Source organism: Mastacembelus armatus, chromosome 9 (assembly GCF_900324485.2).
Source record: "Mastacembelus armatus chromosome 9, fMasArm1.2, whole genome shotgun sequence".
In the NCBI taxonomy this organism is placed as follows: Eukaryota; Metazoa; Chordata; class Actinopteri; order Synbranchiformes; family Mastacembelidae; genus Mastacembelus; species Mastacembelus armatus.
Genome location: NC_046641.1, coordinates 1,039,316 through 1,183,494, shown reverse-complemented (window position 1 = coordinate 1,183,494; position 144,179 = coordinate 1,039,316). Strand labels below are relative to the sequence as shown.

General features: G+C 40.6%; 7 protein-coding genes across 10 annotated transcripts in view; 5 read left to right on the top strand and 2 right to left on the bottom strand.

Moving 5' to 3' along the window:
* Positions 1-3,951, bottom strand: part of fkbp15b (FKBP prolyl isomerase family member 15b) — a 17,296-nt gene extending 13,345 nt beyond the window's left edge. The window contains exons 1-8 of one of the 2 annotated variants that reach the window (XM_026321891.1): positions 3,778-3,951; positions 1,749-1,852; positions 1,576-1,651; positions 1,279-1,348; positions 1,125-1,199; positions 950-1,048; positions 593-742; positions 427-495 (exon numbers count right to left, since the gene is read on the bottom strand). In XM_026321891.1, coding sequence (XP_026177676.1) covers positions 427-495; positions 593-742; positions 950-1,048; positions 1,125-1,199; positions 1,279-1,348; positions 1,576-1,651; positions 1,749-1,852; positions 3,778-3,827 — 693 coding nt within the window. In that variant the 5' untranslated portion in view covers positions 3,828-3,951. The remainder of the gene's footprint in view (positions 1-426; positions 496-592; positions 743-949; positions 1,049-1,124; positions 1,200-1,278; positions 1,349-1,575; positions 1,652-1,748; positions 1,853-3,777) is intronic. The other variant, XM_026321892.2, reaches the window with a different exon arrangement.
* Positions 3,952-5,947: 1,996 nt separating this feature from the next.
* fgf17 (fibroblast growth factor 17) lies at positions 5,948-9,782 on the bottom strand. Its single transcript, XM_026321883.1, has 5 exons — positions 9,672-9,782; positions 9,529-9,565; positions 9,035-9,212; positions 7,672-7,778; positions 5,948-6,238 (listed from the first exon to the last, which is right to left on the bottom strand). Exons 1-5 carry the CDS (start codon positions 9,713-9,715, stop codon positions 5,948-5,950), a joined length of 657 nt encoding a protein of 218 aa, XP_026177668.1. The 5' UTR covers positions 9,716-9,782.
* A 39,593-nt stretch (positions 9,783-49,375) lies between these two features.
* On the top strand, positions 49,376-56,042 carry LOC113139540 (ectonucleoside triphosphate diphosphohydrolase 2-like). Its single transcript, XM_026322852.2, has 9 exons — positions 49,376-49,688; positions 50,885-51,002; positions 52,003-52,153; positions 52,270-52,429; positions 53,697-53,924; positions 54,461-54,733; positions 54,959-55,078; positions 55,332-55,466; positions 55,602-56,042. The coding sequence occupies exons 1-9, from the start codon at positions 49,515-49,517 to the stop codon at positions 55,806-55,808; spliced, it is 1,566 nt and encodes a 521-aa protein (XP_026178637.1). The 5' UTR covers positions 49,376-49,514; the 3' UTR covers positions 55,809-56,042.
* A 3,939-nt stretch (positions 56,043-59,981) lies between these two features.
* nelfb (negative elongation factor complex member B) lies at positions 59,982-71,632 on the top strand. The gene is made up of 13 exons (XM_026322411.1): positions 59,982-60,227; positions 62,773-62,933; positions 63,016-63,115; positions 64,788-65,018; positions 65,109-65,294; positions 65,431-65,543; positions 65,625-65,727; positions 66,156-66,251; positions 66,341-66,483; positions 68,159-68,265; positions 69,732-69,873; positions 70,104-70,212; positions 70,719-71,632. Exons 1-13 carry the CDS (start codon positions 60,126-60,128, stop codon positions 70,875-70,877), a joined length of 1,752 nt encoding a protein of 583 aa, XP_026178196.1. The 5' UTR covers positions 59,982-60,125; the 3' UTR covers positions 70,878-71,632.
* Positions 71,633-81,884: 10,252 nt separating this feature from the next.
* ndufa11 (NADH:ubiquinone oxidoreductase subunit A11) lies at positions 81,885-88,191 on the top strand. Its single transcript, XM_026322666.1, has 4 exons — positions 81,885-82,028; positions 83,057-83,149; positions 84,504-84,626; positions 88,014-88,191. The coding sequence occupies exons 1-4, from the start codon at positions 81,950-81,952 to the stop codon at positions 88,124-88,126; spliced, it is 408 nt and encodes a 135-aa protein (XP_026178451.1). The 5' UTR covers positions 81,885-81,949; the 3' UTR covers positions 88,127-88,191.
* A 12,547-nt stretch (positions 88,192-100,738) lies between these two features.
* Positions 100,739-112,028, top strand: arrdc1a (arrestin domain containing 1a). Its single transcript, XM_026320666.1, has 8 exons — positions 100,739-100,908; positions 103,560-103,670; positions 104,186-104,236; positions 106,783-106,937; positions 107,367-107,549; positions 108,342-108,518; positions 109,104-109,620; positions 111,069-112,028. The coding sequence occupies exons 1-8, from the start codon at positions 100,791-100,793 to the stop codon at positions 111,104-111,106; spliced, it is 1,350 nt and encodes a 449-aa protein (XP_026176451.1). The 5' UTR covers positions 100,739-100,790; the 3' UTR covers positions 111,107-112,028.
* A 6,606-nt stretch (positions 112,029-118,634) lies between these two features.
* LOC113139321 (histone-lysine N-methyltransferase EHMT1-like) lies at positions 118,635-143,880 on the top strand. 3 transcript variants are annotated; one of them, XM_026322441.2, is made up of 23 exons: positions 118,635-118,781; positions 119,039-119,477; positions 122,027-122,159; positions 122,428-122,510; positions 123,448-123,670; positions 123,777-123,922; positions 124,100-124,243; positions 126,488-126,795; positions 126,939-127,022; positions 127,116-127,204; positions 127,309-127,415; positions 127,677-127,799; positions 129,236-129,337; positions 129,450-129,554; positions 130,229-130,383; positions 131,657-131,824; positions 134,029-134,173; positions 134,898-134,975; positions 135,426-135,541; positions 140,173-140,259; positions 140,373-140,451; positions 143,070-143,245; positions 143,354-143,880. In XM_026322441.2, the coding sequence occupies exons 2-23, from the start codon at positions 119,100-119,102 to the stop codon at positions 143,448-143,450; spliced, it is 3,126 nt and encodes a 1,041-aa protein (XP_026178226.1). In that variant the 5' UTR covers positions 118,635-118,781; positions 119,039-119,099; the 3' UTR covers positions 143,451-143,880. The 3 variants fall into 3 exon arrangements, with proteins under 3 accessions (XP_026178226.1, XP_026178225.1, XP_026178228.1); XM_026322440.2 differs by having other exon boundaries at positions 134,877-134,975; XM_026322443.1 differs by lacking the exons at positions 118,635-118,781; positions 122,027-122,159 and having other exon boundaries at positions 119,347-119,477; positions 134,877-134,975.
* The last annotated feature ends 299 nt before the right edge of the window (positions 143,881-144,179 follow it).

Below are 144,179 nucleotides of genomic sequence, written 5' to 3'. Positions count from 1 at the left end.
TTACATACAGTATATTTTTTATATTGTAAGACGAAGTACCATCTGTCCAAACTTCAGTATTACTGAAAAACACTAAAACATGGTGCAAAATGTTCATGAGAACATGTGCTAAATTTTACACATAAATTCACTTATTCTCCCTAAAATAAAATGCAACCTCATATTTGAAAAAATCTATATCTTATTTTTTCATTTTCTTTTTTTTTGCTCTCCATTTTGTCTTTTCTCTTGCTGTTCTTGTGGATTTCCTTTCTGCTAATTACATTATGTGTTTTTTAAAAAGAGCACTCACAGTTATCACGTAGGCTCTGATGACATTTTCACAATATAGTATACCAGCAGATTTCATGATTGTATGAAAAAAGTGTTTGTGTGGGGATTGAATCTTTGTGGATTTACTTATTCTATATCTCATTTCTGACTCACTTTGATCACTTTTCCAGCTCCAATTTTCAGTCGTAGCAACTTGTCTTTGTTCTGGTTGGAGTCAAACATCTGAAACAATATTTAAGATTCAAAGATGTCTAAAAAGTGCACAAGAACTGTAGATTAAATTATGATATTTAATGAAAAAACAGCAGAAGCCTGTGACCTGGCCAATGGTATGGTTCTGTAGGAGCCAGCCTGTGTACACCACCTCCAGAGAGTCTCCATTCTCCACCCCCTGGCCCTCCCCAAGACTCAGATCCTGAGCCACCACAGCATCTAAAGACGCTGCACTGTTAGCTTTTGCCAAACATACCTGATGTACACAAAAGAAAATAAGTCATTGTCTGATAAACAGCACAGCTCATGCAATTGAATCAAACTGACAAAGAGGCTTTGAAGTTCAGTTGTGATACTTGTGGACCTTGCGCTTTCAACAAAAACAGCTTGTTTGCTTAGTCAATCACTCCGTCAGTTAAACAGTAATCACTATCTTAGTCGTAGGTCTCCCCGTGTCCCTCACCTCTTTGCAAAAGTTTGATAAAGCTTTCTCCGATTCAAACATCAGAGACCAGTTCTGCCTCTGGTTATCATAAAAAGTGCAGTAATTGTTTGGCTGGACCTGCAGCAGAGACAGAACATGTGATCAGAACACATACTGTATTGATGTATTCAATATCCTTTATGCCTCTACTCACTGTGAAAACAAAGCCCACATGAATCTTGGCAGCAGTCACTTGTTTCTGTTGGCTTAAGTACAGAAGCAGCTTGTACTGCCAAAAAAAAAAAAAAAAAGGTCAAATATTCATAGAAATCAAAAGTCAAACCAATAATCTCAAACAAGTGACCAACCTCTTTTGTTGTGTGGTTACCCAGTACTGCTGTTCCCAGCTTTCCTTGCTTCACATACTGTCCATTAATACTGCATGAGAAAAAAATGGCAGAAAGGCTTCTTATTTGACCGTAATTTAATTATTATATATAATTATATAATTATAATTAATTGGGTGAATGACTTATATTTTTAAAATTTGTAAGACATTTTCTTAATGAGAAGTGAATACTTCCAACCTAGAAAGTTTGGTTTTTAGATAACACAGGAAATATCTGAATAAATATTCAAAGAATCAATAATAATGTGGTCCTCACTATCTGAAGGCTTGGACTGCTGTGGCGAATAACACTGCAGGAGCTCCAAGTGGTGGAGTCGATTTCTGGGTGGTGGCTGGTGCAGTAAACAACAAAAGACATATACAGTTCAGCCTCCACATCTTAAAAAAAAAGTCTTAATTCATTTTTTTTCTCTGTTGCGATGGTTTTACCTGGGTTGGTGCTCTTTCTGGGCTGTTTGGGTGCTGTGTACTGGAATGACTCATTCCCCTGACTGCTCTCATGGTCCAGTCCAAACAGTGAGGCCAACTTGGCCCTGCAAGAAGAAGGAATGTGAAGCTCATCAAGATTGTTATATTTGCTCTAAATGTGTGATCCACTTATATAGATAAGTGGATCACATGTTTAGAGCAAATGTAACAATCTAGATGAGCTTAGCTGACCGTTGTTGATGAGCTGACCATTGTTCCACTCCATGGTTCAATTCTTAGAATTAAAAATGTCCTGGCCTCAGTTATAAGACTCTGACACATCACTTGATAAAAGAAGCTTGAGGGGAATTTGATCAATTATCTGATGTATGTGAAGCAGCATGCAGCATTTGAAGCTCCAAAAAAACTAGCAAGTATACCATGTTTTTTTTTTAATTTATTCCAAAAGCAAAAATTAACTTTCCTGCCTGTTTCAATGTCATTTACCCTGATATAAAACAGAGAGAAACAGCAAATTCTCATATTTCAAAATTAACCAGTGAGCCGTTTTAGCCTGAAAAATCACTCATCCAAAATATTGGTGAATATTTTTCTGACTGTTTATTAATCAACCATAACTGCAGTGCTGAAAACGTTATTACACACTGCAATATAATCACAAGTACTACCTCAATCATAGGCTCCATTATCATTATTACCAACAGATAGGATAATGCTTGCAAGGCCAGACCACCATATCTGAAAAGTTTCTGTAGTTTCAAAACAATACAAGCCTTGTAAAACTACACAGCTGCCTCTTACTGACCCCTGGAACTCTTTCCACTGGTAATCACTGGCATCTCCCAGAAGGGACATATTAAAAGCCTTGAGGCCATTATCCCCGACAGTAAGGAACAGGGACGAGGAAGAGAAGTCTGTTTGCATGTGTGAGAAAAATTCTTCTGCCTCTTTCCTGGGCTACTTCTTATTTTCCACCGACGCAGCCACACTGCCCTTCAACAGCCCAGCCAAAGATGAAACTGGGGGAGCTCTGAGTTACTGCTGGGTCTCCACCAGGCAGAGACAGGCTGTGAGAGAAGTCTTTGCCTTACATCTCTAACAAGCAGCATGTGAGAGGAATTAGGCACACAGCACTCAGCACTCCGCCCTCCAGCCCAGGCCCTACTCTGGCTGCTTATTCCCCACCAGCTCAAACACAGTGCCGCTATCACACAGTGGCCATGCACTGACCAGAAGCACAACTCACATGTCAGTCTAAGAATGTGGCAAAGCTGTGGCTGAATGCCACATAATTGTGAGGCAGAGTATATTAATAGTACATGAGCTGTCTTGTAATAAATGGTCATAGTTTTGGATTCCCAGAACAAAACACGTGATTTTATTTGCAAACATCAAGGTCATTCTAAGTTCCGTGATAAAAAATGTCAAATTACAGAACCATCAAATGGTTCTTTCTATTTTCTGATCATCTTTGCTCTGCATTTTGATAACAGGGAGTTTGTTCAGTGACCTTTAAGAGCTTCTACTGTAAGTCAGTCTCTGCACTACATGTGAAATCAAACTCCATGTTTGTCTTAAACACAGCAGAGGTTATGGGAAGCGTGAGTCATTAAAACGAGCAAGCAGCAAAATAATCGGTGGAGATACGACAGCATGTGACAGCTCATCAGACCAGCAGTGGGAGAAATGAACTGCATCTGATGTAACTTTATTTGTCCTTAAGCCGAAATGATTTGTAGCCTCTAGGTTTTATATGGTCCTTTAATAACAATCGTAAAGTAGACTCTTCTCCTTTTAATATCAAATATGTCCGGGGTAGTGAGGGTTAACTGCAGGAACACCTAGGGTCAGTATAATGGGCACGTCGCTTGGTATTTTGGCGATAAAAAGACTTTTAGACACAACAAATGCTCTTAAAACGTTTTATGAAAAAGTGTTTCATGGTGAAACTTGCCTAACGCTGGCTAAATGGTAAGCTAGGTAGCTGGCAGGCTAAGGACACTAGCTAGGAGGCTAAAAACAAACTCACCCTCCTGTCGGATACAAGAAATCTCCGTCTTCATCGTCCCCGCCGAACATGTTTGACTCGTTGTTTCTACTTTAATAAAACAAATGCACAAACGAGCTAGATGCTTTACATGAGAAGTTGACTAAACTGACTTCCCTTCCTGTTTATGGTGGAATCAGCTGACCTCCCACCTGATCCAAATTCAATTCGCGCCAGCTGGCACTGGGGGGCGCCAGAGACTAATTACGGACAGCTGCTGTATCAGGATTGGTCATGAGGGAAAGGCTGCACAGGTCAAATGAGTTAAAAGTGCTCCATGCTGACTGTCAGAGGATGCTACTCTTTAGGCAACCCTGACCTGTAACCCCACAGAAGGAATCTGTAGGCTGATGAAAGACATAACACTAAACAAAAAAATGTCATTCACAGTGGAATTTACATTTGGATGGAAGAAATTGGAGAAGGAACACCAAATACCAGTGAATTGTCAAATGTCATTATCTGCAGCGGCGTTTTCCTTGTTTCCTTGTTTACTTTTGAGTTCATTTTGAATACTAATTCGAATTTTATTTACTTATTTTTTTTAGATAATGGATGGATGGATGGAGTTATGGAACACATTCAGTAATTGTGTTCCCACCAACCTGTGAGAAGCATAGCTCTAATACAATCTAATCTGATGTGTGACATGAGCATGAGTGTGTGAAGTTCAAAACTGCTGCACAGGTTGCTGATGTTTGACTTGGTCTTATCCTCCTCCCATATTTCACCTTCAAGCAGGCCAGGAGCAAATTTCCATTATCTGTTTTCTTCTACCATTTTCTCATCCTTGGCTCTGAGAATCTGTTGACAAACAGCTCATTTAGCCTCATTACATCTGTTGGTGCTGGCTGCACCACTACTATTTGTACTATACTTGTTAGTGGTTGCAATTATGTTTTGTACACCTGACAACACCAACAGCAATTCATTCTTTTCAGAAATTCTATTAGCTCATATGTACCCCTCACTCATTTTACATCATGCTAGCAGCATAGTGTAGGGGCTGGCTTGTCAGCCTTTCCAACACCATGATCCACACTGAAATATCTCTATTTGATGAATTTCAATGAAATCTGATCAATAACCATGATCATGATTCATGAGGTTCACTAGGGTCCCCAAATCCAACATTTTAAATCTAACTCTAGCTTGAAGTGCTATTTCAAAATTCATCTGTGAGCCACTTTTAACAAGTCAGCCAGGTTTAAATAAAACTTGGCTAAGACAAGAGCTTTTTTGTCCACTCACAGAGCTGATCTGGTTATAGCCTGGCTGAGTATGTGTTTGGCATGAGCACATTCCAGATCAGATTCAAATATCATTTTGTATTTTTAAGATAACAATTGTAATAACTGCATCACAAAGCACAGACAGATAACGAAAAACACTAGATGTGATCATGGGACAAAGGTGGGTTTATGACATCTGTCCCCTGCTGTCAATGCAAGCTGTGTGTTTGACATAATCTTCACATGTAGTTTGCTTCTACATACTCACACAGCATAGTTTTTTAAAATGATGCTCCTGGAGTCCAGAAGATTTGGACAATTATTTCCAAATTTGTGTGGTCACAAATATGTGTTTGATATGTGCAAACTCACACATCAAAGTGCTGATTGATAGGGTTCAGTTATAGCAGACAATTGGCTGTCATTTCAGTGATTTCCGTAACATTCTGTTTTATTCACCTCCTGCATTCAACAATGTGAAAAAATAGGGGCTGTTTACTTATAGGGGAATGTAAAAACATTTGATGTGACAAAAAAGCTGAATCTAATTTTATAGTTGAATTAAACTTTGAGCTTAGTTCAAATGGTGTTATCAGGTCATGCAGAATGTTAAAATTGTTGAGCAGTTCTTTAACCTTGGAAGTATAATTAATCAGCTTAATGAAAATGCTTGAGTTTGCAACATGACAAAGACACCCTCATCATAAATGTCCATTCATCACTCCCCACTAGTCAACACATAGACATACAGGACAATTAAATATAATCCATCTGCTTTACTCTTTTCAGTATTTACACAGGATCACTTTAGATTTATGGCATTTTGAGCATCTTTTACCTATCAAAAATATACAAAAATAAAATTGCATCTGTTTCTTCCGATATCACAGCTGAGGTAAGTCCATTTCTTTTGCTGTGTGCTAGGAAGAGGTACGTGATTTCCTGTTCCTCTTCGCTCGATGTGTGACTGGAAATCGGATGAACTCAAAGTGTTTGCTTTGGTCTGTGTTGGGGAAGGGAGGTGGGCCGTTGTGTAGCCTCTTGATGAAATGGACTTCTCTTTGGTTCTCCCTTGTCCTGGAAGCTTTAATGGGCCTCCCTTTCCTGGTGAAAGCCACATACCAGCCCTCATGCTTGGCATTCTGAAAGGCTGTGTAATTGTTCTCTAGCACAATCTCTGTGAAGATACAATCCCTGCTCTGACCATTGGGCTGCATGAGAAGACAGATAAAGGCTCTTATGGTAAAGCTGGACAGACGTACACTGTATGACACACAGGCAGAAGCATGCATTCAGAATCAAACAGCTATATGGAAATTATATTAGCTCACATATGCAAATAGTCAATTGGCACACTATTTTCTTAATATCAAAGCCTTCTTTACACAAATCTAGGAAACATCTGACTCAGAAAATGATGCATTCTTCCTTTTACAAATGAAAAGTTGAAATTACCACCAATAAAACACATTCTTCTTTAATTCAATAGACTAAGGGGTTTGCTGCTATAGTCTTATGTCCTCATATGATCTGAAGTTTTCAATGCTTCACAAATTACAAAAAATGTATTAAAGAAATTGTTTGCCATTTTTAAGAAATCTGTGTATTTGCTTTATTGCATTATGTGTGTCAAGCAAGCTGATTGGTTGATCCAACTTCATATCAGGAAGTGGGTTTGACATGGACTGTGCTATCACAGTATATAAGAAACACATATGATGCTTTGTTGTCTTTGGACAGATTCTAGATGCTGTTTCCCTGCATTTCTATTCTGTATATTAAACTAAGAGTGGATAGCTATAGCTTTACATTTAATCCACAGACTTCAACGTTATCAATGTTCCCACCTAACTCTGAAAGAAAGTGACTAAGTGTACGCCCCAAAAATAAAAACAATTATTTATTTTATAAAGAAGTGCTGACGGTAACAACTAGCTATTTTATCTTGTATTGTGAATTGTGAATCTACCAGTGTGTCTTTCTCAGAGTATACGTTTATCCTAACAGCCATGACAGCAGCCTCCCTTTCAGCACTTAAAAACCACGGTGAGAAATAGATTTATGACTTGTCATTTCAGCCTGATATGTGAATCCATCTTTTCCATTTCCGTGAAGGAAGTGGAGAGTTGACTTAGGCGCAAACAGACAGGTGGTGCATTATGGGTGGGTACTTTCCCCTCATCACCATCAGCCATGACCAGTTAAGACTGAGCAACAATCACTCAGTCCTGTGAGGATTACTTTTTCCAGCACATCATGTTCTGGCGTCACTGATAAGTTATGAGACTACAATGACAATGGACCGAGGCTTGAACATAGGAGCTGCAGTGTGTATTTTAGTGGATGAGAAATCTAATAAGATGAAGGCTGTCACATGTGGTAACCCTTCTGAATTAAGATTTTTCATTAATTTCTGCATTTTTTACTAATGATACGTTGACTGAGGGGATTTCTTGTCCACTCACTCACAGCTAATACCTAGTGGGACTAAAGCAAATACTGGTAGCATTGTTTTACACCCTATTTGCGTATTTAGCAAATTTTAAAATAAATTCACATTGTGAATTGGGATTCTAAAATTAATATCCACAGTTTATTGTCTGCTTGCTCTTAAATAAAACAAATCCACAAAAGTATCTTGTACCTTTCCAACAAGTTTCCCCTTCCGGTTCATGCAGAGGTAGTGCCCACTTTCTGCACCTCTTATTCTCACACGACTTCCGAAGGTATCTGTCTCAACAAACAGGCGAGCTGCCAGAAAAAGACAAGAGAACGTCAAGGAGCTGAAAGAGAAAAATAGAGTGACCACTACCAACCAGAAAGATTTTGTCTCTCTCTGTATATATTTATCTATTTTTAAAATATGACTGTCTATACATAAAAAATAGTGCAGTCAGAAAAGAGGTTACATACTTACCTTTTGTGTAACCTGTTATTACAAGAGTTTGCATTTATGTTTTACTAATTTTTATTTTGCGTGGGTCTTGTTTTTTTAGTAGCCAACCTGTATACTGAAGTGCAAACACTACAACTGCTGAGTTTCAGGACACTGGCTCAGATTAGCCTCATGAAATTACCTCAAACACTAACTGATTAAACAAATGTTATGACTGGACTTTAAAGCACTGTATTGGAAGCAGAATGTACATATGCAATTTAATTTGTCTTGCACTTAATTATGGCCATTGGGCATTACAACAGCCATGTGTATTGGGCCTACAGGACAAAGACTTAGTCCTAATCAGCTTCTAATTTGCCAGACGATGGCTTTGTGGATACAGCAGGGAGGCTGAATTAACATATAGGTCAGAAAGCACCTCACAGAGGGAGGGATAAGCAGGACGGAGGTGAAACAGCCTTGGCCTGAGGACGTCAGTCCCCAACAGGGACTTTGTGCCTATCCTGTATGGGACCAAAAAAATTAGATTCGACTTAAGCTTTTTGCTTAATAAGTCTCAAGAATACCTTAAATTTTCTGCCATTTATTGCAAACCAAGCTTTGTTTACTAAGATCTAGTATTTGTCCAAAAGTCAATGTATGTAGCCAAGAAATGACAGTTGGGGCTTTGACATACATAAAAAAAAACTTTAAATTCTCTGAAGGGTGACAAACATTATAATGAAGATATTTCCAAAATGTTCAAGGATTCCTCAAGTCTTACTGTCCTGACGAAATGTCCACTGCCTGGTCATTAGGGACATGACATATATTCATGCTCAGTTATTTGTTCATACTAAATGTTACAAGCCTTTTGGGGGATTCTGAAAATGTCTTTACTTTTTTCTCAAAAATTAAAAACAGTCATTTTTCAGCTCTATGATTGCAATGTACTGGCAACACATGAGGCTGCTCCCCACCTGCTTTTGGTTCAGATTTGAAATATATCTCACTGTGTCTTGTGGTGAAATAATGTCACCCCTCTAATAAAACTGCTGAAGCATAGCCAATTTGTGGAAATGCATAAATGGTTAATGAGGTGAACAGCAGGCCTCTGGTCAGATCTTACCGTACACATTTCCATCCTCAGCTGTGGCGGTGACCCGTTTGCCCTGGATCTGGACGTGTTTCCCACTGGTGCGGCTGTAGAGCTGGTAAATCCTGACCTGTCTGCGGCTGAGCTGGTCCGTCACTGCGCCCTGCGTCCTCACATACTGGTTAAAATTAGGAGACGGGTGATTCTCCCCCTTTTTTATGCAAAGGGAAAAATAAAATAGATAATTTTTTTGTCTTTCTAATCTGTGATAAAGTGTAAAATATATGTCGAATTTTATGACCACTAAAATAGGCTGCACTACCGATCGAAAATTTCCCTATGACCGCTAGACCATTAAAGTTAATAATATCACTTATATTCGTATATAATGCGATAGAAGAGATCAAAAGTGAATTAATTTACAACTTTGTTTAAAACCTTTTAAATCACTATTTCTACTTCACAAATATTTCTTTATATTGATGTTAATTTTTAACTATTAATATCGACCAAGTTTTTGCGCTTACCTGAGCATGGCACCACAGTACGAAAAAATGAAATGATCTGCAGAGGTGATAAGTGAAGAGTTGTTATTATAAAGAAGTCATGCTTAGGCAATCATACAGTCAGAATCTTGTAATCGAGTTTACAGCATGAAAGGTCGCCTTACATGTAAATGCAGCGCCGGTTTATTCCATACATTCTCCTTCTCATTTCACCCGATCAAGAAACGGATTCTTGAGGCAGATAAATCCCAAAAGAATGCTGTAAATAATTCCAGTTCCCACAGTGTTGCATATGCACGCCTGACCTGTCCATTCACACCAGAACAGTGTCTGATACAGCCACCTCGCAGCTATTTCCCTTCACATTTATCAAAAACCTGCTCCAGCTGACTCAGTGGTGAAGAGGTTCCCAAAAGTTCCGAACAGCGCGTAAAGAGCACATACATCCATTTTTAAATAGCTCCTTGGCTATTTCTTTACATCACTGGCTCGGTGCAGGTCTGCTTGAGTTAATTACAGGTTTTGAAAAGCCCTCTGTCTCACCGGGGTCCGGCTGCTCACTGGTTAAATGTTGAAAACGAAGTCCCTCCCTGAAAACCTTCTGTTGTGGGTGGGCACTGCAACAGGCCACTTAACTATGATTTAAACTGGGAAAGCAGATGTGAAGAAATAAGCCATATCATTCACATTCTTCAATATGTGCAAAAAGTATTTGGAGAGCTTAATTTTACATCAGTAAGACAGATAAAGGCATAAAACGAAACTGGTCTGAAAATTATACCCTAAATTTGATCAAACAATAGATAATCACTGCAGGATTGTATTTAAAAGTGAGTAGCCTAATGGCACCTTATGAGTGTGGCAATTAGATGTCAAAGAGAGCATTGCCCCTCTGGTCCCCCACCCCACAATGCTTCCCTTTTATCTTATGTTGACTGGTCACACTTCCAGCTCATGTAAAAAAGCCCTAAACAAATCATGTAGACAAAAGGCCAGTTTCATCTTTACATAAGCAATCAGCATCCCAAGATGAGCAGGATACTGCCTTTCCTCTTCCATGAAAAACAATTCATTTACACATTAGGAGAGAAGAGAAATGACTTCAGGCATTACAAAAATCGGTATATAGGTAGTTTCTGAGTCCAGCAGAGATATAGATTGTGTCCAGGAACAACAGTGTAATATGATGCTTGAAATCCCTTCACATCTTGCCCTTCTCACATTCCCTTGACCTCATCACACCATCAGCCCAGTCTATAAAGCACTAAAAAGTGGTCAAATGCAGCAGTTAGGCATCTCTGACATGCAATTGCTTTCAGCTTGCAGGATCCAGCAGCTTTCACTCATTGATCATTTTGTCACTTCTTACTGTAAGACCCTGTCAGCCCATCAGCCCAATCAATTAGATCTCCTCTCGTAACACAACACTCAGTACTGTTTTAGTCAGAAACCTAAACAAACATTTATAGTGATGTGAGTAATATGTGCTGACAGGGCCAAAGCATGATTTGACAGTATGATGCATGGTCCAGTTTTTTTTTATACTTGTTTTGCATAATAATGATGATAATGATAATAATATGTACTACTTTGAACTTAGCCAAATTAGATAACTTATTATAGTGCATATACTGAGTTTTAGATTTAGTACTAGACTTCATACTATCACCCATATCCCACTGGAAGAATTTTCATAGGATTTCATTCAATTTAATTTAATTCGATTTTATTTGTATAGCGCCAAATCACAATACATTCATCTCAAGGCACTTGAGATGACAAAAAACAATAAAACAACAAATCCCTTATGAGCAAGCACTTGGTGACAGTGGAGAGGAAAAACTCCCTTTAACGGAAGAAAAAAACCTCCAGCAGAACCAGGATCAGTTTGGGCGGCCATCTGCCTCGACCGGTTGGGGTGAGTGGATAGAGCAGAGAGAAAAGAGATTTAATTTCAACAATGGGAAACTTACTATGCCTTTTTTAACTAATAAGAAGTGACATCTTGTTATAGTGTCTACACACTATAATATATAGGAAATATAGGAAGTATTTCAGTAGTTTTTTCAGTTGCCCATTTAATGTATGTCTGTGGTTTTACTTGAATCAATCCAGCCGTCTACACAATTACCTTAACAGCTAACAGCTCATGTTTGACTCACATTTTTAAGCGTATTTTTAGTCTTCAAGTCTATTTTCTTCATTTTACACATCCAACACCTTCTATATAGCCACAGTGTAGCATCGCAGCATTAATACTTTTACTGTCTATAATATTTTTTACAAATAAAGCAATAAACCTTGATTTTCATTGTGATGTGTACATTTCATATGTATATTATAATACCTACTTAATTCAGTGACTCATAAAGCTTCTGGGACAAGCTGACATACAATGAACAGTGTTCCTATGTTGCACAAAGACAATCCCTCTCAGTAATATATAATGCGTATAGTTTCCTACAGTTATGAGCTATAGTTCAATGGTTATAAATCAGCTTCTAAATATAGAAGCATGGCCAGGCAGGGTTACCTTTTCACAGGAGCTAACAAGGATAACTTTCTATTTGATGTGGGGGTTGAAGAGTACTTTTTCAATAGCTTCTGTCATCACTGTGGAATTCACAGATCTCTGGCTATGCTGTGCTGTCATCAACATGTTTAGGTTATGGTGTATAGAAAGAACAAAAAGAGGAGATAAGACCTCAAGTTAACTTGTTCAGCTCTCCTCCAGTGCTCCCATTTCAAGCATATAAGCATATATGCATGATCAGAACCTGTTTGCAAATGGCTTAATAATATATGTACAGGCATTTAAACTAATGCAGTTTAGAGATGATACCCAAACAGTACAAAGGATGTGGTGCTTTAAAAACTGTATGTTTTCCCTCTACTTTTTGCATCTATCTATCATTCAATCCATTTTCCATTGCTTATCCAAGGTTACAGTATGCTTAGCAAGGTTGCGTACATGTCCTCCATGTTGCATGGGATTTTGATAAGTTACTAAGCCAGATAAAATACATAATCTCTTCAGAGTCTTTGTTCAGAGTCCTCCCTATGGTCTCCAACAAGCTGGATGCGCCTGGATTAACTCCAATTTGTCAATACGAGACACTGGACAAAAACGGAAATGTTATTGATGTAAAATGGAAATTCCAACACAATAAAGTGTGCACGAAGTTAAAGGGTCTAAATAGTCTCTGAAGCTACTGTACATATTTGTGGTCTCCAGAGAGAAAATTTCATATCATTTTTGTTCTTCCTTTGTGACATTTTTTTTTACCAACATCAGGTCACATTTATTTGTGGTCCATAACTTCTTAATTTGAAACATTTATAGAGGCCTGTTTCTAAAACAACATCCAGTTCTGGTTTGGGGTAAATCCACTTATCAATTCTCTTTTTAAGTAGCCAATGATTGTTCTACATATTGTTGAAACATATTGTTTCATATTGTACAGCATCCCAAAATGTGATGAAAACAAATCATACAGTGTGGGGAGAAGAAGTCCCCATAATCTCAAACTAGAGTTATAATAAATATATTTATTTACAAAATGAATTTACATGAATGATGCAAACAAATTGTGCATTTTTGAAGGAAAAGCAGCTTTATAGCCTTTTGAGCACTTCAAAAGATGTGCCAAATTGTCCAAGAATTCAAAACAGTGCAACTCATTTCCCATACAGCTCGAGCCTTCCTTGGGGCTACTGTAGCTCCAGGGACAAGTGAAAGGAGAACTGGTGGTCTCCAAACAGCTTTGACCACATCGTAAAAATAAAGAGCAACTGGTCACTCTTTCTGACCCTGCAAAAATAAAGGCAAGGGTTCAAAGTGGGTGGTCCTCTTTATGAATGATCAAAAGAACAGGAAAGTATTAAAGAAAAATAAGACGCTGGATGATTCATTTGGTCGAGCACCCTGCTCCTCAGCAGCAGGGCTCATCTTGTTCTTAATGTCACTCGAACCCACAATAAGGGCTTCACTCTTCTCAGTTTACTAATTCAGCAGCCTAGGAATGTTGTTCAAAAATGTAAACATAACAGTCATCTGTGAATTTACCTTGAGAACTTTTTTATGTAGATGAAAACTCAAATTACATACTGAGAGGTAAACATGTACAAGTCTGCGCTTATTACAAAGGCTGCTGACCCTAAGGTATCGCTCTGCCATTTGCAAGCTGACCATTTGAGCTTGCCAAATTTGACACAGCTGATGCAGGCAATAAATTTGAACTAGTTTCCCCACCCCCTTTATACATAATGAGTGTTGCACTGCAAAGCTTTTGAACAGACACATGCAAACACAGATATGCATACATAGAAGCAATCCTAATGTCGCAATCATGGAATAATGTTGTATTTATGATAAAAGACACAAGCAATCTGCAAAATCATAAATCTACATTAGAGTGAAAATGTGCAATGATGCCTAAAAATGTAACATCACAAGTTGGACTGATGTGTGTGAATAACTAAATAGGATATGTGAGAGCTAATAGGTGACAGACTAAATCCCTTTGAGTCCCTGAGTGGTGGGATGTCCGACAGGTGAAACTCAAATTGCTGATCCATGATTAAGACTCTCCAGTTGCAGGAAGCCTCTGACTGCTTCATCTACAGGCCAAGAAGCTGGGAACAAGTCAGACTTCAAAACTAATAAAGTGACTCCCACAATTGCCCTTCTCAGAGCGGTAGGCACCAAGAGAGAGGGAGGGTCAAATGTGGGAGGGTTCCAAAGGTTGGTGGTAATGAAAATAGCTGAATACAGTCTGGCTACAGTGAGACAGACAGGGCCAGCATCTGTGTTATTTTTAAGGAACAAAATGTCACCTAGGATGCAAGGTCATGCCAAAGACACATCAGTTTTAGAGGACAGACATTGTAGCCATCACATATTATTGCTTTAAAGCAATATGAATTCCCAAGAATTTCCATCACTTGATTGTATTTGTTTATGCATACTGAGTTGTTTGCAAAAAACATTAAACTGTGTTATCATACAGTATGTTTACTTTTACTTCACCTCAACCTCAACTGACACTGGACGAGGTGGGGTACAACATGAACAGATCACCAGTCTATCACAGGATTATTACATAGAGACAAACACTCACATTCACACCTACAGGCAATTTGAAGTCACCAACTCACCTGCATATTGTATGTTTGGACTGTGGGATGAAGCCAGACTTCCAGAGACCAGCCAATTTGACTGTTGTCTTACTATTAAATAGGCATTACCACATAGATCCGTCCTATTTATATAGGCCAGTAGGAGCCTACTATGCCTACTGGAGGCAATGAGAATCAATGGCGATTAGCATTAGTAACTAACATAAATGTACATTTTTGTTCATTTTATTTCCCAACCCTAACCAAGATGTTTTAATGCCTAAATATAACCGAGTAGTTGTCGTGCTTAAACGTAAGGACGTAACATACGTAATGTACATAATGACATGCAGATCCGTAGGATAAAAATGACCTACTAAACCAACCAGTAGGTCAGTAGGGACCTAGTGACCAATAACTATAGTCTGATGGGAAGCCCAAACAGGCTACTGAATAACATGAAAACAGTCCAACCGGGTGCAGCAAGACAAAGGGAGAACATGCAAACTCCTGAGAGAAAGGCCTTGGTTGGCCACGCGCAAGAATCTTTTTGCTGTGTCATTGTAATTTGGGGGCAAATGTTTTTTTTGCAATATGTAAGACTGTGGGCAACATGGTGGCTTAGTGGTTAGCACTGTTGCCTCACAGCAAGAAGGGCCTGGGTTCGCAACCTGTCAGGGACCCTTCTGTGTGAACCCTTCACATGTTCTCCCTGTGCTTGCGTGGGTTTTCTCCAGGTACTCTGGTTTCCTCCCACAGTCCAAAAACATGTATGTCAGGTTGATTGGTGACTCTAAATTGCCCATAGGAGTGAGTGTGAGTGTGTGAGGTTGTTTGTCTCTATGTGGCCCTGTGATGGTCTGGTGACCTGTCCAGGGTGGACCCCTGCCTTTCACCCAAAGAGAGCTGGGATAGGCTCCAGCAGATCCCTGGGACCCTGGTTAAGGAATAAGTGGGTATAGATAATGGATGGAGAAGGTAACAAAGCATATTCTAAAAAACTGATCTGATACACTATAATGTGTTTAATATACCATATAAGGGTTGCTATTTGAATTTGTTACACCTTTTTTAGTAAAATAGCATTCCCATAATTAGATGAACGTTTTTAAATATCATGTCTTTCCCATCATGAAACTGATAATTTGTAATATATTTATTGCAGTGCAAAGCAGACTCAATAAGATATCAAGAAAACAATGTGACAATATGATATTTAAACATGTTTTACTATGATGATTATGACATATCAGATCCAACCTATGACAACCTCACAAATGCCAAAATGTTCTCTTGAGAATCTCTAGTAGGAGAATAAAGCATGCAAACAATTTGACCTCTGAACACTTGTACTGGGAAACAGACCATTTATTAGAAATTAGCTATGGATAGCAAACATGTGACCTCCTGCTCCCAGAGGATACATCAAGCCTTTATATTTGACTGGTTTGGGATTTCACTGACTCACTAATAGCCATTTTGAAGATTTATTCTGTCATCAGTTGACAGCAAGACTATAGACATATGTCACTGATGTCGCTGGGCTTTGCAGTCAAAACATGTCTCAGACCCCTAAGGAATTCCTCAGAGAAATCCTTTCAAAATAATATGTATGTACAAAATAACAATATATAATACAATAGTAAAATAATATGTATACAACAACAGCCAGGAGAAATGTTTTCTACTGAACCTTTAGGCCAACACTCAGTGTTACTGAAGTTGAGCAAACCACATAAGAAGTCAAATTGATTTCCAACATACCGTAAGTGCTTAACTATTATTGTCAGACATCAATCTGAAGAAAATACTCCAAGTTATTGTTTTTCCAGTGTACATCTGATCAAAAATGAAATACATTGCTGCTGTTTTTTCACTGATTTACTTTAAGCTGGCATGGGGCGAGGTGCTGAATATTCCACTGGTGGGGGCAGATTTTCACACTGTCATTCATTTTTTCTGGCTGCTCCTGAGAAGCTCTATCAAATTTTGTACCATTGTTAGACAACCTGCCAAAACAAATACATACATTCTATTTAAATAAATGTACCATAAGTCTAAATCGATTAAAAGTGGTCCTCTACCCTCCCTTCTCTTTTTTAATTTAAAGCAATACTACGTCCATTCCTTATTAATTTATAGGTTGGTTTTTACCATTGTGATCAATGTTTTACAACATGATGATTAGTTTCTCAGCTCATTGATTTTTTGCATAGGTACCAACAGTAAACATTGCTTGGTCTTCAAGAAACATCAGTTTGCACCTTAAGTTTGCCAAAAACCACTACATACTCTACAACACCACAGGGAATATTTTTTGTTGACTGCTGAAACCAAAGCTGTATTGTGAGGGAGGAACATGCAGCACTATGCTTCTGCAGCATGCAGAGCTATGTATGGTGTATAAAGAGCACTGAATATCCACATGAAATATGATACCAAGGGTGAAGTTATCACAAAAATTGCTCTGAATTTGCAGTGGGGTTTTGCAAATGAAAACCTGTGATTTAACAGCATCTATTCATTAAGGGCATACAGTATATCATGTACATTGTGTGTGTGCGTTGCCTGGTGTTCAAAAGGCAATATACAAAATATGTATATTGTAAAGAAAGACATATTCTTTGTACTCATTAAAAACAAAGCATTGTTAACAAAAAATATGAAATATATCCAAGTGGCGATGAATTGCTATGGTTCCCATGTATTAAATTTGCCTTTCTGCATAGCCGCACAACACTGGCCAGTTTGGGCTCCAAGCAGCCAGCGCTGGGCCCCATTCTCAGCTGGTGTGCTGTAGTGGAAGGACTTGATGTGGGGCTGCAGCAGCTGTCTGCTCCCTCCACCCCTTTCTGCTCTGATCTCTGCCCTGCAGTTCACACCTGATCAACAACGACTGCACTTCACACAGGAATTTTCCATTTTCTATTTTCTGTCAGACTCCACAGCTCACCCCACTACACAACAGTCCCCAGACCAATGGCAAGACAAGTGGTGCCCTACAACTTGGTGGCTGGCGACAGGTACACACACACACGCACACACACACAACAGATCGTCTGGTATTTCAAGGCCCACTTCTATGACTCAGTTGCTGTGGAGGGCACAGAGTTGTAATTTCACATTAGTTGAATTGGTTAGAAGGATTATTACCTGTTTTCTTTTTCCCATTACATTAGTCATGCTAATGCTAAACACTAAAAATAACATGTTATAAAATGTTAAGGTTCTAAAATACACCTTAAAGATTTGATCTTTCAAAGACTTAGTTTATATTCACAATCCACAGCAAAATAAACAGACTGTCGCAATGAAAATTGTGACTGGAAATTTTATTCAAAAGGTTAATTTGTAATGCTAACATTAAGGTGAATTATTACACATCTAATGTGAAGGTTCAAAGTAGCTGGATTTTGATCATGTACTATAAAAACTAAGAATGGAGGCATATATTATAAAGTTATTGTATCATATTGTTTACAATTTACAATTATCCTAAATAACATAAACAGAATACAGTCCTCTCTCTGAGTCAGTTGTGCATTTACATTTCACCCCATCTCTTGAGTTGGCTGGGCCTGGGTCTGGTCACTGGCTGTAAAGGAGCCTTTAAGATGAACTAGGGGCCAGTATAAAATTCAATTAGAGATTGACAGGGGTCCATGGCAGCCCTTGTGGAGGTCACAGCCAGGTAGGAAGGCAGCACTCTGCTCAGAGCCATGAGAAAGCCATCAGCCACATGTTCCACAGACATAATGACATGAATAAACAAGGCTTGGTGTTAGTTCAACTAACAGGATCACTTGATGGTAGTGGTGATGTAGGAATCAAGAGACGTAGAAGTCTTAAGAAACTCTTAAGATACATCAGACATCCTCAAGGTACAACAATCTACAAATCTTTTCTCTGAAAAGCATTTTTTTGGCCAAACTAACCAGACAGCTCTGCCCAAACTTATGGGAATTAGAATCTTACCTGCACAGGAGAAGGGGGTGGCCTCAGGTGGTCACGGAAGGAGCAGCGTAACAGGACACTTTCAAAGGCAGCACTTAAACACTTAAAAAAACCCACAAGTGTGTCTCTTGTTTCTGCTCACCTGCAAAGCCCCGGCATCAAGCCCCAAGCAAGTCACTACAGGACCCATCACTGTGGCTGCAAGCAGCAAAGGAAGCTTTAACACAGCAGCATTGATGGTTTGAGTGTGAGCTGTCTTCTTAAATTACCCCTGAATTGTTTCCATCAAGAGAGACATATAGAAGCAGAGAAGCAGGAATATTTGAGTGCAATCTGGAAATCAGATGAGCACATTTTTCTCATAAGAACAAATACTATATGCTGGTAACCACATTTCTCACATCGTTAGAGGCCCATGGTGCCATAAATATTTAAAGGAATTAATCAACACTTTAGAGAATCCAGAGAAATCACTGTATGCAAGGGACAAGGCTGAAAACCAGTAGCGAATGGCTGTGATTTTCACGCACTCAGGGAGCACTGCATTAAAAACAGATTCAGTTTTGTACTGGAAATCACAGCATGGACAAGAACACCTCCAAACACCACTGACATCCGCAAATGCCAGTTAAAACTCTGTCATGCAAAGAAAAATAATCATATTTAAACAAGATCCAGAAATTCTTCCTAAAAAAAGTTTATTTTATCTTATCTTTCGCTGCACCCATGCACATTTACGATGGAGGGTATAGAGGTGCATTAGTACACTCAGCATGGGCAACTTAAACATCCAATGCACCATAAATGCTGAATGATACTTACATGGTTTTTAGCAACATATGTTGCTATCCACTGCAATGGACTAGCAACCCGTCCAGGAAGTACCCCTGTCTTTCACTCAAAGAGAGCTGAGAGACAGGCTCCATCAGATCCCCATGACCCTAATTAGGAATAAGTGGCTATAAATAATGAATTGCTATCCATGCAGCATTTTTTTAGTGAAAGCCTTATTTATTTCAGCAAGAAAATGCCAAACCACATTCTGCATGTATTACAGCTTGACTATGTGGTAAAAGAGTGTGGGGGCTAAACTGACCTGCCTGTAGCCCAGACCTGTCACCCCATGAAACCATTTAACGACTGTCCTGCTTGTTTACCAACTATCACTGCCCTTCCAGCTTCTGACTGGCTGAACATACCTGATCCAGGTAATCAGCTGTAGGTAGGGCAGGAACATTTGGAAAACAAGCAGGGTACTGTCTCTCGAAGACTGGTGTTCACCACCCCTTATCTAAGGTTTAGGGTAAAGGAAAGAAAAAACATTATTTTCACCTGTATCTGGTAGTACTATAGGAAATACATGTAAACGTTTTAATCTGCGTTCTAAAAAATTGATGGCATTTACACCATTTAATCATAAAGGTAAGGAATTACCTGACCATGAGATTATTTGGGAGACCGAAAAAGAGAAAGGGCAGCATTGGTATAAATGGAATGATAAAAGTCACTCATTGTTCAAAGCCTTGGTAAAGAGAGCCCTTTGGTTGACCTCTTTGGGAGGCAGGTTGCAAAAGAGGATGTGGATCTGCTCCCCTGAAACATGAGTTGTTCTGTGGGGACCACCTCTCACAGAATCCCCTCCACAGAATAGCTGTTCATGTTTTTACTTCCATCTTTTTGATCAGAGTTTAACTAATCGCAACAGACTTCTCCCTTTTACTAACAAACATCAAAGATATGCAGCTAAAAGATTGCACTGTGAATCTGCTCAATCACCACTCTATATGAATGAAAAGATGTAAACAGTATTTAAAATATAGAGTTTAACCGTACTGGAATGTAACTCCACTCCAAAAATTTGCGTGTAAGTCAATAAAAGAAATGAAAACACACTCATTGTGGAGAATTACTATGGAGAAATCAAATGCACTTAGCATTGCAGAGGTGATATCAATAAATGAAGCCCAGTGCCAAATAACAAATCAAACCTTACGCCACAGGTACTTACAGAGGGACTCTCCGGATTGGTTGAGTTGCCAGCAGTCAAGTGGGCTCTATCTTGGGCTTCTCTGATAACAGTGTTTGATCTTGTTTGTTTGAGTGGAAAGCAAACACTGGTGGGGGTCAAAGACGTGTGCTCTGATGCCATTAGCCTACTGAGTTCGGTCACAAGTGCATGAACTAATGTGATGGAAGTGGCGCTTCAAAGAGGCACTACAACACTATTATGCAGCAAATAATTGCTTTTTAATTACATCATAATTGAGTAAAGCTATTTTTCATAATAAACATGTCTGTGTGTGTGTGTGTGTGTGGAGGGGAGAGTTAACTACACTGTATCTGGTAAGAGAAGAAAAGGTGGAGAAACATAAAAGACAACACTTGGAAGACATTCATAGTTTTGTTCTTATCTGTGCTAGTGTTCAATTTGTTTTGTTTGTTGTTTTGTTTTTAGTCTAGTCTTGTTCCTAGTTATTAATCTTTAATGTAATTTTAGTGAAAATCAAAAATTTTAGTCAAAATCAAAAATCAATTTCTATCAGAATTCAGCAAACTGCTGACTCACGTAAGATTTCACTCCAGTGTTTTTAACTTCAAAGAAAATTAAAATGAATTTAAGCAACATATTGACACGTTGTATGATTAAGAATTCTGCTTTGCAAACAGTGTGTCTATTTTCAGTAACAGATCCAGGCATGATGGAAGAGGATAAAACAATGAAGTCTGGAAAGATGCAACAATGCCACAAAATCTAGTGAAAGTTGCATTTGTAGTTGCTATGAGCCTAATTTTATGCTTAATAACACAACACTGAATACTCAGAAAAAAAGAAAACTTGTATAACATGAGAGAAAAATATGCACTGTTTCACTGCCACTTCTGTGATGTCATTTCTGGGTTAGTCTCTGTCACAAGCGTGGCAGGGTGGGAGCTTACATCATTGTAATGTGCTTTCATCCATATCCATAAAACACTCACACTCTTTTTTAAAGTCATTCTTTGAGCATTCTAGCTGTAACCTCTGTTGTCTAAAAACCTCTACAGCATCCAGGTTCTTTGTCCAGCTGTTATTATAAACTGAAATTGTTTCGCTCACAAGCATTTAGGGCTCATGGGAAATGGTGTTCATTAAAGGTCATGTCAGAAATGTCAGTGGGATTTTGTATGATGGTGTTGTACTTCTCAAGTGGACCCAGGTGTTTGCTCTGATGCTAACAACTACACAACTACTACTGTAGTAGTAGTTGGCTTAATATGGCTTTAAAAGTATGTAATATAACTTTTGTTGATGTTAGGTTAGTTCGGTTTCTGTGGTGCACTTTGAGGTGTCTCTTCAGGTTTGTGAAAGTCTTCGCAGCAATTTTTAAATTATATTTCAAATGGGCCCAAATGTCAACCTTTGTTTTCTGTTGAAACCCTGCATGCAGTAGTAAGGTCCAGACTAGCACTAACTGTGCACGCATTTGTGCACAGTTAGTGTGTCAAGACACCAGAGAAATTATGCAGACATGCAAAAAGAGAAGCATTCAGCACAACCAACCAGTGAAAGCACATTTGGATTATGTTGGTTTGAAAAGACAACCCAGGTAGCACCACTTTTTTTCATAAAGTTTGTCTTTTTGCAAATTTTCATTCACCTCTTTTCATACTGTCAAAATTTGATGGAAATTTAGCCTCAGTTACTGTTTTTCATGACATCTGTCTCATCGCAGTTCACCCAGTAGTTGTTGAGACATATCACTAAAAGCAGTAGAAGTTACTGGTGGCTATGGTAGTCAGGGATCACCTAAGTAGTTAGAATTCATCATGTGGAAGTCTCAAATATTATTTCATGGCAATGCATCCCATAGTTATGGACTTTCTGATGTATTTCAGTCTGGACTAAAGTGGTGGACCAACTAGCCAACATAGCCATCCCCTCTGGAATTGCCAAAACTGTCAAACCTTTTGTGGTTCTAGCTTCTCAAATCATGTGTTTTTACTGCACCACAAATGGAATATTTTTGACTTTTGACCTGCGCTGAATGCCATAGGATGAACTCTGTGCCTTCTTTTCAATTCAATTAAGTTTTATTTGTAGATCGCCAAATCACAATTCAATCATCTCAAGGCACTTTACAAAAATCAAAAAAACCCAACAGGTGCAGGTGTCCCTGGTCCTGGAGCTGTATATTGCTGATGTGCAGTTACTGGCCCCACCAACTTGCAGTGTCTATTTGTTGTTTATTGTTGCTGTTCTTTTCTCTCTGCTCCATCCACTCACCCCAACCGGTCGAGGCAGATGGCCGCCCAAACTGAGCCTGGTTCTGCTGGAGGTTTTTTCTTCTGTTAAAGGGAGTTTTTCCTGTTGCCAAGTGCTGCTCATAAAGGATTTGTTGGGATTTTGTAAAGTGCCTTGAGATGATTATATTGTGATTTTGTAGAATCAAATTATTTGAACTGAGAAAAACAAACAATTTAAAGACACCACTATACACCAAAGGAAACTATAATTGGCATTTCTTTTTGTAATTTCCCAGCATATTAAACACCATTTGTTTCCACATATTTCAAGACAGATTCATTGATAATAAAAAATATTTTTGTAAGATCTAGATTCTTTAGGGACCCACTGTGAATACCTCAGTGTGGCCCAGACCCTTATTGGCCACTAGTGCATACAGTTTTAATGAACCACAGGGGCTCTTACAAATGTTTATTCACCCACATGTCCTGATCACAACGTTCCTGCAGGGATTTAGGCGGGAGGACCTGCTCTCAGGTTCAGACAAGACACTTCAGCAGACTGAAGGAGCAGTCAACAGCAGAACAGAGATAAAGCACAAGATCTGACAGCGGATATGGTTACATGTCACTTCTGATAACTCCTAGCATTCCTGAGAAAATGTCTGCCTATACCTCACTTCAGCACTCCAGCCCCCTCTCCCTCCTGTCTTTCTCAGGTTGACAGGCTGAGCAGCAGACACAGGGGTCCACAGCAGGGTGTGTATCTGTGTGTGTGTTTGTCTATGTGTATGTGTGGGGGCAGTGATAGACAAGCATTACCCCTCACCCCCAACCCCCATTGCTCCCAGTATAGCTTCAGTCACACTCCAATTAAAACACAAGCAGCTCCCTGCTCCTAGGACTGGCTGTGTGCAGACAGCAGGTCAGTCACAGATAGAATCAGACAGCCGCCCTTAACAATGTTTGTCTTTTACACCAAAGAAGAAGATGTATGAGGATAACCTTGAATCCATCATAGCTGTATGGGATTTTACTGTTTTTAATTGTGCTGATGCATGGTTGGGGTGTTATGGCTGGGGTGTTATGTAACAAAGGTTAGAACAGAGTACACTAAACATGTTCATGTTGTTTTTTTAATAGCACATCACTTATTTCACTTGAGTAATGTTTAAATTTAGCGTAAAAACTTGTTAGCAGAAGTGGTCTTTATCTCAGGAGAGGTTGCTTACTTCCACTATAAAAGTGGGGAAACCTTAAAAATGGGAAGTATCACACACCTATATGCATAATGAAACAGGAAGGCAATTTCCATTTCAGCTGTGACGGATGGGCATTTACACTTTATATTTACAGGTCTTAAATGTAATAGCTACATCATTTATGAACTGTCTCTACAGGTTTATGTGTCCACACATACTCATAGTACCAGTCCTGAACAGTGAGTAATGTAATGCAACAACTGTTCCTCCCACTCTGACACAGGAGTGGCGAGCATGTCACCTCCAGACAGCTCAACAAGTGAGTGTGTTTATTCTGCAGAGCAGAATGGGAACAGAGGTTATAGATGAATGACAGCATTGTAGTGCAGTGTAGCACTGACTACATTTAGTACATTTATTGAATTTAGAATTATAATTAACATTTTTCCTAGCAATTACAGATATCCGACACCACACACACTCCACTAAAATTTGCAGTGACATTTTTTACATAGCAGTAAGGTCAAAATGTAAGATTCACCCTTTACTACTGTGTCAGTGCGAGGAGGAGGAGATCAAAACAGAGTGGAAGAATGAATATTGGACTAAGGTGGAAAGAAGCATAGCTGCAAATGAATGCCAATGTTCAGTGTCTGCTGGATTTGTGAATGTGCATTTCAGGAGCATTTCTATCTTGACAGATGTTTAAACACACACATAGAAGTGCAGCAAAATGCAGGCAGTGGAGAAATCCTAACTCATACATACACACCATTTCCACATTCTGGAAGCTGCTGATGAATGACATCCTGTGAGGTACTGTATCCGTCAGGCCAACCCACCCACTGCAGGTTCTGACCGCCTCAATACACAAGTGCACCTGAACTGTGAAAGAAAGGTGAAAATTAAGTCTACTTTGGGGCTTTAAAAAAAGCCTATGGCTTATCTCCCGGCTGGAATGATTCCCTCCCCTATCTGACACACAAGGAGGCAGGGAAGCTGCCTTGAATGGGAAACAACATGGCCCTTTACAAATGCCTGTTACAAACAATTAGTCCTGAGTGCCAGGGTTTTGATTTGACCGTCTAATTGCCGGTTCAGGGTTGAGAGAGTGTGTGAGGTAGCTGGGAAGGTCAGGAGCTGTGAAGGCCTTGGGGGAGAGTGGCTGTTATACAATAGCAGCCTTTATTTCACATTCAGCTTCTACAAAGTGGGTGTGCTCAAAGGATTTAATCCCACATTCAGACCTGACAAGAAAAGTCATTCGTATTGAAAAGGTGGGTACAACACTGTTTCAGGTGTCTGCTGTCTACCTCCTACCCTTAACCTACCAAAAAAAAAGAAAAAAAAAAGTTACTATAATAGTATATTATAGTTTTTCTTCTACAGATGAGCAAGGTAGTGGGGGAACCTGATCCTTACCAGGATCACCTCTGAATCTTTCAGTGGCGCACCTCTCAATGGGTTTGCTTTTTCACAGAAACCAAATTGCCCAGGATACCATTCCTGACTGCAGTATCTGTGAGTGATGAGTGGCTGACACAAATAACAGTAGGCCATGCATATAAAAGGTGCTACCGCATGCTACTGGATTACAGGAGCCTCATCCACGGTAGTTTGAGCTTCATGCTTTCACCTCTTAACATGACAAGGATTTCACTCCTCTGCCCACCACACTCCCCCACCCCTACCTTCAGTTTCAAAAAGTCTGTTTCCACATACCAAATCCTCCAAATCTTAAATATCATCTGCTTTCTGCTGCTTTAATCACCTATATATTTAATTCCCTAATACAGTTTACATGTAAAAGGAAAAAATACTTTCAAAACAAAGGTATAATGCAACATTACAATTTAAATGCATGCATGAACAAGATGTATGGAAAGACTGAAGGATGGTGACTGATTCACTATTCACTTTCATATTTTTGTAGTTTTGTCCAGTTATAGCTATTATAACTGCATACTCAGCAGTTAATTCCTAAGATCTGGGATAGAAGCAAAATTGGTTGGATGGGGCAGAAAGACGAGTCAGTCCTGAGTCAGACAATCAGGCAGGTTTTAAACAGAGCTCCAGGTCAGAGAAATTTATTTGGAAACAAAAATGGAAAAAAGCTGTGCTTTCAATTTCATTGAAAGGACTGTTATTGTTGTACATTGTTAGGATTTCATTATGTGCTTACATTAAAACAGCGTGTATCCTGGAATTCTGAAAAAAGTGTTAAATGTATTTATAAATCACTTGTGGAGAGGATTTTGTAAAAATTTTTCTTACACTTGTGCATGAATTAATAAATGCTTTAGTAACAACATATACAATAAAATACACGCAAATCTGTGACACTTTGCATTATTCATTGTATATTCTACATAGGATGAAAAAAAATCAACAAAAAGTTCTATTCAACAAATCCCTATGGCTGTGAAAAGGCTGGGTTCCACTGGTTTACAGTAATCTGGCTAAACTACTTTCTAACTCACCTAATTACCTGCCTGATCATATTTCTTGTCCCATCTAACTTTGTTGTGATGCCAGTTTATTCCCAGACCTCGGCAGGTTCCAGTTACAAGACTTCTACTACTGATAAAATTCGGGCTAAAACATCAAAAATATGACTCAAGTTCTAAAACACTGCAATTGTCCAGTACTGGGACAAGCAATTCATACTAATTAGTTGTCCTATTAGTTTTCTTTAATTAAATAATGTCACATTAAAAAATGTCTCTGGATTATATAATCCCTTTCAGGTTTACACCCCTGTGTTTTCCAGCAGGCCATATGTAAACCAAGGTGCACTGCATTCACATTCATGAGAGAAAACCCTCACCTAAGTTGAGGAGGAAGATCACTTCAAAGCAGGGACTGAGTCACAGGGGCAATAGAAGCATGGGACCAACAAATGCACCAGTTGTAAAACTTAACAAGGTGTGAATGCCCTCTGTGTGCCCTGACTCTCCAGTATGCAGGAGCAGCCTGTGGAAGGTTTTAGGGGCTATTGTACACTGCAAAAAATGTTGATTGCATTGGGATGTTTACTCATCAGTCTGAATGAACTACCTCTGACAATACAAGTCAGCAATTCAGAGAGGGTGTGAGACAAAATAAGTAAAATAAATAAATAAATAAAAAATCCAGAGAGACAATACAATTCACATTTGATTTCACAATTTACATTACACCAAGCTTTACTGAACTGTATGTTCTGAAGAAGGTCAGGTAAATGGAAAACGCTATTAAATTAATGGATGGGTTTTTCATATGGAATGTTAAATGGATGTCAAATGATCACATTTAATCATCAATTCCCACCTCAAACAGAATTAACAAGAGACCTGAAGTCTACTGTTATCAGGGATGATCAACCGGGAAACCTCTACCAGTACTCGTCCTTAATGCAACTGATTGAGGGTATATTCTTGTGGTCGTCAATTGCCAGAAGTCAATCATATTTCTGTCTATATTCAGCCTAAGAAGTGTAAACTTAATAAGAAGTTGATTGAAAAGCAGCTCACTGGTGATTTGTCTAGCTGCTGTATTCATGCACCATAGGTTTTTTTTAAGTAAAATGTAAATAGTGAAACCCTTATCATTTGCAAAAGTACTTTATTGTACAGCATTTCAGTTAAATTTTGTAAGGACCTTGGGTTGTTTTCCATTAGGTTCAAACAAGATAAAATATTGGAAAAACTGAAATATAAATCTAATAATGGGGCTAAATCAAAAGTCAGAGGAGAACAAAAGTTCACAAAGACCATGAATGTCTGAGGCAAACTGCATGGTAATCTATCCAACAGCTGTCTGGATATTTCACTCTGACCTGCACTCTGAAAATTCTCACTCTTCACCAAAGCCTGTAGGACTCATGCTCTGAGGACCGCAAATATATGCAAATAGGTCTATATCTGAGTCTGAGACTCAGTCGGTCCACAGTTTGTTGTAGTAATGCAAAGGCTGGATCTCTTTTTACGTAATGGCTGTGAAAGCAACATTCCATGAAACAAGTGGTGAGATTCTTTTTTATTATACATATTCAGGAGGTTAAAGACAGGCTTGGCAAAAAAAGCAGTCACTGTGGTCACAGAGAAAAACTTTATAACTGACTCACTAATATCAATTATATTACAGCAATAGCTATTGAGAGATTGCTAACATTAACCACCATATGCTATAGGTCAAACCAGATAAACTTCAGAAATGGTGTGTATTATTGCTAATGAATGGAAAAATTAGCTGTTTCTGTTTTCAAAAGTTCCATACATTAGTCTTGTTTTATCAAAAAGAGCTAGAAAATGGCTTGAATGACATGTTGACGTGGAGTTTTTTTTACAGTGTAAGCAGCTCTTTGGGGGGAGGCATGAGTGTTTGGAGAGGAAACATCAGGTGGTTGGACCACTGTGCCTGGACGCTTCTGATTTATCTGTGCATTTCAGAATTATGTTGCCGACCTCTTCACCTCGCTGCCATTTGTGTCACCCCCCAAGTCTGTTCAGGCAATCACCTCCACCCCCCAGACACTACCAACCACAGAGAATACCCCCCACTACAATCTGCAGTGTCATCCACAGTTCGGTACACACACATACACACAAAAATAAAATAAAAATGAAAATAAATTAAAATGTTAGTCAAAGACACAGTCAAGCTTACTGTAGGTTCACCCCTTTTTATATTATGTGGTTATTCAATATGTTTTGTACTGTATTGTGTAATGTACTCCAATATGTCTAACTTAAATCACCTGTAACATCACAGAACATGGGTTAAGGTTTATATGGATTTTACATATTGCTACTGTATATTACTCTAGATATTTTCATATTTATCAAGTTTTTATAATGTTGGGTAAAAATCGAAGTATACAGTCTCTATCCTTTGATAATAATGGCCTGAAAGTGAATACTGTTAATTTGTAAATGCCTTTGGATGAGAATATTTTTTCTGTTTCTGTCTTTCTTCTATTTGGTGTGTTGCCACTGTGTGTTCTTTCATCATATTAAAGGAGTAGTTTTGACATTAAATGTGTAAGTGAAGGAAAATGTGCTTGAAATCACAGTAACATCTTCAGGAAGAACTAGAAGTCAATGAAATGTCTAAGTGATACTGCCTCTTAGAAATAGGAGTACAGCACCTTCTATTGGATCTATGGAGTTATGACAATAAGCTCTCAGAAATTAGATAGCCTACTGCCTATAAAATTTTAAGCCTCCACCAGTACTTATACTTTTGCTTGACTTTTTAATCAGCATATATTTCCTTTGTACATTAATTACTCTGAAAAGTTGCAGCATTTATACACATGGTGTGTACAAATGCAAAGGAAGAGGAGTGAGAAGAAGTGTTTGGTTAAAAAGCCTAATAAATAAAAAAATACACATAAAAACAGAAAATGGTATATAAATAGTGACAGCAAAATAGACCAGACTGTAGTTGTAGTCATTACTAAATCTACCCTTAAATAATTAATTGATGAGATGTGTACATATTGAATATTGATCAACTGATTATCATTGACCTTTCAGAAACAAAAACTTATTTGTCATTCAAGCCCACTTAGGCTACTACTAGCTATGAATGGCAAGGATAGTTTTTGTATTTTGTTTAATTGCAGTCAATATGCATTGTACTGCAGGTTTCCTTCTAGATACTGACAAAATGTGTTAATCTTGAAAATAAAATATGAATGCAAATGCAAGCAGAAGATGTATTATGGCATTTAAGTGCTTTGATTATATTTAATATCTCTCATAATGTATTTCTGGATTGCATGATTTATTGTTTTTACATCATATACTTTAAATTCATATTGACAATGTTTTCCATTGAAAATCCAAAACTACATAATTTAACTTGACTGTTCACGGGTTGACCTGTCCAGGGTGTACCCCTGCCTTCCACCCAAAAGAGAGCTGGAATAGGCTCCAGCAGATCCCCGTGACCCTGGTTAAGGAATAAGCGGGTATAGAAAATGGTTGGATGGATGGGTGGATGTTCACGGGTCTAATTGTCATGAGCCGATCACATCGAGATCAGTTTGAGAGGGTTTTTGCTCTGTCTCTCTCTCCTGCTTCACCATCCCTGTGTCTGTGTGTGTGTCTCTTTATGTTGGTGTTTTCCCATGTGCGACGGAGGAGATCAACAGGGTGTGGAATCAATTATTCCATCAACAGCGTCAGATGATCCCTATTTATGCCCGTGTCGGACAGAAGACCGGCGCCAGTCCATACTACAACCTATCATGATAGAGACATACCACCCTTAGTAGCTAATATTCTTTGATACTGAAATGAATAAACATCTGCTGTAGTGGAATTTTCTTCCAAACGCTGCATGATCCATCATCTTAAATTCAAAAGTTATGAAAGAATGATCTGACAAAACAGGATTTTGGGGAAAAACTATTAAATGTTCAATTTCGATGCCATAGGTCAGAACAAGATCAAGGGTGTGATTGAAACAGTGGGTGGATTTATTAACATTTTTTTAACATCTTATTCAACTCATAAGAAATGATTCTCTCAGATGGGCTGAGGCCTACACATCCTGACATCCTCTTCAAGGTATCCAATATGAAAGCGTTTTAAAGAAACTTTTCGATCACCGTAACCAAAGTGATGATGCTGAACAGACTCTATTGCAATTTGAGCAAAATCAGCAATCAGCAATTGTAACACAATGGGTAAAAGCATTGCATTCCGGAAATGTAATCAGAAAAAAGGAGTAAGCTAATTTACATACGGTTTCTAATCTTAAATAGACATTGCAGGCTTAGAGAAAATCGCAGCCTCAGATTACGCCAGCAGGTGGTGGTGAAGTGGCGTGGTAAATTATGCTCTCGCCAAGTTTCGAGAGAGTTCAAGAGCGAGAGTAAAGGAGTGTTAATCGAGAGTGCCACCACTGAAATAATTAATTCATATTTTTCAGGTATGCTGGTGGAAAATATGTGAGACTAAGTGTATTAATGTTTATAATGTTTGTGTGTATATTTCCCTAAGACCAAAGAGGATGTTCTTGGATGTAGTGAAGGAGGACATGAGGATAGTTGGTGTGGGTGAGGAGGATACAGAGGATAGGGTTAAATGGAGGCAGATGATTCACTGTGGTGACCCCTGAAGGCAGCAGCCGAAAGGAAAAGAAAGAGGAAGAAGCTTGGATAACAGGTGAAGCAAGTATCTGTAGTATTAACCCTGTTATACATTGATTCATAAGTTTCCACGTGTAAACATGAGTTCATGTGATAACATGAATGTTGTTTATTGAGAATGTAGCAGTGATATTGTTGTAATAATTTTCTGTGGAGGGACAGGATAATATTTGTATTTTAAAATGTGATGTTTAATATATCGAGGGAGTTCGAGAGCGAGAGTAAATGAGTGTTAATCCAAAGTGAAATGATTAATTCATGTAAAAAGTCCACCTTAAATGTGCACCCGCCCTCTATGAATTCATTATTGCACACTGGGAAGTGTTACATATTTTGGCGAGCCAGCCAGGAGCTACAAGTTAAAAAAAGAGCTCCAGAGACAAATCTAGACAAGTGAGCAGTGGAAAAAGGCAAGCATAAATGACCTGCGTGATCAGATCAGCCTAGCATTACTGAAGCTGAACTTCACATGACTGACTTCTTTCCAGACACTTAAAATGTGATGAGCCTGTTTGATGGTTTGAACATGGCGTGCTCTCATCAGGCTTGGGAAAAAACACTGGATGATATTGAAAAAAGAGGATAAAGAAGTGTTTCTTCAGTGTCTGGAGGATCTCTTGTCACTGATATACTCAACCAAAGCTGCATCAAACATTACACCAGATGAGCCAAATGAGTTAGACATGTTGAAAGAGAAGTATTCAAGACTGTAGATGGAACAAGCTCAACCCCTCAGAAACTTGAGGGGGATATTGTCGCAATGGAACAACGGCTGAGGGAGGAGACCAGAGACCATTTTATAAGGAGAGTTTCAGATCTCTGGACAAATTGGTGAAGCAGGACATTGAGAGAAAGTGTCCTACACAAGCCTCATGAACCAGATTGAGTCTGGACTGAGAAAAGGTCATTCAGAGACAGAAATCATTGAAGCTGTGACCTGTGCTGTTAGCCCAGGCCTCCATTTGAGAGATACGCTAGAAATAAAATGGGACCTCACGCTTCCAATCTTGAAGACAATCCTGAGGGGGCATTACAAAGTTGACCCGCCATCTGACCTGTTACAAAAGTCACACAAGACCCAAAGGACTCAGCTCAGCAACTTTCTATTCAGAAGAATTTGTCAGGTCCGGAAACCAGAGGACCAAAAATGCCACACAAACTTTAGATACTTGAGGAGAGTTTATTAATAAGAAACAAATAAGGAGACGATAGACTTGATGATGACCATGGAGAATGGAGAGGGAAATCCGGAGCAGAGTTGATTGGAGGAAGACTTGCACCTAGGCCCACACCAGGTAATCTCATGGGGAGTCTAGGCTGATGGAAGGAAGAAACCAGGCTTCGGTCCGCAGAGCAATATCTCACGGGTGGGGTATTCTGGTCAGGAATCTAGAGCAACGGCAGAATACCAAACCAATACTAGTCACTTGGACTTAAAACAAAACACCTCCAAACAAAACTCAAACCAGGCGATGGAGGGCAAAACACACAGAGCAGTCTCACTTCTTAATCTCCTGACAGTTAATCAGGAAGCAGAGCAGAGAGTCATTGACCTTCAAACTACGTCCGATGAAAACTGTCACATGGATTACCAGCGGGAATGCGTCGTACTGGACCGACCAACAAAACTTGGGCCGGAACAAAACGTCCTCCGTAAGATCTCTCCGTAGAATTTGTCCTGAAGCAATCCTTCGTGATGGCGAAGTAGACAATCCCGCACTTGACTGTGGCGGGCGAGTTTTGTAATGTTTTTTTTGTAATATGTAAGACTGTGGGCAGCATGGTGGCTGAGTGGTTAGCACTGTTGCCTCACAGCAAGAATGATGTTCTCCCTGTGCTTGTGTGGGTTTTCTCCAGGTACTCTGGTTTCCTCCCACAGTCCAAAAACATGTATGTCAGGTTGATTGGTGACTCTAAATTGCCCATAGGAGTGAGTGTGAGTGTGTGAGGTTGTTTGTCTCTATGTGGCCCTGTGATGGACTGGTGACCTGTCCAGGGTGTCCCCTACCTTTCACCCAAAGAGAGCTGGGATAGGCTCCAGCAGATCCCTGTGATCCTGGTTAAGGAATATGCGGGTATAGAAAATGGATGGATGGATGGATGGAACGCCTACCATCTAGTCCACATTCGCCAGAGAGATGTGTGGAAAACTACATTTAACAGCCATCTTGGACATTTTGAACATTTAGTTATGCCATTTGGGCATAACCAATGCTCCCTCAGTTTTCCAAGCACCCATTAATGATGTTCATTTTTGTGTATCTAGACGACATCTTGGTGTTCTCGTCCAATCTGACTGATCATGTGGTCCACGTTCAGCAAGTCCTCCAATGACTCCTGGAGAACAAGTTATTGTTCAAAGCTAAAAAATGTGAGTTTCATGTTTCCACACTTTCTTTCCTAGACCATATTACTAACCAGGGCCAACTTCACATGGACCCGGTAAACTTGCAAGCAGTTGCTGTGTGGCTTACTCCAGAGCCGTTACAAAGATACTTAGGATTTGCAAATTTCTATAGAAAATTCATTAAGAAATACTCACGCATTTCTGCCCCATTAACCAAACTCACATCCACTAAAATCAGGTTCTCCTGGACTTCAGAAGCAGAAGAAGCTTTCCAAAAATTAAAGGAACGGTTCACCCCAGCACCTGACACAGGCATCAGAGATATACTCTCACAACGTTCCCCTGAAACAAACTACATCCTTGCCCCTTTTTCTCCTGTAAACTGTCCAAAGCGGAAAGTAACTACAACACTGGGAATCGAGACTTCCTGGCAGTTAAAATGGCGCTGGAGGACTGTCGACACTGGTTAGAGGGGTTGTGACCAACAATTCATAGTTTATACTGACCACAAGAACCTTGAGTATATTAAAACACCAAAGAGACTAGTTTCCCAGCAAGCTAGATGGTCTCTTTTTTTTCCTGATTTAACTTTGTGCTTTCCTACCAACCAGGTTCTAAGAACACTAAACTTTACATATTGTCCTGTATTCATTCCTGTGAAGAACCAAATGATCAGACAACCAACATCATTCCAGAGACCCGCATCCTGGGAGCACTTACCTTGGAAATGGAGAAGATCCTTCATGAAGCACCTCAACAAGAACCAAACCTGGGAGGAGGCCCCCCTAACAAGAGGTAAGTCCCCACTGATGCTTGTTCTGCTGTAATTAAATTCAGGACAGCAGATTTACCTGTCATCCTGGAATCAACTGCACCATTTTCCTACTCAAGCAACAGTTTTTGTGGCCCTCCATATCTACATCTACATTTCAAGGAATATGTTAGGTCATGTCAGGTTTGCGCCCGAAATAAATCATCTCACCAGCCTCCTGCAGGTTCATTACAGCCACTCCCAGTTGCCCATAGACCCTGGTCCCATATAGCCCTAGATTTTGTCACTGGATTACCACCTTCAAATGGCCATAACACTATACTCACCATTGTTGATCATTTCTCCAAAGGAGCACACCTGATTCCATTACCTAAGGCTCCATCATCCACTGAGACAGCCAAATTATTGGTCCAGCATGTCTTCTGCCTCTATAGAATTCCATAGGATGTGGTGTCAGACAGATGCATCTGCGAGAAAAATCTGGAAAACTGGAGCACAGATTTAACATGGGTTGAGTATGTTCATGACTCCTTATTATAATCTGCTACTGTAAAATCACCTTTTTAAGTGTCCCTATTTTACCAACTCCCATTGTTCCCATCCCAAGAGAAACAGTTATAGATACCTGTGGTGCATGTGGCATCCGGGAGAGGGTGCCACATGGGAGAGTACATCACGAGATGTGGAATGATCTGGGGAGACACCCTCTCCCTGCAGTGAGCCCACTCAACCACACCCCCCCACTCCAATCAACACAGCTCCCCCTGCCCCTCCTCCCAGCTTGACTGTAACGAGCAGTCAGGTAAGGAGATAGCTGGAGAGGATCAACCAATGCAAGGTGGCAGGCCCAGGCGGAATCATTCCCAGGATCTTGAGGACCTATGCTCGCCAGCTGTCTGCCATGCCCCAGCTTCTCTTCAACCAGGGCAACAGCCTGGAGAGGGTGGCACTTGTTTGGAAGACCTCCTGCCTGGTTCCTGTGCCCAAGAAGCCGACTCCATCTGTCCTCAGCAACTACCATCCGACTGCCCTCACATCCCAAGTGATGAAGGTGCTGGAGAGGCTGTTGTTGGCCCACCTGAGGCTGCAGGTGAGAGCGTATCTTGACCCCCTACAGTTTGTCTACCACCCATGCCTGGGAGTGGACGACACTGTCATTTATCTGCTGCAGCGAGCTCATCCACACCTGGGTGGTGGTGGAAGCATTGTGAGAATCACTTTCTTTGATTTCACCAGTGCCTTCAACACCAACCAGCCTCTGTTACTGGGTGAAAATCTGGGGTGGATGGGTGTGGGTGGGTCAACTGTCTCCTGGATCATTCTCTCCGTGACAGGCAGGCTGCAAGTCGTACGTCTGGGCTGTGTCCTGTCTGATGTGGTGGTGAGTGGAATGGGAACCCCACAGGGCATTGTGCTTTCTCACTTCCTGTTTACATTATACACCACAGACTTCCAGTGTAACTCAGGGTCATGTCACTTGCAGAGGTTTTCTGATGACAACGCAGTTGTCACTTGGTGGATGGCAGGGGAAGCACAGAGGGCTGCTGGACAGATTTGTGGAATTGGCTGGAAGGAATCACTTGCTGCTTAATGTGAACAAGACCAAAGAGATGGTGGTTGATTTCCGGAGAAAGGCATTAACTTTGCGCCCCCTGAGCATCCAAGGCAGGGATGTGGATGTGGTGGAGGAGTGTAAGTACTTGGGTGTGATCATTGTCAACAGACTGAGCTGGAGGACCAACAGCACAGCTGTGTACAAGAAGTGCTGTAGTAGAGTCTACTTCCTAAGGAAACTGAGGTCCTTCAACAGCTAGATGCTTCTACCTGTCTGTGGTAGCCAGCACCCTATTCTCCTTTGTGATCTGCTGTGGGAGCAGCATCGCAGCCAGTGATACTAACAGACTGAATAAACTGATTAAGAAAGTTAGCTCTATTATTAGCTCCAGACTAAACACTTTTGAGGAAGGGGGCCGCAGAGGACTCTGAACAGACTGTTATCAATCATGGATAACCCGGACCACCCTCTCCACCACACACTGGACAGACAGCAGAGCTGCTTCTTCAGAAGACTTATACGGCTTCGTTGTCTCAAGGACCACTACAGGAAATCTTTCCTGTAGCATGCCATTAACCTCTACAACACCTTGCCTCTGTGTGACAGATGATACAATGGACACTACATCATACCATTATTTTGCACACTAGCCCTTGCTCACTGTATTTCTATTTCTTATGTATCTCTTATGTATATTTTTATATAGTTTTTACTTTTCTACATACTGAGTACGTATGTTTGTATAGTGTACTGAATGCATGTACATTGCTGCTGAGAAATTCAGCAGGTTACTAGCACTGAACACATGGCTTTCAACTGCATGTGATGTCCACTCAGTACATTTTATTGATAATTTTAACCATTTCTGGGATCGCAGGCATCTTTTTAAGGGAGACGGATTGTCTCTAAATAAATCAGGAGTAAAAGCTTTCACCTCCAACCTATTTTTCTTCCTGCGCCACAATCTTCCCTCTGCCAAGGACAAGATACGGCGGGAATCTGCCAAGGACAAGATACGGGAATCTAAACAAAATGAAGAAACATCAGAACATCCAAAGCCAACACTCCCCCCGAATGCTCTAACATGGAGAGAAGTCAGAGCAAAGATGAGGAGGCCACACCCCCTCCACTAGTAGACACTGCCTGTGAGGATTCACTTCCCACAACCCCGCAAACCCTACCTAGTTCACCATCTTCCCGGGGCATCACAGACAAAATATCAAAGATAAGACAAACTATCTCTAGCTGCAGTCCAAGGAACATGACAATATCACCTGTGCCTCCTTGTTCTCCAGTGAATCTAGAACATTTTGATCTCCTTGATCACAGGGCTCTGGCAGAAACGCTTCTACAATTAAAATCTACATCATGCTGCCTTGATATTTTACCAACAAATTTTTTTAAAAATGTTTTTAACAGCTTAGCTTCAGATGTATTGCAGATTGTCAATAGTTCTCTTCAGTCAGGGCAGTTTCCCCAGGCCTTAAAAACTGCTGTTATAAAACCTCTTCTTAAAAAGCCTAATCTAGATGCTTCAGCAGTAAGTAACTACAGGCCAATATCAAATCTTCCATTTTTGGGAAAAATAATTGAAAAAGTAGTTTTTCAACAAATTTACAGTTTTATGGTGCAAAACAATCTTTTTAATGCACTTCAGTCTGGATTTCGCGCACACCACAGCACTGAGACTGTACTTATTAAAATTTTAAATGATTTACATTTGAATAATGATGAATCCAAAACCTCTGTTTTAGTACTACTGGATCTCAGTGCTGTATTTGACGCAGTTGATCATGATGTGCTGCTTGATAGACTAGAAACGTGGGTGGGGGTTACTGGCTCAGTGTTAAATTGGTTAAAATCTTACTTACAAGATAGAGACTATTTTGTCTCACTTGGTAATTACGAGTCTGAGCAAACAAAAATGAAATGTGGGGTTCCTCAAGGGTCTATTCTTGGTCCTCTCTTATTCAATATCTACATGCTGCCCCTTGCTCAGATTATGGAACATTGACTACCATACCTATACAGATGACACCCAAGTTTATATATCAGTATCATCTCATGATTATAGTCCTCTAATTTCATTATGTGAGTGTATTAATCAAGTCAAAGAATGGATGCGCCAGAATTTTCTCCAGCTCAATACAGACAAGACAGAAGTGATTGTTTTTGGCCCCAAAAATGAAAGGTCAAAGGTCATTGTTCACCTTGACTCCATGTCATTGAAAGCTACAAATCAAGCCAGAAACCTTGGTGTAATCATTGACTCAGACCTGAATTTTAACAACCACATAAAATCCATCACTAAATCTTCCTATTACCACCTGAAAAACATTGCTAGAATAAAAGGTTTTCTGTCTAAACAAGATGCAGAAAAACTTGTTCACGCATTTATTTTCAGTAGGTTAGATTATTGTAATGGCTTGTTCACAGGTCTTAGCAAAAAGTCAATCAGGCAGCTACAGCTAATCCAGAATGCTGCTGCCAGAGTCCTTACAAACACCAAGAAACTGGACCATATCACACCAGTTCTCAGATCACTACACTGGCTTCCCGTTAGTCAAAGGATAGATTTTAAAATCTTATTGCTAGTTTATAAAGCACTAAATGGTTGTGGACCAAAATATATCCAAGATATATTGGTTCCCTATGAGGTTTCCAGACCCCTCAGGTCATCTGGAACAGGTCTACTGTGTGTTCCCAGAACCAGAACCAAACAAAGTGAAGCAGCATTCAGTCACTATGCTCCTCACTTGTGGAACAAACTTCCTGAACACCTGAGGTCTGCTCAAACTGTCAGCTCATTCAAATCAGGACTGAAAACTCTTTTGTTTACTGCTGCCTTCGAATAATTGTTCATCCTTGTTTTCTTAATGTGCTTTTATGTTTTATTTTAATTTACTTTACTTGATTTAAATTTATTTTATGTTAAATGCTCAATGCTTTTAATGTAATTATATGTCTTGTAAAGCACTTTGAATTGCGTAGTGTATTGAAAGGTGCTATACAAATAAATTTGCCTTTGCCTTTGCCTTTGCAATACGGAAATTTCTCAGTCTGGGATTAATAATGTACATCTATCTGGTTATCTGTTTATCTATCTTTCTATCTATCTATGTCGCTTTCACAGCGACATAGATAGATAGATAAACATTTATGTTTTTTATGTTTCAAACATAAAAAGAAAAGCTCTGAGTGCTGTGGTCCACTTTTCAACTTATATCCACCTCCGTCCAACTAAGATGAACTCTGTTGCTGGCTAAAGGCGGTGAGTTTGAAACACCCACCAAAATGTCCATATGTCTGTTCTTTCCATTTTGTGGAGGGGAAAACCTCAAAAAATATAAATGAAATTAAACTGTTATTTACTGCCTATTTTCAGTTTGTGAATATCTTCATTTAGTAATAAATTAAAAGCAAAATTTCAAAAATATTCCAAAGTAAATCACACTTCATTTTATACAACTACACAGCCAAGGATTGTTGATCACACCAACTATATAAAAATATCACTCAACATTCCAAAACCATAGTCTTTGTACCTCCTGTATAATATTTATAGCAATATGTTACCAGACTGAGAACAAGTGCACTATGTTGTTAGACTTAGGTTTTTTTAAAATTATATATACTACATTGTATATGATTGTCCATTGTAACTAATGTTTAACAAAAAAAAAACATTGCTTATTTTTGAGAAAGAAATCACTTACATAATTGGAATTAGCATTCACAAAGCAACAGCCAACATTCATTGTACTTATCACCCACAAAAGGGAACATATCCTTAAAATAAAATGTTTGTAGTCTACAATCTTAGAACAAAATGCCTCATTGTATGGGATGTAACGGACCTAAAGCAGCAGAATATGGTCACATTCCTGATTGAGGCAGGAGTGATATCCCTCTGACAATTTATGACTTTGAAACTCATTGTGACCCACTAAGGTAAACAACCGGGGATGGTACAGGCCCTCACAAAGAGAATCCCTCTTAACGAACATACTCCCCCTGCTCACCTCCTTCCATAAATACCTTAAGACTACTCCCTTTTCAGGCAAGACCTGAAACCTATACAATGACTTATGAACTGGTCTTTATATCCTGTTCTTACATTTGTGCTCTGATTGCTAAATATGTAACATGTGTGACCAGATCTACAGAGCATTGCTGTCAGACTACAGTGTGATATAGCAGTGGTGCTATTGTTGATCTGTTATTCATGCTTGTAGTTAATCTATATAACTATTAAGTTTTATTGATTTTCATTTATGTTGTTGAGTTTGTCATTGTCATGAGGCGGCAGTACCAGCCGCCTGTCAGGAGGGACGCTGTGCCCTCCTCCGGTCTCGTTTTTCCTCCTCGTGTGTTTTCATTCCCTCTCCTTCCGTGTCTGTCCGTCTGTCAATTGTTCGCAGGTGCAGCAGGAGTAAGGGGGCGTTCCAGGTTTCAACCGCCCCATAAGGCTCCCGGCTTCTCTCAGCCAATTGCCAGATCGTCTAGTCTACTTACCTGGTAGTGTCTAGTCCCTAGCTCCAAATAAACAGAGAAGCAACAGCTTAACAGAACATCTCCTCTTCACAGGTGGTGCATGCCTGGTCCTCTTCCGACCCCGCTCCTACTTCACCTGCAAATCCCAAGCCTGTGTTGGTCCGTCGCTTCTGGGAACCCGAGCCGTCCCACGGATCCCGCTCCGTTGATGGCCTTTCTTCTTGAAGCTTCAAGGACGGATTCAACAGCGAGGCTGGCCCCGGACTCTTCCCTTCACCTTTGTGTTAGTTGTTTATTAATAATAAAGAGACTACCTGACTCTGATCTGCGTTTGGGCCATTCAGTCCCCAACACATAACAGAACAATCTGGCCACAAAAGATGGACCCAGCGGATTACAAGACGGAGGGCGCTCTCAGTCAGCCGGACCTTCCCTACCGCGGAGAGCCAGATAAGTGCCGTAGTTTTTTATTAATGTGCTCAAACGTGTTCAAGTCTCGAGCTTTGGCATATGCCTCAGACGAGAATAAGTTCATTTTTTTGTTTGGACTATTAAGAGACGAGGCTTTGGCCTGGGCACAAGCCATTTTTTCCTCAAAGCCATTAGAGGAGTTTACGTTTATGGAATTTACAACCCTGTTTAAGGACGTTTTGATTTTCCAGACCACTCGGGGGTGGCAGTGAACCGTCTCCTGGCTCTCCGCCAGGGAAATAGGAGCGTCCGGGAGTATTCCGTGCAGTTCCAAATCCTGGCGGCTGAAGCAGCCTGGGGGGATAAGGAGTTAAGGGGACTTTTTATTAAGGGACTCAACCCCCAATTAAAGGATCTATTGGCTGGTAGAGAGGAGGAACCCTCTCTACCTGCTCTTGTCTCTTTCTCCATTAAACTGGACAATCGCCTTCGAGATCGAAGGAGAGAAAGAGCGGGGGAGGCCGCTCCCTACGGGGCCCGGAGCACCGGCCCTAGGCCTCCAGAGAGGAGCCCAGCTGTTTCGGCCTCCCCTACGGCCGGTGATCGAGAGGAACCAATGCAGTTGGATTCGTCATTAAAGCAGGCCAAATTCAGTCTGACCCAGAGAAGGTGCGGGCCGTGTTAAAATGGCCACAACCCACTACTAGAAGAGAGCTGCAACAGTTCCTTGGCTTTGCTAATTTTTATAGGCGTTTTATTCTGAATTACAGCATCATAGCCCAACCACTGACATGGCTCACCTCTACCAAACTTCCCTTTCCCTGGGACCCCGCTGCGGAACAGGCCTTTACGAGACTCAAACAACAATTCACCTCAGCCCCCATCCTTGTTCAACCTGATCCCCAATGGCAGTTTATTGTCGAGGTTCACGCATCCCTTACTGGAGTAGGGGCTGTGCTTTCGCAGCGGGCGGAGGGGGATCTAAAGCTCCACCCATGTGCCTTCTTCTCCCGACGTCTATCAGCGGCAGAAAGAAATTATGACATCGGGAATCGAGAACTGCTTGCCATTAAACTGGCCTTGGAGGAGTGGCGTCACTGGCTGGAAGGGGCGGCACAACCATTCATTGTGTGGACTGATCACAAGAATTTAGAATATATCAAGACGGCTAAAAGACTGAATTCCCGTCAGGCCCGGTGGGCCCTATTTTTCAGCCGTTTTGATTTCACTGTGACTTACCGCCCAGGTTCCAGGAACACTAAGCCAGACGCTCTTTCTCGCCTGGTATCCCAGTCAACGCAGGACACTCCTCCTGAGCCCATTCTTCCACCCTGTCGGGTATTAGCAGCAGTGACATGGGAGATCGAAGACCGGGTTCGGGCAGCCCAGGGCCAGGAACCGGACCCGGGGGGGGACGACCTGCTAACACCCTTTTTGTCCCTTCTTTTCTGCGTCCGCTGGTGCTGCAGTGGGCTCATTCGTCCAAGTTTGCCTGCCATCCCGGCATGACCCGGACCCAGAACTTGGTACGACAACGGTTCTGGTGGCCGGCCATGGATGCGGACGTCCGGGGTTTCGTCTCTGCATGTTCCGTGTGTGCCCGGGCAAAGTTCGCCGGCCTACTTCAACCATTGCCCATCCCTTCGAGACCCTGGTCACATATAGCACTGGATTTTATAACAGGACTTCCCCCTTCTGATGGAAAGTCTGTCGTACTTACCATTGTCGACCGCTTCTCCAAGGCGGCTCACTTTGTGGCACTAGCGGGCCTTCCCACAGCCATGGAAACAGCCCGGCTGATGATGGAACACGTCTTCCGGCTTCACGGGATCCCTCAGGATGTGGTGTCCGACCGCGGCCCCCAGTTCACATCGCGAGTCTGGCGAGCCTTCTGCAAGGAGCTAGGTGCAACAGTGAGTCTGTCCTCCGGGTTCCATCCACAGTCCAATGGCCAATGCGAATGGACTAACCAAGATTTGGGGGCTATACTGAGGTGTCTTACTGCAGTGAACCCAACATCTTGGAGCTCACAGCTCCCTTGGGCCGAATACGCCCATAATTCCCAGATCAGCGCGGCGACAGGTTTGACGCCATTCAAAGGGATTACCTGCCGCCGCTGTTTCCGGCCCAAGAACAGGAGGTGGTGGTACCTTCGGTCCAGCTTCATTTGAGCCGGTACCATCGGACTTGGAACCGGGTCAAAGCGTCCTTCACTTGCACCTCGCTCCAAAACAAGCGCCTAGCGGATCGCCGCCGGACGCCGGCTCCCACATATAAGGTGGGTCAAATGGTGTGGTTGTCGACAAAGTATATTTCTTTAAGGGCCGAGTCCAAGAAGCTGTCGCCTTGTTTCGTCGGACTGTTTCCCGTCAGTCGCATAGTTAATCCAGTGGCTGTGCGGCTCACCTTACCTTCACCTATGAAAATCCACCCGGTCTTCCATGTCTCCCAGATTAAGCCGGTGGTCAGGTCATCACTGAACCCATCCGCCAAGCCCCCTCCACCACCTCGCATCGTTGACGATGCCCCGGCCTACTCCGTCCGCCGGTTGCTGGACGCCCGTCGCCGTGGTCGAGGTCTACAATACCTGGTGGATTGGGAGGGCTACGGTCCAGAGGAACGTTCCTGGGTCCCGCACAGGGCCATCCTGGATCGGGACTTGGTTCGGGATTTCCACCAGTGCCATCCTAACAAGCCAGTCCCACGGATCCCGCTCCATCGACGGCCTTTCTTCTCAAACCTTCAAGGACGGATTCAACAGAGAGGCTGGCCCCGGACTCTTCCCTTCACCTTTGTGTTAGTTGTTTATTAATAATAAAGAGACTACCTGACTGATCTGCGTTTGGGCCATTCAGTCCCCAACACATAACAGTCATGTGTTTTAAGTTTGTTATGTGTTTGAACTTTGCTGGGTGGAAAAGAAATTGTTGTTCCCATCTTAGAAAACATTCCTAAAACTTACAACACTTAAAGAATAGGGTAATCTCTTGATTCACAGAGATTAGTGAGACTGCCCATCACAGTCAGGAGACTGAACCAAATATGGAGCACTTCCTAGATCAATCACATCATGTTATGCACAGTGAAGGACGAACCAGATGGATTTCCTGCCCAGTGTGACAAGACACAAAAACACATTACACAGACAGACACACCCGGATTTGAAGCAGGTTTGAAAGAGAACTCTGAGAGAATGAATAAGACTTGAGAACACACCCTGAACCCTAAACTCTGAAAGAGAAGAACTCTCTGAAAGAATGAGCTCTTGGAACTGAACCTGGGGAACTGAACACCCCGAAGAGAACAGAAATGGACAGAGTTCCAGACAGATTCAGAGAACGTTAAGAGATTTCCAAACTCATCGAGACCCTCTCTCTCTCCTTGAGGAGAAGATGAGGTAGAGACTGTTTTACTGCCCAGCAGAGGCGAAACAAAGACATTCTCCCTGCGTGTGGCTGTCCTCCATCTCACATCAACCAATTCCATGAGATGACCCTGGAGCGGCCAGATGGAGAGCGAGAAAAGGCAACTCCTTACTGAGTCTTTGGTCTTCTCCCATTATTTTATCCGTCTTCTTCTGTAATAGGTATCTGTATTTAACTAACTGGAAATTTGAACACAAAGCACACAAAGAAAAAAAATGTAAAAATTGGCATAACAAAAAATAATGTGGATAGTAAGGAAGTATGTGTTTTCGGACACAGCTCGTGAGTCTTGGTAGCATTTTCATGATTTCTCTGAAATTGTTGGTCCGTCAATGGTAAATCAAGCTTGTTTCAGCTCATAAGACCCTCCCCAAGAGACAAGGCACACAATCATGCCTGTGTGTGCATTTATCAACATGGTACTGTATATGGAATTTACTGCTGCACATGTCCAAAATACCATGAGTCTAAGTTAGACCAGCATGAATTTAGCTGCAGCTCCCAGACAGCAAGTCTGCAGGGTAGCGGCCCTCGAAGAACATGGTTTGCCCATTCATGCTGTATGGAACCCCAAATGTTCAAAATTAAATAAATAGGACATTATAAAATAATTAATTATTTAAATAATTCCAATGTCGGCTTTTATTTCACAGTGTCCTTTTTGTTTCATAATCCCTTAATTTGAGGCATAGGTTAATTGGTTATACTAGGGTGTGTGTGGCTGTGATTTGGGAAGCCAGGGAAGTTGTAGGTGACTGTGACGATGACTGCTCAAAACACCACTTACCTTGATCAAAAAAAGTTCTTGTCAGTCTAAATGTTTTTTTCTTATGTAAAATTGAAACTGTTTAAACAAACAAGGCTTAACGTTACAGTTTGACGCTGGCATTTTGCTTGGAAGCAGTGTGGAGATGCTGTGTGAAAACGTGATACCAAATTAACTTCATGTTAAAATAGAGAAATACACAGTATTTGTGTTTCTATGTACTGCATGCCTTCATCACAGTGGCATTTCCCATTACTGAGCAAATTTATGAGACATTTTTGTTGAGTGGACAGTGGAAAATACACACAGGTGGGTAAAATTAAGTTGTTTTGGCTGTGAAACAGTCTATAAGGTTGCTAAGTGTTACCACTTAAATGTTTATCTGCCTTTTAACCAGAACTTGTGTTTTGTTTGTTCTGTTGTGTTAAACTGATCTGAGCGTGTTTGAATGATGTGAATAGAACCAGTCAAGATGCAGTGTTTTGTCTGGATGTTGTGCTCCAGTTTAACTTGTGTGGTCAGATTAACTGTTGATATTTACAAGAGTAGCTTTTCAGGGCCCATTGTTGACAAACCAGAAAATAAACATTCTGATCATGTTATCAACTTCATCTCCTTATATTTTTAAATATAGCAAAAAACTGTCTGCTGAGACTTTTATTGTGGGACGAACAAAAATAAATGAACATATTAGGCCGATTCATTACAAAAAGTACTTGCATGCTTGAGTCGAACTACTGACACTTTGATAACATCAAAACATACAGTCAAGCCCAAAATTATTCATACCCCTGGCAAATTCACAGGCTTCTTGTTTAGAGCAATTCAAATGTTTACCCTCCTGTGACCTGATCCACCTTACTTTAGTAGAACTGAAACACTTCTGAATAGGGCCTATTGTGTATTGTGGAAATATAATTGTTGCTCTCAGTGAGAACAGTTTGCTCTAACCTTGACTATTTGATAAGGGCCCAGATGTCTTTCTGTGACAGATCACTTCCCTTTTGTGTTACCATGAAAACTGATGTGTTGGGCTGCAAGCAGCCAGTGACCCTAAGGTGCTGTGTGACTGTTACTCCTTGCAAGTAAAACTTCTATATAATCTTACCGAAGTTCGTCCTCTATTTGTTAAAAGAATTTACCTAACACTTCTCCCAAAAGATAATAAGATGATGTGCAAGAGGCATCATTGTGGAAAAAAATATTTCTCAGCTTTTATTTACATTTGAACAAAAAGTGGCATGTCCAAAATTATTCATACCCTTTGCAAACTGCCACAGTCTATGGGAAAATCCAAAGTTCTATACCATTCCAAATAAAGCATCCTAATTACCCTGATTCATTGGGAACAGCTGTTTTAATCAACATGTGAAAAACAGAAGCTCTCTGCTGATGGTTTGTGGACAGTCATGGCTAAGACAAAGGAGCTCATTGAGGACCTGCAGCTGCGCATTGTGGCTGTTCACAAGTCAGGAAAGGGCTATAAGACCATATCTAAATGTTTTGAGGTTCCAATGGCTACAGTATTATTAAAAAATACAAGATGTTCTGCACTGTGAAAAATCTCAGAGGACGTGGTCGGAAGCCAAAAGTGACACCTGTGCTGCCCAGGAGGATAGTGAGAGAGGTAAAAAAGAATCCAAGGATCACCACCAAGGCCATCCTGATGAATCTGGGCTCTGCTGGTGGCAACATCTCAAGGCAGACAGTCTAACGGATACTGCACACTGCTGGGTTCCACGGATAGGATAAGGCAGATAAGGCACACAAAAGCCCGCTTGGCCTTTGCAAATGCTCATCTGGACAAAGAAGAAGACTTCTGGTCTTCTGTTTTATGGTCAGGCGAAACAAAAATTGAATTGTTTGGCCACAATGATGTACCCTTCATTTGGCATTAAAAAGGAGAAGCCTTTAACCCTAAGAGCACCATCCCCACTGTCAAACATGGGGGTGGGAACCTAATGTTTTGGGGGTGTTTTTCAGCCAGTGGACCAAGGAACCTAATCACAGTAAACGGCACCATGAAAAAGGAGCAATACATCAAAATTCTCAACATCAGGCAGTCTGCAGAGAAACGTGGCCTTGGGCACCATAGGACATTTCAGCACAACAACAGAACACACAGCAAAAGTGGTGAAGAAATGGTTAGCAGAGAAAAACATTAACGTTTTGCAGTGGCCCAGCCAGAGTCCTGACTTAAATCCAATTGAGAATCTGTGGAGGGAGCTAAAATCAGGGTGATGGCAAGGAGACCCTCCAACCTGAAAGAGTTGGAGCTCATTGCGAAAGATGAATGGGCAAAAATACCAGTGGAGACATGCAAAAAGCTGATTGCTGTAATAGCCAATAAAGGCTTTTCTATTGATTAATGAGAAGGGTATGAATAATTTTGGACATGCCACTTTTTGTTCAAATGTAAATAAAAGATGAGTAGTAATTTTTTCCACAATGATGCCTCTTGTACATCGTCTTATTATCTTCTAGGAGTGGCCTGTGTCATTTCTAATCAAGAAAAAAGCTGCTGGCTGAATAAAAGTAACTTTAAGTCAGAATTTGCCAGGGGTATGAATAATTTCGGGCTTGACTGTATCTCCTGACTTCCACAGCATACCATTTGGATAGCTGGGTGCATGAGGGTCCCAATTCCCAGTGTTAATGTGATGAGTGATGCAATTAGTGTAACTTTACATTGTATATTGAAATAAACTATATATTTTGCTTTAGGAGACTAGGACGTGCAGGTTAAATTGCCATCGGCATGGAGTGTTTATCTTCACCAGTTTATGTAGAAAATTGTGTATATTTATTAAAATAATTTAATGTCTTTTTTTAATCTTGAACACTGGGGTTCCATAGTGCAGGGGTGAGAACGGTATCATTTGTGTAGAATAAAAAAAATGTGTATTGCTTTTAGAATAAAGGTACATGTTGACACAGCGCTGTGTCTGGTATACTGCTTTGCTGCCAGCTTTGACATAAAATCAACTATGGTAAATGCATATCTGTTATGTCTGTACGTAATTATTTAACAGGAGCCAAGGCTGCGAACAATGGTCTTTATTAGAACTCAAACAGGAAAAACCTAACTGAGGTGCGCAAGGACGAGAACGGGAGACACGAGGAGAAGGAGACGCCAGGACCAGGAGCAGGAGCAGGATGACACAGGAGACGGAACACAAAACAAGAACGCAGGAACAGGTCACAGTCATACAGGGACACAGGACGAACCGATGGGGATCAAAGAGACGGGGCTGGCATATATACACACACAGGGAGAACGACAAAGAGACAGAGCAGACATAGGTGAAACTGATCAGGATGATTATACATAAAGTTACCAGGAACTACAACAGGGAAAACAGGAACGAAGCACAAATTAAGGGTGCTCGAAACTGGTCCCCGATGGGAAGCCCGAGTAAGGGTCATGACAACGTCAGTACCATTAAGTCGACTGCACAATCATACACGTTCTTGTGTAATCTCTACCCCCTTCATTTACTATAGGATATGATTAGGAATTATATTTTTTCTAACATGTAAACATTTTTTAATTTAATTCCCCGCTTTTTCTGTTCTAGACCTGTGGTACAACACACAAAATGTGGTCTGTGATAAGTCTGGTGCATTACCACATGGCACATAGGGTTTCGTCTGGAGTCACATATCCAGCCCTGGCAGGCTCCAACACAGGTGCTGGCTTTTTCACTTGCGCAACTTTGGTAGTAATGCAATGCCACAACATGTAACTGTCTCTCGCTCTCTCTCTTGTACACTTGTACTCTCTCTTTATCCGAACAATCCACGTTAACCCCCTAGAATTAAGTTTATAAAGCCTACTTTCAGTAAACAGTACTTTACTATGAAACGCCATCAGCACAACAACACACACATCCTGCATCTTCGTGCAACAGGATTCTATTCATTTCAATGTGGAATGAAGGGTTTTGCTTTGGCAGCTTAGTAGCTGTATTCCTAACGCTGTCCAATCCTCGGCAGCTTCCAGGTGGAATGGATCTGCCATGTGTTTTATTCTTTATCCAAACTACTTTAATTTCTGCTTATAGATTTGAACTATATAACGCCTCCATGCATGCAACTGTCTGGTGCGCGTTCACGGTACAACACCTGAGCATGCCATACTCTATCAGAGCTGCGCTCATGTGGTACCCTATAAGCTGCTTTATGGTACCCCATAAGCTGCTTTGTGCGTGGATGAGACGCTACAGATAAGCCCTCCGAGTGGATGTTGCTAAAAACTGTCAGTAATGCTTTGTACTCTATCTGTGAGCAGCTGCCTTCTTTTTCAGTTCTGCAAAAACACTATCTGGATGGGGGTTTTCAGTATGAAATGAAACAATATTGTAAGATTCTGTAACTACTGCTACAGCCTACCACAGCAGTTAGCATCAATGAGGCTGGTAGTGGTTAACGTTATGTTAGTGCGCGAGTGTGTGGGCGTGCATGCAACGGTGAGAAGAAGCGTGATCGCACAATGCAAATACGACATCAAAAGCTCAGTCCGATACCACAGCACTTAGCTATTTTATGCACGCCCTTTATTTCTGTGTGGTTCAGACTGGGCATTTAGCCTAGTCCTTATGCACGTTTACGCACAGCTGCCCGGAGCGCTTGAGCGAAAAGAACCAGTATCCAGTATGGGTCTCCGATACTCCCAAGTCATCCCTCCGGTTGTGCTGCTGATTATGGCAGTTATCGGGATCCTGTTGGTGGTCCTTCCAGCGAAAGTGATGACGCCGCCTCCAGGAGACTTGGTAATTAAACTAATTAGTAGTTGGTCCGTCTAAGGACTTTGGAAAACCCACATATGCTTATTAGTAGTATAGTAAATGGTGTAAATATGTATAGTATGGTGTAAATATGAGTACACCAGTTATCTCCAACCAAACAATAACAGTGTTGCTTTACCGTATGACATTTGACTTTTACTAATGATATTTTACCTATATGCTTTTGAATTTGTTTAGTCGTTTTAGGTACAAAATGTATGAGGAGAGAAAAGTGAGGCTAGGGTCAGATAGAGGCTAGAAAAGGTAGATGTTTTTTTTTTTTGGCTGAAGTTAGGTCATTCTGATTTTTTAGGATAGCAAGAGATGGTCTTTTGTTAGTGTTTTATTTTTTATTTACTTTAACACATTTTGAAAATCTTTGAGCCTTCATATGTCCTGATCTGAATTTGCTGAGTTAGTCTTACGTGTCAGCTAAATGCTCCAAAGGAAACATGCAACTCTTACCACATTTCCTAACATACAATAAATGCCAGCCCCAAAGATTAAAATAAGGAACTGCAGCAGAGCACCACTGAGAAGACAAGACAGAAAGAAAGACACAGAGTGCGAGATGAAAGGAGTGGTTTGTGTGTTTCATTGGACAACTGTTCTGAGAACATAAGTCTGGCTCACCCTTTTGTTAATCCTGCAGGTGCTTTGAAAATATTTTAAAAGGATCTAGGGATATTATTTCGACATATTACTGCCTTTTGCTCTTTGCAAATGGAATAATATTTGAACTTGGTGTTTTGAACTTGTCATTTCAAAAAGAGCACACAAAGAAGACAAAGTCAACACTGTTGAATGAGATAAAAAGACATCATTTTACACAGGAACAAAGCCCATGCTGTTAAAGAAAATTACTAAAGCTGTATGGCTTAATATTTGGAAATGTAGTTGCAGAGAAAGAGAATCAGTTTGAACATAAAAGGCAATAATCAACCTATAGCCTACACTAACTGCAAAATTGTGGCTCCGTCTGTAGCCACATCCTGCCGTTACCACAGTTGACTGCAAATTAAGTAGCACATGCCTAAAAAATTTGTATAAGCAGTATAATGACCTGATAGCTTCTGTTTTGACCTGCACACTTTTTAATAGCTAAAGTTATACTGAAGGTATTCTGCATGTTCTGGGAGTAGATTGTATCCTTGTAACATTCACTGTCATGTCTGTTTTAGTATGGAATCGTCCTGGATGCAGGCTCATCTCACACCTCTATGTACATCTACAAATGGCCTGCTGACAAGCAAAATGGCACTGGTATTGTTACTCAGCATAGTGAATGTCACGTGAAAGGTGAGCTCATTGCACTAGTAGAGTGTAGGTAGAATTTAGTGTTACAAATACTGCACTGTCAATTTCAAATAATATTTGAGTGGTAGAGATTTCTAAAAGATGATATTGACAAAAGGTAAACCCATCAGAGAACTGTGCTAAGGTTGTTGACTGGTGAGCAACAGGGAAGTACTGTCTGAGACGGCAAAAGATATTTAACATTTTCTCAGAAAGTAATTCATTCAAAGTAATTCATTATTGTTTGTTCTTTATTATTCAAACTTGTTTCTATTTTGCAAACAAAACACATTACTTATTTGAATATAGAAACAGCATGACAGGACACCAAACGCCCCATTGAAGCCCTTTTCAGGATTTTGTGTTAACCATTTATGTTTGCAAATAAGTTTGGCTTTTGGATTTGGATTTTTGCTTAGTTTGGGGGCAGTCATGGCCTAATGGATAGGGGGTTGGACCTGTAACCTGAAAATTGCAGGTTTGAGTCTCAGGTCCGGCAGGAAATGTCGGTGGGACAGAGTGAATAGCCAGCGCCCTGTCCACCTTCAACACCATGATTGAGGTGAGACCCGGGCACCGGATCCCCAACTGCCCCCCGGGCATGTGTTCTGGCAACTCATCTTTGAAACTTGTGCAAGTTCATACATGGTCCACTTCCCCATCAGACTATTCATGGTATTGTTGTAGACAGTTCCTCTTCTTGCTTTGGTTTGTTTCTAGAGTTCCCTTAGAAACACCAACCAATGGGTCATTTGTATGAAAGGTTTCTGAACTCTTTATTCAGTCTGCAAATTTGGGTTCTTTATTCCGACACTGAAAGAGCATGGTGACAATACAATGAAAATGCAGTCCATGGGTGTGGGGTGGGGGATGAAATTGCATATTGAATTGCCAATTGTAAAATGAATTGCAAATTGAATAAAGAGTCCATAAGATAAAGAGTCCAGTTTTTGAGGTCAGGTTGAATTCTTTCTAACCAGAACTACTTTCTCTATCTGTCAAGGTGAAGGGATATCCAGCTATGCAGGTGATCATGGTGGAGCAGCAAAAAGTCTGGAAACCTGTCTGGAACAGGCTGTGACAGATATCCCGAAATTCAGACACCACCAAACTCCACTATATCTGGGAGCTACTGCAGGCATGAGACTCCTGAAGTCAGTAGACAGTCCAGTTATTCTTCTCATCAATTATGCGTTAATGCATTAAAATGCATCTTGGAAGGACTGAATATTGTTTTATTCCCTATTTAACTCTCATCACCCTTTAACAGAATAAGGAATGCCACAGAGTCAGATCGAATACTGAAGGAAGTGGAAGACAAACTGCGGTCTTACCCTTTCACATTCAGAAATGCAACCATCCTGACTGGGCAGCAAGAGGGGGCCTATGGTTGGGTCACAGTCAACTACTTACTTGAAAACTTTGTCAAGGTGAGCTCATATTTTTTAGTTTTTAACCATTGGCCCCGTATTTGATTAGAAAAAGTCACAGAAGAAGCAACCTACCCTAAATCACTTAAAATAGGGTTGGACTTGAATGGTGGTAGGATCAAAGCAGACTGATTATGAAGATGTTATAGTTACATAAAAACCTTAAAACATAACACATACTTTAACAACATCAGTGGTAGTCAAGGTACCGTAGCCAGTCTGTGCTGATCCAGGCAGCATAGGTGATAACATTTGCATTTTTGAAACATTGATGCAGTTCTGACTAAACCTCTGGGGCAGTGGTGTATCCTGAATTGTCAGTGTACACCACTGGTGACTTTTTGTGAGGAAAAAATACCATAGGTGTTAACTATGCACTATGTGTAGTGTTTGGACCTGAGTACAAACGGAATTCAGCATGTCACAAACTTAACCAGCTTATAGGTCATAATCGTCAATAAATGAACTCTTGTTTGACAGTACACCATGCTGAACTGTGAGATATACCCCTTTGAAAAGGTGTTAGGAAAGTCAGCATCAAGTGTGAGCTAAGTGTGCCTAACCTACCAGCGTAGCACATAGGGAGAAGCAGTTTTCACACACTGATCAGCTGATGCAAGAATGGCAGCTTTGCAGCCTTGCACCAGCTGCTGAGCTACATTGCAGAGGAAATTTGAGAAAGGCTCAGCTTTATCTAAAAATCCTCTGACACAGTGGAAGCAACAGTCAGACCAGAGCTGACTGAGACCATCTTCATTCCACCAGAAATGGAAGCAGAGTTGTGCATTCCATTCCAAGAGGGATCTTTCAACTTTTTAAACACCTTAAACTACTATACTGACCTGAAAACTAGCACAAAACTCAAAGCACACATAAAGTGGGAAATTGGACACATCAGGGGAGGATTCAGTTGAGGACAATGAATTACTGGTCCAAACTTTATGCCAATCTCTGTAGTTGATGTACAGCTTTACTGGAAGAGTGAATTCCTGCTGGTGGCAATAAATGAAAAGTCAAAGGCTCACCAATGTCATTATGATTTATCCTGGGCAAATCATTGGCATCTACATATAAATTCCACTGCAGTTCATTTAGCTTCACTGTTGACATGTGGGTTGCATGGGTAATAAATTCCATAGATAGGGGTTCTGAAAGCGTTATCATTTTCCTCTCTGTTTAGTGATTGAATATTTCTATTGCATCAACAAGCTTCAATATCTAAATCAATTCAGATTCTTGTGTTTTTACATCCTTTCTTGCTGCTCAGTATGGATTTGTTGGGCACTGGCTGAATCCAAGCAGAGAATCGATTGGAGCTTTGGATTTAGGTGGAGCTTCTACTCAAATTACTTTTGAGACCTCGGAAAAGATGGAGGACAAAGATAATATGATGGAGCTGACACTTTATGGACAAAAGTACACTCTATACACCCAGAGCTTCCTTTGCTATGGCCAAGACCAGTTCCTGAGGAAACTGATGGCTCAACTTATCATGGTACTGTTCTAAAAATGTAATAGCTGTGACTTTTGCTATGAAACATTAGGATTTTCATGATTTATGAGCTAAGATAACCAGCTGCTGGCTCTACCGTAGTTTCATATTTAATGTACAGACAAGAGTGGTATCAATCTTTGATTGTAAATTATGTATTTCCCAAAAGTCAGTCTATACTGCACATACTGATTGCATACATAAATGCTGTGTTATCTATTGCAAATTTTGAACTTCTTCATATAGTAACTAAACAGAAATTTTGAGAAAAGCATAGGTGTTAAAAACACTTGCCACAGCTCAGTTCTATTCAAGTGGTATTTAATTCAGTAGTATTCAAACTAGTAGATTTCAACAGTGTGACAGTGAGCCAGCAGGAACTATACTTGGACCCAAGCAGCTAGACAGAATTCATTCATCTTTTATTACTTAGAGCTGTGCTTTTCTGACAGACATCTTGACATGTCTTTTATGAAAAAGCACTAAGCAATGTTATGTGATGCATTTCCTTATTTTTTGTTTTTTCTTGCCTCTTTCAGACTCAAGGTGTGAAGTTGCAAGTGATTCACCCCTGCTATCCTCAGCAGTTCAATGAGTCTATTAAGCTGGGGGAGGATGTTTTTGATTCTCCATGTACTAGGGACTACAGACCAGCACAGTTTAACCCCCTGATGTCTATAACAGTAGTGGGCACAGGAGATTACCAGAACTGCCTGGACAACATAACGAAGATGTTCAGCTTTGACAACTGCTCTTACTCCAGATGCTCCTTTGATGGAGTCTTCCAGCCCAGTGTTAGAGGACGCTTCATGGTAAGGTAGAACGTAGAGGTTCTAAAAATACAGATTAGTTTTTATTTATAGAACAAGCATGTTACTTTGGACTTCTTAATTATTTTAATTATTTTTGTAAAACTTACAAATGCCAGTAGACCATACATTAAATTGCTTGAAGAGTGTACTGTCCACCAGCAACAATAAAAATGGAATAAAAAAGTGTGACTTTAAAATTTACTCAGTATTCACTTATCTCCACAGGCATTTTCTGCCTTCTTCTTTACTCACAACTACATCAACACCCTCACCAAAATCTCCATCACGTCCCCCAGTCAAATGAGAAAGGGAATTCAGCTCGTCTGCAATATGACAATATCTGAGGTACTCCTGAGCACCCAGCTTTCTAATCCTATCCGACTGTTCCTTTTCTATGTTCACCTATATTTTGGAGGGTCATGGGGTCTTAAATATGTTCATTAAACACCATATAGGCCAAATTCTGGACCAAAAACTTAGGTAATTTCCTATTTAGTACTGAAGAAAATTTTACATGCTACATGTGATGCTAGACAAGCTAAAGGCTTAATATTTGAATAACAAAATACAAATTTTAACCAATTATATTTTCTCACAGATGGCCAAAAAGACAAAACAGCAACAGAAGTACTTGAAGAATATATGCGCTGTCTCCAATTTTGTCCAGGTCCTCTTAATGCAGGCATATGGTTTTGATGAGTACTCCCTTCCCTCCATCTCTTTTGAGAAAAAGGTAATACCTTTGTTGATAATTTGGGATGACAGTCTGTGTTCAAAGTATTTACTACCAGCAGTGTCTGCTGGACTGAATCAGGCTTGGTCCATGGTGTGCTGTGGTTTCAGTGGGCCTCCTCTTGTGTGTTTGCAGGCAGGAGGAGCATCTGTAGGCTGGGCTTTAGGATACATGCTGAACCTGAGCAACCTTGTACCTGCAGAGAGCCTTGAACTGATGAAGGCTCTGCCTTCAGGGATCTGTGTGGGCATCCTCTTCCTGTTCATCATCCTCCTCATCATTGCACTAGGACATCTATTAATGATCTATAGAAACAGAAAAACTAAAGAAGAAGTAATATAAGAAGAAGGGTGATGCACCTCCAACTTCGATTCATAATCCTATTAGTGTGAAAAATATTTGCAAAATCATTTTAGATTTTTTTTGCTGCAGCTTATTGTATGCATATGTACAAAAGTGAAAATATCAAAGTAGCAAAATATGACCTAAACAATTTGTATTGTTAATCCATAATCATTCTACTTATGTCAGTGTGTGTAAAATGAAATTAAACAATAAACCATGTTTTTTTTTTAATGGTCCAGATTTATTATGTAAGACTAGACTTATAAAAATCATATCAAGTTACGTAGCTTTTGTCATTTTAACCATGTATATTCAATATATGCTTAAATGCAACCACAAGGGGGCACAATCCAGTGTCTTCATGTGCTGGTCCCATGTCCGGGTAAAAGCAGTGGGTTGTGTCAGAAAGGGCATCCGACGTAATATCTAAGCCAAATCAAACATACAAATCACAAATGTGACTTCCATACCGGATCGGTCATGGCCCGGGTGCTGCTGACTTACAGGGTGCCAGTGGAAATTGGACTACTGTTGGTTGAAGAAGGATAGGAGGAAGGCGTGTTCATAGGCAAAGAGAGAAGAGGAAAGGCAGGAGTGTAGGACTTAGAGTAGGGACTTTGTCAGGGAAAACTAGAGAGATGGCTGATATGGTGGAGAGAAGAAAGGTTGATATCTTGTGTGTTCAGGCAACCAGGTGGAAAGGTAGCAAGGTCTATAGATTTGGAGTGGGGTTCAAGCTGTTTTATCATGGTGTGGATGGAAAGAGGAATGGAGTAGGAGTTATCCTGAAGGAGGATTTTGCTAGGAATGTTCTGGAGGTGAAGAGAGTGTCCGATAGGGTGATGAGTCTGAAGCTGGAAGTTGAAGGTGTGATGTTGAATGTTGTCAGTGGTTATGCCCCACAGGTAGGATGTGAGTTAGAAGAAAAGGAGAAATTCTGGAGGGAGATGGATGAGGTGATTCAGGGTATCCCTAGTGGTGAGAGAATGGTGATTGGGGCAGACTTCAACGGACGTTGGTGAGGGAAACAGAGGTGACGAGGAAGTGATGGGTAAGTTTGGTATGCAGGACAGGAATGCAGAAGGACAGATGGTGGTAGACTTCGCAAAAAGGATGGAAATGGCTGTAGTGAACACATTTTTCCAGAAAAGGGAGGAGCATAGGGTGACATATAAGAGTGGAGGCAGGAGCACACATGTTGATTACATCTTGGGCAGACGTTACAACCTGAAAGAGATCAGTGACTGCAAAGTAGTGGCTGGGGAGAGTGTAGCCAGACAGCATAGGATGGTGGTATGTAGGATGACTCTGGTGATGAGGAAGATGAAGAGGACTAGGGCAGAGCAGAGGACCAAGTGGTGGAAGTTGAAAAAGGAAGAGTGTTGTGTGGCTTTCAGGGAAGAGCTGAAAGAGGCTCCGGGAGGTGAGGAGGTTCTTCCAGATGACTGGACAGCTACAGCTAAAGTGATCAGGGAGACAGGTAGGAGGGTACTTGGTGTGTCATCTGGAAAGAGGAAAGCAGATAAGGAGACTTGGTGGTGGAATGAGGAAGTTCAGGAGTGTGTTAAGAAAAAAAGGTTAGCTAAGAAGAAGTGGGACACAGAGGACAGAAGAGAACAGACAAGTACAGGGAGATGCAGCATAAGGTGAAGGTAGAGGTGGCAAAGGCCAAACAAAGGGCGTATGAGGATTTGTATGATAGGTTGGACACTAAGGAGGGAGAGGTGGATTTGTACAGGTTGGCGAGGCAGAGAGACAGAGATGGGAAGGATGTGCGCAAGGTTAGGGTGATTAAGGACAGGGATGGAAATGTGTTGACAGGTGCCACAAGTGTGATGGAAAGATGGAAGGAATACTTTGAAGAGTTGATGAATGAGGAAAATGTTAGAGAGCACAGAGTACAAGAGGTGGCTGTTCTGGAGCAGGAAGTAGCAAAGATCAGTAAGGATGAAGTGAGGAAGGTGTTGAAGAGGATGAAGAGTGGAAAGGCAGTTGGTCCTGACGACATACCTGTGGAGGTATGGAAGTTTTTAGGAGAGGTGGCAGTAGAGTTTTTGACTGGGCTACTTAACAAGATCGTGGAGAGTGAGAGGATTCCTGAGGAATGGAGGAGAAGTGTACTGGTGCCCATCTTTAAGAACAAGGGAGACATGCAGAGTTGTGGAAACTACAGAGGAATAAAGCTGATGAGTCACACAGTGAAGTTATGGGAAAGAGTAGTGGAGGCTAGGCTGAGGTCAGAAGTGAGCATTTGTGAGCAGCAGTATGGTTTCATGCCAAGAAAGAGAACCACAGATGCAATATTTGCATTGAGAATGCCGATGGAGAAGTACAGTGAAGACCAGACGGAGCTGCATTGTGTCTTTGTAGATTTGGAAAAGGCGTATGATAGGGTGCAGAGAGAGGAGCTGTGGTTTTGTATGAGGAAGTCTGGAGTGGCAGAGAAATATGTTCGAGTGGTGCAGGACATGTATGAGAGATGTAAGACAGTGGTGAGGTGTGCTGTAGGGGTGACAGAGGAGTTCAAGGTGGAGGTGGGACTGCACCAAGGATCGGCTTTGAGCCCCTTCTTGTTTGCTGTGGTGATGGACAGGCTGACAGATGAGATTAGACAGGAATCTCCGTGGATCATGACGTTTGCAGATGACATTGTCATCTGTAGTGAGAGCAGGGAGCAGGTGGAGGAAAATCTAGAGAGGTGGAGTTTTGCTCTCGAAAGGAGAGGAATGAAGCTGAGACACAGTAAAACAGAGTACATGTGTGTAAATGAGAGGGACTCAAGTAGAACGGTGAGGTTACAGGGAGTAGAGGTGAAGAAGGTGGAGGATTTTAAGTACCTAGGGTCAACAGTCCAGTGTCTTGTCAACAGTGGACAAGACAGTGGTGAGACCAGCAATGTTGTCTGGTTTAGAGACAGTGGCACTGAGAAAAAGACAGGAGGCAGAGCTGGAGGTAGCAGAGCTGAAGATGTTGAGGTTCTCTCTGGGAGTGACGAGGATGGATAGGATCAGGAATGAGCACATCAGAGGGACAGCTCATGTTAGATGTTTTGGAGAAAAAGCCAGGGAAGCCAGATTGAGATGGTTTGGACATGTTCAGAGGAGGGACAGTGAATACATTGGTAAAAGGATGCTGAGGTTAGAGCTGCCAGGAAGGAGGCCTAGAGGAAGACCAAAGGGGAGGTTCTTGGATGTAGTGAAGGAGGACATGAGGATAGTTGGTGTGGGTGAGGAGGATACAGAGGATAGGGTTAAATGGAGGCAGATGATTCGCTGTGGCCAGTTGAAATTCTACATCCTTTGCCAAGCGAACACCAAGAAACACATTGCTAGTGTGTTTAGTAGGGAGTAGATCTGGGCTATCCTGAAGTCAACAATCAGGAGACAGAAGCAGCTCATGTGAAAAGTGCTTCAGAAGCTGTCCAAAGCAATGTTAACAGATGCAGCATAAGTAAGATAAATTAAACCAATAATAAAGTAGTAGGCAGAATAATTTACAGTCCAATAAGACCTCAGCTTTGCTCCCAATATCTGTAGAGGCATGTTTTACAATATATTTCAGTCACAGTAGCCTGCTCAATTTATTCCGCTTTAATCAGACACACTGAAGTCCTTCTTGGCTCCCAATATGAGACACAGTTCACAAGATTTCTAATTGTCAAATATATCAAAGACAGTCTGGTTGCTGTATGTGCTTTTCTTCTTCAATGGCAAATGATTGTTCACAGAGTAACAGCAATGTATTGTGTGTCAATAACCAACAGACGGCAGCTCACTTCAGCTCACGTTGGTTTAGTGATTCGGCCACATACAACATAAACATGCCAGCACAACTTCCAGCTAGTATCTTAACGTGGCTCATACACGGCACAATATCACTACACACTTTCCAAGTGTGATTTGTGTTTATTTATTTAATGCCAGACAGCAAAGATTAAACATTACTTTGGAAACCTTTTGAGATCATTACCATTTTATACACGTTTATAGTTAGCATTAATAAATATAACCCTGATGAGTAGTACATTTAGAGTTCAGAGTTTAGCCACTACAACGAAACAAATAACGTCCACAAGAAACGCCAATATATCGAGCAAGTAGTCCTCCATTTCCCCGAGCACGAATCTAACACGGAACTGTTTCTTGTGTGGTGTCTCTGACGGACTGTTTACAGAGTTGCAACAGAGGAAGTTTGCTTTGACAGCGAAAAGAAAATGTATTAAGCGTGTTTTGTGACAAACAAGCATCTTTCTTCTGCAGATTCACACGGTATTCATATTGAACTGTTTGAATTGATGAGTAAACCGAAACGAAAATGTTTGCGGGGCTGCCTGAGCTCGGAATATCCAACGGCGAGGACCTTAAAGAAACTCTCACCAACTGCACAGAGCCCCTGAAAGCCATCGACCAGTTTCAGGTAACGTTAGTGTGACGTTTCACAATGCACCTTCGCCAAACTGAATTATGAAAGCTTTCTCTTTTCTCCAAACAATGTTTTGGTTACGTTTTGAAACCTGTGCATACAAGAATCTCCAACACGTGTCGTAACGTTACGCTATGTTCCGTCTTAACTGTGGTGCTTGTTGTCGAAATGTAGCTAGTTTTGTAGCGACGTTTGAAAAGAGGATATAATGTGCAGTTGTCCGTGGCCGGTTACGCACGTGTGGTTCTTGAAATTGAAAAATACCGGTTTTTCAGGTTTAAGCCAGCCGCCGCTTGCTTTCCCCTGCATTTACTTATTGTTGTGTATCTTTTCTTGCAATTACGGTACAGGTGCTCGAAGAGGACAAAAGACATTTAAAACGTGAATTTATTTCCCATGTTTGAAATCTCAGAAAATAGTTTTCTTTAGAACTTTGCTTAAACTCTCAATGGGTTTGTGTTCATACGGACCCTGTCTATGGCCTGGCAGTCTGAAGCAGTCTTATTGCACAGCTTGCACAAAATGCATCTAACGCTGACAATGTCCTCATGTTTGAGCTACTATATTAGCAATTTCATTAGAGGTTAGCTCATACTCTCAACATTTTCCTGAGACCTTCATACAAAACATAAATTAGTCTACTATACCGTTGTTTGGGAGAATTTTTCCTTTATCTTGAAATTGGCACAGTTATAGGTTTCCTTTGGGTACTTCTTTACCCTTTCATTTTCACAATGTTAGAATAAAATTACTTCAGATTTTGTATTATCCTAGTCAAAGCCATTCTGAAGCAGAATCTGTTGAAAGTTTGAAAATGTCAAAAGAAAAGTTTTTTTTTTTTTTTTTTTTTTTAAATACCAGTTATGAGGAAATACAAAAGTATCAACAATATCAGCAGACATATGGCATCTATATGGCATTTCTTGTCTACTAAATCAATTAAGGTCCAAAATGTGCATGCCATGTTTTTTATTTTTTAACTGGATAAAAAAATAGTCAATTAATATTTTGAAGAAAATTGAATTGTTTATTATCTCTTTGCTGTAGGGGTTAGGGTTATGTCTTTTTGCTTCAAAAGTCATCCAACTTTCTGACAAAAACTAGATCAGTTGCACTAAATAATTGTGTAATTTCTTGTTTGTTTAGTTTTATTTTCTAATTGAAAGATTATAACTCACATACAAAGTGGAAATACTTTTCAAATAAACAGCCACAAAAACTGTTATAAACATAATACACATAAACATAAACAAAAAAGTAAAGTAAAAACATGTTTTCACATTTTTAGACAGTATAAAAATCCTTAATTCATTATTTTGTTGAATCCTTTTATACAGCAATTACAGCTTTCAGTCTTTTTGGGTAAATCTTTTCACACCTGGTTTTGGGCAGTTTATCCCATTCTTTCTACAGATTCTCTTAGGATCCATCAGATTTATTGTGAAATGTCTGTGAAGTGCCATCTTCAGGTCTCTTCAACGATGTTGTGTGGGGTTTCCTTTTGGGCTTTGGCTCTGCCACTTAGGGACAGGGACTCCAGTGGCATCTTGGCTCTTTGCTTCAGGTTATTGTGCTAAAGTGGAACTGTCGCCAGTGTCAGGTTGCTGTGCTCTGGAGCTGGTGCATCTGCCTAAATTAATGGGCAAAATTGCAGTTTTATCCATTTCAAATTAAGTCTAAAACACAATATGATGTGCAAAAAGTAGAGGGGTTTGAAAACATTCTGAAGCTACTGTCTCAGACATGTTTATTGTTTATATATTTCTGTTAAATTCATCATTTTCATATGGTAATTTAAAAAGTACCTTACTGCAATGGTTCTAAAATGTTTAACAGTTTATGTAAAGATGTTATGTAACTGGTGTTTGTCATGTGGCACAACAGTGGCATTATTGGTCAAAAAATGAGACAGATGCGGAGAAAGTGCATGCGGCCAAAAAAATATTGGTATTCTGCACTTGGTTCAAAGGTGCACATGGTAATTATTTACTGGTTTATTTCTGTTTTGTTATGCTAGCATGGCTTCAACTGTTACAATGGACATTTTCTGAGAGACCTTGAAATGGTTGCAACACAAAATTTATGCTTGTTCTCATGATTATTGTGTGTTTACTATTTTTATAGTTTTCATGGTGTCTGCTGAAGAAAGAGAGACCGAGTGAGACAATAAAAAAAGTTCAGAAGACATTTGTATGATGCATGGCCCTTATTGAATTGAACCAGTGTAGCTACATACCATATTTAAGCTGTATTAGGTCTGCAGACAAAGTATGTCTAAAATATTAACTGTACCTGAGCCCACTTGTTGATCAGGGTCAGTCTAGGTATAATGTGTTTTTTTTTTTTTTTTCCTAATCCTGGTCTGATTTGGTCAGGATCAGGGACAAAATCAGTGAAATCATTTCTTGTGTTTTCCCAAATATAGATATTTTACAGTTTTACTGATTCAGTGGAAATGGCCACACATGTAGAAACATAACACATATGACGCCACATGTCAGTCAGTCACTGATGAGTCTTACGTATTACATGACTACAGATGGAAAATGGCATCCTGCTGCCAACTCTCCAGTCTGCTCTGCCTTTCCTCGACCTCCACGGAACGCCTCGACTGGAGTTCCACCAGTCAGTCTTTGATGAGCTTCGAGAAAAGCTGATGGAGCGAGTTGCCATCATAGCAGAGGGAAAGGACGAGGACAGGTGCGTTGTCTGGTGTTTTTGACTTTGAGTAAATTTTCCTGAAGGAACCTGAATGAGTGCTGTGTTTACCATGTACTTACAGATATGGGAAGCTTGAAGAGTTGCTGGAGAAGAGCTTTCCACTGGTCAAAATGCCATCCATTCAGCCAGTGGTGATGCAGGTGCTGAAGCATCTACCCAAGGCAAGTGTTTTTAGGGCTATTTATGAGACTGACAATAGCATCATATCACAAGGATATAATGTGGTCACTGTCTTTCTTTATTACAGAGTGTTAATGTGTACAGTCAAAGGCAGTACAGTACAGTTAAAATGTATCACCATGTTAAGAATAACATCTGGATGCCAGTAACACAAGAGGTTGCATTAGACTTTCTTTGTCCTTCATAAACTATTATTACCTGTCATTTGCATTTTCAATCTTAAGACATTTAATATTACTGCACTAACATTTAATTCTTATTTATTAATTTTTAGTAATTATTATAGGCTTACAGAGCAAGCTTACAGAGTAGACCTGTGCAATTGAGGGTACTTGAGAAAGGTGAACCATGCTGTCATTTTTAATGCAGAAGCAGATGGATGATTTCTTTTTTCCTGCAGTGAGGGCAGGGCAATAAAAGAACATTACAGCCATTGTGCCTAAAACATACAAACATTAGCAACACAGTTTTGCAAAACTAGACAAGCACACACTTCAGAGGGAGAAAATCCTGCTGCATGCGCTCCCTCAGTGAACTGCTATAATGACAGACACAGTCCAATATGCTGTTTGTGTACTAATCACTCAAAATGATTGACAGTCCTCAGATTTCTCGATTGTTGTTTAAAGAAAAAAAAAATCAGTCAGTGACAGAAAATATTTGGTTAATGTAAGCTCAGAGTCGTGCCTCCATCAGTGGTTACCCTGATTGATGAGCCACCCTTTCCTTATAATCCTGCTCCTGCCTGGGGCTGAACAGGGGCTAGATGCTACCTGGCTTTGATGAGCATTCACAGAACATTCATATGTCATATGCACACTTACCACTGAGTCCAGTCTGAATAAGTCTTTATCCTTTGAAGGTCAGTCTTCACATAGTGCTTGTTTTACACAGTTATCCAGTGATGACCATAAAATTAGCTTCTTTTTGAGAGTGTTACACGCATTTCTCTTTACTGGGTTCACTTTTTCAAATCGTAGTTCTTTGTACCAGCATATATGTATGATGCAAGCTGGGAGCACTGAGGTTTAGAGAATGTTGAAATAAAGAGTAGTACAAGTCCAGACAGTCCTTGAACCCTGTCTTCTTTATGTTAGATTTTTACAAAGCCATCACAGTAGCAGGCGTCCAAGTGACTTAACACAAACCAGGCAGTTGCAGCAACACTGGGGATGACACAGTTGAGGGGCTGTCTCCAGTTTACTGACATACTAGGTATGACCTCAGCTCTTAGTCTAAAATGTGTGTCATTTCAGATAAATGTACCTAAAGAATTCTTTCCAGTATGTCAGCAAATGGCCAATATGTCATATGAAGATGCTAAATATTTTAGATGCCATAGGTGCTATAACTAAGCCTGGCATGGATGACCAAAAGGTACATAACAAATATATATAAAAATGAATGAAATTCATAGAATGGGGAAAATTTGGGGAAAATTAGTCAGACTTTCCAGAATTCATCAACACCCACATCTATTTCAGTCAAGCTATGCAACCAACCACAGCCAAGTGCCTTACAAGAACAACATAGCTGCCTGAATATTTATGATATTGTGGAGATATTGTTAGTATACCCCGAAGACCTACGGAGATATTGGAGTAACATGGTAGTGTTCTTCTGTTAATCATTACCACATGCTCCCTCATGCAGGTGCCGGAGAAGAAACTGAAGATGGTCATGGCTGATAAGGAGCTGTACAAGGTCTGTGCCGTGGAGGTGAAAAGGCAAATCTGGCAGGACAACCAGGCTCTGTTTGGAGATGAAGTCTCTCCCCTTCTAAAGCAATACATTGTGGAAAAGGAAGCAGCTCTGTTCAGCAGCGACCTGTCCATACTGCACAATTTTTTCAGTCCTTCTCCCAAAACACGGCGGCAAGGCGAGGTGAGTCACACTCATCAGATTTTTAAGAGCCTCCAAATATTCCCCATTGTGCCATGCTGCTGCTGTTAACTGGTTGCCTGTACAATGTAGGTGGTTCTAAAGCTGACCCATATGATTGGAAAGAACGTGAAATTGTACGACATGGTGCTGCAGTTTTTACGAACACTCTTCCTGCGAACACGAAACGTTCACTACTGCACACTGAGAGCTGAGCTACTCATGTCTCTTCATGACCTGGACATTAGTGAAATCTGCTCTGTAGACCCCTGTCATAAGGTAGGTACACAAACAGTGACAGGAGATTGGTTTAATTAGACAATCATCTCACTGAAAAGCCCCAAACACTGTAATTCCTCTGTTTTAGTTTTGTGTTAAATGTTCTCTTTTCTGTTTCTGTTGTGTGCTGGGACAGTTCACTTGGTGTTTAGATGCCTGCATCCGTGAGAAGTTTGTGGATGGCAAGCGAGCCAGAGAGCTGCAAGGTTTCCTGGATGGAGTGAAGAAAGGACAAGAGCAAGTCCTTGGGTAACATGAGAGGATGGTTTAGGTTTTTCTACAGTGGTGTTCATCTCTGATCTTTGATGGATTAGTCTCTGTGCATTCCAGCGACCTGTCCATGATCCTGTGTGACCCTTTTGCCTGTAACACCCTGGTCCTGAGCATCATGAGGAATCTGCAAGAGCTGCTAAGTCAAGAGGCTTTACCTAGGGTGAGCATACTGTGCATGAGGGTGCAGATGGCGTAATGCACATCATGCTGATGGTGTTGTGTGTATGATTAGGCAAGAAACAAATGCAGCAAACAAAGAAGAGGAGGAAAACAAGCAAAAAACTTGGATGTAAACAATGCTGTTTTGAAAACATTAAAAAATATTCTGTACCTTGACAAGTAATGAATGCAACAAAACATGCAAATAATATCTCCCAACCCACTATTGCCTACAGTGGTTTATCTGCTGTATATCACATGATTCATTGTGTTCTAAACTGCGTCTCTTGGGTGGGGTCGATCACTTTAAAGCATAGAAAGCTTTCCAACATGCCTAATAGACTGTGAGTTTTTATACATTCATTTTATAGGTTTTCACTATAAGCCACTGTATCTCAAATCATTGTTTATGTGTATGTGTGAGAACAGGACAGTCCAGACTTGATGCTATTGCTGAGGATGTTGTCACTGGGTCAAGGAGCGTGGGACATGATAGACAGCCAGGTGTTTAAAGAGCCCCGTTTGGTATGTATAGCGTGTTACCTTAGTTGCATTAAACTCTGCTGTAATAAACTGACAATAAGTTGTTGATGTTCATTTCCCTGGACCCTCAGGATTTGGAGGTAGTGACCCGTTTCCTGCCTGCCATGATGTCAGTGGTTGTTGATGATCATACCTTCACTGTTGAACAGAAGCTTCCCAGTGAGGAGAAGAGCTCCTTGTCATACCCCACCACCTTGCCAGACGCATTCAACAGGTAAGACATTGCCGGAGAACACATTGTGAGATAGACCTTTATTTGTCCAACAATGGGAATTTTTCAATGTTACAGGAGCTGGAAGGGTATGACAAAAAAATAAGCATAACTAAACAGAGGTCCCCACAAGTTCAAGTTATTACCCTTATTAGTCCCAAATTGCATTACCCAGAATTAAAATATAATAAAACTATAAGCATAGAAAGTTGTTTTTATTACTGTCAGGGTCTTAGTTTCCTTTGCCAGGGCATGTGCCAGGTGGTAAGAAGAGCATGTTAGCAAGTTAATACAGTACAGAGAGTATCTGCCTCCTGAACCCAGACTTGGAACTGGTTCTACAGGAGAGGAGCTTGATAGCTAAAGGCTCTGTCTCCCATTCTACTTTTGGAAACTCTGGAACCACAAGTAGACCTGCATTCTGAGAGCAAAGTGCTCTATTGGGACAATATGGTACTATGAGGTCTTTAAGGTATGAAGGAGCTTGATCATAAAGAAATTTGTATGTGGGAAGAAGGATTTTAAATTTTATTCTGGATTTTACAGGGAGCCAATGAAGAGAAGATAATATAGGAGAAATATGATCTCTCTTGCTAGTTCCTGTCAGGACTCTGGCTGCAGCATTTTGGAACTGAAAAGGGGAGATAGTGTATTGACATTAGCAGTACTCTTTATATCCTGTTCCCTCATGTCAGGAGAAAGGAAAACAATCAATTGTGATGCACATATTGAGTTCACCACAGCGACATGTAAAGTAAAGTTCAATTCAATTCAATTTTATTTGTAGATCGCCAAAGCACAATACAATCATCTCAAGGCACTTTACAAAAAACAAAAAAACCAAATCCCTTATGAGCAGCACTTGGTGACAGTGGAGAGGAAAAACTCCCTTTAACGGAAGAAAAAACCTCCAGCAGAACCAGGCTCAGCTTGGGTGGCCATCTGCCTCGACCGCTTGGGGTGAGTGGATAGAGCAGAGAGAAAAGAGGTTGAAGCCAAGCTTGATAGGGGACTTGCTCATGACAAGTATGGCTACTGATAGGTTTCTTGAGAGTGAGATACAGTTCCATTTAGTTTATGCAAAAGCCTTACTTCAGTAGTTGGTGAACTGTTGACATTTGGCTGGGACTGGGCTTATATAATATTGATGCAGGCTGATAGGGTCAGTCTATAGCAGTGGTTCCCAACCCTGGTCCTCAAGGAACCTTGTCCTGCTTGTTTTCCAACTATCCCTGCACTTCCCGTTTCTGATTGGCTGAACACACCTGATCCAATCAATCAGCTGTGGGTTATGGCAGGGATAGCTGGAAAACAAGCAGAGCAGGGGACCTTGAGGACCAGGGTGTTGGGAACCACTAGTCTATAGTGCAAATGGTTGGAAGTTTGGGAACTTTTTTTTTTTTTTTTTTAAATCTTTGAACTATTTTTTGTTTTTGACAAACTTTCAATTTTCACTGGAGATCGGCCTTCTAACCTTTATTAAACACACTGTTGGCTGTGTGTTGAAGTTATATGTGAACAGCTGTGGAACTAGCTTCATATCTTCAGTGTGACAATACTAGATTAACAGCCAGCTGAATGAATTCTGGATGATCTCCTTGACTGCAATATCTGTTGTCTGTTATGAAACATGCCAGAGTTTTAAGGTATTATAGGTGTTGTTGCTGCTCCCCCCCAGGTACCTGCAGGAGAACAGAGTGGCCTGTGAAATGGGTCTCTACTACATCCTCCACATTGCCAAACTGAGGAATAAGAATGCCTTACAGAGGCTACTGCCTGCCTTGGGTAAGTGGTGATCATCATATAAATTTAGTGGAGGACATGAAAAGTTCCAAAATGTGTGAATTAGGGCTGTCAACGCGAACGCGTTAACGCACGCAATTTATCTCAAAATTTTAATGCAGTAATATTTTTGTAGCGCAAATTAATTGTTTGATAAGATTTGACGCCAACTTCTTGCCGTCATCACAGCGCAGATGGATATCTTATCATTGTCTGATAAGGGTAAGTTACAGCGAAAGCTACGCTACTTAATATGATGGCAGAAGACATGACACCTAGTTTGCTGAACGGCAAGTTTCGTTTTAAAAAAACTTCTAGATGGAATTTTGGATATGTTTTCTTAAACGTGGTTGTCATGCATTTCTTTATTTCAATATATTTACATGTAAATCCTAGTATTTTAAATTTGCGATTAATCGTGATTAATCACAGTCGTTTAAATTTTTTAATTGATTGACAGCACTAGTATGAAGCCATTTTATGCAGCTACAATGTAATGTAATTGACAAATCTATTATGATTGACAGTCTTAGCCTTAAGAACATCTGCTCAAAAGAACATGGTAACACTTAATCATCACAGTATAACACCAAGTGATTTATACTTCAGCGATATCAGTCTGCATTTAGGAAGCACAAGTGATTGTGAATCAGTTTCACCTGTTTGATGCAACTGAAAGTGACAACAGGTGCAATGGAGAGACAAAAGCAAGAAAACCCCTTATAAGGGATGGGAATGGTTTTACATGTGATGTTCTTCTCGTCACTGATCCTTCTCAGGTTTTGTGTTTTGCTAGTGTCTTTGTCACTACTGGTAGCATGATGACCTGCAGCCTAATCAGGTTGCACTGGTAGTCCAGATACTCCAATGGCACATCCATATGTGCAGTTACAAGAAGGTTTGCTGTATCTCCCAGCACAGTTTTAGGAGCATGGAGGAGATACCAGGAGACCAGCTGTTATGCCAGGAGAGCTGGACCTCCATCAGGCTATTGGTGTTCATGATTCTGACCAGACTGTCAGAAACAGACTCCATCAGTTTGGTAGTGGGTCAGTGGGACCTGGGTTCGTCCTGGTGCAGGACGCTGCTCGGCCTCATGTGGCCAAAGTGTGTAGGCAGGTCCTGAATAATGAAGGCATTGATGTCACTGACTGGTCCTCATGTTCCTCTGACCCTGATGCATCTGATGCCACCCAGTACCACCACAGACTGTCCAGGGGCTCACTGAGGCCCTGATTCAGGTCTGGGAGGAAGATGCTCCAGGAAACCATCTGCTGACTCATCAGGATCAAGACCACATGTTGTTGGGAGTGCATACAGCCATGGTCCTGAACAAATTATACAGTGATCATTAGCACAGATTTCCAAACTGAATAATTTATTCATCATGTATTCCAACCTGTGATTTAAGTATTCCTGTAGTTTGTTTGAGCAGTATATTTACAAAAATATGTGCCATTCCTCAACAGTGGAGACCTACAATGACATGGCGTTTGGTGACATTTTCCTGCACCTTCTGACTGGACACCTCACTCTGCTGTCTGATGAGTTTGGTTCAGAAGAGTTTTGTTCAGTTGTCTTTGATGGCTTCCTCCTTACGTCTTTTTCCAGGTGGGTTGCTTCAAGCCGATTTTGTAAAATAAATTACATTCCTACAATGAGCATGGGCTACTTTATAAAGTTACACATATTGTCACTTTAATATCAGCATAAAGACAAGGTGGAGTTCTTGCTAAATTGCACTGCCCTTCTCAGGGACCATTCAACATAATTTTTCTCATACTAAACTCAATCATCTTCACCTTGTCTCCTAACAGTTTTTCTTTCTGAATATTTTCCAGTAAAGAGAACGTCCACAGGCACACCCTGCGGATGTTGCTACATTTGCACCACAAAGTGCTACCATCGTACATGGAAAACTTGATGAAGACTCTTGAACTTCCAAAACAGGTTGGCCTTGTTTCTACATTCACCCTGTGCAGTAGTTGAAGATATTGGTAGAAATTATAGAAGAAACCAGTGTATTTTAAAATGCATCAGCATACATTTACATATCAGTTGAATATGGCTTTAAGCCAGGTGGGACTGTAGACTGAGGGGATTGTATTTCCCAATATTATTATATATTAATATTATATAATTATGATATTAATAAAGTGTACTTTCTAATATTAATGCATATCATGCTATGGCAGATATTTACATACCAGTGTTCAAACCACTGAGCTGTTCTAGTGTAATGCATTACATGAGATTCAAGTCTGCATGCCAGTGGCGCTATTGTATAGTTCATAGAGGGACCACACTGACTCGCACTTGAGTGAAATTTTCAGAATGCAGCTTTAAAACAATAACTGTATACATGAGATAAAGCCCTTGCAACAAATGAAACTGTATGGACTGTTTTGTATATTGTATGCACTCATGCTGCACGCTCAAATCCTGTTTGACTATAGTGCAGCGAACCGGTGAAGGAGCTCTATACTCAGTTGACGGAGAAGCTGGAGGCACAAAAGAAGAGCCCTCCACCAGCAGATGAAACTCCATCCATGGACCTTGGACTGCACCCAGTGACTGTCCCCACAACTACTGTCACACCAACCCAACCTCTCTGAGAGACAGCAGAAATAGGGGTGGAAACAGAATACTTAATCAGTGACTGTAGACACAGCTACCAGATGGCTAATGACACTTCAAAAAAACTGGATGTTTTGCAATTATGATTTGTACGATTATTTCTTTCACAGATGAATTTAGTTTATTAATGTTTCAGCTCTGATATCGTGTTCTGGTAGCAAACTAATTTTCTTCCGGGGGGATCATCCCTTACCTAGACTTTGTGCTCTTGCATTATTGTCCAAATATACAGTATTTTCATAGGTAATTGGGCTATCAGTGTGTTACATTTAAATTGTATCAGTAGTGCAAGGAAACTGTAAATAAATGATTATTAGACATACAAAGCAGTGTTAGTGTGTTCCAGACCTAGTGACAAGGTACAGCGCCACATCTCATGCCTTGCGTTTTTCTACGTTCAATTTCTAGATGGTTCCTCTAAATCAGTTAAATACCTGATGTGAAAGAAACCACTTTACGGTACTCAATGTGCTGGCTTCCAACCCTGGTAAGAGCTTTTTAGAGTACTTCTAAATAAGCAACATTTTATCCATAAATGAGGCTTTACCTCACTGTTTGACCTGTCCTGTCTGCATGGTAATGTCTGCATACTTAAAACACTTGACTGCGATGACTTGAATATACCAAAAACTTGGATGTAGTATCGTGTGTTGGTGAGCTCATTCAACACACTGTCTGCTCTAGTTACCACAAATGGCAAAGGCTAATAAACATTTCTAAGGCTGGAACTTGTGACATTTTACCACTTGTTTATTCTTTTTGCATCACATTTGTTTCTTACTTGGAGATGGCAGGTATTTTTTTAAATGTCCACATATACAAAAACTGCATTTTTTTATTATTTCATTTCTCAGTTACTCAATGCTACCAAGAGCATCAAGTGACATTTCTCCAAAGACAGGCCAAATAGAATGTAATCACATTAAATTAATTTAGTATCACCCATGTGAACAAAATAAGAGGAACACCATGTAATATTAAATCTGAAAGGTACAAATTGGTACATCAATTCCTTTGCAGCATAGCCTCAGACTGAACACAAAGGCATGGAAAGTATTGTTTATGTCAGAGCGATTGCTGTTTCGTTTATGTGTGTATAGGTCAAACTTACATCTATTTGGCAAGCCATGGCTTTGAGTTATCCCATTGTTTTATTGTAAACATGCTCTGTCTGCCTCTTGTGTGTTCTCCAAGGTTAGTAGAAATTAAGATACTACTGTGTCAAGATTAACCACCCAAATATAGAATTTGTAAGAAGACAAAATAGGAACTGACTTTGCAGATAATACTCCACAAATGATACACTGTGTCTTTGCCTTCCACACAAATGGTTTAATTCCTGCACGGCACTGGATTTTAAAGGGGACCATTTTCCGCAAAAGGGTCAGTTTTCTCACTGTTTAATACTACTCCGACTTCACTGTTTGTGAAACTGTTTAGTTAGTTTAGTTTGTATAATGTGATTGGTGGCACTCGAGGAGCAGATAAAAAACTTGAATGTGCATTTCCTGAGTAAAATGCGTGTGATTGCTAAAAGCACGCTGTTATTGCCGCTTGCAATACACATGGATCACTTCAGAAGCTGGAGCATGTTTAGGAACGTCAGGAACTGCAATCTTCCACATACCCACCTTCCGTTTGAGGATGCCCCACAGATGCTCAATAGGGTTTAGGTCTGGAGACATGCTTGGCCAGTCCATCACCTTTACCCTCAGCTTCTTCAGCAAGGCAGTGGTCATCTTGGAGGTGTGTTTGGGGTTGTTATCATGCTGGAATACTGCCCTGTGGCCCAGTCTCCGAGGGGAGGGGATCATGCTCTGCTTCAGTATGTCACAGTACATGTTGGCATTCATGGTTCCCTCAATCAACTGTAGCTCCCCAGTGCTGGCAGCACTCATGCAGCCCCAGACCATGACACTCCCACCACCATGCTTGGCTGTAGGCAAGACACACTTTTCTTTGTACTCCTCACCTGGTTGCCGCCAGACACGCTTGACACCATCTGAACCAAATAAGTTTATCTTGGTCTCATCAGACCACAGGACACACTTCCAGTAATCCATGTCCTTAGTCTGCTTGTCTTCAGCAAACTGTTTGTGGGCTTTCTTGTGCATCATCTTTAGAAGAGGCTTCCTTCTGGGAGGATAGCCATGCAGACCAATTTGATGCAGTGTGCGGCGTATGGTCTGAGCACTGACAGGCTGACCCCCTCACCCCTTGAACCTCTGCAGCAATGCTGGCAGCACTCATTCGTCTATTTCCCAAAGACAACCTCTGGATATGACGCTGAGCACGTGCACTCAAACTCTTTGGTCGACCATGGCGAGGCCTGTTCTGAGTGGAACCTGTTCTGTTAAACTGCTGTATGGTCTTGGCCACCGTGCTACAGCTCAGTTTCTGGGTCTTGGCAATCTTCTTATAGCCTAGGCCATCTTTATGTAGAGAAACAATTCTTTTTTTCAGATCCTCTGAGAGTTCTTTGCCATGAGGTGCCATGTTGAACTTCCAGTGACCAGTATGAGAGACTCAGAGCAATAACACCAAATTTAACACACCTGCTCCCCATTCACACCTGAGACCTTGTAACACTAACGAGTCACATGACACCAGGGAGGGAAAATGGCTAATTGGGCCCAATTTGGACATTTTCACTTAGGGGTGTACTCACTTTTGTTTCCAGCGGTTTAGACATTAATGACTGTGTGTTGAGTTATTTTGAGGGGACAGCAAATTTATACTGTTATACAAGCTGTACACTCACTACTTTACATTGTAGCAAAGTGTCATTTCTTCAGTGTTGTCACATGAAAAGATACAATAAAGTATTTACAAAAATGTGAGGGGTGTACTCACTTCTGTGAGATACTGTATATAGGTTGTGCGAAAAGAGAAACGAGAGAAACACAAGTGTGGCACTGGACTCAAAGGACCTCAACTCTGGTAAGAGCTTGTTAAAGTATTGACCATACAAAATACTGATTCTACAATGGAATTTCAAAATGACTTTTATTTCTCATAATATTTATTATAAAAATAATAGTCCCTTTATTCAGAAAATAGACAGGTGCCAAAAAAATAGTGATTGGAGAATTGTCTTCTTCCTTGTCTTCTCAACACCTTTGGCACAGATGCTTCCAGCTCACTGAATGGTTTGATGATGCAAATGCACTTATGCTGTAGTCTTCTCAGTCACTAGATCTCATCCCAAATGAACACCAGTGAGAGATCTACACCACTAAGTACATTTTTCAGTTCTTTAAGAACAAGAAGAAGTGATCTTTGAAAACAGCCTGAACCTACTATGTGTGTGTTTTTTGCACAATTATATGTACAGCTCTTTAGCTTTCAAATTACAGGATTAAGGGGCGTTAAATGAAAATATTAGAGGTCTGATTACTTACATGAGAATATGAAAAATCCATTCAATTTTATTTTCTGTGGATCAGTACTTGGCTCATTTTGGTGATGCAATTATGGACTGACTTTTACACTTAAAGACATTTCATTACTAATGAAGCTGCTTCAATTATGTATAGCCACTAGATGTCAGAACTGAATGAAAACCTTCAGAGAAACAGAGTTTTCCATACAGTCCATAGTCGTCTGTATTCTTCATACTGGACATATGTGCATTGTAGTACAGCACAGAGTAATAGCCTAAACTCCAGTGCTTAAAACAAATCTATGTGGAAGCAAAGACCAAGTGGGTCTTAATTCAGGAATTTTCTCTTTGCATGGAGAGTGTATATGTATTTCCTGATGTACATTCATAAGAGCATTCCAGTTTCATCACTGGTAAACCTGACAGTGAAGGGCATCTCTGATTAACAGTCCTTTTCTGACCACCTTTCCAATTCCTTAAAATTCACCTTAAAAATTACTTTAAAAAAAAAAAAAAAAAAGAAATAAGGCTTAACAAGCAAACATTATATTTTTGATAATGTTGATGAAAAATAACAAAAAAAATCCTGACCTTTTTATCAAATTCTTAAGAATTGGAATCAAATAAGTGAATGAACAGATTGATGCTTGGCATCCTTTTGTCATGAGTCCCCGTTTGGGACTTCCTGCCGGGGACCTTTATTGTTTAGAGACTTCCCTTTCCCTGTGCATTGGTCCCGGGCAGCTTCACGTTTGCAATTCCCTCTTTCCTTGGTTCCCTGGCGAAGCATTAATTGTTGAGACTGGTTGTACTTTGTCACTGTTTGAGTTGATGTGAAGTGAGATTTTATGACGACTGTTCTACCCGGTCTTTGCTTAGATACCGTCTTGTCCAGTTCCCGTGGTTTATGTATTGTTTGCCCTGGAAATCCCAGAAGGAATTAAAAACCTTTGTCTGCACTTGGGTCCTACTGCCTCTCCTTCTCTCCACACTTCCACTCCGACACCACCGCAGTTCATGACACCTTTAAGTATAGAAACAGGAGACAAAAGAGGGAAACAAATGAAGTTTTCCCTTGCTGAATATTACAGTAAAAATTAAAATACAACAACAGTGGAGCATGCAGCAGAAAATGACCAGGAGACCCAAATATATACAGTTCTCTACTGTACCACCAGATGGTCATATCCCAAGTGAAAAATATCTATTTTCGTATATTGAGTATACTTTTTAAATGTTAAATTTCATTATACTTGAACTTGTGTTAATATGAAACCACTTAAGTTGCACTTAATACACTGGAAGCTGCACTATAAATCGGCTTTAGTACATTAAAAACATATTTTTCAGATATTATTGGGTACTTTTGCTTACCAAAATAATACACTAGTGTTAAAATATACTTGAAACATTTTACATATACTTGTTGCAAATAAAACATTTTACATATACTTGATGTCCTGTTTATATTTCATGTCCTTGTGTTACCCTGCCTAGACCTGCCCCTTCTTAGTCTAATGTTTTGGTTCCTGTTTCTCCTACCCTGTAAATAAAAGTCTTGAGTTGAACCTTTAAGTACCAGAGTGGGCGCATCTTTTGGTCCAAACTTTATAATAGTTCCTCGAGTCCTGACAGTACAACCCGGACACTAAATTAATCTGACCACGCCCTTTTTCCAACCTTCCTGGTATTAGTTTTCTTTCTTAGTAGTTTCTTTTTGATCATTACGTTCCCAGTTTTTTGGTTTTTCAGTCACGTAGGCAGACCCAGGAGTTTTTTTTTCCTCGCTCTTTTTCCTTTTCCCCGTTGCTACCATGTACTCTTCTGTACTGTACTACAGTCAGACCAACCGACAGACCAAGCAGCAACTCCGTTCTTGTCCTCCTTTTTCCAGTGCCGTGAATTGTTTGAGGATGGGAACTTATCTCGTCAGTCCCGTTCCCACCTCACCACCACGTCACACCCAAGACCCTGACCAAATAGACATCCTCACCTGGTTTTCCAGACAGGCCCAGAAGTACGACCCAAGGTACTCGGCTGGGTCGTTTCTGGACGATCCGCTTGACAGCGAGTACTCCTCCGATGACTCCTTGGATGACCCCGGCACATACACTCCCATTGTGCATTTTGGAGGGCACCACTCCGACTATCCAGGCCATTGGAGTTCACCAACTCCACATCCCCCGTCCAGACACCGAAATCACCGATGTTCCAGGCAGCCAGCCCTGGTGCTTCCTGCTAGACGCCAACTGCAGTCTCCAGTCCCGCAGTCTCCAGTCCCGCAGTCTTCGCCTGTTTCCCGGGGAGCTGTCGGGTCCGAACCTGTCCCAAGCGATTCAGATTGGGAGACCCTCGACGAGGACGACGAGGAGTCCTTTGACGAGGACAATGTCGTCTGGGACTCCCACCGTAGTTCCTACCGTGGAACCCGTCTGGCAGTCAGCTCTGGGGTTCTACCTCGCAGGAACTGGAGTCACGAACAGTATCCAGCGCCGTCTCATCCAGCGCCGGCTCTCCCCGTGCCGTCTCATCCAGTGCCGCCTCGCCAGCCACTGCCTTCACCGCCTCCAGTGCCGCCTCGCCGGTCACCGCCTCCAGGACCGTCTCACCAGTCATCGCCTCTGGAACCCCTGCAGTTACCTCAGCACTTGCAACGTCCACAAGTTCCAGAGCTGTCCGAGCTACCGGAATGGCCAGGTCCGCCACAGCGGTCCGAACCACCAGGACCACCGCTGAAGCCACAGCTACCCCAGGACACCGATTTGCAACCTCCAGTGTCTCCACCACACCCACAGTCACCAGAGGATCCAGACCTACAGCTACCAAAGCGCTCACAGCCCGCACAGCCGTCAGAACCTCTGCAGTTCCTATGGCGTCCCTACCTTCCAGAGTTTCCTGGATTGTCCAAGTTTCTCTGGTCTCCAGGACCATCTGAATTCTCACAGCCGCCTCAGCTTCTAGAGCTCCCAGAATTCTCAGGTCTGTCTGAGTCACTCCAGTCGCCACTGCAGTCGACTGTGCCAATAGGAGATTCCGGTCCACCACCACCGGAATTAGAACTACAGCCACCTCAGCTACCAGTGTATTCACGGAGTCCACACCTGCCGGAGCTTCCACAACAGCGGTCACAGCCGTCTCACCTGCCAGAACTTCCCCTGCAGCAGCCAGATCCGCCACAGCTTCCTAAGCCATCTCTGCAGTCACCAGAGCTTTCACAGCCATCTCAGCTGCCAGAACCACCGGACTGGTTCGAACCGTCGGGGCCACCAGAATGGCCAGAGCCACCTGAGTGGTCCGAGTCACCAGGGCCGTCAGATTGGCTGGATCGGCTTCAGTTTCCAGATCCACCTCACCTTCAGCCTCAGCTTCCAGGTCCGCCTCAGCTTCAGTTCCCAGATCCGCCTCAATTTCAGTTTCCAGATCCGCCTCGGCTTCAGCTTCCAGATCCACCTCACCTTCAGCCTCAGCTTCCAGATCCACTTCAGCTTCCAGATCCGCCTCGGCTCCAGCTTCCAGATCCACCTCACGTTCAGCTTCAGCTTCCAGATCCGCCTCGGCTTCAGCCTCCAGATCCACCTCACCTTCAGCCTCAGCTTCCAGATCCACTTCAGCTTCCAGATCCGCCTCGGCTCCAGCTTCCAGATCCACCTCACGTTCAGCCTCAGCTTCCAGATCCGCTTCAGCTTCCAGATCCGCCTCAGCTTCCAGATCTGCCTCGGCTTCAGCCTCCAGATCCGCTGCCGCTACCTGAGTATCCTGAGTGCCCTGAGCCATGGCAGCAGCAGCTACCTGGGTTCCCTGAGCCACCGCCGCCTTTACCTAAGGATCCTGAGTTTCATGAGCAGCTGCCACAGCATCCTGAGTATCCTGAGCCGCGGCAGCTAACGCAGTTCCCTGAGCCGCCGCCGTCGCCGCAGCTACCGGAGCCTCCTGAGCCGCAGCAGCAGCTATCAGAGCCTTCAGAGCCTTCGCCACAGCCATCTAGACCAGTACCACCGGAATCCCCAGGGCAGGAGGCCCCGGGGCTGTCCGGACAACAGTATCCTGAGCATCCAGAGTATCCTGAGTCACAGCAGCGACCAGGGTGTCCTGAGCCATGGTCTCCACGGTCTCCACGGACTCCAGAGCATTCACAGTCAGTTCGGCTCCTAGATATTCCTGGGTTTCCAGGGATGCCTCACGGTCCCCAGCTGCCGCAATTACCAGGGTTGCCACGACACCCACCAGAGCGGCCACGGATCCACGCCCACCAGAGAGGCCGTCCACCGGAACAACCACGAGTCCACGCCCGCCAGAGAGGCCGCCCGCCAGAGCGACCTCGAATCCTCGCCCGCCAGAGGGGCCGCCCGCCAGAGCGGTCTAGAACCTTCGCCCGCCAGAGAGGCCGCCCGCCAGAGCAGTCTAGAACCTTCGCCCGCCGGAGAGGTTGCCCGCCAGAACGATTCCAGACCTTTGTCCACCGGAGCGATGCCTGATACCATGTTTGTTTCGCCCTGCCTGCCCGCCCTCTGGAGCCCACCTCCTAGGACCCCCACCGCCCACCCAGTTGCCGTGTTTGGACGGTATTTGAAGGCCGTCAGGGGCCGGCCTTTGAGGGGGGGGTACTGTCAGGATCCATTTCTCTGGACTTCCTGTTATTTTATTTTGAAGGATCCTGACAGGAACTGGTTTTTGATTATTTCTGTTTCCTTTATGCTAATCTAATTTGGTTGATTGTTTTCATCTGTTTCTTGTTTTGTGCCTGGTCCTTTTATACCTTGGTTGCTCTTTGTTTAGTTGCCGGGTTGTCTGTTCTGTTACGCTTTGTCTAGAGTCCCTGTCAAGATATCTATTGACCCTATTTGATTCACTTGTTTTCTTTTGGAGTTTTGGATTCCGGGTTACTTTGGTACCCTCAGCTTTAAGTTAAGTATTCTGCCTTCTTTATTTTGTTCCCTGTCCTCTCCCCCATGTTTCCTGTTCTTGTGTCACTGTCTCGTCTCTTGTTCTGTGTTCTCTTGCCCTGTTGTCCTTGTCTATGATTCTGTTCTCTGTGTAGGCTGGTGCGTCTCCCTCTTTGTACGTGTGTGTGACCCAGTCTACCTCCTCGGTGTAGGGGCAAAGGTCCACTCCCAATCTGCAGTGCTCCGGCGTTCCAGCAAAGGCGCACACGCCGAGGTCCAGGTCCAGTCACCAGAGCTTCGGCATTCCGGCGAAGGTGCCCACAACGAGGCCCATTTCCCGTCCCCAGAGCCCCAGCGTTCCGGTGAAGGAGTCCACGCCGAGGCCCATTCCCAGTCTTCAGCGCCCAGCCAGGGACCAGTGTTCCAGGGGCCAGTCAGCGGAGGGGCCATGGTAGAAGCCTTGAAGGAAGAACTGAAAAAAGAAAGGTTTATGAAAAATAAAATAGAAAGGGGTCTCCAGCTACAAAAAAAAAAATACTGTGCTAAGGAAGAAGAACAGTTTGCTAGAGAGGAAGCAATTTTTACTAAAGACCAAATTCAAGCAATTTGAACAAAGAGCAAAGGTGGGCTACGATGGGGGAAGGTACCCTTTACCTGATATCAGGACCATTCAGAGAAGGATACAGCATGTTAAGCTGGAGCCAGGAGTATTAGTGGAGGTGTTTGAGATGCTGCGGCTGAAGACAAGTAGCATGACTGAAATGGAGTTTGAGTGTGTACTCTGCCTGGATGAAATGGCCATCACTGAGAGTGTGGAGCTGCACCTGGGAACAGGGAAGCTCTTTGGGGGTGTTCGGGATGCCTGGTCACAGAGGTGCTGCAACTCATGCTTGTGTCTTCATGCTGGTCATGCTGGCAGGAATAACCAAAGCAGATTCTGGCATACCACTACAGTGGTAATTCCACCAATGGAGCAGTGTACCGGCCAAACATCACCTCCATTGTAGAAGCAGCCGCCTCTGTAGGGCTTCACGTCATCTGTGTTACAATAGACATGGGGAGTCCCAACAGGGCAATGTGGAAGTCCTTTAGGGTCGACTACAATAAGACGTGGGTCCCATACCTGGTTCAGTCACATGGCCACACACATACTTGACTACATTATGGTTCCTGGAAATGGACCACTGGTTCGACTTAATGTAATCTCTCCTTGTTGTGACTGCTCAAAGTAAATTAAAAGTGGATGAGTATAACAAACCCATCAACTTCCTGCAGGATACTATGCATCTTTTTCGTGGCGTGAAGATCGGTCACAAGGGCAGCTGGAAACCTGTTCTGGCAGGAGTGGTGATGGCTGCAACAATACTGGAAGTACAGCAGGACATATTGAGCGAGGGACATAAGTTTGTTCTTACCAGTAATCTGTGTTTCTATTATGAGCTTGAAACACAGTTTTTCATAATTATTAAATACATTCTTAATAATACAAATTCAGCTGACCCTTTTTCTTATTGTTTTCCATATGAAATTATTAGCTTAACATTAACAACCTTATTATAAAACCACTGAGTGAAGAAAATGCAGTGCATTCTTCTCACACTGCAAGAAGCACTTCACTGAAATCTCACATAAAGAACTGACAACTCCTTTGTGCCCTGATCACAAGCTAAGCTGCACTTCATTACTGTGTAAAAAAAAAAAAAAAAAACTATCTTGCAAGCTATCTGGTTTTTAAAAGAAAGTCACAAATATATTTTCTTCAGGCGAAAAGTGCAACAAACAGATCACAAACCTGCTGATACCCAGCACATCATAATCGATTTAGATTACTGACTTAAATATATAAGATTTATTTAATATTTGATGACAAGAGCCATGTAGCTTTGGATTTTGTTTTCCCTTAATAATAAAAACCTTAATTTAAAAACTGCATGATGTGTTTACTTGTGTTATCTTTGACTAATATTTAAATTTGTTTGATGATCTGAAACATTAAAGTGTGACAAACATGCAAAAAAATAAATCAGGAAGGGGGCCAACACTGTTTCACACCACTGTAGATGGAACTAGTTGTGTGAGCTAACGCTTTTGGGTTCAACAGGGCTACAGCAACTGTCTTTATCCAATAAATGTGTCAAACAACTGTCTTTCGTATTCATCTGGTTCCACATTTATATGTGCTGTGCAGTGTAGTGATTTATGCTGTGTAAAAGTACCTGCTTGCGTACTGTGTGAATGTGCAAAGTCTATGAGTTGTTCTGTAACAGGAGTGTCACTGACAACCTGCTGTGCATATTGTAAATGGACATTAAGTATTGTACAAACAGTACATAGACACAGGTAGGAAAATGAATAATTGGGGGCTGGAATCAACAGAAAGAAAGCATCATAGCTCGATTAAGAATAGGATAAACAGGATTTAATTTAATACTACATAAAATTGGGAAGCATACAATAGGATTATGCAGGAATTGCAATAAGTCAGAAACAATTAAATGTGTTGTTAGACTGCAGAGCCTAGCAGCACGATATAGTATTAACAGTAGCTACTTAAGAAGATAAAACTGTGATTTTTTTCATTAGAGGGTTTTCTTGGGAAGAAGCTTAGTAGAACGTAAGAGTATATAATAGGTTTTAAGAGAAATGTTGGTCCAGTCCAGTTGGTGGCGGTAATGCACTTTAAGCTGGTTTACCACCCGCCATTAAAAAGAAGGAAGAAGAAGCAGCGGCAGTAGTAGAAGAAGACGACCATCATTATTTAGACTGTGTCCTTGATAAGTCCGAAATGGGGTACTGGGACTTACCAGAGGGCAAAAACTGCGTCGAAAAAACATGGATTACTACCAAACTGGGCACGGCTTTAGGTAGATATGAGTTGTATTGGCTATAAATATAGATCGCTGTACGGGGACGTGAAATCAAGCTTAGCTAAATGTTTTGCTGGAGCTGTGGAGATAGAGTTAGCAGATAGCCCAGGTGCTGTATTCAGACCACAAAATAAATGTAGCTCTACGTTGTTTGTGTCTCGATCAGTGTTAACTACTTAAGACAGAAGCAGCCAGCGCAGGAGTTCCCAACGTTTGCTGTTGATTTGTATCGACTTGTCTCTGCATTCAAGTCAGCCGTCAATCGCATCCCCGTGTGCAAATCAGTCGCCCACGAAACTGGTTTAAAACCGTTGTGGGAAATGGGACCTCGCAGAGCAGTTATCAAATCTGAAGGACAACAGAACATCGACGTTCTGAGGACTACGGGTCAACCTGTCTTACAAGTCCTGAAGAGCCATTTAACGTCTGTCGAGTTCAAGAAGCTGAGTATTTTGCACAGCTTCAGAGCAGACAGCCAGCATGTGAAGTGTATCACGAGAGGACTATAATAAAAATAATGTTTGTGTTGTTTATATTTCAAATACCTCGTCTATCGTTTTTTTTTTTTTGTACTGTACAAGCGAGTTCATAAAATGAACTTGATGGCCAAAGTCACGTTAGGCATTGATTTCTTTAGCACACAGTCCCAGATGATTCTCAGAGAAAAGCTTTGGGAAGCGCTTTTTACTGCTCTTTTATGACAGGTGGGGAAACACAATAGAATGAGGACTGTAATTTTAATACAATAATCAAAACTTTTGGAATGCAGCACAGTTTGATGTGGTACTCAGTCAGAGTAGATGGGAAAAGCATTAGGAGGTTTTTTGGTCTGCAGCACCTCACTTTAATCCTGTGTGTTTAATAAAATGTAGATATTATTGTGCAACAATTGACCATAAATAATCAATACATTGTCTAAGAAGCTCAGATATAACACGTTTTGGGTGTCTGAATATTAATGTTCATGATTCATTGTAGATAAGGCCTACAATTTTGTTAATGTGTTTTTGTGTGTATGTTTTCAGGCCTGGTGGGTTCAGCCTATCACATAGTGGCATTCCAACCTGATTCTGCACTGGCAGCACTACAGAGGGCTAGCAACACAACTGTTACCATGGGTAATGTTCATATTATTCCTTAGGAAATCCAAACTACACAGCTGTGGTTTACAATGTCAGGTTTTTAGATGATATAGTACAAGTCCCACATTCCCTTGCTTAAAAAGTGATGTAGCTGTTTGTGGCAGCACACTGTATGCAGTTGCAGAGATGAAAATGGAAGACACGTGAAATTGTTAAAACCTTTTGCCAGTGCCTGATTCTGTTGGAGGATTCTTTACCAAGTGCTTTCTCAAAACAGATTGGGTTGAGTTTTCCTATAGAATACAGTAACTAGAGGTTGACAGATTAATTGGTTGGTTGATTAACTGGCCTGATCTTTGCCCTTTTTAACATAATTGACATCAGCCAGTTAACAGGCAGGCTCATCCGTGGGCAGCTCAGTGTTGTTGTTGTGGGACCTGTGGGACACTGTCCTGTGTGCCAATCAAATTGCCTTTCTACTTGACCTCAGTGGATGTGGACAAGTGGAGGCTAACTAACTTTTGGAAGAATGAAAAAAACAGGAGAAAATATCAGGGCTTGAATTCTTATTTTCCAAAGCAATATATATTTAATTAGTTATTGAGTATTACTTGTAGACAGACAATGCACTTACCCAGTAAAAGAAAATTGCCCCAAAATAATCCACCAAAAATAACCAGCACATTGCTTGTAAGCGATTGGAGAATAAGGTTAACATTAGGGCAGGAAGATATCTATTGATTTGACTGTGTTATTTGACACTCCATAGGTTTTCATAGGCTTGATCTGTGGCTGAGATTCCTTGCTTATCATAAACATTGGTCTTGTATACAGTCTCTCCCTATTATTATATGCCACTTACCTGTTTATATTTCGGTGTTATGAGTTAACATAGAAAAAATTGTTTTAAAGGGTAACTTCATGGTCTCCTGTCATAATCTTATTTTCTCACTCTTATACATACATAGTCACTGAAGGCCCAGTAAACATCCAGTCAATTATCTCTCCCCTCTCTTTTTCTTACATGCACAACCACACAAGCTGTATATTGACATACACACATGGATACCAAGGGCTATAATTTATACCTTGAGTTTGTTAAATCCAAGTTGTATTGGCTCTGTGGTTGCTTTAGTTTATAACCTAGATTTTGACTACAGCTAATTATTGTGGTTAATGCACTAATCTGATCTGCAAAATAGGGACTTGACTGTAATTGTTTCATTTTGAATCATAAGGTTTGGAGTACAGAGCCAGAACAATGATGATGTGTTACTGTGACTCAAACACTTCGATGTAAATTACCAAGTACTAACTTTTGGATTCCATAGATTGCTTTGGATGATTGCATGAAACTGTGTGTAATAGACCTCTGTCTGTGTTGTGCCAGCCACCATGGGAGCCATATTCAGCATGACAACATGCCTCTCTGCTCAGGCCCGTGAAGCTCCAGATGATCCATTGAATTACTTCATCGGGGGCTGTGCCTCTGGGATCTTCTTGGGAGCCAGAAGTAAGTATCAATCCTGGTAGAGGAAACACTGGGTGCTTTCCATAGCTAATCCTCCCCCCCACCTACAGGGCTTATTATGTCAGATTATACTAATAATTTGTAACCTAATATAATAATATTTTGTAACCTTCATAAAATAATGAATACCAATATCTAATACTGAAAATCCAAAATCAAAAATTTGTTAATTAGCCAAAGAGAGCCTACAGTTGTAGTGATTCAAAATGTCCCACCTTCTCACCACGGTATTTTTGCAGTGCCGTGGCAGCGGTGGTGCTGTGTCGGAAATGCAGTGGTTTCAACATGCGCTGGGTTAAAAAACATCCAGTATGCAGTTCTCCTTTCTGACACCTTTCTCTTGGTTTTACTGCATTTATTTTGTATGGTTTTGCTGTTTTTAGTTATTCTATTGGTTAGCACATTGGTCAGCTCTGGTTGTAGTAAATATTCAATTCAATTCAATTTTATTTGTATAGCGCCAAATCACAATACAAATCATCTCAAGGCACTTTACAAAAACTAAAACTAAAAACCCAACAATTCCCTTATGAGCAAGCACTTGGCGACAGTGGAGAGGAAAAACTCCCTTTAACGGAAGAAAAAGCCTCCAGCAGAACCGGGCTCAGTTTGGGCGGCCATCTGCCTCGACCGGTTGGGGTGAGTGGATAGAGCAGAGAGAAAAGAACAGCAAAAATAAACAACAAATAGACACTGCAGGTTGGTGGGACCAGTAACTGCACATCAGCGATATACAGCTCCAGGACCAGGGACACCTGCAGAAGGTACAGAGAGAACAGAGAGAGAGGGAGAGAGCACAAACTAGGGGAGAGAGAGAGCACAAGGTTAGTGACATTCAATGTTCTTGATGACTAAAACATCAAGAGACATAAAGGGATAAAGAGTTTTTAGAAATGGCAAAAATTCAACATGGCAGATACAGTAGCGTTGCAATGTTAAACGTACAGCGCCAGTAGAAACAGCAAGGTGTAGATGTTAATATTTTCATGAAAAAAAAATTAGAAATACATATTGATCTACAGTCATTAGAAATTAAGTATTCACCTCCAAAAAGTCAGTATTTAGTTTATTATTAGCCACAGAGGTGATACATGGACAATCTTGTGTACACAGTTTTTCTTTATACTATTAAATTTACTAATATGACTGCTGCAGCAGGCACAAGTGCAAATCTGCAAGACTTCTTAGAGTTGCTGTGCTTCTCAAAAGAAAACATTATTCTGTTCTTACTGTTCACATGTAGCAGTGTGTCCCCAAAAACAAACATGACCTCATTCAAGGTGTATTGATATAGATACCATATTGTTTTAGTATGATCTGACGGTTAAAACATGGGGAGTTACTGTATTCCAAGCAGCAGGTTTGCTCTGAACTTAACCCTGAACTCTGAGTTCACTAAGCCTGAGACGGGAAACTCTTGAGTTTCCAGTTCCAGAACACCTGGTCAGAGTTAGTTCAACCACCTCTGAGTTGATTAACCATGTGCATGAAGATTCTAATTAAAGCCATGATCAGTGGAGCTCAGATACAATTTACTTTGGCAATGAAGAAAAAAGATCTTATGCAGTTAAAAATATTATAAAATAATATATATCATAAAAATAATATACTATTTTAAAAATAGTATTTTAGAAAATTGAATTTAATTTCTCAATTCTCTATTGGTCTTGTCTCAAAAATTGAACAGAAGTGTTACATGGACCTTATGCAGTGTTGAACACATGAACACATTTTTTGAAAGTAAAGCAACATAGGTACACCAGCAAAGAAGAGGAAGTTGGCGTAGGAGAAAATTGCTGCCCAAGTAAATCCATAAGTTTGAAAAACAGTGATATTATGTATAGTCCTCTCATTTAGCTTTTATCCCACTTTGTTCTTTTTTAATAGTATGTTACAGATGAAGACGTGGTGGCATGTGACTATATTTTATTAAATTTTCTTGCCATTTAAGTGCAATCCAATGAGCTAAAAAGCACACCCAGCAGCAATTCAAAATGAAATATGAGAACATAACAGGTAAGGCATACTATATAGGCTCATTAACCTCATTTGTTTTAAGGACAAAACTATTAGTCCCTGTATGAAATGTTAAGTTTATTTGAAAATGTTCCCAATTGCTGTTAAAGAGATCAAGGAATTTTTTTTTTTTTTTTTTTTTTTATTTGCTTTTCCAAACATGCGAGTTTTAGTTTGTATGCTTACATTATAATTTATTTCACAAAATCCAAAAACCAGCAGGGTCAAATTATTAGCCCCACTGATGCTAATTGTCAATTTTTGCTGGATAACAGCACGTTTGTTGTAATTTATAACAACATGTGAGTAATCCCAGCCTATTCTTCTTTGGCAAATCTCTCAAGCTCCTCCAGATTTGATGGTCTTCAGTTCACCCCACAGATTTTCAATGGAATTCAAGTCAGGGCTTTGTGCAGGCCAGTCAATAATGTTCACTTTGGTGTTCTGGCAGTAGTTCTTCAGTATGCTTTGGGTCGTTGGAAGACAAAGCGACAACCCAGACTCCTAAACATTATTCAATAGATTTATTTTGCATTCATTGGCTTTCATTCCAAATACAATCTAGTTTCAACACATAGCCTACATTTCACTTGCAAATAATTACAATCCTAGTTGACATATTTTGCTTTCAATCTCAAGATTTCATATTTTTCAAATGTAAAATTTTCCCTTGTGGCCCTAATAGCTTACAGTATTGCATCTTGAGGTTTGAAAGGAGGTGATCTGATTAACAAAATGACACCTGTTCTTATAGGAGTACCAGTGTAATCAAGGACTGTGAAGCCTACAGGTTTTATTCAGAACTGAGGATAAATCCATGCTGTGCACACAAGGAGAGATCACTGCCCTTACAATGACTGATTGATCATAAATAAAATCACATAAATAAAGATAAATAATTGGCAACTTGCAATTTTGATCTGCTTCTCCTGGCACACATTTTTAAAATTAACGCTCTCCGATCAGTTCTCTGTGAATTGTATGAATGCCTGTCTTGACAGCCTCTGCAGGCTTGACAGAAGGGAGGAGACAGACTCAGTTTCTTGAAGAAAACCTGCTAGCAAGCACGTTACTTTCATGCAGTAAGTTACGGCGATAACTGACTCTGAGTTGACATTAGCATCAGACTGAGATGGACAGAAAACCCTCAATTCAGGGTTAAACAACTCTGAATTATCACTAAACCCACTTCCTGAAATACTGCCTTGAAGGTAATGATGTTCGGTATGTTTATGTCCAGCTAGGGATGGAACAGCTACTTCTATGTACTATTTATTACTGTATAGAAGTGTTACAGTTGTGCTGTCTTGTCTAACTGAAGCCATCTTGTCTGCTCTGTGTGTGTTTCTCTAGCCCACAGTGCTATGACAGGAACATCAGCATGCCTGGGTCTGGGAACACTGGCCTTCTTCACAAAAGTTGGCAAGATGGAAGGGTGGAAACTAGCTGGACCGCCCAAAATATGAGGATGATATAAGATGAATTGTATGTTGTAAAGATTTCATGTAATAAAGTTATTTTGAAAAAGTCAGTTCATTTGAATATTATTAAAAATGCAATATTTGGAGTATTGTAGTTTATGGAAGTTAACAGATTCCACATTAGCAGTCCCAGCATTACCTATTTTTAAAATGTGATTTACTTCTGCCATTTGGAGTAGGTCACATTTGGCACTCAAAGGCTTACCAGATGGTGAAAAGTGATTGTACTGCATTGTTAATTTCTTCTTTATCTCATCGTTAATAGAAAAAAATAACAGCTTCAGTTTTTTTCCCCCAACATTCTAATGGACCATGCACCATGTAAAGGACAGATGAGGTGAATGCTCCCCATAATGGAAGCCACTGCAAGTCGATTGCCTCATGGTGGCTTGTTGCAGTATAAGTCATAAAAATAGTAACGGTCAACTTTTATAGTCCTTCCTCCACATACAAAGTACACAGCTGAACAACATATCATTCCATATGGACCAAGGTGCAGAACAGTGAGACAAAGAAAAAGAAACTGACGTATTTCAATAAACACCTGACTTAATGCAATAAGCAACAACCATATACAGTGAACAACACAAAAGGTGCCAGTGCTTATTGTTGTGTTTTCATGTCCATTAAAAAACTAGTGCACAGTCGACTGTGTTAATGTGCCCTGTCATGGAAGAGATGGCAGCTGGTGCAAGGATAACTGTAAGCAGACATGTTCACATTAAAAATAAGTCAAAAATATGTTAAACCAGTGGCTCCCAGTGTGGGGGGCATAACTGCTGGAGGAGGCACGGCACTATGGGTCATGAAGCATGCTTGATCACTGATAGCATAAGATGATAAGTTTACAATATAACATCATGCATTGCTTCACAAGTTCAACCATTAATTAGAACAGACCACAGTTTGTAGTGTGTCTTAAAATGCTAGTGTTATAGTTAGTATTCTTATCTAAAAAGAGGAGGCCTTGCAGAAAAAGTTTGGAACCACTGTGTTAAATTATGAATTGTTTGTAGCAAAGTGAGCACAAGATTTAGACAAAAATGGATTAAAATACAAAAACATGAGAAGGACACAGGTGAGAAGAAAAGACTGTTCGCATGACAAACATGACCCAAAGGAGTGGATTCTTCGGTGGTAGTCACCTTTGTATGTTTCCTGATTTTAGATGAGGTGGCTTTTATTATTGGTTAAGATTTGTACTCTTGGATTTGGTTTTCTGAAGTGGGAATAACTATAATGGAATAGCCAGAATAACTGCAATTGGAACTATTTTTCATCTTTTGTTGTTTGCACAGTCAATTACTGTCAACTACACAATCAAAACGTTAGTTTATGGCCATAAGTACTGTTTCCTGAGATAGAGAGGAATTCAATTAAATTAAATTTTATTTGTATAGCGCCAAATCACAATACAAATCATCTCAAGGCACTTTACAAAAAAACTCAACAAATCCTTTATGAGCAGCACTTGGCAACAGTGGAGAGGAAAAACTCCTTTAAAGGAAGAAAAAACCTCCAGCAGAACCAGGATCAGTCTGGGCGGCCATCTGCCTCGACCGGTTGGGGTGAGTGGATAGAGGAGAGAGAAAAGAACAGCAACAATAAACAACAAATAGACACTGCAGGTTGGTGGGGCCAGTAACTGCACATCAGCGATATACAGCTCCAGGACCAGGGACACCTGCAGAAGGTACAGAGAGAGAGAGAACAGAGAGAGAGGGAGAGCACAAGGTTAGTGACATTCAGTGGTGGAATATACATGTGAGGAGGGAGGAGAGAAGAGAGGGGAGGGGAAGGGAAAGGGGAGCTCAGTGCACCGATGGTCCTTGGGCAGTCTAGGCCTATAGCAGCATAACTAAGGGATGGTTCAGGGTTACCTGAAGCCAGCCCTAACTATATGCTTTGTCAAAGAGGAAGGTTTTAAGTCTAGCCTTAAAAGTACAGAGAGTGTCTGCCTCCAAGACTCCTGGATCAAGACTAGGCTTTTTGAGTAAAGGTTTGATTACTGCAGTCTTAAAGGCCTGTGGTACGTAGCCTGATACTAGAGATAAATTTACTAAGTCTAATAAAGATGAGTTCATTAATGGCAGGGTGCCTTTAAGCAGTCTAGTCGGGATGGGGTCTAAGAGACACGTTGATGATTTCGATGAAGCAACTACTGATGTAAATTCAGAGAGATCTATAGGAGAGAAGCAGTCTAAACATAACTGAGGTCTTACAGATGATTCAAGAGCTACTGTAGTAGAAGATTCATTTATTGCAGGTATAGGAAGCATCTGCTGAATTTTATCTCTAATAGTTGTGATTTTATTTGTAAAGAAACTCATAAAGTCATCACTGCTGAGAGCTAAGGGAACACTGGGCTCAACGGAGCTGTGACTTTTTGTCAGCCTGGCTACAGTGCTGAAAGGAAACCTGGGATTGTTCTTATTTTCCTCTATTAGTGATGAATAGTATGCAGTTCTGGCTTTACGGAGAGCTTTTTTATATGTTAGTAGACTGTTTTTCCAGGCTAGAAAAATTTCCTCTAAGTTTGTGGAACGCCACTTCCTTTCCAGCCTTCGTGATGCCTGCTTTAAGGTACGAACATGTAAATTATACCATGGGGCTAGTCTTCTCTGATTCACTAACTTCTTTTTCAGAGGGGCTACAGAATCAAGCGTTTCACGCAGTGAGGTTACAGCGCTGTCAACAACATGATCAATTTGGTAGGGAGTAGGATTAAGGCAGCTGCCCTCCACTATGTTTATACTTGGCATAGATGTAAATAAAGATGGAATCATTTTCTTAAATTTATTAACAGCGTTGTCGGATAAACATCTGCTGTAGTGGAATTTTCTTCCACATGCTGCATGATCCATCATCTTAAATTCAAAAGTTATTAAAGAATGATCTGACAAAACAGGATTTGGGGGAAAACCTATTAGATGTTCAATTTCAATGCCATAGGTCAGAACAAGATCAAGGGTGTGATTGAAACAGTGGGTGGGTTTATTAACGTTTTGAATGAAACCAATTGAATCTAATATAGAATTAAATGCAATGCTGAGGCTGTTATTTTCAACATCTACATGAATGTTAAAATCTCCCACTATAATGACTTTATCTGATCTAAGCACTAAATCAGACAGGAAGTCAGGGAATTCAGTTAAAAACTCTGAGTAAGGGACAGGTGGACGGTACAAAATGACAAGTAGAACTGGTTTTTGTGTTTTCCAGTTTGTATGTGAGAGACTAAGAGTGAGGCTCTCAAATGAGTTATAACTGTTCTGAGGATGAAAGTTTAATAATAAGTTTGAGTGGAAGATTGCAGCTACTCCTCCACCTCGACCTGTGCTTCGAGGAACATGATAATTTTTATGACTGAGGGGGGTTGATTCATTCAGACTGACATATTCATCCTGCTGTAACCAGGTTTCAGTAAGATAAAGTAGGTCAATTTGGTGATCAGTTATCAAATCATTTACTAACAGAGATTTAGAAGAAAGGGACCTAATATTTAATAATCCACATCTGACAGTTCTGTTCAATAAGAGGAGTGGTCTTAATTTGTACACACCGACTCAACATTAATTTTAGTGACCTCCGATTGGCGTAATCGGGTGTCATTGCTGCCGACGTGAATAACAATTTCCCCATATTTACGATGAGCCTTAGCCAGCAGCTTCAGATTTGACTCGATGTCGCCCGCTCTGGCCCCAGGAAACATTTGACTATGGTCGCTGGTGTCTCTATTTTCACGTTCCTGACTATGGAATCGCCAATTATCAGAGTCGGTTTCTCAGCGGGTGTGTCGCTGAGCGGGGAAAATCTATTAGAAACGTGAACAGGCAGGTGATGAGCCGTGGGCTTCTGCTTAGGAGTACGTTTCCGTCGGACCATCGCCCAGGCTAATTCTCCGGGCTGCTCCGGAGCTGCCCTTGGACCGCTAACAGACCCTGAGTTCGGTGGCTCCACACCAGCTAACGGGGCTAGGCTAGCTGGCTTTTGTTCGAAGGTGCGGAGCCGCGCTTCCAAATCAGTGATCCTCGCCTCCAAGGCTAACAGAACCTTACACTTAATACAGGTATCATTATCGCTAAAGGAGGCAGAGGTAGTGATGGGACGCTCGAGTCCGTCTGCTCGACACAGTATGAATCTTTGGAACCGGAAGTGTCGCTGAGCAGTGTTTCGATCCCTGCTTCAACATGCCCAAAATCACGTGATCGCTGTGAGAGAGTCCTCGTTACGTCACATGACGTGTCGAGCTGCTTCGCGGGAATTTTGAAGGAGCTTTTCAATATGTCAAGGCTTTAAAAGATCTGAGTCACACACACACACACACACACACACACACACACACCAGAGAGACATAGAAACAGAGTAGGTTTAGTAATAGATAGGTAAGTCCTGTGCCATGCAAGCAGGTCTTCTCCAAAGCTGGAGAGGTAGTGAGCCACAAAAGGAGCAGATTAAATTAGATAATTAAATTAGATTAAAACTGTATGTATCTCATGATTCCTTTTCTAAATAAAAATCTTTGAACCCACACAAATGCCAAAGTCTCTGAATTTATAATATAAAAAACAAAGTTGCATAAGCACCAGCATCAAAATACACCAATACAATTTTACTATTACACATGTTTGCCTCATCAGCCTTGCCTGTTGTACAAACATCTTTAAATGTTGCATTATGCAAAGACAAAGACAATGACACACCTTTGACAAAATAACTTATTAAAGCCTCAGAAAAAGATAGAATGTGAGATCCATCACAGCCTGAAGCAGTGAGGCTTTGTCAGGACATCCGCTCAGATGCAGTTCTCAAAACCAGCCAGCAGATGTCACTCTTCTGACTCTATCAAATGCTTCGAAGCAGTGTGTTGTTTTCAGGGCAGTTATCTCAAAGTGGCTCGGTGCTTCATAAAGCTTCGATTTTGCCATCACTAGCAACCAGTAACTAAACTGCTTAGTCTGATATCAGTCTGTATTTAGGAAGCACAAGTGATTGTGAATCAGTTTCACCTGTTTTGATACAACTGAAAGTGACAACAGGTGCAATGGAGAGAAAAAAGTAAGACAACCCCGAAAAAGGGAATGGTTTTACGTGTGATGTTCTTCTCTTCACTGATTCTTCTTTCAATTTTTCACTTCGATTTTAGTAAAGATTTTCATTTGAATAATCTGTTCATTGAGTTCTGGTGTGTTTTTTGACTGTCCTATTCATTTTTTGAGCAGTATATTGTATTAGTACTTTATCAATTCAAAATAACAGTAAAATGCAAACTGTTGTAGAAATTGTAATTAAATTTTCTGTATAAATAATGAAACAACAAAAGTGATTTTATGAAAAAAGCACATTGTCCAACTGCATTAGCAGTCAGTTTCTTGATGTCATTGTCTTATCGCACCTCCTTTTTTACTGGTATCTTCACATCACACTGGCTGTCTACCCCATAGGGCCTCAGCCTCCTGCAACACCTGTGTTGCCCAGAACAAAGCCTTGTCTCAGTTTTTGTAGGTTCTCATCTAGATGCAGGGATTCAAAGCCATAAAACTGATTCTGAAGAAAGGGAAAAATTAATCCTTTGTTTAAAATTACGGACTGCAGAGTATCTTATTAAACAGCCTGATTCCACTTTGACTATTTTTAGTGACACTTTCTATTACACATAACTAAACCAACAACAGTGGTTAGTTAGAATTAAGCACATGCTCATAGCAGAGGTTTCATCATAATATTGATTCAATGACAGCCACAAATGAATGACCTGGTGATACAGTTTATTATTTAGCTACATATGACTTGAATGGTGCAAACACTCATAATTCAGATGGTCTGATACGATTACAACATACTGAAATACACTGATTAACACAGACAATAGATCTCACTGGTTATCATTGGGGGTAATCTCTCCAGTGAGGGTCACTGTGGCTCTATCAGTCCTTTAAATTGAATCCTGTTAAAAAAACAAAACAAAACAAAAAAAAAAAACAGTAATGAATTATGGCCGATGTCTTGCTTAGCTCTGACGTCCGTTGAGGTTCACAGGTTGGAGGACCTGTCCATGTATCTCCTAGGCTAAAATGGGCTAAATCCCTGACAGTTCAATAGTCCATCTGGCAAAAAACAACTCACACAATTTAGCATATGTTTAGTGACACCTAGTGGTAGGTGTACATAAAACCACTGGAGTTTATCAAAGTGGCCATTTTGAGCAGTGACATAGCAGTGGAGAGAGGTGTTGTTACATCCACATCCTCTTTGATTTTGACCTTCATTCTGCACAGTCTGTAAGATTAGATTGTATTAGTTGTGATTATTATTTTGATGGATATATTTATTTTCACTGTGGTTGAAGCCAGCCGCATTTTCAGTCACATATAATTGTTTATATACTTACCTTACTCAGGAATGTGTGATGTCATTTGTCTAACTTTATGCTATACATTCATGCATTCATTTCTGTTTCCTTATGAATTCTTCTTTATGTGTTCTCGCTGTCTACACCATATTCTCAGTTAACACATGGTCAGGGCAGAAGACAGTGTTGCCAGTTGTTCAACAGTGGTTAATAGAAGGCCAGAAAGACAAGCAGTTTTTTTCCTGCTGTAAGATGCAAACCACTGAACCAGGGTGCCCACATATATTTTTATGAAATAATGACAAAACTAAAAGCCCCATTACATTTCACAAATTCAAACAGAACTACAAGGAGAATGTGTGGTTCAGTCCTTCGAAGGAACTTTGTTTCAGCTTGATCACCCTAATGTTTCATTCATTCATTTCTAATAATATACACAATATAATTTTAAAATTTTAATATCAATGATAAAAAGTAAACACTGTTGAGTAATGTACTTCAGTGCAAATATGAAGTACATGTTCTTCTAAATATATCACACTATATTTGAGAGCGAAAACCTGTTTTTTTACTCCACTACATTTGACAGCTAATGTTCCACTGTGGAAACTCCCAAACAGCTGTGAAGCTGTTTCCTTGTAAGACAATTCACTTCCTGTTGCAAGAATGTTGTGCTGTGTGTGTGCTGTGTAGCTCGTCTACGGATTAGCAACAGACTAGCTTTAGTCTAAACTAAACTCTTTGAACAAATCAATAACTGCTATATATTCCTGTACTAGTCAAGTCCCTTTCTATTTTGACCGTTATTTCTTGCTATTTCAAGTGCTCGTTAGCCTACCAGTTAGCTTAGATAGCTAGTAACATGGCTTCTCCCTCTCCCTCCTGCTCGGTGTGCCACATATTTAGCTATTCCTCTGCCTCCTTTAGCGATAATGATACCTGTAATAAGTGTAAGGTTCTGTTAGCCTTGGAGGCGAGGATCACTGATTTGGAAGCGCGGCTCCGCACCTTCGAACAAAAGCCAGCTAGCCTAGCCCCGTTAGCTGGTGTGGAGCCACCGAACTCAGGGTCTGTTAGCGGTCCAAGGGCAGCTCCGGAGCAGCCCGGAGAATTAGCCTGGGCGATGGTCCGACGGAAACGTACTCTTAAGCAGAAGCCCACGGCTCATCACCTGCCTGTTCACGTTTCTAATAGATTTTCCCCGCTCAGCGACACACCCGCTGAGAAACCGACTCTGATAATTGGCGATTCCATAGTCAGGAACGTGAAAATAGAGACACCAGCGACCATAGTCAAATGTTTCCTGGGGCCAGAGCGGCCGACATCGAGTCAAATCTGAAGCTGCTGGCTAAGGCTAATCGTAAATATGGGAAAATTGTTATTCACGTCGGCAGCAATGACACCCGATTACGCCAATCGGAGGTCACTAAAATTAATGTTGCGTCGGTGTGTAACTTTGCTAAATTAATGTCGGACTCCGTAGTTTTCTCTGGACCCCTCCCCAATCTGACCAGCGATGACATGTTTAGCCACATGTCGTCGTTCCGTCGCTGGCTGTCTAGGTGGTGTCCAGCAAACGATGTGGGCTTCATAGACAATTGGGCCACTTTCTGGGGAAAACCCGGTCTGGTAGCGAGAGACGGCATCCATCCCACTTTGAATGGTGCAGCTCTCATCTCTAGAAATTTGGCCAAGTTTATTAGCCTACCTAAAGTCTGACAATCCAGGGTGGGGACCGGGATGCAGAGACTCAGTCTAAAACGTCTCTCTGCATTTTCCTTATTGCTGCCAACACCCCCCTCCCCCCATAGAGATTGTGTCTGCCCCTCGAACATCTAAATCATATAAATCAGAAGTTAACAGAAGAGGAGTTATTCATAAAAACCTAATAAAAATTAAGACCACTCCTCTTATTGAACAGAAAAACAGAACAGTTAGATGTGGATTATTAAATATTAGGTCTCTTTCATCTAAATCTCTGTTAGTAAATGATTTGATAACTGATCACCAAATTGACCTACTTTATCTTACTGAAACCTGGTTACAGCAGGATGAATATGTCAGTCTGAATGAATCAACCCCCCTCAGTCATAAAATTATCATGTTCCTCGAAGCACAGGTCGAGGTGGAGGAGTAGCTGCAATCTTCCACTCAAACTTATTATTAAACTTTCATCCTCAGAACAGTTATAACTCATTTGAGAGCCTCACTCTTAGTCTCTCACATCCAACTGGAAAACACAAAAACCAGTTCTACTTGTCACTGTGTACCGTCCACCTGTCCCTTACTCAGAGTTTTTAACTGAATTTCCAGACTTCCTGTCTGATTTAGTGCTTAGTTCAGATATAGAGTATATATTATAGAGTAGGATTTTAACATTCATGTAGATGTTTAAAATTATAGTCTGGGGGCAGTCTTAGAGAGTTGAGACTTGTAACCTGAAAGTTGTGGGTTCGAGTCTCAGGACTGGCAAGAATCATCGAACCCCCAACTGCTCCCCGGGCGCCGCAGCAATGGCTGCCCACTGCTCCGGGTGTGTGTGCACTTTGGGTGGTGCAATTTCCCCATTGTGGGACTAATAAGGGTAAATAACTTAACTTGGCACTGCATTTAATTCAATTGGTTTCGCTCAAAATGTTAATAAACCCACCCACTGTTTCAATCACACCCTTGATCTTGTTCTGACCTATGGCATCGAAATTGAACATTTAATAGTTTTTCCACAAAATCCTGTTTTGTCAGATCATTCTTTAATAACTTTTGAATTTAAGATGATGGATCATGCAGCATTTGGAAGAAAGTTAGTGAATCAGAGGAGATTAGCCCCATGGTATAATTCACATATTCGTACCTTAAAGCAGCATCACAAAAGCTGGAAAGGAAGTGGCGTTCCACAAATTTAGAGGAATTGTATCTAGTCTGGAAAAACAGTCTATTAACATATAAAAAAGCTCTCTGTAAAGCCAGAACTGCATACTATTCATCACTATTAGAGGAAAATAAGAACAATCCCAGGTTTCTTTTCAGCACTGTAGCCAGGCTGACAAAAAGTCACAGCTCTGTTGAGCCCAGTGTTCCCTTAGCTCTCAGCAGTGATGAATTTATGAGTTTCTTTACAAATAAAATCACAACTATTAGAGATAAAATTCAGCAGATGCTTCCTATTGTAATGGACACCCTCAGAGACAGGAACAAGGAACATGTTTAAGGTTTTTATTTCGGTACTCACAATATCGCAGGAAACGAGGAAACAGGAATGGTGTGTCCATGGGAATGTTACTGAGAATCGACAGTGACTCGGAGTGAGGGAAGTGCCTTTATACAAGAGGGAGAGTGCAGAGGAGGTGCAGGTGAGTGACTTGGGAACAGGTGAGATGAATAGTGGTGATTGCCAGGGGGGAAACCTGGCAGAACCGTAACACCTATAGCTGCCATAAATGAATCTTCTACTACAGTAGCTCTTGAATCATCTATAGCACTCCTGTGAAAAACCTTAATTAGTTATTTTTGACCAGGGCATGTCCTTTAACTCACACTTAAAACAAATCTCTAGAACTGCCTTCTTTCACCTGCGCAATATTGCCAAAATTAGGAACATACTGTCTCAAAATGATGCAGAATAACTAGTTCATGCATTTGTTACCTCAAGGCTAGATTACTGTAACTCATTACTATCTGGATGTCCCAATATCTCCATAAAAAGCCTCCAATTAATCCAGAATGCTGCAGCCAGAGTCCTGACAGGAACTAGCAAGAGAGATCATATTTCTCCTATATTGGCTTCTCTTCATTGGCTCCCTGTAAAATATAGAATAGAATTTAAAATCCTTCTTCTCACATACAAATCCCTTCATAATCAAGCTCCTTCATACCTTAAAGACCTCATAGTACCATATAATCCCAATACAGCACTTCGCTCTCAGAGTGCAGGTCTACTTGTGGTTCCCAGAGTTTCCAAAAGTAGAATGGGAGGCAGAGCCTTTAGTTATCAATTCAATTCAATTCAATTCAATTCAATTTTATTTGTATAGCGCCAAATCACAATACAAATCATCTCAAGGCACTTTACAAAAACTAAAACTAAAAACCCAACAATTCCCTTATGAGCAAGCACTTGGCGACAGTGGAGAGGAAAAAACTCCCTTTAACGGAAGAAAAAAACCTCCAGCAGAACCGGGCTCAGTTTGGGCGGCCATCTGCCTCGACCGGTTGGGGTGAGTGGATAGAGCAGAGAGAAAAGAACAGCAACAATAAACAACAAATAGACACTGCAAGTTGGTGGGGCCAGTAACTGCACATCAGCGATAAACAGCTCCAGGACCAGGGACACCTGCAGAAGGTACAGAGAGAGAGAGAGAGAGAGGGAGGGAGAGAGCACAAACTAGGGGAGAGAGAGAGCACAAGGTTAGTAACATTCAATGGTGGAATATACATGAGGTGGGAGAGAAGGGGGGGGGGGGGGGGGGGTGGGGGGGGGGGGCTCAGTGCACCAATGGTCCTCGGGCAGTCTAGGCCTATAGCAGCATAACTAACTAAGGGATGGTTCAGGGTTGCCTGAAGCCAGCCCTAACTATATGCTTTGTCAAAGAGGAAGGTTTTAAGTCTAGCCTTAAAAGTACAGAGAGTGTCTGCCTCCTGAACCCAGGCTGAGAGCTGGTTCCACAGGAGAGGAGCTTGATAGCTAAAGGCTCTGCCTCCCATTCTGCTTTTGAGAACTCTGGGAACCACAAGTAGGCCTGCACTCTGAGAGCGAAGTGGTCTATTGGGATAATATGGTACTATGAGGTCTTTAAGGTATGAAGGAGCTTGATTATGAAGGGATTTGTATGTGAGAAGAAGGATTTTAAATTCTATTCTATATTTTACAGGGAGCCAATGAAGAGAAGCCAATATAGGAGAAATATGATCTCTCTTGCTAGTTCCTGTCAGGACTCTGGCTGCGGCATTCTGGATTAATTGGAGGCTTTTTATTAAGATATTAGGACATCCAGATAGTAATGAGTTACAGTAATCTAGCCTTGAGGAAACAAACGCATGGACTAGTTTTTCTGCATCATTTTGAGACAGGATGTTCCTAATTTTGGAAATGTTGCGCAGGTGAAAGAATGCAGTTCTAGAAATTTGTTTTATGTGTGAGTTAAAGGACATGTCAAGCTCCTCTCCTGTGGAACCAGCTCCCAGTCTGGGTTCAAGAGGCAGACACTCTCTGTACTTTTAAGGCTAGACTTAAAACCTTCCTCTTTGACAAAGCATATAGTTAGGGCTGGCTTCAGGCAACCCTGAACCATCCCTTAGTTATGCTGCTATAGGCCTAGACTGCCCGAGGACCATCGGTGCACTGAGCTCCCCTACCCTAACCCTTCCTTCCCTTCCCTTCCCTTCCCTTCCTCTCCCCCCACCTCACATGTATATTCCACCATTGAATGTCACTAACTTTGTGCTCTCTCTCTCTGTTCTCTCTGTACCTTCTGCAGGTGTCCCTGGTCCTGGAGCTGTATATTGCTGATGTGCAGTTACTGGCCCCACCAACCTTCAGTGTCCTTATACTGAGCCTGGTTCTGCTGGAGGTTTTTTCTTCATTTAAAGGGAGTTTTTCCTCTCCGTAGTTGCCAAGTGCTGCTTATAAGGGATTTGTTGGGTTTTTTGTAAAGTGCCTTGAGATGATTGAATTGTGATTTGGCGCTATATAAATAAAACTGAATTGAATTGAATTGAATTGAAAAGCTTTTATATTGATTGTAAAGATTGTATATAGGCTCCAAATCATATGGTACCATCTGTAGATGATCTATAAATATGATCAATTGTTATGGTTGAACTACTACCAGTACAACTATAACTACAACTATAAAGTGGTTAAAATTCGCTTCTTCAGCTGCAGCATAATAACACAGTAACACCTGGCAGGGACTTTTACTTCTGAAGCTTTAAACTGGGAGCTTACAGGTGATATATGTTTTTAAGACAATCTAATTAAATCAAATAAAATGAATCCAACCTTTTATTTACTTATTTATATATTTTTAGGGTCACCAATCATGTTTTTGTACTGTGGGAGGAAACTGGAGTACTTGGATTAAATCCACGCAGGCACAGGGAGAACATGCAAACCCCACACAGAAAGGCCCCTGCAGTGTTTCGAACCAGGAACCTTCTTTTTGTGAGGCAACATGATCTGCAGTAGCATGTTGTCATTTTGAGCAGGTCAATGATGTCACCTGAATGGGCGGTGCCAGAGAGTCAGAAGACTCTTGATCTCACAGGTGAGTTCAGTGTAGCTGCTGATCGGCGGAGGACATGGGGAAACTTCAGGCGTTTGCGATCACGTTTGACAATGACAAAGAGATGTACAGTCCGGGCGACTCTGTCACTGGGATCGTAAAAATCAAACTGGATCAGGCGCTGCAGTGTAAAGGTAAGAGTTCGCTGATAATGCGGTTGTTCGGCTAAGGTTGGCTCACCTGCCTGGGAAACATCCCTGTGGTCAAACAAGGAAGTGAGGGATTTATACAAGACTGAAGGGGGTTCACTTAGGCCCGCACACAACGATTTCACTGTGGGAGTAACCTGTTCTGTTTGAAAATTACTTGGGGGTTAGTGTCATAGTCTGTAGATTTTGAAATCCTGAATTTCCCTTACTAAAGGATTAGTAAAGCTTATCAGTCTGTGTGGCAGTAGCGGTTTTAAATGGACGTTTAATGACATTGTCAGTCGTACAGAAGCGGTGGAGCAGCATGAAGTGCAGCTGTTGTTCCACGTAACACTGGTTTTAGGCCTCGGTGACAATTTTAATGTGACCTCATGGAAAATTTGGGCGTTGTTCGTTCTTTCTTTAACCATAGTCACAGGGACCTAACCAAGATTTCTTTAAACACTGAGGCCTTGAGTCCAACACCCCCCATCCCTCCAAGCAATCTTTGGCCTCACGTCATGCCCTTTGTGTATTACACTGTCGACAGGTGCAGCTTCTGCTTTGATTTGTGAAAGTGACTAGTGACATCTATTAACACGACGTCACTTTTTGATCAACATTTCAGTAGAAAGTGAGGTTGCAGCTAACAGACACTTCTACTATTAAGTATTCAGCTGATTAATAGTAATTTCTGTAGGACCAAATCATGCCACCATGCTGTATTTCTTGTGTTGCAGCAGATCAACCATACAGAATCAAATTAGAACTTTACAATTAGAACAAATGTGATGTAATACAATGAAAAGAGCAGATGTTAACATCTGGAAACCTGGATCCATCAAACTTTTTTGCTTGAAAATGACTACTTATTAAACAGTCTTCAGTTAATACTGATTAACAAAGTGTTGACAACTGCATTGCCAATTTGTCAACCATGTATTTCAAACAAAGTGTGTGAATAAGAAATATATTGAGCAAATAGTGTTTCAACAAAAAATTCATTTCCAGTGTTCTTGTTTGTGTACCAAATGAAAGGATGACAGTAATGCTTCAGTTTTTATTACATACTGAAAACTCTTAACACTACTGAATATTTCATTTAAATTAGGTATTCAGAAACATAGTGGGGCTGCTCACCAGAAGTTGTCTTTCTAAGTTTACGCTACTGACAGTAACCTGTGTTTAAGTGTTGCCATCTGAGTTTTGGACTTATCTTAAAATGATTGACAGACTTGAACTCTTAAGTGCAAAAATTCAAATTTTTTAAATGCGATAACTTGATATGACCTTTTGAAATTAAATGTTCATCCTTTCAATTTCTTGTTCCCGTCATACTACTACTCTGTCACAATCTGACTTCAGAGAACTTTAGCTCTAAAATGAATGACAGCCATGGTAAAACACTGCCTTGTTTATCACTTAGCTTATAAGGATGACAGACTGATAAAAAGAAACCTGGAAATTATAAAGCAAGTGAAAGGCATTTCGGAACACTTTATCCAAATGTTCTTTGTTTTGATGTCAGTGATTCAATTGTGAAAAATTGTCTAAAGGAGCCTTAAAGACCCAGTACGATTTTCCCCAGATATTAAATGACGTTTGTTCTTAAGATCATTCCGAGTGTTTTCTCTGTCCGTAAGCTTGCTGAGGGCAGCTTTGTGTGTTTGGGAGTTTCTGTTTGAATACTTGCAGAGCCTCCAGTCTGTTGACATTCCTCTTCAGGTAGAGCTGGTCAGACTGTCAGCTTCACAGGAAACTAACTCTCTGCAGGCATTAGTTTGAATCACTGATGGTTCATGAAATGGGTTGGACCCTGTGATAAGAGACACATTACAGTGCAAATATTGTCTTTAAAATCAGATGTGGTTCAGTCATGGCAGTGTAACACAGGCACATAACACATATAATTACTAAAGGACTGATGGGAAATGAAATTTGAATCTTTGCTTTTAAAGAGCTTCTCAACTGAATCGTGTTACATATGTATATTTTTATAGCAATTTTTGTCGGTCTGGGTTCATTCCAGATTTGGGCCCATCTTTGCCAGTGAAAGGAAATCTTGACACTACTGCTCCTCGCTCCAGTTTTCTTTTGTGACAGCAGTTTGTGTTTGGCTCTTTTCATTTTTTTACATGATTACATGCTGCAGTGATTTTACAGAAACCATTGTCTATTGATAGCCTCCACTTCAAAATAGCATGCCTAATACACCAATCCATAACTCTCAAATTCACTTTTCATTGTGAAATGATACAGATGAAACTAATTTTTGCTCCCAAAACAGAAATAAAATCCTCCTCATCATAAAAAATTGCTTGTTGTGAACAGCACAAAGCAGGGTGCTGTTACCTGTTTAAAAAAGTTGTAGTTATTCTAGTGGAATGAATGATGATGCTTTGCTACTTTATAGTATGGCCAGTTTGAGTGTAGTTTTGTTGAGAACAAGCTCATCTGTTGTATTTAGACAATACATCCTTCAGTCACATAACTGCAAGAACCCTAGGTTTCACATTACTAATAAGCATCTCTTCCCTTCCTGCTCATACCAGGAAGCATCATTTTTTGGTAAGTTATGGTCATAGTTATGATTATCATGCTGCAGCTGTTGAGATATGCCTGTGTTTCTATAAGCTACACTGTCTCTGTATCTACAGCCATCAAAGTCAACTGCAATGGCTTTTGCGGCATCACCAGTAAAGTAAATGACACGGCATGGACGTTGGAGGAACAGTATTTCAACAGTACAGTCTCTGTCACAGACAAAGGTATGTAGTCAGATATATAAAATATTAACTGTGAAACTGATCAAAAGGGTTAGCTCTATTGTCTATTGACAGAGTTAACGGACTGTAAATACTTACTTGTGTGTTGGTTCACCACAGGAAATGTTACTATATGCAAAGTCAAAACAGCCCTGTATGGAACAGTTTTGGCAGGCAAATTTTGTAACATCCATCCATTGTCTATAGCACTTATCCTGTAGAGGTTTGCTGGGGGGCTGGATCCGATCCCAGCTGGCATTAGGTGAGAGGTGGGGTAACCCCTGGACAGATATCCTATTGTCTATCACAGGGCTAAATTTTGAATGTAAAGTATTTTGTTTTTCTCCACATCTTGGAGAATTATTGTGATATGGTGACAATAATTCAACACAGGGAAGGTTTTTTTCTTGTAGATACTGCACACAGCCCTGAGGCATATATGCCTGGTAGGAAGCAGCAGGGCAGTTGTTACTGTCTCCACTGATGGATGTTATCTGTGCTCTCTGTGTCCCATACAGGAACCCTGAAACAGGGAGAACATACCTTTCCCTTCAAGTTTCTCCTACCAGGTAGGACTGTGGAGTTATGGAATGAATACTTGTTGCTGCACATTGTTTCCTGTTTATGTGTGTGTTTGGCCCTGGTATTTCATAACCTTGCAAACATGTCCTGGCATGTTCGTATTGGCCTTAATTCTGTTATGGTTCAGCAGCAACGAGGATAGGAATCTTATCCTACAATTTACTGGGGGATATGAGTTTTGTGTCAAACATTGTGCTGATTTCTAGTATTTGTTTGAACAAGCCCAGGTAGAACTTTTAGATTTTAGATGAACATTTAAATTGCAACTGGCAGCAATTACTGCCACTCTAATCCAAATGTACAATGCATGATGTGAAAGGGGTCGCTCGTGTTGAAGAGCTTACAGAGAATGGTAAGCTCTGCTGTTCCATTCAACACCTCAGCACTTTGTAGCCATTTTTAGCTCATTTGATTTTACAGCCTACAACCTTACATTTAATTAGATTTTTCTGCTCACTGCTCTCATTAGCAGCAGCAGGCAGCGGTTTGTATCACAAAAGGCTGTGATCAATCTACTGTGCTGAGTGGCAATAGCACATAGACACAGTTAGAGACTAGTTGGTGAACACAGCAAATCGTTTAGCAGCTAAGGAGCCTTTTTTTTTTCTCGGTAGTTGGAGACCAAAATAGACCAGAAAGGAGAGTCAGTCAATCAACTTCATCATATGGAAACAAACTCCAACTCCAGCCACTACTTTTAGTGAATACAGTGTTAATAATTGAAAACAAATATCACCATAGTTGTATCAGACCTTCTGCTATTCAGTTCCAATGGGAATCTTAGGACATAATCCCACTGTCTCTACATCAAGTCGGTGGCACTGCCTGGTAACACTTTTGCAGACTGGAACATTGATATTTTAGAGATACAGAATAAGAACAGTTTGAAATAGAAGAGGGTGGAATCACCACTGCAGAGACACCAAAGCCCATGGTTTTGAGATGCAGCTGATGAAATCACATTGTCACTGTGTAAAAACAACAAACACACTATTTAACTCCATAATCCATATATTCCTGTCATTTCCAGAGGTGATGGTGAGTGTTGGTGGTGTTAGAAGTTTCTCAAATGTGTGTAAGAAACCTGTGTAAGAAGGTTGATCCAGTGATTGATAGAATATGTATTGTTTTTTTTTGTTTGTTTTTTAAAAAAAATGTATTTAGTTTTATTATTTCAAGTATAAAAAGATTTTCTGGGCAATAGCGAAGTGAGGAGTGGGTTTCTATAATTAGATGGGACACTGTTACTTTGTGCAAAATGACCAAGCTGACAGATGGACATGGGGGTTACTACAATTCAGGATAGTAGACATAATATATGGTTGACATAACTGGTTGACAAGTCCAAGTGGCGTTGAAGTAAACATCAGTGTTACCCAGTGTGCATTGTGAATAGGTGTCAGTGTCAGTTAATGAGAATATGTCATTACCGATTTCAGTCCGGAAGTCAGGGTTGGGGTGGATACCGAAATCATTTCAATATAGGTTTAGAGTGTGGATATAATTTTGTTTGTTTTTGTTTGAAGTTTTCATTATTTCTTCAGAAATATTGTATGCTGTAGTGGGGTGTTGACCTTTTGTGCGGGAAGTGGTGTACCCATTTTGTGCATATGCAACAGTTAGAAATGACAGCCCTGATGTCCACTGAGCAATGTCAGCAGTCTGTCCCCTGCAGTCTGTGAGAGCACTGCCGGATGATGTCAAAACATGTTGGAACACCTAAAATAATCATAAAAGCATGAGTTTGTTGTTCTGATATGTTGAGATATTTAATTGTGACATATTACGACCATGTTTCAAATAGTTGGTGTAAAAATAGAAATCATCACAAAAATGAATTGTCTAAACACAGTGAGACAGTTAAGATCAGGGAAAAACATCTTTGTGTTTTATGGTAATGAGATGCAATAGCTTGTGATGTCAAAATAGGTCACTTGAAGACCCGACCACTTAAAGTTCAGTACACAAGAGTTTTTATTCTAGATTGTACACATTTTTGTTGCAGTCCTAATTAGAGAACAGTACATTGTCACTCACATCTTGTCTACACATTGTTGCCAATCCATTGGTAGACACAGCCAGAGCTTGTGTTTAACCTTTATCAGGCCACTTGTCTGCCGGGTTAACGTCTGCAGGTGAAGAGAAACATCACTGAAACTCTAAACCAACCCAACCGGTCTTTTCACTGTTGTCATTTGAACCATGTGTGAGTGTTCAGCCCTAGAGTGCTCATATAAGGACACGGTCTGGAATCTTGTTTTTCTGTTAACATTAAAAGTCAGAAAGTTAACTGCCCATTTGTTTTCAGAGGTTATGGAATTTTGTCTGCTACAAGCATTATGTGATTATGACGTAAAATGGCAAAATTACCCTCCATATTCTGTTGCACAGTTATTAAAGTTAGATAGCGGCAACTCAAGTGTTAAAACCCAGTGTAAAAGGTACTGTGTAATGACCACATTTTAACAACTTGAATCTTTCATACTGTATTAACTGTTATAAATCTGATACGTATTTGACTTCTTTCCCACAGCCTCTGCTCCGACATCGTTTCAGGGCAACTATGGTAGGATCATTTACAGAGTGAGGGCTTTTATTGACACGCCACGATTTGCCAAGAACTACAACACAGAGAAACCTTTCTACCTGCTAGGCCTTTTAAACTTGAATGAAGTGCCAGACATATGGGTGAGCCATGATCAGATATGTGTGCATATGATCGGTGCTTGACTGGTTAGATTAATACATGAGGTTTGTGTTAGTCCTAAGAGTACAAAAACATATCTACCAACATTGTATCTTGTTAATTTAATTTCTACACTCAGTATATGAAATCCACAACTAGCAGTGTTTGCTTGAGAGCAGTTTCACAGAGACAATTTAGACTGCACTATAGTGTTACACTGGTCCAACTTTAACTTTTAGATTAGTCTAATGCAAGTTAGACATTTTCAGTGATGAATTCCATCACGGCACAATTCATAAATTGATATGGATGAAAATTTAACTGGGGGTGTAAAGTTCTATATGTTAATGTGCAAATGTGGTGTGCTTGTTGTTGATCAATGTCAGGTTTGATGAATCCATGGTGTTATGATACTGTCCTTATCCATGTAGGGACCCTGTTCATCTGCAGTGACCCAGCAATTCACCTACATGCTGATGAAAACAGGCACAGTGGTCCTTAAGGCCCAGACGGACATGAAAGGTTACACACCAGGTCAGATCATCCAGGTGACAACCAGCATTCACAACCAGTCTGGGAAAACCACAGGCAACATGGCAGCCAGTCTGATGCAGGTAAACATTTTTTTTCAGCTCCGGCCACACCTGCAAAGAACAGGTGGTCAGGCTGACAGACTAAACTAACTAACTAAACTTTTTCTGTTGCTGATTTGTCTTTGAGTGTTTTACCTTTTTGACACAGAATTCTTCTGCAGAAGACAGTCTTTTCTGTCATTTATCATCCATTTTAATCATCTTTCAAAATGAGTGATAAAATAATATTACAGTTTGTTAAAGGCCTTGACTCTCATGGGTAGACAGGATAAACATAGATAGGTAAGTGTAAAAAAATCAAATGAGTTGGCCAGAAAACTGATGTTTTGGACCCTGATTACCAGCAGCAGACAGCTGTTTCCAGTAAAAAAGCTCTTAGAAATCCACTTTGTGCTCCCGACCCAGCACCAAATGGCAGAAAGACAAACTTAAAAGATAGCTGGAAGTGTAGTGAAGCTTTTAGCAGCTGAAGAGCAAGATAATTTTTCTCCGGAGTTGGTAAAGAGAGATAAAACAAGACTGAATATTGGAGTTACGAGGAGTAGTCAGAAACACGACATTACATAAATTATATAAACTCTTTATTTTATTTTATCTTCTATTTTTTTTATTTTATTTTATACTTTTATTTAGAGGTTTTTCGACTGCATCCAAGTAGCCAAAACATTTTTTAAGATCATCAGGGTAAAAAAACACAAAAAAAAAACACTTTCATAAACAGGACATTAGTCAACAAATTGGTAGAGTAATAAATGCTCCCTAGTACCATGTACTGAAGTCAGTCTTTGACTCATTGTCCATATGTGTTTTCAGATAGTGACCTATGAGACCAAAAGGCCCACCTATGATCTAAGGACAGTAGCAGAGGTGGAGGGAGGTGTGGTGAAGGCTGGCAAGGAGGTGGAGTGGAAGGAGCAGATCATTGTTCCACCTCTTCCACAGTCGTCCCTTGCTGGCTGTGATCTTATAAAGATTGACTATTATGTTAAAGTAAGATATGTTCATTCTGTGTTACTGTTATCATTAGCTTGGCATGTAAGTCCTTCTGTAAAAGTGGTGGAGGCTGTACATGCTTGTGTAAGAGCCCAGGTTACATTTCTGACAAACAGCATTATCACAACAATGGAAAGATTGGTATAAAGGTAAATATGCCGAGATTAAGCTTCTTGTTGTTCTTGTAATTTAAAATGTATTAATTGAATTCTCACACAAGTGAAAAAAATCATTTTAAATCAACAAATTTACACTTTGAATAGTCTAATATGAGGTTGTAGAGATTCATAGTCCAAAACAGGTTAGAAGACATAACCACAGTAATATTCAGGTCATTCACTTCCTACAGTAGATTTTGAATGTTCTTCATAAATGATGAAATGAATAAATACGTAAATTTAATGGAGCATTGCTCAGATTGGCTACACTGAAATGTACTTTATTATGAGTTGTGGATTCTGAAGTTTACAGTATCTACTAGAAAGCAATGCATAGAGAATCAAACACATGGTGAGGCTGGGGGTACAAACTCTATTCCTTCAATAGATTTAACTAACATTATATTTTCCTCTGATAAATCAGGTCAGCCTAAAGTCTCCAGATGTCCAGTTGACGTTACCCATCCAAATTGGGAATGTCTCACTAGACCAAAAGCTGCAGCATTCCAAAACTGCAGCTCCTCCCTCTGCTGCTGCAACTGAAGATACTCCAGCCCCTGCCCCTGACACCTCCACCTCTGCCACCATCCCCACACTCCCCCCTCGCCCTGCCCCAAAACCTGCCCCCCGGCCTGCCCCTCGCTCCAGGATGTCCTCATATAACTCCCCCAGTGCTCCTCCTGCAGACTACTGTGAGGGTGCAGAGGGTGGGACTCCGATGAATGATGGCCTCCCCAACAAGCGCCAGTCTCAACTAGTGTCCCCTAATGCTTTTAGCTATGCTCCAGGCCTCTTTTTCCCCCAGAACCAGCAACACAATGGATCTGGCCCTGTAACCAGTGGGTCCACAGGGACCACAACACCTTATCCTACCAGCAATGGTGGTACTTCAGCAGCACTTATCCTGCCTCCTGAATACGGCCTCTCTTCTTATCCACATGGTCAGCTGCCACACACTCATTCTGTACCATCCATACTCTGCTAAACATCAGAGATCATCTAGATCTGTTTTGCGCTTAAGCTTTGACATAACATTGTTACCACTTTATTGTCAAAAGTCTGAGTATTATTACATATATTATGTCTACTACCAATCAAAGGTCTTTCAACAACCCCATTTTTCAGGTTTTATTGGAATATAAGTAATTCAGGTCTAGTGAATAACCTGAAATTGTACAAAGGTAAGCAGTAAATTGCCAGAGGTGGGGAAAAGTTTAGGTTACGAAACTGAAAAACATTGTACATTTCAGACTTTGTTGATGACTCTGTCTGTATGAAAGCTGCACTACACCCTCTTAAGGAATATTTTGACAGTACTCTTCTGCAGCAAGTATTATATCGCTCTTATAATGGTGAGAAAAAGGCAATTAACAAAGCAAGACAAACAGGCCATCATAACCCTTAGAAGTGTAGATGTTTCCTTTAGTGAAATTGCAAGCAAAGCCATGGTGTCAGTGAGCATAGTCTCCAGACTTAAACGCCATTGAGCTGGTTTGGGATGAGCTGGACAGAAGGGTGAAAGCAAAGCAACCTACAAGTGCAAAACATTTGTGCAAACTTCTTTAGCTTTGGTTAATTTGAAAGAGCTTTCTGGGTAATATTTGATAGCTGTTGTAGAGAGAATACCACTAGTGTGTCCAGCTGTTATACAGTTGTGGTCACCAATCTAAATACCCCTGGCACAATTTGAGAAATATTGACCAGTGTTGAAATGTACAAATAATCAAAGAGAAAGCATTTCTTTATGAAAGAAAAAGTAAAGAGTAATTGTAGTTGTCATCAGGATTTTAAAAAAGGCAGACACAGGTTCTGCATGTTAAGTTATATTTTGCAAAAAATGGCCAATATTTCTCAAATTGTGCCAGTCAGGGGTATGCAAAAGGTGGCTACTTTGACTCAAAAATGTAGATTAAATTTTGTTAAAATTATTCCAGTATATTTTCCATGCAATGTACAATTGCTTATTTGTTCAGTGCTTTAATTTCAAAGTAGGACTAAACTGTTTAAATTTCAATAGAAAATGGAAAATGTTCTCAAACATTTGATCAGTAGTGTACATATGCTGATATTTCAGAAATTATTAGACCAAAAAGAAACTAGCAGTGCATCAAAAATGCAGATAGCCTATATGCTTCTTGACTGTTGAAGCTTTGTGTAGTATGAAATGAATACTCACTGACATTACTGCTGAAAAAGATAGCAAAAGCATAATTTTAAATAAAAATAAAGTAGCTTTTAATATTTCTAATTACAGTTAATGTTCTCCTACAACCATGCTAAAATTGAAGAAAGATACAGTCATAAAGCAGAGAGTTAAGTAATTCTCCTACTTGACATCATGTGTGGAAAGTGTTTGTGTACTAACCAGGTCTGATGGGCTCTGTTACAGAGGCGCCTCCTTCTTATCATGAGAGCTGCAACACATGAAGTGGAAGAAAAGCCAGGAACATCCCACCTGGATGATGTTGCTGACATCAAAACCAAAAAAACATCAAACAAAAAAAACAAACCAGCTACAACCAATCAACACTGTATTTAAAATTAATGGTCTTTGCTTGTTTTTAGGACTTTGAATCAAAGGAGAGAAACAGGGAATATGGAAGAATTTTATTGTCTCATACTACAAAAGTAACAGAAGTCAACTTTTAAGTTGAGGCTTATTTAGAAATTAATGGCATCTGTGATGTCGAGTTTGAAAGTTTTGTTTGTGACAACCTGCACAAAACACCTATCTTATTCAGTCTAATATCTTCATATATTAAAATGGCAAAGAAAAAAAGAACCTAAAGGATTTTTTTTTATTGGAAACAGTTGAAATCATACATATACATTGAATGTTTGACTGGAGGAAAGATGTTTTGGGAAAGACCTGTTCTCTATTTGCCTTTGATCAGTTATAGGCTTTTTTTTTTTTTTTCAATTATAATGAACAATATGATATTGCAGTTGCAAGTTGTCTTAACTTTATAAGAAGATAATGCATGATTCAGTTCAGCATCTTATTTCTGGCAGGTTTGAATGTTTATTACATATCCTTGAACTGTGTCTTCACATTTTCAGCCTTTCTTTCAGAAATGGTACACTATATTCTTCTTCCCCTGCTGAATATGTCAAGGTTGCGTTCATACCTTAAATTACGTGAATGTCTGATTTAACAGTTGCACAATAATGCAAAGCACTGTAACTGCTGTAGAGGTTTATTGGGGCATTCGTAATCATAATTTTATTATATTTCTTGATCAAGCTGAACCCCTCATACATGCAAAACATATTTATTTATAGTTTTGAGTGTTTTCCATCTACTGTCTGGATTCTAATACATTTTTAATAAATTTGTTTTTTTTGGTTTCGATTTTTATTTCATTAGTTTCCAGGGGGTCTTGTAAAATTGTAGGATCCTTACTAAACGTGCCCAAAAGCCGAAAATTATTTGTAAAACCATTGGTGTGCAAATTGTTCCCCATACAGTGGGTAGGGAAAGTTTTCAGACCCCTTTAAATTTTTCACTCTTTGTGTCATTGCAGCCATTTGCCAAAATCAAAAAAGTTCATTTTATTTCTCATTAATGTACACTCAGCACCCCATCTTGACAGAAAAAAACAGAAATGTAGACATTTTTGCAAATTTATTAAAAAAGAAAAACTGAAATATCACATGGTCATAAGTATTCAGACCCTTTGCAGTGACACTCATATTTAACTCACATGCTGTCCATTTCTTCTGATCCTCCTTGAGATGGTTCTGCTCCTTCATTGGAGTCCAGCTGTGTTTGCATCATGTTGTGGGGGTGTTTTTCAGCTGCAGGGACAGGACGACTGGTTGCAATTGAAGGAAAGATGAATGCGGCCAAGTACAGAGATATCCTGGAAGAAAACCTCTTCCAGAGTGCTCAGGACCTCAGACTGGGCCGAAGGTTCACCTTTCAACAGGACAATGACCCTAAGCACACAGCTAAAATAACAAAGCAGTGGCTTCGGAACAACTCTGTGACCGTTCTTGACTGGCCCAGCCAGAGCCCTGACCTAAACCCAACTGAGCATCTCTGGAGAGACCTGAAAATGGCTGTCCACCAACGTTCACCATCCAACCTGACAGAACTGGAGAGGATCTGCAAGGAAGAATGGCAGAGGATCCCCAAATCCAGGTGTGAAAAACTTGTTGCATCATTCCCAAGAAGACTCATGGCTGTACTAGCTCAAAAGGGTGCTTCTACTCAATACTGAGCACAGGGTCTGAATACTTATGACCATGTGATATTTCAGTTTTTCTTTTTTAATAAATTTGCAAAAATTTCTACATTTCTGTTTTTTTCTGTCAAGATGGGGTGCTGAGTGTACATTAATGAGAAATAAAATGAACTTTTTTGATTTTGGCAAATGGCTGCAATGACACAGAGTGAAAAATTTAAAGGGGTCTGAATACTTTCCGTACACACTGTATGTACATGAATCAGCCTCATATCCCACCCTGTACGTGCACATTTTAACCACAAATGGTCAATGCACAGCACCTCGTGAATGTTGATCCTCATATGAATTGGCCTGGCATGCTTTCGTTGTTTTGTTATGGTGAATCATGGTGATGGGAGAATAGAGCAAAGAGTGTCAATTTCTCAGACACTGACACTGAAGACACCTGTAAGAACGATGCCAAAGAAAACGTTATTTGGTGGCCACAGCAGCAGGATCACTAATAAAAAGAAGCAATATGAGTGAAAGCATGCTGTTGCTTCTGTTTTATTGTCATTGGCTGAGCTTTCTACTCCCATTACCAACAATTTGAAGACCAAAGTTTAACATGCAAACACACGTTTCTTCATGCTGCTGTTGTGCCAGAAAGTGATTCCAGTCTGCAAGAGCATGCACAGCCTGTTAAAAGTGTAGGTGGCCCAGTTTTCCTCAGCATACAACTGATTTTGTTGGAATCAAACTGTAATAAAGTTAGAAAATAGACACTGCGAGCGTCCCCATGGTAGTAACTACAAAGATATATATGTCTTTGCAAAACTTTGCACTTTTGTGAAAATTGTAACCCTAATTGTAGCCAAGGGAAGTGGTAGTTCAGTATGCATTATTCCGTTGTAGCTCCTGGATGTGGATCATAAAGAGTACATTGATCAGATGTAAAATTTGACTGTGGCAGATGTTGAGTAAATTTTTTTTCAGTTATGAATAAAACACCTAGAGTGAAAGTAGGTTGTGTGCCATTGCACAGACAGTTTAAGCATTGCGTTTACATTCTCAATACATCCTGTTTTATTTGGACACTAAATTTTGGGTGAGATATAAAATAAATAAAATAACCCTCTTTAAAATTTTGTGATGTAGACTATAAACCATCCAGTATCTTTTTATCAGTTTAAGTAGCTCCAATCTGCCTGTTTTGTTAGGAGCAGCATTATGATTAGGAAAGATAACAAGGATGTAGATAATACAAATAATATGAGTTTAATAGTTCCAAAATTTTACAATATATGATATATATATATGATTAAGTATTTAAGGAACATATTTAGAGTTGTAGAGTTACACAAAGGTGGGGGTGTTAATGCGTCCTGTGTTGCAGCAGTTGGGCCATCTCCTCCTGCACTCCTGAAGTGGATTATATGATATGATCGTGAGATAACACTGACATTTAATTTTCTACTGTTTGGCTTAATTTCCCCATCTCACCATCTGTCGCTATATTCCTCGTCTCCAAGATGAGCCTACGCATGGCTCAAAGTCTGTGTACAGGAACGCACATTCTCCGGTCAAGTTTGTTTGTTATAGATCACAAATTGTGTGTGTAAAGTAGGGCTGGCCTGTGGGGTTGTGGGACCCTATAGGCGAGACCATGAAAATGAGCCTCACTGGTGAAACGTGACAATAAAAAACGCAAAAATGACAATTTACTGTCATGTGTTGGGGTTATAATTAAACTGATTCGCCCACTCTGGTACTCGGGTGAAAACAAAAGACTTTATTTTAAACAAGAACTAGAACAAAGCATGAAAAACCAGAAACAAGAACGCAGGAAACTAGTGGAACACAAGGGCGTGGGAATCTGAACACAGCACATGAACTACGGGGACAGGACATGAACATGAACACAGGGGAGACAGGACAGGAGGATCTGGGTCACACACACTCAGGGAGACGCACCAGACTACACAGGGAACATGAACAGGAGATACAGGGACACAGGGAAACAGAGTAAAGCAGGGCTACTTAACGGAAAACAAGGTATTTAGTCGAGGCAGGGGACTGTGGTTCTTTCTTGGCAAGCTGTGCAGAAATGAAATCAGATAACCAGGCAACCAAACTATGAATGAATTGAGGCATATAAACCAAGGGACCAAACAAGGCACAGGTGAAAACAATTAACCAACTGGGTCAAAGTAAAGTGAAACAAAATCAAACAAAACCAGTTCCTGTCATGATCCTTCAAAACAAAGGTACGAAACAGGAAGTCACAGAAATGCGGATCATGACATTTACATATTTAAGTGTAGAAATGTTTATTAAGTGCAACATATTCAATATAACATTGTTATAATGCAACAAGTGTAACAGAACTAAAATATGTATGTAAACAGAAAATGGCAAAAAGATAAAATATAAATAAAATAAATTAAAATTGAATATAAAAATGAATTAAATTTAAACAAAAATGCAGCAGAACCTTAAATTTTTATTTTGGATGACTTTTTTGCTGCTGTCATTGATGCATCATCATATTTTAGCTCCTCACACATTTCATAGTTTATGCTGAGAATAGGAAGTCCAGTTAAGTGCTCCTAGTCCATGGTGAATTGCAGGTAGGTTTTGATCAATGTAAGCCTTAAAAAGCTTCTTTCTACACTAGCTACTGCAACAGGTAAGGTCAATCCAATTTAAAAATCTGTCCAGAGACTGGGGAAAACCTCAGTCCAATGCTGGGAGTGAATAAATGACAATATGATGTGGCTTCTACATTCATGGCATCACAAATGTCCTTGGAGGTTGCTTGAGCTGCTGCAAAACCAGAGACTCTGTAGTCAGTAAGGAACCTTTGTGTTTTGTTGAGCAGATCAATAGTTACGTCTAACTGCATATCAGGAGACTGCATAAGCTTGCTTACATGCTGGACAAAAGAAGGAATGTCATACCACACCACAGAGCAAATGGAGAAGTGAAATGAGCCCACTTCCTCTGCCAAAGACTGAGCTTCAATTCTGGTGTTTCCATAACTGGTCTTGTCCCTCATTCCAGGAGAGCCTCTTTTACTTCTGCAGCCTGATAATGTAGAGCCTCTGTATTTTTAATCCTGCTCTCCCACCTTGCTTTTGCCCATCCCTTTACACTGATCTCCACATGTTTATTTAAGTATTGTCCATCTTTGAAAAAGGCAGTAGACTTTTTGGAGGTATCCAAAATAATTACTTGCATCCAAAGAGGCTTTGGCTGCTTCAGTCAGAACTAAATTTAGTGTATGTGCACCACATGGCACAAAGAAGGCACATGGATTCTTATCCAGCAGCCTTGCCTGGACAACCCTGTCCTTGCCTCTCATATTTGCGCCGTTGTCATAACCTTGACCTCTGCAATCATCAAATGAAAGATTGTGTTCTTCCAGCTTTTCAAGTATTAGCTCTGATAATCTTTCACCAGTGGTTGCTTCAGCTACAAGAAATATTCCTTGATTGTCATTGAAAGTGACTGTTTATATGACAACAGACATTTGCTCTTGGTGGCTTACATCACCGGTGCAATCCAGAATGACTGAATAGTATTTGGCAGCTTTAATTTCTGCCACTACTTTGCCACTCATTGCTGCAATAAGCTCATTCTGAATTGTCTTCCTCTGGTAATGTGGCTGGTTGCCAGCAGCACATTGTACTCTTGCAATATGTTGCTGCATTACAGGATCACGAAGTTGCACCTGTTTAGTTGATACAGTGTGTCACTTGATACTCTTAATGCCAGGTTTTTGCATGCAAGCGACTGAATGATGGCTACTAAACGGGAAAGAACGTCTCTCAACGTCTTTACTCAACCTCTAGTAGTGACATTTCTTGCATATCTATAGTTTTCTCTTTTTGGAGACAAATCTCTAACTTCTTCCATGGTGCCCAATATTTGGTGGGGTCAGGAGAGATCTCATGGATGTTTAAATAAGATGGTGCATTTTTCCAGTCATTTACTCCTCTTCTGACTATGTTGTGCTCTTTAACAGAAAATAGTTTACAATAAAAGCAAAAGAGTGCATTGACTTTAGGAGAATAAGCCTCCTCCTCATTTTCTCACCATTTACCAAGGTTCTGTAAACATAGTGGTGGTGGCATGATCTACCATCTTCCCTCTTAGGAAATATGTAGTCAGAATTGGGTTGCATTGGGCCTCTGTTTACTAAATCAATTCTAATTGCATCTGATAAGATAGAGGGCCAGTCAGCTGGGTCAAGTGGTGGAGCTTGCCTGACTTCAGCAGCAGATACATGTACAGCAGGTGAAGAAGCAGTCTGAGAATATGATGGAGGGGTTTCTGAAGACTGAGGTTCTGCCTCTGGATCAGTAAATGGCCCTAAAGGTTAAACATACAAAAGAAATGAATAAGCAATAAATTGTATATTTTCTGCACTGTATTTGTGCAAAATATAATACATACAAACAAATACATTCTGTGGGCCCGGGCCGACTAAGAAATTTCAGCATAGCCCATATAAATAAATAAACCCAGAGAGAACACATGTAAAATAATGACTGTAGTCAGGTGTTATAAAAAACATAATTTTACGCTTAAATTACTATGTAGAAATGAAGGGTACATTAAGTACACGTTTTCAGTGCTTTAATAATAATCACACCCCACAAAAATTTACTTTTTATCCCACGTGAAAAATACTATATTATTTACTAGTAAGCTATTAAATTGTAGTATACTACAGAATATAGTGTACTATAGTATTCTGTATTATTAACAATAGTAAATGGATGTAATAAATACTACAGTATACTACTATAATATTTACTATAGTAAGGTTTAAAACAGTATAGGTTACAGTATAGTATATAAGAAATTTACCACTGTTTACTATAGTAAATAGTGTAATAAAGTATTTTTTCATGTGAGTCAAATTATAGAGGGTGATGGGCATCTCATTCATTTATGCATTAACAATGTAAAGCAGAACATACCTTTATTTTAAGCTTGCTTTTCTTCTGCTTTTTTTCTTTTTTGAGTCTTTGTATAAATCTTTTTTTTCACTTACTGTTTCTGTGATTCCTGTGTTAATCAATGAGGTCCCTCTGCATGTAGCGCTTTTTTCTGAAAAAATAAAATAAAATAAATAAAATAATAAAAATAATGGTAAGATTATTATTATTGCAGACATCTGGCAGGCACGGACCAGACAGGCCACAGTGCTGCCACTCAGACCACAGAACAGCGCCCCTAGAGTCGGCTCCTGTAATGGTTCGTGCCACCGACAGGACAGACCACACTTTTGGCTACAACCCCCTCTCATTGAAAATTTCACGTGTGAAAAGTTAAATTCAAACGACAGAAATTCAGAAAGGTGGCTTAAAAGGTCAAATATTTCAGTACAATACATTAATTGCAGGCCATTTAAATATCTAAACTGCTTTGTTATTTAGGTGCTGTCCATGGACAGAAGTCTTCATTTCTTTATTCTTTAATTATGATGTTATCTGCCGTGCTAGAATGAACTAGGGTTATGTGATACCTATTCAGTAAACCTTTTCTGAATAAAAAATAATCTTTGCTCAAAATCATCAGCGGATGGCAAGATGAGTCATGGTTACCCACTTCCGTGTTCGCTTTAATCCCATTAAATAACGCGCGAAAATAGTTATGTCGACATTAGTATGATAGCTTTATCCTCCTTCGCGGCTGAAGTTAGGGAATATTGGATCAGTGTTGTCCTTACTGGAAGCAGTGCCTACAAGCAGCTCACTAGGAGCCAGGACGCGACAACAGGAACCACAGCGCATCATGTGGCGTGCGGGTGTGGGCGGAAGTGGAAAGTCTTGTCTTCCTGTATATCCCTCCCCATCTTCACTCGCACACAGCTACATCACAGCGACTCTGCTGCTCCAACTTTCTGGCACGTCTAACTTTCGGTAAGCTCTGAAACCTGTTCACGCTCTCTGCTTGTCTCCACTTCGCCTTAATGTTACCTCCATCGTTACGCACGTTGTAATACAAAGGAATTTTAGTGCACTAGATACTAAAGTTATTGTCTTGCATGTCGAACTTTGCACAGATGCACATACTGTGTTTATGTGTTGGCCAGTTCCTCAGAAAGTTATTTACTTTGAGTCAAAGTGCGTGTGTGCTTGATATTTTAATGACTGAGGTGAAACTTCTTTGAAATCAGGTGCTGCTGAGCCCCCCCCCCCAGTCTGACTGCTTTCAACAGTTAGCCCATCAGGACGGCAATGGATCACAGTCGAGCTAGTGAAGGGGCTGGGCCAGGCAGAAGCCCCTCTAGTCCCGCTGCTGGGACACCTGTAGGTGCTAAGGGACATGAAGCACAGAGTGGTCAAAGGCCCAAAGTACGGATAACTCCCTTCCACAGCTCACATATAGTCAGCAGTGATGGCTCTCTGCGCAGCAAACGACTTGGAGCAGCTCCTGGGAAATTGCTGGCATCTCCAGGCCGGCTGTTTGTGAACACACCTGGATATCTGACTGCTCCCCTTGTCAGAGGGACACTCAGTGCTGCAGCTGGGAGCTCACATGAACAGTCTTGCAGTTCAGGCTCTGTACGTGCCACAACAGGAGAAAAACTACAGGAAAATCCTGTGATCGTCAAGGTATTTACAAAATAATTCGGGTTATTTCTAAGATTTAAAAAAAACACTAGTTAATTGTCTTCTCCTATTGACCAATAACTTCTCTGTGATAGTATGAGTAAGGAAGCTCAGAGAGAATTTTAGTTCATTCCATATGCAGGTGATATTAGAGTCAAGGCGTGCTTCTTACATCCATCTGGTTGTTGGAACTGTGAGAAGAGTTTTGTCTGCTGAGTTAAGTGTGTGAGCTAGAATGCCAGAAATTTTGTTTGGAACTACAAAGAGAATTTTTTAAACCGCATACACAATGTTGAGAAGCAGCATAATGAAGATAGGATGAAATGAAGCCATGAATCATTTTCTCCAGGTAAATGGCAAGTAGAACACAGGTTGGAATAGCTTCTTCTTCTTGGTTCATATCTGAATCACAAATGATTCCTGTATTTCTGGCATATGCTTGATTTTAGCTGTATGAAGTCATGTTTTACATTCATTTATAACATAATTGTCTGTGTTTCAGTCTCCAAGAAAGTTGCAAGACATCAAAACTTAATATCATCAAAACAGTCAAATGCAAACAAACAAATCATTGAACCAGTAGGGTTTGACAGAAAGATACAATTTTTTATCCTAGCTGTTAAAATGCAACTGTTGTGATGCTCCTGTCATTGGGTTCGCTGCACACACCACACACCTGACCTTCTGGTTAGCAACAGTCTAACAGTTATGCACATGCACGTGCACACACAGTTCAATACACACACCCCCCCCCCCCCGAGCCAGGGTGTTGCTGTTGACGTCTTGACTCTTTCTTTAGGTATTTGGCTGATGCACCACTCAGGTTTCCAGCCTTGCTCTCTGCATCCCTGATTCTGTAGCTCAGTCTCCGTTCTGCACCACAAGAAAGGATTAGACAAAAAAATAAACTACCTAATTAACAAGAAAAAAAATCTGAACTGTAGCTCTTCAGTGTATAACTACTCAAGAGCTATAGCTACTATCTAAAGATACGATCATAAGTATATGCCAAATGAAGGACAGCCCATTAACTAATATGCAAGGTTTATTTATCTTGGATCGTTCATATGTCAAATGCTGGGATATTTCCCTTATTTTTGATAACTGCTAAATGTACTGTTTGTGCTGAAGCTGACAGACAGGCTGTAAACGCTACCATGGGGCATAGCATTAATCAGTGTTCAGTGGAGAGATCAGTAACATCTTAATGTAAAATAGTTCCCTGGCGAATGAAAGAATGCAAATAAAGTATTTAGCTATGAGTACACAAGTGTGTCTAGTTATTCTATTCTATAGTTTTAAGTTAGCTTGAAAGTAATTCCACAAGTACCGTATTTCATACAACATTAAGCTGATGCACGACTGCACTAAATAAATGATCCTGTATAGTCCCGTTGTGTCTAACTGGAAATGTTTGTATTTATTGAGATGTAATTCACAGTGAGGCTAAACCAGCAAAGCAGCTGTTGCTCAGTGAGTATTGGTGTTCGAAATATAAACTGGGGGAAAAAAAATGAAAGGAACAATTCCAAGGCAGTCTAACTTCAGGGATATCAATCTGTCTATTTAGAATCAGAATTGGATTTATATCCAAGTATGTTGGACACACAAGGAATTTGACTCTAGTACTGTGGCTCTCAGTGTGCTTGTCACAACAGGTCACACAATATGTACATAGATTAATTAAATATAGGTGGGGGAAATAAATAGGCTTGCAAAATCACTAGCCCGACTTCCTGGGGATGCTGTGTCTTCCAGTCGGGCTACCAAAATTTATCTCCACTTATCTCCATTTATCTCCCATTGGACTATTGGATAACCTGTCGGGCTACTAGATTTTGCGAGCCCTGATTATAGAATAGAATAGAAATAGTGAAAGCACAAGTGATTGTGATCAGTTTCCCCTGTTTTGGTACAACTGAAAGTGACAACAGGTGCAATGGAGAGACAAAAGCAAGAGAGCAAGCAAAAGGAATGGTTTTACATATGATGCTCTCTCCTCATCCTTGTCACTACTGGTAGTATGAGGCAGTACCTGCACCCTAATCAGGTTGCACTGGTAGTCCAGTTACTCCAATCGACACATGCAGTTACAAGAACAGCACAGTTTTAAGATTATGGAGGAGATACCAGGAGACCATCTGTTACACTAGGAGAGCTGGATCTCCATCAGGCTATTGGTGTTCATGATTCTGACCAAACTATCAGAAACAGACTCCATGAAGGTGGCATGAGGGCCCAATGTCCTCTAGTAGTATGTCCTATGCTCACAGCCCATCACCAGACAACACCAGAATCGGCAGGTCTGTCACTGGTGCCCTGTTCTTTTAACAGATGAGAGCAAGTTCACACTGAGCACGTGTGACAGGAGTGAAAGCGTTGGGAGACTCCATGGTGAACCTTACGCTGAGAATTTTTAGAGGACTGTTAGCTAGTCAGTGATGGCTGCTCATAACCCCACACTGCACAAATTAATGGAAATGTCAAAACTTCTTTCCTTCTCCTTTCTTATTTATTAAATACAGAATTTTGTTTTATCTTTGGCTTTAAAGCCTACAGGCAAGAAGTCAAGCCTGTCGGACTCACTGAAGTCAGGACCGCCATCTGACACCGAACTTTCTCATAGCTGGAAAGGCAACGGAAAAGATAGGAGAATGGTTTCCACCTCCATCAAACCTCAGTCAGGTTAGCTGATCCTTTCTTTTGGTGTACTTTAATTTGCAACTGATGCAAAGAAAGAACCAGCAGCAGCAACACAGCACATGTACTGAGTAACCAGCAGCTGCTGCAGTATCTGACTACAGCAGATAAATATGAATACGAATGGTGTGGAGTGTTTATTAGTTACTGGTGTAATCAAGGTTTTCAAGGGCACACAGTAGCTATAGCAGGATGTCAGGAGTTTGAGGCATTGTTTTGTGGTAATAAATTCTGGTTTCTGCTTTTTTTCCAGCTGCAAAGAGGAAGAAAAGGAAGATGGGAATGTATAACCTGGTCCCCAAAAAGAAGGTCAAGGCCATCAAGCAGCATGATAAGGCAGGTGCATTTATTTATTTCTTGCTGTTCGGCGACAAAGCTGGTTGCAGACCTACTACCAGCCTGCTCCCAGTAATTAATTTATCTTTGACATGCTGTCACACTAATTCTTTTTCGCATTAAAATCACTGTGTATAAGCTGCTCTGTGGATGACATCCCATAACTGTGGTGCTCAACAAGTAAAGGCACAGTCTCTTTTTGTAATAAGTAATATGCTTGCAGATGCGTAGCATACATCGCACTTTGGTTAATTTGGGACCAGTAAGTCTGTGATATAACTTGGTGGTAGACCATATAATGCTTTAAAAACAATGAGTAAAATTTCAAGAACAATTCTAAATTTTACTGGTAACCACTGTAGAGAAGCAAGAATGGGGGTAATATATTTATATATAATATATTTGCCAAAAGTCTGCTGTGTTTTGAACTAATTGGAGATTGCGATGGTCTTCGTGTTCAGCCCTGAGCAAACTGAATTATAGTAACCTAATAGGAAAAAATAAGAGCATGGACAACTTTCTCAAGATCTAGCTGAGAGAAACGGTTTATTTTTGTTTGTTTCTGACATGTGAAAAGCATGATTGAATTGTCTTTGTGACTTATTGATCAAAGGAAAGTTTAGAGGTCAAGCTAATACGCAGCTTTTTTGCTAAGTAATTAGGTATAGAATTAACTAGTCACCTGTGTAAGACTTTACTTTAGGAAGTAGGTATTTTTTAGTTGCTTCTTCTCACTGAATAAACCAGCTGCTGCACATGCACTTGCAAATAGCTTGTGTCAAACTGCTAAATGGTGACATTGCTGTGTGTATTTGTTTGTGGATGTGTTGTAAGGAACTGTAGCATTATTTTATCTGTTTCCCGACAGTGCTGCTATACATAATGGACACTTATGCATACAGGTGTCATTCCTTTTTTTTTTTTTTTTTTAAATCAGAAAGAGGACCCAGGAGCCAGCGTGGAGAAGAACCAAGCTGCAACAGAGGCGATACCAGTGATTCCACCAGAGACTCCGAAGGCTGGAGAACAGACAGCTGTCAGAAATGAATTGAAGATGGAAGTAGCAGCAGTAGAAGGCAGCCATGTTGAATACACAGAGCTGGCTTTGGACTGTCTGGACCTGAAAGCTCAAGAAGAGCTCCTTTCACCCCCACTGTTAGGTGACTGATAAGGCTTTGTAAGATTTACCTAAGATCACCTAAATTATGTCTCCTGTAGGTCATTTTTTAGTGTGATGTATACTAAAATAATAGGAGATCTGCGCAGGTGTGGCAGTGAATGCTGAGCTGACGGAAACAGACCTGGCTGAGGAGTTACCTCTGTGCTGCTGTCGTATGGAGACTCCTCACATCGGAGGCAGCCTGTCCACACTGGATCAAACCTGCATGGCCGTGGAGAGCATGGATGGAGTGGTAAAGATCATGAATTAATAAAAATCTGATTACAGTTCTAAGAAAAATATCCCAAACAGTTACCAGAGTTGTTTAACCAGAGTTTCTGCTCATCCCCACTAGAGATCAATTATTGGGCAGAAAAAATGGGGTGTGCTCATACTTCAAAATATTCAACTTTTTTTTCCCTCTTCATAGCTGAGTCGTTGCCAGAGACGAGTGATGAAACAGGAAATGATGCGACCCTCCAACACAGTCCATCTGCTGGTTCTGTGTGAGGACCACCGGGCTGGCATGGTCAAACATCAGTGCTGCCCTGGTTGTGGACTTTTCTGCAGGGCGGTAAGGGGAAACAAAGCACATTGACAGTGTAGACACACCTACGGCTGACATCATGTAGTTTTATTTATTTATATATATATATATATATATATATATATATATATATATATATACTGATGACCGGCAGGGCGTAGGTGTTGATGGCTTGGACCTTGTTCTTCCCATTTATCTGACTTCTTAGGACTTGCCTTACTCTCTGTAGGTATTTGGCTGTGGCTGCTTTCCTTGCGGCTTCTTCTTGGTTCCCATTTGCCTGTGGGATTCCAAGGTACTTGTAGCTCCCCTCAACATCCGCTATGCTGCCTTCTGGGAGTTCAACTCCTTCAGTCCTGACAACCTTCCCTCTCTTTGTTCTCATTCGACCACACTTGTCCAGTCCGAATGACATTCCAATGTCGTTGCTGTATATCCTGGTGGTGTGGATCAGTGAGTCGATGTCTCGCTCAGTCCTGGCATACAGCTTGATGTCATCCATGTACAGGAGGTGGCTGATGGTTGCCCCATTTCGCAGTCGGTATCTGAAGCCAGTCTTAGTGATGATCTGGCTGAGGGGGTTCAGGCCTATGCAGAACAGCAGCAGGGACAGAGCATCTCCTTGGTAGATGTCGCACTTGATGGAGACTTGTGCTATCGGCTTGAGGTTGGGTACTAGGGTTGTTTTCTACAGTCCCATTGAGTTCCTTATGAAGATTCTTAGGGTCCTATTGATGTTGTACAGCTCCAGGCATTCCAGGATCCATGTGTGAGGCATTGAGTCGTAGGCTTTCTTGTAGTCAATCCAGGCGGTGCACAGGTTGGTCTGCCTGGTCTTACAGTCTCGAGCGACCGCTTTATCCACCAGTAGTTGATGTTTTGCTCCCCTGGTGTCCTTACCCATTCCTTTCTGGGCCCCGCTCATGTATTGAGCCATGTGCCTACTCATCTTAGCCGCTATGATGCCCGACAGGAGCTTCCATGTTGTGCAGAGGCAGGTTATCGGATGGTAGTTGGATGGGACTGCTCCCTTCTGGGGGTCCTTCAGGATCAGGACTGTCCTGCCTTCAGTTAGCCACTCTGGGTGAGTCCCATCCATTAGCAGCTGGTTGATTTGAGCTGCCAGGCGCTCATGGAGGGCAGTTAGCTTCTTTAGCCCGTAGGTGTGGATTCTGTCAGGCCCCGGTGCCGTCCAGCTCTTCATGTTTGAGACCCTTTCTCGGATATCTGCCGTTGCGATGGTTACTGGTTCCTGTTCAGGGAGGTTGCTGTGGTCTGCTCTCAGGTCTGCCAGCCACTGGGCATTGGTGTTATGTGATGCCTCCCTCTCCCATATGTTTTTCCAGTATTGTTCAGTCTCCAGCCTTGGTGGGTCTGCTCTCGTGTTACTGCCCCCCCACTGAGAGTACACTTTGGATGGTTCGGTGGAGAACATCCTGTTTATTCTCCGTGCTTCTATTTCTCTGGTGTACCTCTTCAGGCGTGTGGCCAGGGCTGTAAGTCATTGTTTGGCAGTCTCCAGGGCCTCAGGTATGGACAGCCTGCTGTATTTCTTACCCAACTTCATCCCCCTTCTCTGCAGTTCTGATGGTTGGCTAACTTCTCTCCGTGTTGCCCTTATTTTTGCCTCTAACCTCCTTCTCCATGCAGGGTACTGCTCCTTGGTGGTGGAATGTATTTTGTGGCCAATCATCTCAAGGATCACTGTTGCCGTGGTGTATATCAGCTTGTTGGTCTCGGTGATGGTCACAGTGGGGATTGTTCATAATGCTGCATTCACATCTTTTAGTAGACTTTCAGAGAGTACTTCACTTAGTCTTGGTAACGGCTGCGGAGGTTCCAGGTGTCCATCTTGCTTACGATCTTCACTCTCAGGTCAGCTGCTCTTGTGTTGAGCGTTTCGGGGCTTGTCATTGGGGCTTGATACCCAATCTCGGGTGGGGGTGGTGTTGTTTCCCCCCTGACATGGCGTCCTGGCTCCCCCTTGCCGTAGCATTTGTGTTGTATTTCTTCAATCTCTAGTTGTGATAGCAGCTGCCGTTTGTGGATGTTGGAACACTGAGCTACTAGATGCTTTGGCCCTAGTGTGTATATATGTGTATGGACACATTTGGAACATGTGGAATGTGGGGAACATCAGACAAAAAAGGTTAAAAACCACTGCTTTAAATGTTAAATATTATTTGTCTCAGCCAGAAAAAAATGTCACTTGAAATGACAGATGGTGCACTTCTTTACCTTAATGCTTTGTCTGCTTGGTCCATCCCACAGGGCACCTTCATGGAGTGTAGACCATATGGCAGCATCTCCCACCGCTTTCACCGTGACTGTGCCTCTATTTTGAAGGATCGCCGATTTTGTCCCCACTGTGGTGAGGACACCAGCAGGGCCAAGGAAGTTGCAGTGCCGAAGGCTAATTTGTCACCTGCTGTATCTAGCTCGAACCCCGAACTGTTGGTTCCAGCTGTGCCCACTGTAGCCACCCTGCCATCAGTACCAACCACACCTGCTGTTCCACAGGTGCTCAAAGCTAAGAAGACCAGCGAGCCACAGAGGGGCAGAGATGAGAGCCCAAGCAGGTAATATAGGGCTGATGTTGCTTGCTGCATATCATCGCTTATTCACATTCTTGAAATCAGTAAACTCAAAAATATTCTACGGTAGTTACAAATTACTGCTAATTTTGTCAAATAAAATCATACTGATTGCTTTTTCTCTTCAGGTTAATAGGCGAGAGTGTGTGTGCTGCAGATGGACTACCTAAAGAGTCACTAGAGAGCATCCTGATAGCACTGGATGATGAGAAGTAAGGTTAAATATTTTGGCATCATTTAGGAAAATAAGTGCAGCGTGGATCTGCACTTTGGACTTTCATATAAATATTTTATTTTTTTTTTAGCCTGAAACCAAAGAAAGTGAAATACCCCACCAGGCAGCTGTACATCTCTGCAAAACAAGGAGAGCTCCAGAAAGTTGTTCATCTCCTAGGTAACTAAATTATGTTACTGGAAATGAAATGGCTTCAGCTTTAATAACTTACTGTATGTTTTATAGCATCTGTTTTATCACATTGGTCAATTTTAATAATACAGTTGATGGGAAAGACCCTAACTTTTTGATGGAGGGCCAGAATAAGCGCACCCCTCTTCATGCAGCGGCTGCTGAGGGTCACCAGGAGATCTGCCACATGCTGGTACAGGTAAGGGCATTAGACTTTCACTACAGGATGCACCTGAGGCCCTCTATTTTTTAGTCTAATACAATGATGATTTGTATATTATGATTTTAATCAATTAAAGTTGTATTTTAAAGTACAGTTGGCAGCACTGCATATTGGCTCTTAGGTATCATTAACTGTAACCCAAATGTTTTCTGCCCTATCAGAAATCTAGTCAATCAGTGCTATTTTCTTACAGTAATAAGGGATGATGTGACACACTATGTATGTGTGTCCCCACAGGCTGGAGCGAACCTGGATATGTTTGACGAAGAGCAGAGAACGCCATTGATGGCGGCCTGTGAAAACAATCATCTGGACACAGTGAAGTACCTGATCAGAGCGGGAGCAGCCATCAACCACAAGGTGCGTCAGCACACTGCCAGTCTGCTGGCTCATCTCAGTCAGTGTCAGTTTCTGTCAGCCTAACGTGTGCTCAAATTTTGCTTCTTCATCCATCAGTATGTCCCATCTGACTCAACTGTGGTGACTGCTCAGTTCTGTTGAACGACCATTGTTTTTTTTCTCTCTCCTCTATCCACTCACCCCAACCAGTCGAGGCAGATGGCCGCCCAAACTGAGCCTGGTTCTGCTGGAGGTTTTTTCTTCCGTTAAAGGGAGTTTTTCCTCTCCACTGTCACCAAGTGCTTCTTATAAGGGATTTGTTGGGTTTTTAGTTTTAGTTTTTGTAAAGTGCCTTGAGATGATTTGTATTGTGATTTGGCACTATACAAATAAAATTGAACTGAATTGAATTAGCAAAATCCCATTGGTAGAATTTTTACCACCTGAAAAACATATTGCTACTGTTTTCTTGGTAGTATTTTTTTATTTGTATTTTTTGTCAGTACCTGTTGGCCAGGTTCTTCCCATGGGCACCAACATCACAACCCGGACACAACGATGTGCATCCATAGCAGCCAGGAGAATGTACCTTTGTATTGTACACTGATCCAGAGTTTGGTGGTGCATGTGACATTTTTTGCATTAATAACATTTAGGCAGCTTAGGACGTTCCACTTTTATTTCATCCCCAAGCAATGGGCTTCTAGTCCTTTATTGTAGGAGCTGGCATGTGGTGTGCAACAAATCTTCCATGAGACATCCGCCACAAAGCCAGCCACAGTAGAAGCCCCCTCTAGGTATTGCCTTTTGAGAGCATATCATAATATGAGAAAAACATACTGATGGGTAATGTTTCTTAACTAGTGATACTAAACCTTTTCATACTATGTTCACAGGTTCACAATTAACAATGTAAATTGTCTAGATCAAGCATTGCCACTTGCAGCATTTTATGTCAAAATAATTTTGAGAATAAAAGCAAGCAGTTTGACCAACTAGGAAACAACAATATACATTATTCATGCACTACTACTAAACCTCAGGGGCTATTGTAGTTTTATTTTAGAAAGCTTGCACGAACAATGCAATTGTGGATTGACTGTGCAATAGGAAATAAATTACAGCATGTTTGCACATATGTAGTAGAACATAGCATGGCAAATACCTCAGATAATATATGTCCAGTTGGAGCACAGTATGTAAATGACATGCTCAGCACAATGCACCTGCTGAACTGCATGTTCAGTGAAGGCCAGATATAGTCACCTGTTTTGAATCTGTAAGCGTGAATATGCCACACACAGAAACACGTTTATCTCCATTCTCCATTCTCTGTTCTAATGTTTCAAACCCTCACGTTTTAACTCATGCAGTCCAGAAGCCTTTCTTATGGACTTTTAACAGCATTGATTACAGCGGTGTGGTTTTGTTCAGTGTGAATTATGTTCTCATCCCAGGATATCATGGGTTTCACCTGCCTGCATCTGGCAGCTAAACTGGGGCATTATGAGATAGTCCATCATCTGCTCTCTAAGGCTTCTAAATACATAAACTGTCAGGTAAAAACACACACTGCCTTATTTACTAACTGTTCGAAAAAGCTAATGTGTAAAGAAAGGTTTTGTGGTAGTGTCAATCTTTGCCTGAGTTTCACAGTGTGTATCTGTACAGGATGATGGAGGATGGACTCCCATCACCTGGGCCATTGAGTATAAACACAAAGAGCTGGTCCATTTGCTGCTGGCCAAAGGGGCTGATGTTAACATCAGAGACAAAGTCAGTTCACATGACACAGCATTCTTCTCATTCTACACACATACATGCACCTTCACACACCATAATTACCCTCTTTTCACACTTTCTACAGCATTTCAGCTTATCAAGGTCAACAGTGATAATTGAGATCTTATGGGATAGGTCATATTTTTACCACTAAAATAAGTAATATATTACAGTACTCTGGAGCACTAGAGCAGTGGTGTCTGCTGTGTCACATTGATCGAGGAAATTAGCAGACTTTTTGTGATATTTTTGCAAATTTAATAAAAATCTAAAATCTTGAAACCTTTGAAAAAGCATTTGGGTCAAGTTCTGCTTGTTACTCTTTTTTTTTTTTTACATTTTTGTTACACCACATGTCTTGATCCACCATTTTCAGACATGTTCTTTGAGATTGAGGATGCAACATCTGTATAGAGTAAGCATCTCTTATCCGTCAACACTAACATTATCTGTCTTCTTGCTTCAATTATTGGGGAGTTATTGACAAGTTACCTATGTCTAGTCAAACAGAGTGCAAAACAGTGGGTCATCATGCGTATCAAGTTGTTGTGTTGTCTTACCTAGGAAGCTGACCTTTAACTTGTTCTTTCACTGAACCCTGTACCAATGGAACCCCTGCCTGTGTCAAGACACTGTCAGTGCTAACCTCTGATCTGCACCTTGTTCAGGAAGAGAACGTCTGCCTGCACTGGGCAGCTCTGTCAGGCTGTGATGACATTGCCCAGTCTCTGCTGGAGGCTAGATGTGACCTCAATGCTGTCAACATTCATGGTGACTTACCTCTTCATATTGCTTCCAGAGAGAACCACCTGGAGTGTGTGATGTGAGTGTGAAGTCTGGAAACACTGTTTAAGTCCAGATATGTCAGGATTGTGTCTAGGAATATTGTAATGGAGTCTCTTTTTGTCTCTTTATTCAATTTGCAATTAATTTTGCAATTGGCAATTGACAATTCAATGATCAAAGTGCCAATTCAATACTCAATTCACTTTAAAGTATTTTGGTTAAAATTTTAAATGCAAGCTAAATCAATTGCATGTCATATGGCCATGGGTTTTTTATCTCTTTATTCAAATGTGCCAGCGAAACAGGAGTGGTCCACTCCATTACACTCAAATTGAAACATTCTGCTCCTAGTCCCGGTCGAGGCAGATGGCCACCCAAACTGAGCCCGGTTCTGCTGGAGGTTTTTTTCTTCCGTTAAAGGGAGTTTTTCCTCTCCACTGTCACCAAGTGCTGCTCATAAGGGATTTGTTGGGTTTTTAGTTTTCGTTTTTGTAAAGTGCCTTGAGATGATGCTATACAAATAAAATTGAATTGAATTGAATTAGTCAAAAAACATCTGCTGAATATTTTAGTAACAGGAGCAAATTTCTCTCTATGAGCTCCTTGGGAATCTGCTTTTCAAGGGTTAATTTCTCATTTTTGTTTTCCATTCAACATTTCATTGAGGGGTGAGTTAAAAATAATCTTTTAAAGGTATGATTGTAGTTAAGTCTTAACAATTAAGATTATTGGTTGAACTTGATTATTTTTAATCTTGATTATGATTTATAGTGCTAATTATATGTTGTCATATTTCAGGTGTGGCCTGTGCCACTACTGACCCCCCACAGGCTCCACCATTGAGTGTAGTTTTATTTTATTAATATTCAAATGACAGGTTATTATGCAGTATTCATTGTTCACCTCTCATTCTCCACTTCATCTTGGTTTTTGTTGTAAGGTTCTTATGTTTTACACTCGAATCTAATTCCCTTCCAACACCTGAGTAAAATGAACTATCGCACTGACTATGAACTAGACCTTATCATGCCATATTCCAGCTCATTAGTGTTGGACATGATTAATGTCACTCAATTTTAGCTATAAAATGTATCAACCACTAGCAAATTTAGCCCTGAAATCTCTTCAGGATATTGGTATTAGGTTCAAAGGCCCCCTATCAGTCAACCCTTCGATACATCAGTTCATAGTGTTTTTTTTTTTTTTTTTTGGCTTACTGTGCTGTTTTTGTTATTTCATATTTTTCTGTGTCAGGAGCTTTTTATAACTTCGTCCCAGTGAGACTTACAGTAAACACCCTCAATTTGCAGGTTGTTTCTGTCTCGTGGAGCTGATGTCTATCAGAGGAACAGGGAGGAAGAGACGCCTCTGGACTGCTGCGCCCACGGCTCCAAAGTGTGGACAGCCCTTAACGCCAACAAAAAGCTGACAGATGCTAGGAGAGGCAGGGACTGTCATGGAGAAAGAGTGCTCAGCAGGTAGACAGCAATGCTAAAGTTACAGAGCATCTCACCTGTTAATGTCGTTACACTATATCCATGCACGAGACATAAATGTGATGAACTTAACACAGATTTAATTGTTGAGTATAGGTCATTGGCTGAGATTTGAATGTGGAGATGGAGTCAATTGAACGGATTTCTAGTGGGAGTGTGTTCCAGAGTCGAGGGGCTGATTGCCTGAAGGCTGTGAGGCCCAGGGTGGATAAACAGGCAGGTTGAGTGGAAAGGAGAGAGGCCGAGGAGCGGAGTGTATGGGAGGGTGTGTATGGGTTCAGGAGACCTGAGAGGTAAGGGGGTACCAGGGGAGGTAGAGCTGGGTGTCATTGGCGTAACTCTTTCGGTAGGATTCAGCACATTAAGTAGCCAGAAAGCCCTGGCACTGCCCATTTGGCCTTAAAAAGGATAGTTGAACTTTTTGCCAACTCCCTTTGTTGCTTTGTTTGTCAAAATATGTGTAGTTTAGCAGGGCATAAACTACGAAAGCAGGGAAAACACCTTGTCTGGCTCTGTCCAAAGTCAAAAACATTAGGAGGAAGCTCACTGATTAATATTCTACATCTCATTTACAGCAATTAGTGGCACATAACTTGTTCTACCATGTGGTGGAACAAATTATGATAAATAATTTTAGCACAGTCACAGCATCCAGCTGTTGTTCACTACAACACGTGCTGCATGAAAACCTTTATCTGCAACTTGGAATCCATTCAATGGAATGAGAATGGACATGTGGTTTAGGACTACATTGTCATATAAAAACACTTAAACAGTGTCAGATTGGTATTCACATGCAGCATCAGCTGACCCTAGCCATGTCTCACAGAATTCACTGAAGCTGGTGAACATCTCTGTTCATGAGTCAACCATACATAACCATACATGAACAGGCATGCTGTCCATGGAAGGACCCTACAGAGGAAGCCATAGCTCTCTAATAAAAATGAGGTAGAATTGTTTGGTAAAAAGCCACAGCACTATGTATGATTTTAAAAAAGAGAAAAAAAAGAGAGCCATGTACCAGCATGAAAACATCATCCCGACAGTGAAGTACAGTGGAGTGCAGTGAGCATCATGATTTGCTGCCTCTGGACATGGACCACTTGACACAGACAATTTCCAAGTTTATCAAGATATCCTACACCTGAAGCTCAGAAGGCTCTGGGTGATGCAGCAGGACAATGAGTCTAAACATAGAAGTAAATCTACTACAGAATGACTTCAGAGAGGTCCAGTCAGAGCACAGACGATAACCCAACAGAGATGCTGTGGAATGACCTCAAGAAAGGCTTTCGCACCAGACGTCCTAAGAATATGACTGAGCTGAAGCAGTTCTGAAAGGAGGAGTGGTCAAAAATTCCTCCTTAACGTTCTACAGGTCTGATCCATTGCTAGCGCTAAATCTGCCGGCAACATCCTGCACTCAGCTGTGAGCAGGCTGCAGACACAGTACCCACAGGCCCTCCTTCTTATCTACGGGGACTTCACCTATGCTTGTTCATCCTCCATTGTGTCCACCTTCACACATTATGTGATCTGCCGCTCCAGAGACAATAAAATATTGGATCTATTTTATGCCAACACCAAGGAGGCATATCTCCTCTTCCCTCCCTCCTCGGTGTACTAAATGGCCAAGATGCATATTGGTAATATAGACTGTATGAATATTTTTTTTAAAAGTGTCTTCAGTATTGGCCAGTGCAATGGAGAAAAACTGTAGAATTCAACACATTGACAGGTGGATTTGCAAGACATCTGCCAACATTAGGGACCGCTTACGTTGTTACACTGGCAGGATTTACAGACTTTAGTCTTCATAGAACATACCATTACATTTTTGAAATGTTTATGCTCATAAACTACTTGGTTAAACTTAGGAACAGAAACTACTTAGGTTTAGAAAAAGATTGTGGTTTGGGTAATCATCTCTTTTTTTTGCTGCTCTGAAACATGGCCAAAGCAGTGACTTGAAATCCACAAACTGTAGCTTTTGTTCTTTTTCATCAGCACCTTCTTTTTGTTCTATCCTTTTTATCCCAATTAAATAACAGAAGTCATGTCAGTTTTCCACATCATGTTTTTATTATATCGAGATATTCTCTTTGTACATATATGCATTTTAAATCTTATATATTTATATCCAAATATGAATCAGCTCTTTAAAACTGACTTTTTCCTTGTAGGGACATTTCCCGGGGGTATGAGGCAGTTCCTATCACTTGTGTTAATGGTGTTGACAGCGAGCCCTGCCCTAAAAACTTTAAATACATACGAGACAACTGTGTCACCTCCCCACTGAACATAGACAATGACATTACTCACTTACAGGTAAGACTTCAACTTTCTGCTCCAAAGAAGTTAACACAAGAATCATATTTATCTTTGTCCATATTTAAAGATTATGTTTGCGAGCATTCTGTATTTTATTTGTCAACAATGTGTGCACAGTAGTGTTGTGCATATCCAAATCCTGATACATCTTATCTCTTACTACCATAGAGCTCCACTGTTGCTCTATTGTCCACAAACTAGTAAAAATGAGCCACGCTGGGTGACACTGGCATGAACAAACACTAAAATGTATTTTAACTCATTCCCACATGAATCAACCATCCTATTTCCACACTCATCAGGGCACCATGATGAAATGATACTTATTACAGTGACCAGTTGTTCTAGCAAATTACTTTAAAAAAGGCTTTAAAAAAAAGAAACACGAAGTTATATATTTGTAAATTATTTTGAAATATTTACTTCTTTGGTAGGTTGGAGTGCTGCACAGAGTAGTGAATTATTGAGAGACATTATTAGTTCTGGTCTTTACCGTTGCAATTTGCAAAATAAAAAAGAAACATTTGTTATTTTGGGTGTGAGAACCCTTTATTACACTTACGGAATACAATTAAATATGGAATACAAACAGCTGTATCTTTGAAATACTTTCCTATTGAAAATGTTGAAAAATGAAAATAAATAATACAGTAAAGTATGCTAAAAACTGCAAAATGTCACAATACCTGACTTCTAGTAGCTCACTGATTGTGTCCTTCAGCACTGCAGCTGTACAGATGACTGCTCATCCAGTATCTGCATGTGTGGTCAGCTCAGTCTACGATGTTGGTATGACAGTGTAAGTTCTCATACACACAGACACACACACAAAGTGTGATTGTGATTAAAGCAATACACCATACTAAGTATTCTTTACATATAACAACATTATACATTTATAAAATCTATATACAAATTACTTGTGCAGGTTTTTATACTGTGCTCACAATGTTAACTCCTAGGTTATTGCAAATAGAAGTTTGGTTTTTATTGGAGTAACTGCCAGATTATTGGGTATCAGTGGGCACTGGTAAAATTCACTAAACTGTCAATTGTCTGTCTCCAATATTTTCTATTCAACAGCAGGTTTTCCTGCTACAGTTCTGGGTTTTTTTTTTTTTTAAGTAAAAGTCAAAAATCTATTTCTGGTTAGCAATAAACAAACAGCTGGCTGTCTGAAAGCAGCAAATAACATGACAGAAAAAATGTTTTTTAGCAGTTTGTAACATGTCCCTTGCTGTGTGTACAGGAGGGTCGACTGCCACTGGACTTCTGTCAGCATGAGCCCCCAGTGCTGTTTGAGTGTAACCACGCCTGCTCCTGCTGGAGGACCTGCAGGAACCGAGTAGTCCAAAATGGACTAAGGTGACATATTTTACTTTTTGACATGATGTCTGCAGTTTTTCATCTAACAGCCCTGTGTGGCTGTCTCTTAGTGTACCATTCCTCCCTTACTACTGCATTTGCTCTAGTAAAAGCTTAGAGGCTGTGTTATATTGCTTTACAAATTGAAAGCCGCTTAGGTTTTTCTAGGGGAAAATTTTTTATTACAAGCAGAAGTATCCACTTTGCAATAGCAATGAGTAAAATTAGCAAATCTAGCTAGAACCTTGCTTTACTATAAGAGAGCAGGTTCAGAAAATAATGAGGGTGTTCTCTGTTGGATGAAAATGAGAGCAGGAATATAGGAGTGGAATAAAATTCCAAACCTTAGAGGCTTATAAATTTTAGTTCCTAAAACAAAACAAAGAAAGCCTAGTGAAAACGGTGCCTACAGGAATCAAGATGATAATGTTCAGGCTGTGTTCCATTGGTTTCAGAGAGCTGTTGATTGAGCCAAAACACTGACTTTATTATTACTAAATACTAACTTAGGAGGTTCCCCAAATAGGATTGAACAAGCTTAACCCTCAGGGGTCGACGGACATGCTGGCGCGTTTTGTGGCATCTTCTCCTGATAACGCCGAAACAAACTTAAATTACTCCGTCCATTTTGATTGTACAAATAAAAGAAATATATCATTCAAATGTGTAAAGGGTCTAGGTTTAGTTGTATATCCTCATAGTAATAATAAAACGCTGTGCTTTTGTAAAATAAAGAAAGCGGACGGTGCGCTCACTGTCTTCTCTCTCTCTGTCATCTCTCTTCACAGACACGTAAATAAAACAACCTGAATCGCAGCGAATACTTGCCTCATAAAAATAAGAAATATATGGCTAGAAAGCTTGAAATGTTTTCTTTTAAATGAAACAATTCAAGTCGAAAACAAATCATCACTTTTTATTTAATCCGTATGACCGTAAGGAGAAGTACGTTTTCTCCTGTGTCACCTCATTACAGCTAATTTGATCCTGCCTCGCACTGAGCACACTGTTCATATGGAAATAATCTGAGGTGAGTCAGGTAATTATGTACACGTCCCCGAGAAATGACCTAAAACGTTAAACTTCATCATAGAATTTACTCACTTTTTCTGTGCGTTTGGATGATGGCACGTTACATGGGTGAAGAAGCACTTTGTATGTTCCAGACAGCGACAAAGAGTTTACTTTGTCCTCAGAGTACAAACATGACTCAAATGAAGAACGTTTGGATCCGCATTGTATTGTTCATTCTCAGCCACATTGACTGAAAGGCTGATTATGCAGTTCTTTGTCTTCTCAGGTAAATCATGTGACAATTCATCCTCAGACACACCTTCCTGCATATGTCTTTTCTAAACAAAAAGTGTCTTAGAAAATTTGTGTATTGTTTTCTGTGAATGAGTGAACAAGATGACTTTCACATCACTCTCAAGTAAACACTTTAGCCTACAACATGCAGGTCTCCAAAGTCTTAAGTGAACCAATGTACTGTTTGAGTTTTCCACTAACCATGCATAAACACTGTTTTCTCAAAAACACATTGTATAAATGTATAAACTTGCTGCTCACATATTATTGTAGCCAATTTTGTGCTGATTACAGTGTTATTAGACTTTAGCCATTAATATGTTTAAAAGCAACTGAAAAAAACACAAATGTCAGGGCATGTCAAAACTTGTCCAGGCCCCCAAAACCCCCTCAGACCCCATAGGGTTAATTGTGGTTTATCACACCTGAGCTCAATTCCTCTAGCCACACCGAGGCCCAATTACTGCCACACCTGTTCGCAATCTAGAAATCACTTAAATAGGACCTGCCTGACAAAGTGAAGTTGACCAAAAGATCCTCAAAAGTGAGACATCATGCCGAGATCCAAAGAAATTCAAAAACAAATGAGAAAGAAAGTAATTGAGATCTATCAGTCTGGAAAAGGTTATAAAGCCATTTCTAAAGCTTTGGGACTGCAGTGAACCACAGTGAGAGCCATTATCTACAAATGGCGAAAACATGTAACAGTGGAGAACCTTCCCAGGAGTGGCCGGCCGACCAAAATTACCCCAAGAGCACAGCGACGACTCATCCAAGAGGTCACAAAACACCCCACAACAACATCCAAAGGACTGAAGGCCTCACTTGCCTCAGTTAAGGTCACTGTTCATGACTCCATCATAAGAAAGAGACTTGGCAAAAATGGTCTGCATGGCAGAGTTCCAAGACAAAAACCGCTGCTGAGCAAAAAGAACATAATGGCTCGTCTCAGTTTTGCCAGAAAACATTTTGATGATCCCCAAGACTTTTAGGAAAATATTCTGTGGACTAATGAGACAAAAGGTGAACTTTATGGAAGGTGTGTGTCCTATTACGTCTGGCATAAAAGTAATACCGCATTTCAGAAAAAGAACATTACCAACAGTAAAATATGGTGGTGGGCTGTTTTGCTGCTTCAGGACCTGGAAGACTTGCTGTGATAAATGGAACGATGAATTCTGCTGTCTACCAAAAAATCCTGAAGGAGAATGTCCGGCCATCTGTTCGTGACCTCAAGCTGAAGCGAACTTGTTCTGCAGCAGGACAATGATCCAAAACACACCAGCAAGTCCACCTCTGAATGGCTGAAGAAAAACAAAATGAAGACTTTGGAGTGGCCTAGTCAAAGTCCTGACCTGAATCCGATTGAGATGCTATGGTATGACCTTAAAAAAGCAGTTCATGCTCGAAAACCCTCCAATGTGGCTGAATTACAACAATTCTGTAAAGATGAGTGGGCCAAAATTCGTCCACAGGGCTGTAACAGACTTGCTGCAAGTTATCGCAAACGCTTGATTGCAGTTGTTGCTGCTAAGGGTGGCCCAACCAGTTATTAGGTTTGAGGGGCAAACACTTTTTCACACAGAGCCAAGTAGTTTTGGATTTTGTTTTCCCTTAATAATAAAAACCTTCATTTAAAAACTGCATGATGTGTTTACTTGTGTTATCTTTGACTAATATTTAAAAATCAGGAAGGGGCCAACACTTTTTCACACCACTGTACATCTATTTCCCAAAGACAACCTCTGGATATGACGCTAAGCACGTGCACTCAACTTCTTTGGTCGACCATGGCGAGGCCTGTTCTGAGTGGGACCTGTCCTGTTAAACCGCTGTATGGTCTTGGCCCACCGTGCTGCAGCTCAGTTTCTGGGTCTTGGCAATCTTCTTATAGCCTAGGCCATCTTTATGTAGAGCAACAATTCTTTTTTTCATATCCTCTGAGAGTTCTTTGCCATGAGGTGCCATGTTGAACTTCCAGTGACCAGTATGAGAGAGAGAGAGCAATAACACCAAATTTAACACACCTGCAAATTGGGCCCAATTTGGACATTTTCACTTAGGGGTGTACTCACTTTTGTTGCCAGCGGTTTAGACATTAATGGCTGTGTGTTGAGTCTTTTTGAGGGGACAGCAAATTTATACTGTTATACAAGCTGTACACTCACTACTTTACATTGTAGCAAAGTGTCATTTCTTCAGTGTTCTCACATGAAAAGATATAATAAACTATTTACAAAAATGTGAGGGGTGTACTCACTTCTTTGAGATACTGTATATGTTCAGGAACAAAAGACTAATTAGCACAGATGAAACTAATCAACTAACAAAATATAAATAAATAAATAAACCTAAACCTAATAAAGACCTAACAGGTGACAAAGGAAACCAGAAACCCAACATAAAAGTCCAAACCAGAAATCAAAAACATACAACCATAACAGTAAATATACTATGTACATTATAATGGTAATATTGTACTGTATGTTGTATCTGGGAATATTACTGTCTGGTATAGCAGCTCCCAGGTTAAAAAGGACTTGAGAGTGATCAGGTGTGCTGAGTGCATCACGAAGACTGAATCTATAGGATATTTACATCAGGTGGTGCAGGTTCAGGGGTAAGCGCATTATTAAAGATACTCATCACCCAAATTGCAAATTGTTTCAGTGGCTGCCATCTCTGATCCAGACTCCGATCACTCAGGCTATGAACTAAAAGACTGAACAGTAGTTTTTTTTTCATCAGGCCATACGGGCATTAAATACACCACCTCAGTAATACTTACTACGCCATGACAACAATGCTACTGTTTGCATATTTGTACATTCTTATTTTAACAGTTTGCATATTTGCACAACATAACTTATATTCTCCACACCTACACATCTTGTTGTACATATTTTTTTTTCTTATTAGAGTGTTTATTTATCTTTTTAAATCTTTTAAATTTTTATTCTGCAGAGTCTGGAGTTGTTGCAATTGCATTTCACTACTGTTGTACAACCACATATGTGACAAATAAAAATCTTGACTATTATACATTCTACAACCTATGGCCTGGTTGTACCCTCTGGTTTTTTTGTTCACTATGTGCATTTTACTTGATGGTGACAATATACATACACAGGACTTTGCTGGCAGGCAGTGATTTTTATATCAGGATAGCAGGAAAAAGACTCTTGTCACTTCCAGGAAGATGATTAGCTCAAGTTGTTTTTCTCTTTTGATATTGCTTTCTTGAATAAAATCAATGTAATGAAGTGTGCTGCCACTGGATCAGCTGCTGACTGAGAAATTTGTCTTGTTGCTGTTTGTTTCAGAGCCCGGCTGCAGCTCTTCAGAACACAGAAGATGGGCTGGGGAGTGAGGGCCATGCAAGATATCCCTCAAGGAACATTCATTTGCGAGTGAGTAAAGGCTCTGATAAGAGAAATAATGAATGAATGAATTTAGTGTTTTAAAGCATGAAATATTGAACAGAGGGTGGGCTCTGAGCTCTTTCTCTCCAATGCTTTTACAGGTATGTCGGAGAGATCATCACTGATGCTGAGGCTGACAAAAGGGAGAATGATTTTTTCCTCTTCACCCTTGACAATAAGGTGATTGAATTAGTTAAAGCTGCTCTTAAGTTTGGTGGGACACAGAACTGCATACAATGCAAGTGTATCTAAGAAAATGAACAGATGCAAGAACCCTCAGCTTTCTGAAAACAAAATCCCTATGTTGTTCTAAAAATTTACATTTATATCTTTTATTTTACAAAGGAAACTTGAGTCATGCACATTATGGAAATTGTTAGTTCAACTACAGTGACAAAGCTGTTTTCTTTTTTGCCAAAAAAATGTACCATTACAACTTCAGTCCCAAAAATAACTCATTAGAATGTGTAGCTTTGGTGTTTCTGGTGTTACAACTAAAGCTGCCCAGTTCACACACACTACTATAAAGGCAAAACCGAGGCAATACACGTCAGATAAATTATATTAAATACTAGATTGCTGACTGCTGAAAAAAGCTTGAGGCATACTGCGTTGCTGGCTGCTAAACAGCTGAAGCATGGTTTGAATTGCCTGACAATTTGAATAGTCGAGAACTATGAACTGTATTGAGGTAGCTTTCAGGGCTTTTACTTTGAGAAAATGCTATAAAAAGGCTTCTATTTTAAAAGGACGAAGTGCTGCAGACTCCTGTGACCTTATACTAGAATCTGGACTTTATTTTTAATATTCCTTATACTTTACAAAAATATATCTTCCTATAAATTACACCATGGCTGACATTAAAAATAGCCTAATTTGCCTGAAGCTGTATGCCAATAGCCAACGTCCATTTTATTTCAGGGCTTTTATTTTTTAGAAAATGCTATAAAAGACTTTTATTTTGAAAGGACGAGGTGCTGCAGGAGACTTATACTAGAATCTGGACTTTATTTTAAATATTCTTTATACTTTACAAAAATGTAATATCTTCCTATAAATGTCTGCAGACTTTTATTGTTAAAGTCCGAACATGGCCTGCTCTGAAAAGACGTGGCTGACTTAAAACAGCCTGATGGCTTTTTTTTCAAATTTTTTTATTTTGAAAGAATGCAAAATTAAGGCTTTTATTTTTGGAAGTGCAACATAAGGTATGGCAGTGAGATGTCCCTCAATTAAATGCTGAGTCTTAAGGTTAAATAGTCACTATACCATATTTGAGTGTATGTTATAGTTTAGAAAGGTGGAGTCACTTCCTCTAAATAACTGTAGACTCCTATTGTGAAAGTGTTGTCACATCCTGCTTGGAGAAGACAACATGGCCCACACTGAGAATGGTCCCCATGTGTAACAGCAGTAGACATTAGGCAGCCAGTCAGTCTAATTACCAACCACAGGCACCTGTGGTCCCTGCTACTGCTGTGTGAGCTGAGCCAAGAGTGAGAGGGGGAGTGACGGCACTTTAAGCAGGCACAGTACAGGAGAAGCTGAGAAAGCTTCACCTCACAAAATAGAAGATTACAGAAAAACTATAAAACCTATCAAAATAATTGATCCACTTTTTGTGAAGATATTCCAAAAAAATGAAGGATTTATGGCAAGTTAGAAACAGCCTTCATTTGCGTTTTTCACTAGATTTCCTGGACCTTTATAATGGGAGTGAATGAGAGATTGAGCATTCACTGTCTGTGCTTTTGGCCACATGGTAACAAAACCGTAGGTCCTATCAGATGGAGAATAGCGTTACCTCAAAGAAAACAAAAATCCCTTTTACTTTCATATATAAATTGTTTATGAAAGCTAAAAGTTGCCAGAAGAAGAGAAGAAAAGAGAAAAAAAAATTGAATAAGGCTGAAGGGAAAAAACTAGTGTTTGTCACTGATGCCATCATCCACTTTAGCTCATTAACATTCTTCTCCTATAGACACCAGTGTAAAATTCAGAAAAGGGCTGAAAACACCATAAACGGTATAGGAGGAGATAGGTAGCGAAAAACGATGGAATAATAACCAAATAAGTTGTGTAGTTGCACAGGAATCCCAACAATAAACTGAACACACATAGAATGCCCTCATACATAGATGGTAGCAAAAGTTAGGCTACTTCAAACGTGTAAATGCACTGCAATCTACATTCATCCAAAGTGCCTGTGCTGTTATGTTTGGTCAAGAGGGGAAGCTGCAGAGTTGCTCCTATACACACTGATCAGGACATGATGCACTGTCTGTCCTCTGTCCTCAGCAGTGTTCTTCGTGGTTTTACAGACTGTGGTCAGTCTTTTAATGACGGCTTTTTGATGGTAACCAGGTAACCACAATTGTTGAAGCAGTTATATTAAAACACATCTTATGTTTGAGTCCTTAGCAGCATTTGTACTTCAAGAAAAATGTTAAAACTGAAGATTTTTGGTTATTTTGCTTCTTTATTCTCATTCAGGGTATTGGGAATTTCAAAAGATTTATGTTGTAATTATATACCCATATAAATCAGAAGTATACCTTGGCTTTGTTTATTATTAATGGCTTTTTAGATTCTTGTTTGGTTTTTAAAGGTTCAACAAATATTCCAAAAAGAATACTATTAATAGATGTTGTCCTACCTAGTGTTTAGTGTACACTGGACATCCAGTATTCAATAGTTTGCATTGTATTTCCTTTATGCTTTATCAAAGCTTCAATAGAAAAGGTACGCCCAGAAAGAACATGTGAGTGTGACATGTTGTTGGTCATCATCTTGTGCAGGTAGGAGATGTACACTGCATTGATGCGAGGCTCTTTGGCAACATCGGTCGATTCATCAACCATCTGTGTGAGCCTAACCTGCTGGCTGTGAAGGTGTTTACCATACACCAGGATCTGCGTTTCCCCAGGATAGCCTTCTTCTCCAGCAGGCCCATTAAAGCTGGAGAACAGATAGGGTGAGTGGGGGAGACGCAGCCTCAGCTCTGTCTTCATTTTTATGTTAACTAGAGTAATTTAAAATAAAATGTTAAGATATGATGTACTTAGATTTTTTTCCTCACCAGGTTTGACTACGGTGACCACTACTGGAGGGTGAAAAGTAAGTACTTCAGCTGCCAATGTGGTTCTCTCAAGTGTCGCTACTCAGATGCTTGCAGATAAAAACTCACTGATGACCACTTATCCCTCTTTCTGCCTGGACAAATTATTCCCTTCTTCTGAAACAGATACCATGTAAGAATAATTTTTTAATTAGATTAGCACCAATGGGACACTTGAATGCACAGTTTTACAGCAGCAAATAAATGATAAAGGTTGTTAAAATCAGTCATCCTACTGTACAGGATGTGACTTATTTATACATTTTAAAAAGGTAACTTTTCTATATGCCAAGAGCCAGAAGTGATGTACAAGAACCAGTAGGTCTACTCTTGTTACAAAACTTTAACAGATGTTTTTAACAACTCTTCCCTTAATACTGCAAAGTGCGATACTTGTTAATTAGTGAAGTGAGCTAATGTATATGGCTGTATCTCGTCTGTGAACTTACTTTTTAATTGTCTAATTAGCAATTAAACATGTTTTTAAAGCACCTTTTTGTCTTGGTTTGTTATTAGTGAACCTTAGCTTGAAAGAGAAAGTGGTGACAGAGCTTCTTTCTATGCTCTCCTTTGAGACAAAAAGAAAAAAACATTGGGTGATAAGGCCTGTATCACAGTTGGTGTTACAGTTCATCACAAAGTTGTTGGTTGGGGTTGAGATCACAGCTCTGGGTTCTATGACAGTTTATGTCATTACTTACTGTCTCTGTATAGCTGTGAAACAGATTGGTGAATTTAAACTATTCCTCATTCCACTGAATACTATTTACTGTTCCTAAAAGGATCCTAA

Coding starts and splice junctions, on each gene's coding strand:
- fgf17 (XM_026321883.1), bottom strand. CDS start 9,715: ATGAGAAGGAGAATGTATGGAATAAACCGGCGCTGCATTTACAT. Junction 9,213..9,528: donor TACTGTGGTGCCATGCTCAG/GTAAGCGCAAAA, acceptor TGCATAAAAAAG/GGGGAGAATCACCCGTCTCC. Junction 7,779..9,034: donor TGAGGATGGAAATGTGTACG/GTAAGATCTGAC, acceptor TTTTTCTGGCAG/CTCGCCTGTTTGTTGAGACA.
- LOC113139540 (XM_026322852.2), top strand. CDS start 49,515: ATGCACGTTTACGCACAGCTGCCCGGAGCGCTTGAGCGAAAAGAACCA. Junction 49,689..50,884: donor CGCCGCCTCCAGGAGACTTG/GTAATTAAACTA, acceptor TGTCTGTTTTAG/TATGGAATCGTCCTGGATGC. Junction 54,734..54,958: donor GTGTTAGAGGACGCTTCATG/GTAAGGTAGAAC, acceptor TTATCTCCACAG/GCATTTTCTGCCTTCTTCTT.
- nelfb (XM_026322411.1), top strand. CDS start 60,126: ATGTTTGCGGGGCTGCCTGAGCTCGGAATATCCAACGGCGAGGACCTT. Junction 62,934..63,015: donor GAGGGAAAGGACGAGGACAG/GTGCGTTGTCTG, acceptor ATGTACTTACAG/ATATGGGAAGCTTGAAGAGT. Junction 65,544..65,624: donor GGACAAGAGCAAGTCCTTGG/GTAACATGAGAG, acceptor TGTGCATTCCAG/CGACCTGTCCATGATCCTGT.
- ndufa11 (XM_026322666.1), top strand. CDS start 81,950: ATGGGGTACTGGGACTTACCAGAGGGCAAAAACTGCGTCGAAAAAACA. Junction 83,150..84,503: donor CAACACAACTGTTACCATGG/GTAATGTTCATA, acceptor GTGTTGTGCCAG/CCACCATGGGAGCCATATTC. Junction 84,627..88,013: donor GATCTTCTTGGGAGCCAGAA/GTAAGTATCAAT, acceptor GTGTTTCTCTAG/CCCACAGTGCTATGACAGGA.
- arrdc1a (XM_026320666.1), top strand. CDS start 100,791: ATGGGGAAACTTCAGGCGTTTGCGATCACGTTTGACAATGACAAAGAG. Junction 104,237..106,782: donor CTTCAAGTTTCTCCTACCAG/GTAGGACTGTGG, acceptor TCTTTCCCACAG/CCTCTGCTCCGACATCGTTT. Junction 109,621..111,068: donor CCTCTCTTCTTATCCACATG/GTCAGCTGCCAC, acceptor GCTCTGTTACAG/AGGCGCCTCCTTCTTATCAT.
- LOC113139321 (XM_026322440.2), top strand. CDS start 119,100: ATGGATCACAGTCGAGCTAGTGAAGGGGCTGGGCCAGGCAGAAGCCCC. Junction 119,478..122,026: donor AAAATCCTGTGATCGTCAAG/GTATTTACAAAA, acceptor TTGGCTTTAAAG/CCTACAGGCAAGAAGTCAAG. Junction 129,555..130,228: donor ATGTTAACATCAGAGACAAA/GTCAGTTCACAT, acceptor CACCTTGTTCAG/GAAGAGAACGTCTGCCTGCA.